Source organism: Polypterus senegalus, chromosome 6 (assembly GCF_016835505.1).
Source record: "Polypterus senegalus isolate Bchr_013 chromosome 6, ASM1683550v1, whole genome shotgun sequence".
Taxonomy (NCBI): Eukaryota; Metazoa; Chordata; class Cladistia; order Polypteriformes; family Polypteridae; genus Polypterus; species Polypterus senegalus.
This window is the reverse complement of record NC_053159.1, coordinates 165,348,525-165,470,420: the sequence shown is the minus strand read 5'-3', so window position 1 is coordinate 165,470,420 and position 121,896 is coordinate 165,348,525. Positions and strand designations below refer to the sequence as shown.

The 121,896-nt window shown below is 36.6% G+C and overlaps 1 protein-coding gene across 3 annotated transcripts; it reads right to left on the bottom strand.

Moving 5' to 3' along the window:
• Positions 1 to 507: 507 nt before the first annotated feature.
• tank (TRAF family member-associated NFKB activator) lies at positions 508 to 74,156 on the bottom strand. Of its 3 annotated transcripts, none has more exons than XM_039757490.1 (9): positions 73,940 to 74,156; positions 55,299 to 55,409; positions 17,566 to 17,665; positions 16,271 to 16,392; positions 15,478 to 15,630; positions 11,855 to 11,931; positions 11,639 to 11,757; positions 8,676 to 9,136; positions 508 to 1,998 (listed from the first exon to the last, which is right to left on the bottom strand). In XM_039757490.1, the coding sequence occupies exons 2-9, from the start codon at positions 55,332 to 55,334 to the stop codon at positions 1,807 to 1,809; spliced, it is 1,260 nt and encodes a 419-aa protein (XP_039613424.1). In that variant the 5' UTR covers positions 55,335 to 55,409; positions 73,940 to 74,156; the 3' UTR covers positions 508 to 1,806. The 3 variants fall into 3 exon arrangements, with proteins under 3 accessions (XP_039613424.1, XP_039613423.1, XP_039613425.1); XM_039757489.1 differs by lacking the exon at positions 73,940 to 74,156 and adding an exon at positions 38,868 to 39,001; XM_039757491.1 differs by lacking the exons at positions 55,299 to 55,409; positions 73,940 to 74,156 and adding an exon at positions 32,140 to 32,170.
• Between the last annotated feature and the right edge of the window lie 47,740 nt (positions 74,157 to 121,896).

The following is a 121,896-nucleotide window of genomic DNA, read 5'->3' as shown; positions in this document are numbered from 1 at the left end:
AGACACTGTTCTACAAGATCTTGTGCCATAAAAGATGCACAAAGCATTACATGAAGAAGGGACCTCATTCAATAACTAGTTTAAAAAGACAAACCCAACAACAGTATTTAATATGAGGTGGTATTAACAGACAAAATTTGTAAAATATAGTAAAGTATTTTAATACTTATACAGTATATCTGCAATAACACTTAGCCAGAACAAAGTGAGTGCACTATGATATGAAATTAATTCACAAATTAAAGACTTTTTCCAATAATATGCATGAAAACACTGAGTGTGCTAATGTAGCATGTTCAAATGTGCTGCGTTAACAGCATAATTTATTAGTGGAACTTGCACAAGTATAGTACTAAAGCAGCCATCTGGAAATAATTAGATGTTCTTTATACATACCATAACTTTTAACATGCTACTTACATTCCTTATCATTTGGGTCTTTCTTTTAGCCATATTTAAGCAATGCAATGATAGTTGTAGATTCAATAAGACAATTTTTAAAACTTGTAATGGTCACATAAATGTGATTTTTATTATTCATATTCTTTACGTGTGCCAAAACACTATTCCTTCATTAAAAAAAGTCCAATTAACATGAAAAAATACAGCATGTCTTCCTAAATTTAAGTAATCTCAAAATATATGTAAATCTGTTACTTAAATGTTATATAGCTATCTGGCCTTCAAAATAAACAAAATTGATATTAAAATCCCATAGTAAAAGGAGTATACAGTACCTCCTAGAAATCCCACCTAGTACTCTGAAGCCAATGGATACTAATATATAGTATTGAGAGAAAAAAAAAAAAAAAACCAAAACTTGATAATAATCTATAATTGGCAGAAAGATACTTAAAACAGACATTTGTTAATGTACAATTCACACCTTATATTCACATAAGCTTATCTACACATTTGAGTCTTTCTGTGGTAAATCTAACTGTCTGTATATACATTACAATTAGGACACCTATAGGTTAAGTGACTTGTGTAAATTACCAAGCCAAGTCATTACATGTGTTATCTTACTAGACCATACTGAGTGACAGAGAATCCTCTGATGCCCTCAAACCCCTCAACTACACTGTACCTTAACTGTTTACCGTATTTAAATGCCAAAACTAAAGAATATTCGCAAGTCTAGAAAACACCTATCCTACAGAAATCCAGGGGGGAATAGGAAAGGATTACATATGGGCATTCAAATTATTTGTATTTATATATTATGTAGTGAAACAGTACATACTCTTCAGTATTTTGATACATTTATTTTCTGCCATTTTGTACTTATAGTGAAATAACAACAGTTAAGCATTTCTTTTTCCTGATTTCCATAACTGCTTCCTAAGTTAAAACAACTTGGAATTTTATTAAAAAGAAATTTAAATACAACAAATGGAATAACCCTGCAAGAATAAAATATGACTATCTACGTAAATATTAAATAATGCTTTTCAGTTTAAGACAATTAACAGATATTTTATTTAAAGGTCAAAATCAAACTTGCATGTTTCCTGTATTATACAAGACAAAAATACATGATGTAACATTTCTTTTTTTATTATGTAAAATATTACATTTAATTGCATTTTATCTGTGCACAATGATAAAATCTTTTAACCACAGCTTAGGGGATTCAATAAAACACAAGTTTCAGACTTGGTATTTATTTATTCCCTAATTAAAATAGATTAATTTAATTAATATTACATTTACAGAGAAATAATACAATTTCCTTTTTTAAAAACAGTTTTTCCATAGCTTTTAAAAAAAGTTATTTTATTCAAACGTTCAAATGTTTACATATTAGACTCCTTTGGTTGCTGAATCTACAAAGTGTGAATTAAGATGCCTGAGAAGTTCCATGTTGGATTGAATGCCTGCTGGGAGGAGAGCTTGGCAGAACTCACACCTATTGGGGCTTGCATTTTGTTCAGTATCAGTAAAGCCTTCCTGCAGCAATTCTTTTTCTCTGCTGTGTTGGGGGCTCCAGAAGGGCTAAACATAACGGGAAAAAAATAATTAAGTTGTGTTTTTTTCTACAGAATTAATGCAACACAAATTATTTTCAGCTGTGCTTAAATTTACAGCTGAGAATTTGGCAATGCTCACATTTTAAAATTAGGAACCCAGCATTGAATCATATTTTCCTTATAGAAGATATTTTTAAACAAAATACTCAGTGTATTACAGTGATCAAGACCATGCTAACTAAGTTACTTTTAAAGTATACACAAGGCATGAGGGCAAGAACTGCTACTTAAAACATTTTTACTGCACTTGTAAAATTCCATTTATTTAATATGCATTAACTTTCATAACAAGTTTTGTAGATCCCAGTATTGTTGCTTATTTGTCTGTACTGAACACATACCCATTCCAAATACTGCATTTGTGTAAATGTAAGGTAGAAGCAGTCACTTAAAATGCCTTAGCATTCAGCACTTTAGCACTGTTAAGGTATAACACGATCACTTCTTAATTACTGGCGTAAGCATTTTAGTATTAATGTATAACTATGTTCACGGTATCATCAAGTTCATATTAAAAAATATCAATTTACTCTGTTATGAAAAGTCAAACAATGTAACCAACATAGATTTGTGAAAAATTAGAAATAATTTTCAGAATTAACAACAGCTCTTTACTTTACAGGAACACTTTAAGGATTTGGTGTCATTGCAAAAATGTAACCAAGCTGCATACACATTATAAAAAACTACAATACCAGACATAATGCATTACATTAGGCTTATACTTCAAAAACAGGTAAATCCATTTCACACTGAAATGTTCTGAAGGCAGGACAGTCGCAAGCTAAATTTTGTCTCTTTCTTTAACACCCTGTTTCCTTCTACAGGAATTAAGATTTCAATTTTTAATTAAAAAGATGTGTCTACTTGGTTATATTTATTGAATCAATGATCACACACAGACATTTCATGCTTTCTAATAAGATGCTAATCTGAGAATTCCAAAGTTGGTAAGGTATCAGTATACCGTATTTGTCAAAATACATTACCCACATATAAACTGACATGAGTAAGTAAAGATGATTTGTGTTCCTTTTTTCTATATCTAATCCAAAAAAAGTCTGATTATTTTACAAGGAAATGCACAGTTGTGTTTCCTGAAAGTTAACAGTCACATATAACTGCAAAAGTATATAAACTAAAAAAAGATTTAGATTAGATGAGTAAATTTACAATTAAATTAAATTAGGAAATAAACTTAAATAAAAAACAAAAGAACATACCGCTCTCTATTTACTGATCTCATTTAATCCTGTTAAAGGGTCACAAGGAACTTGAGTCTATTGTATCAGGACTGGGCCCAAAGCAGGAACCAAATATACACACTGGTCTGTCACAGGGAACAGTCATGAATACACCTAAATTCAGTCATATAAGCACAATCTACAGGTGCAGTTAACAAACTATATGACAGGAATAGAGGAAGAAAACCAGAGAGTTCTCATACCAGTGAGGCAAGTACAGAGAGAATGTGGAAGTCCAGCATTAACAGTGACTTCATAATAATTCAAACATAATCACCTAAAGAGTAAACAGCAATATTTATTATTACACCTATCTGCTAAAACCAGAAACTTGACAAAGATAAAAAAAAAATTGAATGCTGTAGAACAAACAGTTACATGCACATGTGATAAAGAAAGATATCTGAAGTAATTAGGACATTATACAAAATTATACAATAATTAAATACAGTATGAGGAAATAGCTAAAAAAATTGTCTCTATCTGTTAATAGATTAATAATGCAAAACCTACACAGAAAAGATAAATTAAAGAACAAACCATGAAAGGGTTGTTTATTCCATAACCTTCTCATTTTAATTTTGTACATTTTTTGTACTAACTTAACTGCAGCATTTCTGGTCAATACAGCTTTTTTTTTTATCCATGACATCTGTTTATGATTTTACAAAAGACTACAAGAAATCCAGAATGGGCAAAAGCAAATAACCCATAGCAAGGTAACTTATTATTATTTTTTTTCCCTGCAGCATGAGTGTAGACATCAGTGAATGCACTCATGGTTCTTGGACAAAATATTTATAAAGATTCACCTACGTCTGTCTGTTTCATATCTACACACATGACTTCCCAACAACAATTCATATTTTACTTCTTATAACTTGTGTTAAACTGTGATATTTAAATATTAAAGGATATTAAACCAGAAAAAATAATCACTTTAGTTGCTAATGAGGAATTGTATAAAGATTGGTAATTTGAAATACACACAAAAAGTTAACTCATGAATCAAGTAAATAATTAATTTAATTAGAACTTTGAACTCGATCACTATCAACTTTGATTAACTATATAGTCTTCCATTCAGTCTATGTTCTGAAAAATAAAAACACAGTGTTAAATGAAACAATAAAACTGCTTAGAGACATTTTCAGCTTAAAAGGATTCTAATTACCATCATGATTTTTTATAAGTTTCAAGCATTCAAAAAATGCTAAAAAATCACAAGTTGCACCAACAACCAATGGTTCACTTGGCTTGTAACCTGGTGTAGGAAATGAACATGACTTGGTTTTCAGATTAGTTTCACATGTGAGCTACAATTATGATGGCCATTAGTGATATGCATCAGGGTCACCTGTAAAAGGTAAATGAGAGCAGAGCTAAAGCATGGCAACATCAGGATACTATGGAAAGCCACTCACTCCCAAGAAGGCTCAGAAAAACAGCACCAGCAAAGGTGTATCAAAGGTAACACATCAAATATGGATAATTTTACTTTCTGCAGTGATATGGCAACCTCCATGGATTGCCAGATAATGGTTTGGGGGCTAATGAAAACTGAATTCACACATGGACACTATGCAAACAACAGTGGAAGGGTGTATTTTTGACTGCCAAATCACCAGTGTCATGGCATAGTGAACTAACACTTAGGATAGTTAATTATCTCTTCTGTTTATCAGGGGCAGTTTGGCCAAATGAAAAAACATAAATGTGACCCTGTGTCCAATTATAGGGCCTTTTGTGACAACAAACCTAGTATCAATTCCAATAGCAAAATGCTTGACCAAACCTGGGAGATGGCTAAGAGGGAACATTTTCAGGAGAAATGCACGCAAACTCAGAAATGATGCTATGCTTTATTCATATTAATAAGAAAGAAATAAAAAAAACAGCCAGATACTGATTTTAAAAAAATGAATCAACCATGCGTGTATTTACAAGAACTGACTGCGTAATGTTTCATGGAGTGCCTGTTACTGTAATGTAAGAAAAAAAAAAAAACACTATTCAAACTGGAGAGCAAAGTGAAGGAAGTATTTCTGCCTCTCTAAGACCTCAATGAAGTTGCTACAGTCAGGTAATTAACTTGTTGAGTCATCATAGTAAAAGTTTACCTTACACACATGCTATACAACCGAACATGCAAGGCTGCAATGAATAATATATGTATGTTCTACAGCAGGTTCCACAATTAAAACATGTCTAGCAAGTACTTTACATTTTATTCATTTAATGTTTCATGTCCCAGTACAGATGTTTTGGTATTTTAGATGTGAGTTATGTTTGGGTTTTACAAGGTTGAGCTAGCAACGTCTACAATAAGGAATTCGACTTCTTTAATTCCAAATGACCAGAACTGACATGCATTACTACTTTCTCAAGTGGGGTTATGACATTTTATTTTATTGTACAATTTATATATAAAGTGTACGATAGTACCTATTCTCTGAAAAAACAAATACTGTAAATACTGTACATATTAACTGTCCAAAAATGTTTTCTGCTACTTAACAAGTAAAATTCTGAGTATTAAGTACATAAAAGCAATTATGTACATATCAACAATTGTCATGTGTTCTAACTTATAGTAGTTTCCACTTTAATATTCTTTAAGCAGGAACTTAAAAGCACGGCTTAGGGTGCACATCACACTTCTTTGTTACAATCTGACGTGTTGTAGCTGGTGGATTATAATACATAAATTCAAATAACTTTTTCAGCTTGTATTAAAATCAGCCCTATATTTTGTAAATAATAATAGTAACACATCTCTTACGTTTTACCCGGAAGGACCTACTGCTGGTTCAGCGCCCAATTATGAATAGACAAGTTCAAATTCTGTGTATTTTTGGGTTTAGAAGTGTTTTTTTTGGTATGCAGTCATTACTGTCCATCCTATAGGCTGACAGATGTTAGAATTATTTATTTATTTAAAATATACAGTATTACAGTCGTGTTATATATATGTTTTTTTTCTTTCTAAAAATAAGTACAGCTATAGTATAAAACATATTTTCAAGTATGCCTTAAGGTTATTAAACATAATAACATTTTGAAATTTGTAACGTCAAACAAAAAGACTATGTGTGATGCAAACAACTTCATTGATTTGATATAATTCGATTTACTACTAAGGTTTGGAACTGAAACAATACATGCATTTATTTTACTGCATATTACATTCTGTTTTCACATGTGTATGATATTCACAAAAAGGAGAAAAGACCTTGTTTAATTTCCTTTCAAATTATTAAAAATTAGACAAATTCATCTGCAGTTTAGGCAATGTAAATATGAATCTGCCACAAAACTAAATTAGATAGTTGTCTAAATTATAAGGGCATATTTAAAGAATCCCTCAATGGCATAGCATACTGTGCATTCTTGGAATTGCAAATACATATGTGAATAGAAAAATTCAGGTGAAATAAAAAGTTATTGTTGAATTACCTTACTCTGTCTAAAATATGGAAATAACTATAAAGTAAACACATCTGTATGAAAATAGCAGAATAATCATAATAAACATATATTTAAGGCTTAGATTTATGGCTAGACTTAAGAGCTAACAACAATATTGGAAAAAGCAGAATTCCATTAGCACTGAAACTCTCCCAGCCTCATTGAAAGCAATAAGATTGTTTACAATGTAATTTTATATATAGCTCAATGGGAACAAATAAAATTGTCACTGCATTACAACTACTACTTTCGATGCGACCCATTATCTTTTCATAACAGAGGAGTCTTCAACACATTATTATCTGCAAAAATGTCAATTATCTAACCCTCTGCCCCATGCTGTGTGACAGCTCAACACCAATTCCTTTTTTATTATTATTTTAAAGCCGTGTACTTCACTATAAACTTGTAATCACATACCAGCTGTTTCATTTATTTTAATGCAGTTGGCATGGTACAAAGCAGGGTGCCAACAAAAAAAAAAAAAAAAGAAAAAAGAAAGAAAAAAAAAACAGCTACACAACACAACTAGTAAAAGAACAATCAAGAGAGATAATAGAGAAGAAAGAACAAATAACAAGTTAACATAATGGAATGTGTGTTTCACAGCTCCACAGGACTTCTACATGTCATAAGTGAAATAGTATAATTTAGATCACTAAAACCCTTACCACTACAGCTGTGAAAAATAATGCAAAAAACTATGCACTCACTATTATACATGTATACATACACACACATATACATATACACATATATACATATATATATATATATATATATATATATATATATATATATATATATATATATATATATATATATATATATATATATATACATATATATACATATACATATATATATATATATATATATATATATATATACACACACACACACACACACACATATCAAAAACATTTAGCTGGATAAATAAGCATTAGATAATTTTAATAAATAACTTCTGAGACTTCTGAAACTTGAGTTGAGTTGCATGCCTGTAAAATGGGTCATTACACAGTGTACAATGAATGGCAATTATAATTTACTGTTAAGAATCAAACACTTAAAACAACAGACTGTTTCAAAATAGGCAACCAATGTTAAAGTGTTAATTTAAGACAACATAGTTTTAAATTGTGCAGAATACATATAAAAGCATTTGTTATTTGTAAGTTTTGTTTTGGATGCTTCTGCTCTAGTAAATACTAGTACTATAATACGCAGCTAAAACATATCTGAGTTTGTTATGTTCACCGTGTATGAAATGACTAGATACTAATATGGTAAGCAAACACGTCAAATTTTAAATTAAGAAAAAAATAATGACATGCATTAGACACTGCTTTTGTAGATATTTTTTAACCTGCAATTTTCCAGTACTGGAAAACATTCAACAATAAATACTTTTGAAATTGTGTTATAAAAACAACAACTTTGACTAACTTGGTTATAAAATGACAAAAATAAATAAATACACATAAAAACAAACAAAAAAATTCTGTTTTTGCATTTCCTCACTTTTTTATAGGAAGCTGGTGTCTTTCCTGTAAACATCTGGGGCATGATTACAATAAAGGGCATAGTGAATTACATAAATCATGCACAAGTAAATACACATATACACACATGTTCATATCGGGCCAATTTTCAGTATCCAGTTAATCTAACACAAGCATCTTTAGGATGTACAAAGAAATCCCACAATCTGGAGAAAACCCAAGCAGACAGAGAGGAACATGACAACTTCATAAAGACAGTGGTCAGGTTGGGATTAGAACCAAATGATGAGAAAAAATATTGCCTAATTTCTAGTAACTAAGTGAACCTACAATTAAATTAGAAAAAAAGAAAAAAAAAAGCATTACTCAAGTACTGCATTTTTTATTATAATGTATATGCCATTTGTATGTTTATATCATCTTACCTGTTCTGGCCCACGTACACTCTCAACTGAGAGATGAGTCAAAACTGTGGATGAGGATGATGATGGTGGTGGTGGTGTTAAAAAGTCTTTGTTAACATTTGGCAAAGCTGTGTTAGGTTTGTGTGAGGGCAGATGGCCCCAGTTTTGAGCCTCTTCAAAATGGGCAGCTTCATCTCTGTCTTTCTTGAAAATTTCAAAGGGGTCTGTATTTCCAATTTCACTAGCTTCTACTTTTTCCTGTGTACTGTTCAGAAATTCATAGTCAGTTTCTTTAGGGGGATACTTGACACTAATTTTAGACAATGAATCCATAAACTCCTCATCTGGGCACACTCCTCGGGATGTTATAGATGTATTGTTTTGTTCTTTATCCATATCTTGCTTTTTTGATGTATGGAACGGTCCTTCTGCTTGTTCAGCTGTTACGTCAGTACACTGTATTGGCATGGAAAACTGACCCTCTAAAACAGAAAATTGTTACCAAGGTTAGGGTTAAATATTTGCATATTAAAATGATATTTCAAAATAGAGCAAAAACCTAAATGCTTTAAGAGATCAATTTAAAAATATTAATTTGCATGAATTGCAAGCTTTGTTTATATTTTATTTTTCCTACTTAGCTTATTATTAGCTATTTCAATTTAACATTTTTAAAAAAATTTACATTTTGTACATTATGGGGGTTCGGGGGGGGGTTTGGCAAAAGTAGGTTGCCAGTTGTGAATAGGCAAAACACAGTTTATACTCTTATTATTTATTAATTATTGTTTTATTTGTATTATTTGTCTTCTCATTATTATTGTCATTAGCAAGTAGACTACAAGAATGTGTAAATAATGAAGCCCAGCAATTTCAGCACTTACGATATTGTACCCTGTGCACTGTGCCACTGTAACATTCTTTCGAGTTAATAAAGTTAATAAAGCTATTGTAATAATCATAACCTACATGTCTTTTTCCATACGAACAACTGTAAACCTACTTTTTGCCCATCCCTGTATAATCAATGCGGTTTCAAAAGAAAATCTGTGTCATGCTTCACATTTTATTTTATGGGCACAATTCTTTTAAAACATATTTAATAAAACTTATTGGTAATTCATTGCTTCCAAACTTTGAAAAACAAAACAGAGAATTTTCAAGATGGAAAAATGTGTTTAACCTTGATATTAAATACATACCTACTTTAAATCATGGAAGTAATACAGTATTTTATTTAAAAAATGACTTACTTTTTAATGATTACATGCACTATTCTACTTAACAATTCTATGTATAAGTGGAATTCAATAAACAATAATTGTTTTAAATGATTTTAAAGTCTCTATGATAATGTCCACTTTGCATAATAAAGGTTTAAAATGTTTTAATTCTAAGCATGAGAATATAAATGAATTATTTTATAATATCTCTTTGTGATAATTATTTATACAGTAAAAATACATAATAAAATTTCCAGTTATGTCTCTTAATTATTTTTGAACCCTGGAATAAAGTTTTGGGTAGGTTTTGCTCTATTTTTTCTTTTTTAAACTAAATGTAACTGTATTCAACGATTACTAATTAATGAAACATTTCAGTGTATATTAGCATATTCATGAAGGTGTAGTTCTCAAATTTGCATATGCATGAGATAGCTTTGTAGCTGATTTTTCAAAAAGTGCCGGAAGCATATTTAAAGCACCTTACTCCGTTAATTTCTTGAGCAAAGTCCCATTAGTAAATAAGATGTTAAAATACCGCTCATCAATATAAAAATAAAACAATACAAAGCCTAATTTTCACAACATACACATGTCAAAAAATCAGTTTAAGGAGCCATGATAAAAGACAGAAATTTTAAATTAAAAAGAGAAACAAAAAAACAATCTTATAATTATAAAATAACTCCATATAAGAATGTTTACAATAACAGATAATATGTATGGCAATTCACAGGTGTTAAAATTTAAGATTCACTTTATTATCACTTTAGAATTAAACTAAACACAATGAATAAAGCCTGAAAACATAAGGCTCTTGTTTTTATCCAGTTACACTGACTGTTCAATTGTAATTTTTAACAAATTCATAACATTCAAAAATGCAATCTTTACTTTTATAAGAATTACTGATTAATTATTATAGTCTACCTGGTCTACTTATTTGAAATATAAAGTATTTGGCATACCGAGTCAAATATATTAACTTTATATGCAATATTTCTTAAATACAATAACAGTAAATAGTACAGCCTCTTCATAGCAGTAGAATCAGCAGTAAAATAAAACAATCAGGCATATTTACCCTCCAAATAATGTCATATCTAAAACTAAAACAAAAAAAGCTTTGTTATTTTTAGTATAACACAAACTCATTTAATCCATTTCAGCAACTCAATGGGCTGGAGGCTACTCTGTCAGCACTTGGGGCAAGGTATGACCCAGTCCTAGACAGGACCCCAGTTCACTGTGGGGCTCCCTCACACACATACCCACATTCACACTGGGCTATTTTGGGACTGGTGATTAACTTTACCCGCACAATATTTGGGATGTTAGAGAAAAGAAAAAAAAACAGTGTTCTTGGAAGAAGACCCACTTAGACAAAGGGAAACAATGCAAAGTCCACACTGACTATGAATGGACTTGTATGATTTTGAAATCCTGGCTGCAAGTCAAGGATTTATTTCTGTCATGCACCTTATGCTGTTGGGGTTGGCTCTGGCTCCCGAAATCTGCAATGGGATCATGCCAGATGGATAACAGATACATGGATGTTATGGATATTTCTGAAATATTACATTTATTTGCAAAAAAATATCATCTTATTAAGGAACCAGAGACCTCTGGAAAGCAAAATTACACACAATTGAGGTATGCAAGTGCCTCCAACATCCAATAAGACCTATAAGAATAAATCTTGTATGATATACAAAAGTCCTTTAGAGCAAAGACAAATATGTAAAGTAAGATCTCTCTTACCATGTATTGATTCATTTTTGAACCACAATTTATTAAGATGTTCCTTTTGTTTTCTTGTTAGATTTTGTAAGATATGCAGTTTGCTCTGCACTTCATTAAGAGCATCAAACAATTCTGGCCTTAAAGAAAGTTAAAAAAAAAAAAAGTTAAAAATAAGTACAATCTCTTCATAAAGCAACTGATTATACCACACATACATTGAGTAACTTATTTCACCTTTCATCCTTAGCTATTCCAGTCGAGGAAAAATGTAAAGTTTTCTTCATCTCTGGATCTGGAGTTTTCCAATTTACCTTTCATATAAAAATATAATTGAACAAATAAGAGCCTTGTAATTTTAACTTGCTACAAAATATTACATTTACAGACATATAGTTGCTATAGTGTACTTACTTTGAAAGGCAAAGTAAAAAAAAATCACCCAAACCTTCCTTATTATAAATAAACAAAAAATTGAATGACCTTCCTTGATTGTCCAAGATTTTACCATCAGTTTTTAGGATATATTTTGACTAGAGAATGCACAGTTAGACACTACATGCATCCCATCCTTCTTGGAAAAAATTCTTAAGCTACCTTAGGTTGGACATGTTTAAGGGTGAACAGGAATTAACTCCTGATATATGGTTTGGATTGAACTGAGGTCTAGGCTTTAACCAAAAAAAACTTGAGGACATTTACATGTTTTTTTAGCCACTTTAGTGGATTTTGAATGTGCATCTTATACCACTGTACAAGTAGAATTAGATTAATTTCCTCACAAAACTAGATATTCTGCAAGAGGTAGTAGTAAGCTTTCTACCAGAAGGTCGATGTATTTTGCTCATCATTTACCTATCAAGACACTCTCTCAACCATGCAAAATTTTAGAAGTATGAAAGGCAGTTTTACACTTGAAAAAACTTTGCTTGGTGTCAAGGGAAAAATGTCCATTATTAGTTATATGAGACCACACAATCAACCACTTTATCTTTCATATGGTTAGATATGTTAGATAAGGGCGGAGTGGTGGCTCTGAGGCTAAGGATCTGCGCTGGTATCCCAAAGTTTGCCAGTTCAAATCCTCGTCACTGCCAAAAGAGATCCTACTCTGTTGGGCCCTTGAGCAAGGCCCTTAACCTTCAATTGCTCCAGGGGCGCTGTACAATGGCTGACGCTGTGCTTTGACCCCAAGGGGTATGCGAAAACTAACAAATTCCTAATACAAGAAATTGTATAAGGTGAAATAAAGAACAAAAAAAAAAAAAAATAGTAATTCAACAATTATTGTCATAGGTTGTTTCTCCAATCTCACATATAGAGCGTAGCTACTGAAGCTTGTCTATGGCCTTTATATTACAGTTGTTCAAATCTTTGTACTCACTTTTACAAAATAAGCTTTTGCAACATTTTTTCTATTTCTTTGTAATGAACATTACTCCATATAGGTTGCACTACTGAATTAATTATGACTTCCAAAGACAATAAGATGAATCACAGCCTGTTTAATTGGGTCACACCAAAGATGGTAAATACTTAGAGAATTGGAAATCTGTCATTACTGTTAAAAAAAGGATCTATAAAATATACCTTTAATTTTGACCCTAGTTTCTTTGCAGTGATTAACAGTAATGCTACTCTAATGAAATATATAATGAAGCCATGCTGTGAAAAAATTACATGTTAAAAAAGTAAGGGGGGTTATTAAGTGCTTATACCTGTGCATGCCTAAAGTTTTAGGGCCCTTAACCTGAGAGATAATTCCTTGTTGTACATAAAAATCAAAACCAAAATAAGTTAATTACAGAAGGGAGTTAAGTACTAGCAGTGACAGAAGCAATGGAGACCCAAAATGTATAGTGTATAAACTGGATAAAATGTATAGTTCCCCACAAATATTACTTAACACACATAACATACTATACTCACCTACTGCTTTCAAACAGCAGATATACTTCCTGTGTCTTATTTTTAATACTACCATGCCATTAAACATATACATTCAGTCCATTAAATTTACAATAAACCATGTTACAGAGCTCATTTGATCAATATGCTTAGCTTTAATTTTTAAAATACTGAAAGAATTTATCAAAGGGAAAAGCATTTAAAAAAACTAATCACCATTCTTAATTGATTTTATTAGTTTCTGCAATATTCTGTATTGAAAATAGACAACAATATGTACAAAACTAAATTTCTTGTTAACTTATATGTGTGAATTATAATATTCTAATCTTTCTCATGATTTTCAAAGAACTCAAAACCTTTCAAGCATATATTCCTTTTCTGATGACAATAAAGTAATTACTTTTGATTTTCTTACTACAAAATATTTGCCTTTTCTTGCTGTTTAAAATTTTGATGCAAAGATTAAAAAAAAAAAAGAAAAATGACTGTCAGTGTTAAATCAATTAAAGAAAAATCAGCAGAAACACAATCAAAATGTAACTAGAAAGTACAGTATAATGTTTATGGCAATGAATAAAATCATCTTTACTTTTGTTAGATTAACTGGATACTGAAAATTGGCCCGACATGAACATGTGTGTATATGTGTATTTACTTGTGCGTGATCTATGTAAAGTACTTTTGTGTTTTCATTATTAAATAAACATGTACAATCTATGCCTCCCCACAATCACTATATTTCTATTATGATGTGTGCAGTCATTAACCTCATTTTGTTATCTACATGATGTATTTAGTTTTACAAAAAGTATATTTCTATGAAGCAAAATGGTATCTACTGTTGAATGGTTGTTCCAAAAAACAGATGAAGTATAAACTGGGAAATTTTAATAGTGATAAAGAAACATCATTATTTATTGATCCATCAATTACGTTATTCAAGCACTACTGCAATCAAGTACTTTTTCCTTTTAATCTAGCAACATCTGTGTTCATAAACAATCACCAGAGAAATTCACTTTTAAATGGATGCATAATGTCACTGAGCTAATGATAACTTTTATCAACAATTTACCCATATACATAAATGCTTTAACCAAATTTTAGGGTAGCAGAGCTCCACAGCCCATCCAGGCTGAACTGGATGGAGAGTTAGTCGACATATACAAATACTTAAAAACACTTAATCCAGGCCAACTGCTCAAAACTATATTTCTTTGGGACACAGGAGGGTAACTGGAGTACTTGAAGCAAAAACAAATCTCACATAAAGAAAACAAGAACACTCAACAGTGAGTGAGAGACAGAGAGACAATGACAGGGCCAGAATCAGACTACGGTCTCTGAGAGCTGTAAAGCCGCTATGTTATTTAGTATGTCACCATGCCACTCATTTTTAATTTACAATTGGAAAAGTTGTTCTTCTCTATAGGCAATTATATTAATTATTTTTAGTAGAATATATTTAAAATAAGATGGTAGCATCAGTTCCAAACAGTGTTTAAAGGCCTCAGTGGAAACACATCTCCATGATTTTTTTTTTGACATTTATCCGGCACATATCTTTAAAGGGGATATCCTTTATAGAAAAACTCAACACCTTCATCAGCTGATATCAGCTGCAACCTTTTTTCCAGTTGATGCAAAACTAACTCTTTTTCATAAGGCACTAGTCATCAGGTCCTTTACACCTGCTTACTGATTAAAATAATATCTTTATTTACTGCTTCTAAATTAGTATAGTACCATCACTGGCTTATTTAAACAAATAAAGTTAAATGATAATCACTACAGTGTTAATATATGACTAAACCTCAGAGAAATCGTTCTGCTTCAGCAAAGCATTTAATCCAACAGCGCCACTTAGTGGATACATGTTGAGACTGTAAATTAAAACAAAGTAAATAAATACAGGAGTACCACATGTTAATAGAACAAAAGCAACTTACTTCAGAACCACACTCAGTCTGGCTTGAGCAGCAGGGTTTTGTCAAAATACAAGTTTCCTTTAACTGTTGTTGCAAGTTTCTAATTTCTTCATCTTTAATGCTGATAATATGTTTCTGCTTTTTCTCTCTTTTCTGAATATCATCTAGTTGGTCCTTAAAAATGCAATTATATATATATAAAAGAAAGTACAATTTCATACAACTTCATACAACTTCATAATCCTTGTAATTTATGATTCCTAAAAAGTAAATCCCACTCTACTTTTATTTTTGTGTCATTATTATAATAAATAAAACACACGATAGAAAAATGTTCCTGATTTTTACAATAACTGATTTATAAAATTAACAGAGATTAAAGCTCTAATTCAGCCCTTAATACTGGACATTCTGGATTAATTTTAAACAGTGGACACTATGGAAAGCATAATTAATGCATTTATTAATTTTATGACATTTAGCAAAAACAAAATAGTTTTCAAAGAATAAGTATGAAGTATAATAAATACTACACATATCAAATGAAAACTAAAAATTGAACCTCTTTATATCAATTGTGTTACTTTTTATCCTATTTTTAAAAATAATTCTTAAAGTAGATACGTTCATTGTTCAATTCAGATTTAAAAATTAACTGTATTTTCTGTTTTATTATAACAAACACACAGCCATAAAAATTCTTATATGCACAGATTCTGAACTGAAACCTGCTACATCTGCATAGTAATATTACCTAAACTGTTCCTTTAAATACTGTAAGTGAATTTAATTGCATTATCCAAAGAAAACTTACCATCAACTGTTTTTCTCTCTGTGTTATTGTAATTTGGCTTTCATTTTGGGGACAAGGAGACACTGAGCCAAGTACAAATGTCTTCTGACAATCCATGACAGTATCAGAACCTTTGGTATTTCCTAGAATACAAGATAATTATGAAATCAACTGTTACTAGAATGGTTTTCAGTTTGTAAAAACCAGTAAGCAACTGTATTAAACTTTAGGATCAGAGGTCAGATCTTTTCAATTTAAGTAACTTTCAGGGTTACTTCTGAAATAACATTAAAAAGAGGCTGCATTGTTAAGAGCATCAGTATAAGATAATTTAATAATATATTTTTAAGAAATACCTTTTCAGAACAGATTTATTCAAGTAGTGTAGTCACTTATCAAGGACTTTGCTTATTAGAAAACATTCACAGCAGCTCACTGTGGGTTTCTTTTTTCAAAATATAATTATCATGAAATTCTGAGTTAGAAATGTATGAAAAATGAAAGCTCTTTTGACATTTAAAACATAGTTTGTTTTTATTTCTCACATGTTCAGAAGAGTTTTAGCAAAACACTTGGGGGAAAAAAGGGAAACATAGTATATGACTTGATTATGATATTTTTCTAATAGACTTTAGTAATAGTAACAACAGCCTTTAAGTCCTGAAGCCAATTAAAAAGATAAATGCACAGATGTTGAAGCTTACACAGCTATGTGTTCCAAACATCTGTTTAACATTATTGATATAATTCTCTATTAAAATATTATTTAGTGCTATATTACATAAGCTTTGCAACATGAAAGAAATTAAATAAAGGTGTCCACATACAAATGTTGAACTCTAGTTTGGATTTGACAAATGTAATTTGCTATTTAAACCACCCATACATTTTTGAAACCTGCTTAATTTAAATTGGTAATTTAAGGCTCTATGTGATTAGGATGAGTATATGTTCAGTATATAGTATTTTTAAACCACATTTGAAATAAGCATTTCAAAATTATATTTAAGTAACAATCACACAATACTTTGTTTTTTTTATTAACGAAGAATCAGTGGTATTTTGTAAAATAATGTGCTTTTAGTCCAAGATCTTGTACTATTTTTAGAGAATATTTTATTTGGATGGGCAAAAGGTTTTACAGTATTACAAAATGAAACATCCAATTTTCCTATTCATATAAACACATTTCTGCTTAGCAAATTATTTTTAATTTCTATATATGAATTACCAATATGGATAATAATGGAAATAAGGCTTACAATGCATAATTAGATAACAAATACATAAACTAAGGCATCAATGTATTCATTTACCTTTTATGACTGGACTCTGTTGTACTAATTTGGCAATAAGCTTGTTTTTGTCTTCTAACTGCTGCTTCAGCTCAGAAATTTGGCTCTCATATGCCTCTGTCTGTAGAAAACAAGAAATGATACAAACCCATTAAAATGACAAGTAAAAGAATGAATGGCATAGATGTTTTTCCAATCACTCACATACTGTTTCAGAATAACAGACATGAAAGAGCTCACAATTTTATTGCTTACTTGCAACATACTGTACATGTTTTATGAACCTAGTAAGAGAGCTAAAATTATTAATACATAAGATGTAACAAAGAAGATACTTGCATATACAACAACATAGTATCCCTGTAATTTTCTAACTCTATTTAGTAATGAACACTACCAAAATAACATCACTGAAAGTTCTCTTTAGAGGAACACCTCTCAGTAAAGCCCAAGAATAAGGTTATACTCAGCAACATTTTTTTTCCTTGGAGTTTTGCTGTTAGTTCTGTATGCCACTGAAAGAGATTTAATCAATTTATATTTGAATATGCATATCATGGTGAAAAAGTATCAATATTACAATCCGTGGAATATCTTATGAACAACTTTAACCAAATAATATTCAGAGAAATCTAAACATTTTCTCTATTTAAAAGGACACCAAAAACACAACTAACAGCTTAGGTATTTTGATAACATCTGATTGTGTTTAACTAAGTAAGTTTCATTAAGCCCCATGTCTCCCAATTCATTTTTATATTTATAGCTTTCTTGCCAGTAAAAGAAATGTTTTTGCGTTGAGTATGAATGTAATGTTATTATAACTAAAATTCAGATAAATACATGTAATCATTAATAATATGGAAATAAAATTAAAGCTTTATCTAAAATTTTGTGCCAGACTGAGAGTCTGCTACATTTGTCATTATATTGAATCACATTTACTTTTCTCATTGTTTAAAAGCCAAAATCACTATATAATGAATCAGAGTAGTGTGTGTATGTGTGTGTTTAGGCTATAACCAGTAAACAATGAAATTATGCCAGTAAAAATATTGTGTTGGCATATATGATGCGACATTAAAAAACACTGACAATTATGACAGTTTTATAAGGCACTTGTTTTGTCAAATATATCCTGTACCAAACATGGTCAGATGGGGTACTTTCTTTTCACAAATGAATTTTACTAGTTTGGTAGCGCTTAAAGGCTTAACATTTTTGCTGTCTAGGATAATGTATTGGTCATTTATTACAAGAAACTATATCTTGTTCATATTGCATAAGCTTTTAATTGGTACCAAAACAGAAAATAGCAAAATGCCAAAAATACAGATGTTATATTATGAATACTGTGTAAGTGATCAAAATTGTGCATGTAGCGATCTGCCTCCATGCCTGTCAATGCTTATTAGGGGAGCTTTAGATATTAATCTCTGTTTTTACAAATTAAAGACATTTAAATGGACTGCTACCGAAAAGGGCTATTCATTAAAATGCATTTATAACAGATTAAAATAATTTATCATATCATTTTTGAAGTTACATTTAAAGTATCGTGTAATTTGTGAAGATATTCCTTCAATCTTATACTAGCTGTTTGATTGCTTTAAAAAAATCTGTGATTTTTTTATAGATGGACTTAAAACATTCTCAAACCTGCTTAATCAAATGTAATTTATAATAAATCAAATATAATTATTTAGCATGTGAGAAATGTGTATATAATTATACTGAAAATAGAAATAAGGGTTGCAAACTAGATCGGATTTGGTTTTTGAAACACAAAGGATTAGAATGCTGTTCCAAACTTGCGGTTTTTGTTTCTCATTAATAAGTGCATGTTCTTCTGCTAGTACTGTGTATTAGTTCCTTTGGAGTTATTATTAGAGTTTTAACTGGTGACTCTAAAAGTAAACTCAAGTTAACACATTGATAATACTGAACAAAAAATAAAAAAACAATATGCACTTACTTTTCTTAATTAAGAGCAGCAAATGGAAAAGTAATTAGTCCTGCTAACTATTGCTAACACCTGAAACTAGTTGTTTTCTATGTAGAGTCTACACATTCTTCTCATGTCTGAAAATTGTTTCTCTGGGTATTCTGGCATGGTTCCACATCTCAAAAACAAGCATGTTAGGGTAACTGGCAACATTTAAATTGACCCTGAGTGTATGTGCACACAAGATGGGGTTTGCTTACCACTGACATTATAGGCTCCTACTTCCTGTAACCCTAAATTAGACTATGAAAGTGTGAGAATATTCTGAAAATGTACTGAAAAGTTGGTTAATTAAAAAGTGTAATTTTACGCCTAACATCCGGTCCCAAAAACTGAAAGCTTCTGTTACAAACAAGATGAATTTTTATTCTACAGAATTAATTTCAGAGCAAACTCTATTCCATGGAATGTAACAAAATTATGAGATTAAAATATAAAATAAACTTCTACTGAACATGCAAACATATTTTAGTATGCAAAGTAAAACAATGAAGGACACTTACAGTAGTCAAAGAGACAAAACTATCTAGAACAATGAAAGTACACAAAATATATTGAATGTGTGTGTTTCCACACAGGAGATGTTACATGTTAATGAGGTAATTACCGGCCAAGAATGCTGTATGTTATGAAAAAAAAAAAAATGCTGTCCGGACTAGAAACCAAAACACTGGCGACTTTGATAGAAGATCAGCTTGATAGTGTCTAGGGGGGGGCGTCATCATGGAAGCAAAATGAAGGAAACTGACAGTAAGCTACAACTATGGTTGGAAGCATATACTTTTTAACTGTGCAGTCTGTGTGTTGCTTTCAGATAAAAGGCTGAACAGACAAAAACTCAGAATCATGGTTTGTAGTTGAATGGATTTATTCTATGTTTATAATAAAGAAGTAAATTTTGAAACTAACTAGGAGCTAAACAACAGAGTTTCTAATTAATAAATAAATACAATTATTTTCACCAACTGAACATGTTTTCTAAATATTACTAGAATTCAAAAGATAAATTAATTTCATAAGATGTTAATGGAGGGCAGTATTATTATATCTATCTTGTTTGAGTATTCTTTTGCAAAATAATGTAAACTACATTCAAAGTACATAATGATCAGTGATATAATGCAACACTCAGTTTTCAAACATCACTATCGGCAATGAGCTTTACCCCTTTGACCAAGCCATCCTTCCAACAAAATTGAAGGCTTATTCTGAGGTGGGCAACATTCCAGTCTCTCAGTTGGTAGAAGATCAATGAGAACAGGTAATTAGCTGAGGTATTCAAGTATTTAAATAAAAATACTACAATATTTCAAAAAGGGACAGGGCAATCCATTGATTGGTCATGCTTAGAAACCATAAGTAAATCAAATTAGAGAGTGCACAACCATCACTTGGCCATAGATGTCAATATTTGCATGTACAAGCGGTTAACTAAGAAAGGCTACAGGGCAGTCTACCACTATCAAGCTGCAGTGCATAGGCTATTCATTACAACTGACTATGTTAAAAGCATACTAAGAAATGTAATATGGTCATCCTTCATAATGGTTTCTACAAATCACTGACTTCAACATTGGAACTGCCTACAGATCACATTGCAATCTTAAAAGTGCTTGGTTCCCACAGAGTCTATTGCCCTAGCATTGCCTGGGCATACTGGCATTCTTCCACAATACCCATTACATATTAACTATGAGCAAATATCTTCATTATGTTTAACACCAATTTTAACGTCCTGTAGGAGTAATGTCTTCAAGGGTGATAATACCACAGTCGATAAAGCAAGTGAAGTCACACGATGGCACAATGATCACAACAAAAAAGTTATCCATATGCCACAATCTTTTCAAGCACAAGACCTAATCCATCCCCATTAAGTATTTACAGGAGCACCCTAACAACACATGCCAGTCCCATGCTGCTGCTTTGTTACTTGGCCAATGTTGTGCCCCAAAATTTTAGCTCTGTGGGCACAATGATCTATATTTTATTTACTTATTTATAGCTTGTGGCTTATTGATATTTGTTCCATCTTTGTATTTTCTTATTTGAGACATCAGATATTTGGCAAACATTCGGCGAATATTTCTGTGATTTTGCTGTGCTTGAGGCAAATCAAATTTAGTGGGGTTTGCTCTTCAATAGTGGAAATGATATATGATATATTATATATATATATATATATTACTAGCAAAATACCCGAGCTTAGCAGCGGAGAAGTAGTGTGTTAAAGAAGCAATGAAAAGAAAAGGAAACATTTTGAAAATAACATAACCTGATTGTCAATGTAATTGTTTTGTCACTGTTGTGAGTGATGAGTGTTGTTGTCATATATATATATATATATGACATATATATATATATATATATATGACATATATATATATGACATATATATATATATATATATATATATATATATATATATATATATATATGATATATATATATATATATATATATATATATGACATATATATATATATATATATATATATATATATATATATATATATATATATATATATATATATATATATATATATATATATATATATATATATATATATATATATATATATATATATATATATATATATATATATATATATATATATATATATATATATATATATATATATATATATATATATATATATATATATATATATATATATATACACACATACATACATACACACACATATATACACACAAATACATATATATATACACATACATACACACACACATATATAAACATATATATACATATACATACATATCTACATATATACACACACAGCTATTTGTATCAGTGCAATACGCTGTTTGTTAAAACGGTTGACTCCCGCTCTTACGTGCAATAACAAATCAAATCATTCAGTTGTCTTTGCTCATATGTCATTTTAGAGCTGGACGCCTGGCATCTTTTTTTGGCCACAAGTTCGTTTCTGTTTGGTGTGAGGTTCTGTGTTGTGGAGATTCTCAGGATGGATTGCAGGTGCTCATCACTGAGGCGACTCCTGTGTGCTGTTTTGTTAGTCTTTATCACTGAGAAGAGCTTCTCACACAGATATGTGCTACCAAACATGCACAAGGTTCGAGCCGCATGTAGACGGACTTTTTTTGTTCTTCAAAGTCACCAAAGCACCGTGCAAACTCAGTGCGCAATAACTCTAGTAAGCGGTAAGTGTTCGGCAAGGCAGCTGAAGCGCTGCATTATGGGATCTGTAGTTTATTGTGTTACCAGCGCTTCATATACCCGGGCTTTAATAACAATAATACAGTATATAAAATGATCTCGGATGTGGCCCGCGGCCCTTGAGTTTGACACATATGGACTAAATAGAACTTGAAAAGATATATTTTTCAAATGTGATCGCGCAATTCAGATAGAGTTGACGCGCACTACAGCCTGCATGCCTCAATAAGTCATCCTCCCTCGCTCTTACTTTTTACCGTTCATCTAATGAATACACTGAGTATGGCTTTACCAAAACAATCATTGATGGCGAATAAAGTATCCATTATTCGAATATGTAGAGCGGGATATATATATATATATATATACATATATATATATATACCCACATATCGCAGCGGAGAAGTAGTGTGTTAAAAAAGGTAGAAAAAGAAAAGGGAACATTTTAAAAATAACGTAACATGACTGTCAATATACAGTATTTGTTTTGTGAGTGTTGCTGTCATCAAGGATTTGATTATCATTATTTCTTTCAATCAGGTTCGTATTTGTAGGATGTGTTGTGTTCAAGTTACATTCCGTGTTTGTCAATCGTTGTAAAGATGACAGGTTTCATTCATCGATTCGTTTCTTACTGCATCAATAAACAGCTCGTCTTCTTCTTTATCTGAGACCTGACACACTGCATGCACGGGTTTTTACACTGTCTTCCTTTAGCGGGACATTGACTTTTTCCACCGTGTGCTTTATTTCCACAGTAGCTGCATTTATGAATATGCTTATCAGACGCTTCATATTTTTTGCTGCCTTTTCAATTGTGTAATTCGGTTTTGTTCAGCTCTTTGGAACTGTTGCTTTTTATCTGTGCACTGCGTCAGTTCACGTGAGCCACTCGGTGTACTTGCATCGAAGGTTCCCAGCTGTGCTGGTGCCATCTCGTGCTATGTCCATAGCTTTATTTAATGTTACCTTAGTCCTGGCACTTAAAACTTTCTCTCGCAGTTTCGCTGAGTTTGTGTCAAACACCACCCTGACCATCTCATCTTCCTCTCCATAAGCACAGTCCTTCACCCGTGAATATTTACCCGTGGCAGTTTGCTATTGGATTGCCGCTGGCGGACGGCCTTATATGGACAGGCACTAAATTACAAACGCCAGCGCAGCCTGTCTATGAACTTAATTTAAAGTGTAGGTTTACATCGTGCTTTGTTTCCGAAGTAGCAGAACTCATGAATATAGTTGTATATGTCACTCGCCGCTTCTTATTGTTTAGCTGCCGTCTCAATTATATAATGCATGTTTTCTTGAGCGCTTTTTTGAGGTCTTCCTGGTTTTCTATGTACTGCGTGATTACGTGGGAGGCGTGATGATGTCACACGAAACTCCGCCCCACGGCGTTGAAGCTCATCTCCATTACAGTAAATGGAGAAAACTGCTTCCAGTTATGACCATTACGCGTAGAATTTCGATATAAAACCTGCCCAACTTTTGTAAGGAAGCTGTAAGGAATGAACCTGCCAAATTTCAGCCTTCCACCCACACGGGAAGTTGGAGAATTAGTGATGAGTCAGTGAGTCAGTGAGTGAGTGAGTGAGGGCTTTGCCTTTTATTAGTATAGATATATATATATATATATATATATATAAATAATGTAATATATATAATATAATATATATGTACAGTATATTATCTATACTAATAAAAGGCAAAGCCCTCACTGACTGACTGACTCACTCACTCACTCATCATTAATTCTCCAACTTCCCGTGTAGGTAGAAGGCTGAAATTTGGCAGGCTTATTCCTTATAGCTTACTTACAAAAGTTAAGCAGGTTTCATTTTCAAAATTCTACATGTAACGGTCATAACGGTCGACAACGTCCGCCATGTTGAACTTTCTTATTTATGGCCCCATCTTCACGAAATTTGGTAGGCGGCTTCCCTGCGCTAACCGAAACCGATGTACATACTTATTTCGGTGGTATGACGCCACTGTCGGCCGCCATATTGAACTTTCCAACATCACTAATTCTCCAACTTCCCGTGTAGGTAGAAGGCTGAAATTTGGCAGGCTCATTCCTTACATCTTACTTACAAAAGTTAAGCAGGTTTCATTTTGAAATTCTATGCATAATGGTCATAGCGGTCGACAACATCCGCCATGTTGAACTTTCTTATTTATGGCCCCATCTTCACGAAATTTGGTAGGTGGCTTCTCTGCGCTAACCGAAACCAATGTACGTATTTATTTCGGTGGTATGACGCCACTGTCGGCTGCCATATTGAACTTTCCAACAGTCTTTGTTACTTATGGGCCCACCTTCAAGAAATTTGGTACGCGGGTTCCCAACGCTAACTAAATCCTACTTACGTACACATATATGTCCATAGCCTGCAGCTCGGTCACCGTGTGAGGCGGTGTTCGGTCCCCCATCCCAACGCCTCCCACGTTGTTGGCTGCCTGCCTATATAAGGCCATCCGTCGCTCCGGTCTCTACATTCCCTTCCTTGTTACGCCACGGGATTCACGTCTCCCTGCTGATAACTACAGCCTTTTTATTTAATACACGGCTTCTCCACTGTCTTATTGTTCGTTTATTACAATTATAGTTATTGTGTAGGTATTTTAGACTTACTTTACATTGTTCAAGTACCCATTTCCTTTATCGTTCCAACCGTACCCCCATTAACATGTCTATCGAGGTGATCACCATCGATCAAAGAACTGTCACTTACCGAGTGGTTTCCATGCCCGGAGTTGGCACCTACCTTTCCATTCTCTTTGTTACATATTGCACGTCCATATCAAGCTCACTCTTGATATCCGGAGGAACATTGTGTCTTATGTATTGAATAACTGGGACAGGTTCAAGGCTCGGACTGATGACGGTACAGGAGATAATTATACTACACAGGAGCACTATAAGAATGAAATACTTAAGCCCTTCACCTATGATTCTGCATGTGAGTTGATGGCTGCCGCTGAATTATTCGATTGTCGCTTTCAAGTGTACCGAAATGGCCAAATATTTTACACCTTTGGACAACCGCCAATGCCTCTTAAACATCTTAGATTCACAGGTGACGATTTCAGTAGTGGACATTTTGATGTTTATGAATGTTTAAACTCTCAAAAACTGGATGTGAAGTAATCGATGAAACCAGTTGTGTGCTTGTCGTAATAGAAACAAACCATGAAACTGAAACCGATTATGACAGCAGCAATCCAAGCTGTGAGATTTGAGACACGATTACTTTTCACATGGCCAACTGTACATTGCATGCTCAAGAGTAAGCTCAGGGCACAGCTTGGTCATATTACAACCGGAGGGCCGAACTGACAATGTGGTATACAAAGAGATCCTTAACAAATAATTATTGGTATATTTTCCCTTTTCTTCTTAATAAAAATTTTAAAGCAGTACTTTGCCGCTGCGAAGCACAGGTATTTTGCTAGTGTGTATATATATACATACATATATACACATATATATACACACATATATACATATATATACACACATATATATATACCACGTTGTCAGTTCAGCACTCCAGTTGTAATATGACCAAGCTGTACCAGCTTACTCTTGAGCATGCAACGTATAGTTGGCCATGTGAAAAGAATCTTGCCTCAAATTAATGGCAACCTTTTGTAGGGTCTTTCCCTGAGACTTATTGTCATCGCGAAGCAGAGCCTTACTGGAAATTGGAGGCATTTGAATTGAAATGGGAGATGAGAGGGTGTAACGGGGATGCGAGGAATAAAAACTCTCTCCCCTGAGCAACTGCCAGTAAAAATAGTTGCCTCAATTAGGTTCTTTTGCAGACATGTGAGCTTAAGTCTCGTGCAGTTACAAAGTTTCAGTGGCTGTAAGTTTTTCAGTAACATTATTGGTGTCCCAACCTTCAAAATTAGATTATGCTCAGGAGTGCTGGAGGATTCAGAGTGTGGAGAAACTCTAGTGACAGCATGTCTATTAACTTGTGGATTTTTCTGTGAGTATTCGGCGGCAGCGTCGCAAAGTTGTTTCCGCAAGACCGCGTTAGCTGCGGAGCTCAGCTCGGAGCGAAATGAAGTGAATGAAATGAGGTGAATGGGAGGGGAGATGATGACGTGACTCCCCCACCCGCCTTAACTCTCAATCCCTCCACAAACACAGTCTCTCGGATCTCAACTCTCCTTTATATAAATCAGTAAAAGAGAGAGGACTAAACACTAAGGAAAAAGAACGGCAAGACCGCGTCAGCTGCAGAACTCAGCTCGGAGCGAAATGAAGTGAATGAAATGACATGAATGGGAGGAGAGATGATGACGTGACTCCCCCACCCGCCTTAACTCTTCATCCCTCCACAAACACAGTCTCTCAGCATGACAAACGCCAGCGGCAGCATGTCTATGAACTTAAAGTTAAGCTTTAGACCTTGCTTTCATATTCGTTTGCATAAGCACAGTCCTTCACCAGCAATTTTAACTCTGTTACAGCAACTTTAACTCCATTACAAAGTGATCAAAAATCTCGTTTATACCGTGCGTCTTTTCATTAAACTTGTATCTTGCGAATATCGTATTCGCCTCATGACAAACGCCAGCAGCAGCGTGTCTATGAACTTAATTTAAACTTAAGCTTTACACCGTGCTTTCCTATTGATATGTCCTCAAAGGCTTGTTCAGCTTCATAGGGTTGTTCCTCTCTTACTGCATCAATAAACAGCTCGTCTTCCTCTTTATCTGAGACATCACACACTGCATGCACGGATTTACCTTTCCCAGTCCTGCAAACTATAGCAAATTGGTTCAATTTACCACATTTTTTACACTGTCTTCCTTTAGCTGGACATTGACTTTTTCCACAGTGTGCTTTGTTTCCCCAGTTGCTGCACTTATGAATATGCTTGTATACGTCACTTGCTTCATATTCTTTTGCTGCCTTCTTAATTGTGTAATGCGTCTTTTGTTCAGCGCTCTTTGGAGCTTTTGCTTGTTCTCTGCGTACTGCGTTCACAGTCAGTTCACGTGAGCTGCTCTGGAGTACATGCATCTAAGGTTCTCAGCTGTGCTTGTGCTATCTCGTGCGGTCTTGTGATGTCCATGGCTTTATTTAATGTTAGCTAAGACCTGGCACTTAAAAGTTTCTCTCGCACTTTCGCTGAGTTTGTTCCAAACACCAGTCTATCCCTGACCATCTCATCTTCGTTTGCAGAAGCACAGTCCTTCACCCGCGAATATTTAGTGGCAGCGTGTCTATTGGATTGCTGCGGACGGACGGCCTTATATGGGCAGGCACCCAATTACGTGGGAGGCATGATGATGCGGGACACAACTCCATCTTACACAGAGACTGAGCTGCAGGCTATGGCCATATATATGTACGTAAGTAGGTTCCAGCTATGACTGTTACGTGTAGAATTTCGAAATGAAACCTGCCTAACTTTTGTAAGTAAGCTGTAAGGAATGAGCCTGCCAAATTTCAGCCTTCTACCTACACAGGAAGTTGGAGAATTAGTGATGAGTCAGTCATTCAGTCAGTCAGCGAGGGCTTTGCCTTTTATTAGCATATAGTATATATTATATATATATTTATATCCTGTGACCAACAATATTTAAGGAAACAACAAAAAGAACATGTTATGTTTTAAGAAACATAATTAAAATGAATTCAAAAGTATAAATGCCTTGGTAGTATTTTACACCTCCAAAAGGAAAATAAAATTAGTTATTTTACAAGGAAACAATGTGCTACAAATTTTTCATTTTCTTTTTAATCCCTTATTGTTGGTAATATCCCTGGTAATATGAAAAATACAATTTACTGTATATTACCCATTACCTTGTTCAGTTAACAAAGTCATTACAATAGTACCTGTGGGAAAACTGTTAAAATCTCTCATCTATAGGGCTAAATAAAAAATAAGTCATTTAAGTTAAGCGACAACTTTGCTTTTCCCCATATTCTGTCAATCCATTTAGTTAGGAAGCGTTTCTTGTTTTTTCATAAAGTGCCAATCCATATAGCTTCCAATATAAACATAATTTTGAATATTAAAACTATTTTAATATTAATAATCAATTAATGTTGTCAACACATTCATGACAGGTATTTTCTGTATGTGCTGTCAAGTGACTATTGTTTGATTCAAGCCAAATATAAAGCCAATTAAGTAAAAACATTCACACCATGAAGGTTTGCTTGTCACTTCAATCTCCTGCACATACTGTATTCCCTTACTTTATTTCTATCATATACCTTGTGCCAAAACCCACACTGCATGATATTTGGAGTACACCAGGTTAAAAAGACAGCAAGTTATAGTGCCAATGGATAACAGGTAGTTTAGAGAATCCTAGAACATGACAATAAGGACCTTATGTATTTATGTGATAAGTGGTTTGTGGCATAGTGCATGTTTTTAAATAAATAATCAAATCCTGAGAATGTGCAGGTGTAGGATGGGCACAGGTGGGCGCATGAAGGCACTCCTCCGGTGTTGATTACGGTGCTTGGCTGATCATGCACTCATGTGCAAATCCAGGTGGACTAATCAGGGGCCACATTCACACCTCGGAGTGGGCGTCTCATCTGCACCTGACCGGAAAGTAAAAAGAAGCCAGCACAGTAGGAAAAACCAAATAAGAAGGAAGGAAAAAGGATAGAAAGAAAAGCAAGCAGGATCGGGACACCCCAGCATGTGAGAGGATGGGGGCAGGCAGCTGGGTTGAAAGCCCTAAAAAGAAGAGTAGGGCTGATGCTTAAAAGGGAGCTGGAAGAGGGCCAATGTGCAATTTTTGGGGTAGTTGGAGTGGCCGGATATTCGCTCTCGAATAAGGCAGAGTGCTGGCAGCAAGAGCTTGAAGGTGCAAGGCTCAGTGCAGTGCCCTGCTGGGAGCCCACAGGACAGCAGGGAGCCGAGCCTATGAAGGAGGTTGGCTATGCCTGTCAGAAAGGCTTATCCTCTGTCTACGGTATCTCGTGAGGGGTAAGCAGAATAGACATCAGTTTTAGAAGAATACACTGAAGCTTGTGCATTTTTAAAAGAACAGATTCCTTCCTGTGATTTTAACTTTGTTTTAATGGAATGGAAACATTTATTATTTGAATATTTTAACCTCCACATGGACACAATTTTTTTGTGGATTCTTTATTTATTTACTGACAATTAATGAGATGCACTGCACTTTTTGAATATGGATTGGTTTTATGACTGATGTTAATAAAAGCACTATACACTTTTTCACCTACCCCTTGCTTTTTAAGTATGTGTCCTCATTTGCCTAGCTCATCTTGGTACACGACTATTGACTGTTTTGGTTCCAAGAGGCTCCAGGAAGTGACAAGGGAACATGGAGCTAATCTGGACCATCACAATCTATTATTATTTTACAGGTGACAAGATGGTAAGATGAAAATTTAAAAGACATTTCTGTTATCTGGAGCCTTGCAATAGTGTCCTCATGTGTATGACTATTGTCACAAATTTTCTGATCTATATGGAGTCATATAGTGTTTTATACATGACTCATGATGACATTTTAATTTCAACAAGGTAATCACAGAGATTAAGAACAATATATTTTGATATATGCATTTCCATTTTAGAAGTAAGATGGAATATTAGGATAGATAACTCAAAATCACATTGATGTTAGAGCAGACAGCAGTGCACAATGAGAACACAGCCTTCACAGATTAATCTCACTGGTGTATTTCTAGAATTTAATATAAAGTTCAGCATCATTGATTCATTGTGAGATAGATTATTGTGCTCATTTTAATTAGCTTTAAAAATACCCAAATTCCTTCTTTTGCAAAAGACTAAACTGAATTCCTAAAAATCAGTAAACTAGAGCTCAAAAATTTGCTGTAGGTTCAACACAAGTAAAATTACAAGACTGCATTTAAAGTGTTCTCCTTAGATAAGTCATCTGTAGTATATAAATTATATTAACGTGTTGTTTTTTTCTTCATAAAGTCACTTGTCATAAAATCCCACAAAAAATTCAGACTTTCTCATCATTTTAGAGAGACAATACATATAGATTGTGCAGTACATAAATTTAAATGATTCAAGAAAGGAGGGTTTATTTGTCATGTTTCATGGTTTTGTGCACACTTTGTGATTTAAAACCAGGCTGTAAAAATGAATCATACTTGCAAATTTGACGATGTCTGCATGTATCTGCTCTTAAAATTTCATTTGGACTGTGTCTTTTGTTTGCATTACTATATGGTGATAATAAAAAAAACATCCAGCTATAAACAATGCCTTCAATCACGAAATACCTAAATACATTTCTGTCTGCTGCTGGGCACTACCTAGGTAAAAAAGCAACCTGGAACAGGATGGGGTGTACATGCAGATATCACTGTATTCAAGGTCTTTTTCACACAACACTGCACTTGACATCTTTCAGCCTTTAAGGCATTTGATAGTTATATCTACAGCAAAGAATGCTGTAGACTATACAGTGCATCCAAAAATAAAAGTCTTACAACTACATGTATAAAATGCAAAGGAACGCCTCCAATTTTATTCAAAGAAGAAGATGCATTTCTGCATTTATCCAAAAAAAAAAATGCTGATGCCCAGGACTATTATATGAAATAATTTTTCTCATATTTAAAATTCTGTATTTCCTACTTTTATAAAAAATAATATGACAGATCATTTTTCCTTTGACTTAAGCAAGATGAATTATGATTCTTCCAATTTCACAAGAAAGGTTGGTGCCCAGACCATACTTTATAGGAGATAACAACCAATTTCTTGTGTCATAAACACATCCCATCTGGTATTATTTTAAGTAACATCATTAGGGAATTAGGAGTGATTAAAAACCAAAATTCATCTGACAAATGAGCAAATATTTTCCTCCAAAACAGAGTGTGGGGCAGTCCCAGAATACATGACCTAGTCAGACTGGTGCTTGTTGACATTTTTGACAATTAGAATTATGTCCCTGCTAGATTTTAGATAATTGTAATCTTGAAAGATATATACAATTTACAGTTTTAAGATCACTCCATGCTGCACTCAAATTGATGAAGAGTGTATCATATGAAAAATTCAATTCCATTTCTTGCTTGTACTAATAACTAACTATAAGATCCGTTTCCACTGTTACCTATAATGTGCAAACTTGGAATTTATGAAATGTCTGAAAATACTACAAACATATTTCTCATCACTATTTTAAATATTTTCAATCATACATATTGAAAAAAAGATTAGAAAGTCAGTCAATTTCAAAGTTTTAGCTTATACATAAATAAAGTGTACTCCTGGATGTCTACTGAAGGTCAAATGATGAATACACATTGTCAATAAAAAGTTCTTAAAATATTTAAATACCTAAATATATACATAAATATATGATTACCACGCACTAGAGCAGAAGGGGAAAAAAACATCTCTGCCTTAAAGTATTTCTTATTCTTCTTCCACACCTGGAAGTGCAGCCAGAAGAAGGTCCTCAAGCACCTGGAGCACTTCTGGGTGCCCTATAAAAGGAGTCAGCCGCCACTACTCCAGGAGTCAGAGTTGGAAGGAGGTGGACAAAGCTTGCTGGAGGAGGAATGGAGGCGAGAGAGAGGAAGAGAAAGAAAAAAGATGAAGAATAGAAAGTGTTTTATACAGTGGTGTGAACTGTGCATAACTGTGCTGTACAGGTGGGAAACGGGGGAAGGCGTTTCCAATGTGGAAAAAGAAAAAATAAATAAAACGTGTGTGCTGAGCTTCTGTCCTGCATCTGTCTGTGTCGAGTTTGGGTGGCAGGAGCACCCACTGTAGGCCACACCAGATTGCTAGATTCTTAGAGAATAGATGTGTACCTTTAACAAACCTGTTAATATCTAGTGATATTATGGAGCAGAGCATTTTCCTAGTGAAACTTCGAGCCAAAAGAACAGAGTTTACATTTCTATTAAGCAATGAGATTGATCTGTAAAATTTATACTTAAGAGGGTCATTTTAAGTCAACTGCAATACATGCCTATCTCAGAGTTTTTGGTAAAATTTTGTTTTCCCTAGTTTACCCCCAGACATACGGCAGCCAGCTTTAACGGAGCTGATTTAACCAAAAACTTTTTATAAAATTCAGATATATCACTGTTTCGACCTGAGACTTTCCTACTTCGAAAATTGATAGTATCTTGAATTTCAAAGCACCTCAATGAACTGTCCAGCTCTTCTATGGGCAGTTCTACTTTATTAATGAGTTAATAAGCCTCAGTTGCATAAGCCTCAACTTTATTGCACTCTGAAGTATATAAAGTCTAATTAAAATATATAATATAAAAACCTTAGCATTTTCTTTAACATGTTCATTATCTTTAGTGCAGACTATGCTATTAATCTCTATTAATATATTCTGAACTACATTTTACATATTTAATGAGCTAAAATATGGCATTTTCCCTATACTCATAATAACAATGATTTGAATTATTACTTGTTTTGCTTCTTTTGTATTTAAGAACTTAACATTTTGTTTGTAATCTTTTTTGGGAGCACTTGAATGTGAATTTGAATATTTATGATCACTTTTACAAAACTAAGTACTGTAATAAGCTCAGTTTTTCTTCTAACTTAAGATTTATTTTTAAACTAAGCACATGAAATTATTTTTCTCCTTAAATATATAGGGTGGTCCAGAGCTAATTATGCAATTGTCACTACACTATAACTTATTAAGTTTATTACATAAAAAAAAAAAAAAATCACCCGAAAAATCCAGGACCATCGAGAAGTGTGCAAACTTACGACATGAAGAATCGTCTTTGCACCAAACTGGAATCGTCCCCACATAAATCAAAGTCATCCAGAGGATCTGGATCTGCATAATTAGATCTGCACCACCCTGTACTTTGTTTCCCACAGTGTTTACAGATATGTCTGATGAATGCATTAATCGCCTGTGGACACTGGAGAGCACCAGAGAGCGCCCAACCCCAGACACAACCTCACAGACACAATTCCCATTTAAATAAAACCAGTTTGATTTTACACCTACCTTCCACATATGTTCCAAAACTGCAATAAACACAATTCTCCTCACTTTTTCTTTTTCTTTTCTTCTTCTCTATTCCTTCAAGGCAATCTCTGTCCACTTCCACCCGATTCTGACTCACCTGGATGAAGTCGAGTGACTTCTTTTATCCTGGACCCGGGAGTACTTCCGGTGCAAGAGCATAGCCCGACAGAAGTATTTCCAGGTCAAATAGAAGGCCTATAAAGCAGGGATGAGGAATCCCTGAAGCAGTCCCTTACGGTCCTCACTGAACCCGACAAGGCTGTTCTTGAGCACTACAATATCCAGTGTGTCTTGTGGATATCTGTGCAGGTACAAGCGCCCATGAAGGCTGCCTCCTATTGTGTAAGGGGAGCCTGTGGTCCTGCCGGATTGTCTCCCCTTGTCCTTCCATTATACTGTCCTCCCGGCCAGGTATTGTTCCTGGGTCCAACCAGGACGGGACAGCAACATACCCACTGTCACAATGGCATCTTCTGCCCCTCTTCTGAGTGAAACAGGATGATCTTCACAATGTTCCTTGTGGCATCCTTGAGCTGGTCTCCCATCCAATTAATCCCGGCTATCCATCCCGTCTAGGATGTCCGCCCATGTGAACCATCTTTCACATTCTATAAAATGTATAAATTTATGTAGTAATTAAATAAAGTCTTTGCTCACTAGTTTTAATGGGTTAAGTCAGGGGTTCTCAAACTCGGTCCTGGGGGTCCACTGTGTTTTTGTTCCAACCAGGCTGAGACTCCTGTGCTAATTAAGTCAATTGTTGTTTCCCAGATTCCTTGTTTTGGAAAAAATATACAAATTAGAAAACTAAGTTTGGGAAAAAAAAAAAAGTAGTAAAATGTACTAAGCAGTTATATGTATTTTTTTCTTTTTAACCGTTTTTTCATCTTGATTGTCATTGTACTTTTCTAGGTGTTCTAATTGTTTAATTAATCCGTTATTTACTACTTTGTGGGGTTGACGCTAAAGTAGTTGCAGCCTTTCACGATTGAGTGTTGTTTTCTTGGGTTTCTGCTCTGCTTCTTTTTAATTGTCATTATTAAAATTCAATGAAGGGAGCAAACTGCACAGCGAAAGGGCGAAATATAATAAAAAGAGAGTTAAGCATTTAAATCCATAGCAAAAACAGAAATATTTATAAGAAAAGTTTCTTATAATTGTAAAAATCATGCTGCTGTGCTTTTCTGACTGTAGAATAAAAGATAAATAAAACCAGCTAATTAAATGAGATCAGTGCTATCAGGTGTTGTCACCGATTAGGAATCTGGCTGGAACAAAAACCTGCAGCCACAGTGAACCCCCAGGACCGAGTTTGAGAACCCCTGGGTTAAGTCATGAGTGGCAATTTAAATAAGCAGAGTAAAATAAGTTCCAAAATAAGTATGGTCCAAGATAACAATAGGTTGGTGTACTTGTGTGTATTGCAGCTATTAAGAGGATTGCTGGTAAACTACTTGACAAATAAAGCCTCAACATATGCAGACCAAGTTAGCAGAAGCAATGGAGAAGACACCTCAAATGATCCAGGCGAAAGTGATTATAATAGATGTTACCTTGAATGGACACATTGGAGCCAGTGATAATGGTTATAAGGCAGTCCTTATAGTTTCAGTACTGGGAACATTGAGGATGAGATGATTCTGGAGTTTGGAGAAGCAATGGAAATGGTTGTATAAAACACCATATTAAAGGAGAACAAAATATATAAATGGTGGTGTAAGAAACACAATGTTAATAAGGACACTTGATTGTGGACATACTGAAAAACGTGAAGGTGGCCCCTGGAGAAAGTTGTGTAACACATCGTTTGGTCGTGGGAGATCTTTTTAATTAGAGGTATAAGGAAAAGTAAGAAGTATATACTGAGGCTGAAGGCTTACAAGCTGAAGGAGGTGAGTATGAGGATATTCCAATGACATAACTACACTGCTTCATACTGTATCTATTTGCTTTTTCCAATTAACCAAATACGGCATTCTTTGGAATGTGGTTGGAAACTAGAAGATATACAGAAATATAAAAAGAACACGCAAACTGACAAAGGCAGTGTAAAAAAATGTATGAAAAAAGGGTTGCGTTTTGTATATTTTCTGGTGTATTTTACGTATCAGAGAATTCTATATTTCCATAAAAATGAATAACTTACATATGGAAATGCCTCCTTTTGGTAAAGTTGCAAATGGTTCTAGGTGATCCCCACAACTAGGATCAATGTGAAAGAAAATTAAGGATAGTCAGTAAATGTGAGTTTAAACTAAAAGACTTATTACATTAATAGGCTAGGTTTTTCTTGAACCTTTCTCTCAATGTGTCAGGTGTTCCTTTCAGTGGGAATTAGGTTATTCTCACACAATTGAGCTGTGTACATATTTGAACAGATTACTCTCCTTGGCAGAAGTTCAAGAAATGTGGTTGTCACAAGAGATTTTTGGAGTTCACCTGTAACAGGGGAGAAACTGTGAGAGAGTCCTTTCCACACCTATGCATTTCAGCTGTAGTATGGGTGGTGAGGCTTCCTATTTGGATAATGAAGGAAACAGTAAAACATACACAGAGATGGAAGAAAACAGAAAATGATACTGCTAAGAAAAGCCCTTACATTTTTTTTCACTCCAGCATAGGGGATATGGAACCAGCCTTATCCAGTCAGACAGATGACTAGCATATGCTTTTTTATAAGCATGCAACCTCAGGCCCTTAAAGAAGGATGACCGAAAAGGTAAGTTTCTTCAGTTTGGATTTTTCAAAGTGAGGTTTCCCTTTTTTTATTCATTAATTGCCCTTACATCCTTTAGTATTAATTGATTTTATACTCAGTTAACCCGATTGTTTTTTGTTTTTTTTAAACAGTTACCTCTTTTAAGTAAAACTCAAATTAAATCTGTTTACAAAGGCTGTTTACAAAGAGCCTGAATCACAACTATACAAGGCCATTAAGGATGCCACAAGCAGATACAAGGTCAAGCTGGAACAGAGTTTCTCCACCAATGATTGTTCTTCTGTTTGGAATATTTTAAATGTGACTTCTGGTTACAAACACAAGCCCCCACCTATATTTACAGAGACATATAGTCTTGGGCTCAGTGCAAAGCCCCAGTTTGTTTCAAAGAATCCATAGTCATCCTTGTGCCTAGGAAGCATACAATGTTTTCCTGTCTAAATGATTACAGGCCAGTAGTGCTGAATTCTGTAACAATGAAGACATTTGAACATCTGATTCTTCAGCATCTTAAACCTGACTCTCCTTGACTCACTACAATTTGCCTGCTCTGCTAATAAGTCAGTTGAAGGTGCATTAATACAATGACTGAAGGACTAACTTTACTATAGTGCCCTGGTAAACGTCCATGCAAATATGACAACATAATAAAATAATGAAATGTTAAAAAAAAATGTATTAGAAAGCAATGGTTTTATTGTCAACAGTAACTGTGTCAAAACTATGAAAATGTAAACAAAACCAATTAAATCTGTACAGAAACTGTTAATTACTTTATTTTCACCAGGAAAATGTCTAAAAGTCTATATTTGAATGAAAGTCCTTGAAGCATGGCACCACACAGAGACACATTTGCAACAAATATAAAATGTTTCTTTGTGCTGTCTATGCTTATTGCACACAATACATTTGGTATTTAGACAATGTTTGCATTCAATGGGCAGCTGAATGTTCATGAAGGGGTGTTCTGTTATGGCAATTCAGACGTCCTGTGATGAAGAAACACCTTAGGGGCAGCTATCTGCGACAGTTCAAGAAGCTACAGATTCCACATTATCCAATTGATTGTCACTATCTCAATCATGTCATTATCGTTGAAATATTAATCTTGCAATATATGTATATAATTGTTTCAAAGCTTCAGCAGCTTTATACCTTTTTCACAATGACATAACTACAGACTGCCTATTTATAACACCGTTTTTTAAAAGCACTAAATGGTAACTTCAGTAAGTAACTGAGACATGGCAGCAGAGATTGATAGTGGCTGTATACTGAGATATGAATTATTTCATACATCGTGTTTTGACAGGCTCAATGACATACAAGTTAATTTGTACCTTGCGTTCAAAGTGTTATACATGGCTCTCCATTGCATTTTGCAGAATTTAGACACTTCAGATACTTATGGCAATATCATACTTGTGGGTTTCAGTTATGCACTTACAGTTATAACACAGCTTCTCCACAGCAAACTTCTCAGTATGAATGTGTACTATGCCACATATCTCTGGACCTCTGACTTTCTAAGGACCAGATGGCAGACAGTGAATATGTCAGGGCTCCTGACACTAAGCCCTGTCTCTCTCTCTCTCTCTCTGTGACCCAGATTTTAAACTGCTATGGTTAGCTAATGACACCACCCAGATTGACTCAATGACAGATGGGGAGGAGGTAGAGGATTGGTGAAGAGGGATCAGCTGACCAGTTGGTGCACCCTCAACAATCTTCATCTGAATTTAATGCCTAGTTTTAATATAAATTGAATGCTTCACTAACAACAATGGATTATAACTAAAAGGCAACTACAAGTATTAAAACAACTGAATGGCCCAAAATTGGCGTTGTAGACACTAGCCTTAGAGACATTCTATTCATCTTACTGTGATTGTGCAATATATTAAAAGTAATATTCTATGCAACATGAGTTTGTGGAAAAACAGACCTCCACACTTGTGTGAGCCATAAGAAAAGCTTATTTACAAGAACAATAAACATATATAAATATCTGTCTTGAAAATCAAATAGTATGAAACCCACAAATCTCAACTGTCTCAGAGTTATTATCAAGTTGATTGGCATGCATGCTTTTATGGTCAGTTGCATACTTAAGCGACAGCAACTGATGGCAAATGGAAAAACATGCAAACCATAAAGAAGGAGAAAATACTATGGATGACTGGAGTATTAGGCAAGAGTACAAACTGCTTAGAATCATGTGAATTTCCATTTACAAAAATTACAGTACAGCGTAATGTACCATGTTTAAGAAAGGGACAACAGCAGTGACATAACTTAGCTGAATAGTAACATAGTCTTCTACAACACTTCAAGCGATTTTTTTTTTTTAAAAGTTATCTTACCTTAACCTTAAGTTCCTTTTTTACGGCTTCTTTTTCAAAGCATGCTTGTCGATAAGCTTCAAAAGCTTTGGTAAGTGGTTCTCCAATGTTTCTATCCATAGTTCACACTTCAGTAACATTACTATTATTTTAACCTGAAAACATATCATAATACAAAAAACACACATTATTTTGCAAACTATAGATCCACAGTAGATATGATTAATCCCACTGCCTAGTATGATGTACTGTATACTATATATACACACACACAAATACAGGATATAAAAAAAATAAGTACAAAAATAATTAATCTTAAGGTATGCCATGAAAAATAGCAATTAATCACATGGCTGAAATAAAAACCAGGTTTTTAATGAATAAAACAATTTTATAAGTCGTTTTATAGGTCACAAACAAATGTACTTCAAATAAAAAATGTATTTAAAGTAACTGTCTCATACAATGACAAGACATTTGACAAATTTAGAAATCTGCTCAAACTCATCTCTGGCCGTAGCAGCTTTAGGTTGTTGCTTCAACCACTTTCGGAATTAGAAGCCACTTCCTGCTGTTAATTGAGCCTTCGCCCCTTCTTACACGATTTGCCTGAGTTGTTTATCTGTAACCTCATAAAACAATAATAGATGGAATTTTAGTTCATAGAGACTTCATATAATCTTATTTTAGTAATTGCTTTTGACACCACTGTGGCCAAGTTACTCTGATGACCTTTCCGTCTGTATTTAGTTAGCTGGCATAATATTCAGGGCCCTTAATTGTTTCAGGTTTGTAACCAATTAAAACTGAACTAAATACAGTATATAATATGGATGTCAACAGTGACACATTTACTTACATCTATGCGTATTCATCATAATACAGCTTTTTGAAAGGAATACTTTGAAACACTGAATAAAAATATGTGACGTTTCCATTCAGATCTATAAAGTACTTTGTTGATTTTTTCATAAAAGTAACACATACACAAGCAGAAAATCCACTGATGCTACACAAGGAGAAATTAAACAACATGATTTTCCATTAACAGTGAAAATCAGTTCTATTTATGAAATTGTTTTATTTAGAGAAACCTGCAGCCAATCAAGTATCATAGTTGAGACTAGAGGTGAGAGATATAGCTTCAAAATCATATCATTGCATTTCAAGGAAATTTGCAATATAGGGAACAAATACTGAATAACATTTTATCAGTGATTGCAGCTTGTAGACAGCAGCATTTATTAGGTCAAACAAAATGAACGACACTTTCATCTTTCCAATTAACTACTGTCATCAATGACAGTAGCAAACTGGAAAAACTGGAAAAGAAGGATGAAATCTATTGCTGCAAGGTTTAAGTATCAGGAACTTTATTATAGTGCAATAGTAGTGAAACAGCATCATATAGTGACACAGCGCAAGTCAAATGTAAGCACAAAGTGGCCCTGGTATTTTTTTCCCCTGGAAATCTTAAATAAAAGTATAACACAACTGCTTAACACTTAAGTTTAACAATAACTAAAGTAATGTTGCGATGGATAGCATTAACTTCCTGGGTAAAAGTAGACTTTTAATTCTTTCATGTTGGGTTTCAACAGTTGTTGTTAATTTTGGTTAGTAGCTTTGGCAATGGAAGTAGTTTATTGAAGTTGGGAATTGAGTTTGCCTACCACCATTAACCAACGCTGCCTGGTGTATCAGGTCAGGTTAGGAAGCATGCACTGGTACAACACGTAGATGCACCCAGCACACAACAAAACAGCTTGGGATCCTGATTGGCAACCCTTCAGTCAGCCAAGTGATCCAGTCCCACCCACCAGAAATGATCCTCTATCTGCTGCAGCCAGGTGTTATATGGGCGCCTCCTTGGCTTGGTCCAGCCACTCGGGTCCTCAACAATGAGGATCCTGTGTGCCAGATCACCCTTAGGGAAATCGCAACAGATGGCTGTAGTGCTGTAACTGGCGTTCCCTCACAATGCAGGTAATGTACCACATTCGGGACTCCGTGAGCAACCTCTCATTCGACACAAAGTCAAACCAATGGTACCACAAGGATTCTCCAAAGAGACACAATACCAAAGGAGTCCAGTCTTCGTCTCAGGTCATTGAAAAGCTCCATGTCTCGCAACCATATAGCAAGACAGGAAGCACCAGGACTCTAAAGACTTGGACCTTCATCCCTTTGCACAGATATCAGGAGCGCCACACACCCCTAATGTACGAGTCCCAGTATTGAGACTAAGAGGGTAGGCTTAATTTGAATATGGCCGTCTGTAGTGGATGTCAGCATTACTTGAATGTACAAAGCTAACAGTACTAAGAAAAGAGTAAAGAAAAAGTGTTTTTCTTGATAAAGTGAGTGTCTGTCATAGTAACTTAACCTTGTAACTCTTCAAGAGCCTGCACAATACGGTCACCTAATAAAATTGACCACAAATTTTAAATAAAGGTGCAAACAAACAGCAGTAATCCAGACAAACTTTTATTCAAAATGGGAACACTGCTTTTAAAATGTTGTCAAAACTTAAGTAACAGTTGCCTTGCATATTTTTTTTTTTGATTACCGCCAAATGAGGTATTATATTAGTGCTGGAACAGTTACACTGCCTCTAATTTCTTGTTTAAACATAAAATTTATTATACCATGAAATGACATAAGCTACAAATGTCATTGTTGGAACTGTACAAGTAAACACTTTAAGAGTGAAATAGCCATACTGCTTGGCAGACATATCACAGTCAGAGCTTTAGATTCTTTGTCAAGAACACCAGCGTTTGACAATTTACTACATTCCCGCCAGAGCTGAACAACCTCTCAGAGGCAGTGCTGGTAGCAGGGATGCACAGGTATTTCCTGACTAAATAGTTGATACTAGACATTAAGCCCATTACAATAACGGGCGCTAGAACAGTAGTGCATAATCATTAGTAGGAACAGTCTATATTAAATGGCATGGTACCTTGTATATGGCTGTAATATACGTCACTGTATTGTGTGCCTTTAATTTTCTCTTGCAGTAATACTGGTTTGTATTTCCGTAAAATGCCTGTAATTTTGTCTGACAGTAATACAATGGAACCTCGATTCACGACCATAAATTGTTCCAAAACTCTGGTCGTAACCCAATTTGGTCATGAACCGAAGTCATTTCCCCCATAGGATTGTATGTAAATACAATTAATCCGTTCCAGATCGTATGAACTGTATGTAAATATATATTTTTTTAAGCACACACATAGTTAATTATAATATTGAATCCACAGCGTAATAGTAAACTAAATGTAAAAACATTGAATAACACTAAGAAAACCTTGAAAAACAGTCACTAAAAACACTTTTTTTAATGAGTTTTAAGCAGAGGGAAAAAAAATGAACATTTGAAAAATCCGTAATTTAATAAACAACCAAGAAAAGTAACATTGCAACGATGCACGCGCGTGCCTGTGTGTGTGTGTGTATGTGTGTGTTTCTCTCTCGCAGGCCTGTGTGTGTTTGTGTGTGTCTCTCTCACCTATCTGTGCGCCTGTCTGTCTGTCTGTGCGCCTGTGTGTGTCTGTCTCTCTCTCGCACCTGTGTGTGTGTGTGTGTCTCTCAGCACAGGGAATGCACAGGAAGAGACTGAACACGTGCCGTGTGGCCCCGCGCATGCACACTTAACCAGAAGACACACACACACACGGACACCTGGATGCACACAGGGGTTTTATTAAAGAGGATGAGGAAAAGTCACCTCATTTGTTTCCCACCACGAGGGGATCACTTTCGTTGTCTGCTGGTGTACAGTTCAAGTAGCAGATGTTTCTCTCTCTCAGTAAAAATAACCCATTTGAACAATTCCTAATTTGTTCTATTTGTTGTTGTATTATTTTTCCTACCTGACACCTATGGGGCAAAGTAGTATGGTGACAGCTATCTATACATATAAAAGGCAGAGCCCTCAATGACTCATCACAAATTCTTCCACTTTCCATATAGGTGGGAAGCTGAAATTTTGCGTGCTTGCAGTGTGCTTACAAAAGTTAAGTATGTTTCATGTCCTATTGCAACACCCAAGGGGGGGAAACGGGTGTACCCCCTAAACTGTATATATAGATAGGGGAAACCCCTCCTCACTATTTCTGCGACTTCCAATATACGTAGGAAGCCCAAATTTCCAATGCTCATCCATTACACTGTACTTACGAACGTTAAGTATGTTTCATTTCGTGCCGTGCCCTGTAACGGACTTTCAAAAATAACGTCTTCTTTTTGGTGGTTCTCACCATTATGCCATACGGAACTTTTAGAACTGACATCTTCTTTTGGCGGTTTCATTCCTTATTTCCGTTAACAGAGGCAGACACGCACAAGGGCCGCCTCCCTGTCCCCCTTCCTTTTTATGCACGGCTGCAGTCCGCGCACCCACCACATGGTTGGCTCCCTGCCTATATACATTATCGACATCCCGCACTCATGTGCCTCCTCACTTTCCTCAGCTGTTCGTCATGCTCACTGCTCTCTTCTTCTTTATTCCACCGCTTCAAGTCTGTTATTGTTTGCCTTGCTTCATGTCTTCCTGCTGGTGACTTCTGCTTTTTCATTTAGTTTCTTCACATTCTTAATCCTCCGGGCATGCCTCCACATACTCTGCTTCTGAAGGTCGGCACACCAATTATGTTACTACGAAACTTACAACCACCAAAACTTTGTAATGGCACCAGGCTTCAGATCAAATCTCTGCATAAGAACCTCATTGAGCCAACTGTCTTAGGGGAGACTGTATTTATTCCTTGCATCCCTCTCATACCCTCTGACCTCCCATTCTAATTCAAACGCCTCCAATTTCCAGTAAATACCTGCTTCGCTATGACAATAAATAAGTCACAAGGCCAGACTCTAAAAAAAAGTCAGCATTGACTTGACACACGGTTGCTTCTCACGTGGCCAACTGTATGTTGCATGCTCAAGAGTGAGATCAGCAGACAGCTTGGTCATTTTACAGCCCGAAGGCAGAACTGCAAACGTCGTTTAAAAAGACATCCTTACATCCTAAAAATGTGCATTTCTCATACACAAAATTTACAATCATAAATTAAACTCTTTACAATCATCAAATTCACTCTCAATACTAAAATAAATGTACACAATTACATTGACAATCATGTTACGTTATTTTTAGAATGTTTCCTTTTCTTTTTCATAACTTCTTTAACACACTACTTCTCCACTGTGAAGTGCAGGTATATTGCTAGTTACTCATAAAAATGAAATTACAAGTTTTGTATTTTCAGCAATGGCAAATTAAACTTACAATATCAATGTTCAGATGATGGCCAAAGCATGATAGACCGGTCCACTTATTGAGAGCGATGGTTTTAACAAATTGGCTCCCAGCTATCTGTTGTCACGCACACCTGTTTGTCCTCTTCTAGATGCCAGGAGTTAAGAAACCCCTTTAAACCATTTACAATATTTTCACCCTTGTGATCTTCTGAAAAGAAACTTGTCTCAAGGCAGGAGTTGTGTAGCTTCCTGTCATTGTTGATGTAATGCAGGGTCAGGCTGATATATGGTTCTGTGGTTTGGCTGGACCACATGTTTGTGGCTAAGGCAAAAAAACTGCACCAGTGATAGTGTAGCTACTAGTATATCACAGCATGCTTCAAACACCACAGGCAATGAAGTCTTTGAAAAATATTTTCTACCTTGGAGGTTGTATCTTGGGTCAAGATTTTCAACCAGGGGCTTAAAGTGTTCATTTTCCACTGCTTGGACTGGCATCATATCTTTGGCCAAACAATATGTAACCGCAACTGTAATTTCAATCAAACGTTTGCTCTTCCTGTCATATGGAGTGCAACTAACGAATGCTCCAGTGATGCTCAGCTGAGTCATTTGTTTACTTTTTGGCTACACATCACCAACTGCTAGCATCTCCTCGTGTGTCTTCATAACCTAGTTGTACTGGACAGTATATTTTTGCTTCAAGTGATGAAATACGTTTGTTGCGTTTCCACCTTTAGCAGTAACAGTTTCTTGCAAATTTTGAAAAGTACTGTTCTTTGTTGTAGGTATGACCACTTGTGGCCAAACCTCTTCCATATCATTAGCTCCACTAAATCACAAACGGAAGCTGACACACTGCTCTCACTCTCAGATATATTTGGGCTTGTGTCGCTGTTGTGCATGCTAGGGAATTTAAATGCACTGTGTCACTATATCATGGATATCCCAGGATTACACTTTTTTATCACTAAAAAATGATACCGGTATAATTTTGGACAATATGATATGGCACAGCCCTAACTGAGACCCCTTGACCCTTTTATACAGATTCAGAGAGAGAAGACACATTTTTATTTCACAGCCATTAATATAACCAGTCCATGAAGGATTGGAGCCTTGTTTTCAGCTGGTTCTTGTCTTGAGCCATATGCTGCTGGGATAAGCCCTAGCTCCCTGTAAACCAGTGATAACTATAGGACTATAAAACAAAATAGTGCATTGCAGCATCCGCATTATGTCCTCAACCACTAGGATAACGCCAAGCTGACACCCAAGCAAGCTTTTAACCCACATCAATCTCTCAACAGTAGTTGTTAATCTACTACACCTAGTTGGCCTGTGGACAGTGCCTCATTTGCTTCCATTCGCGAGCTGTTCCAGAACACAGTACCTGATGAACAGGATCAACTGGAATGAAACACAAAGTCAAACTAATATATCTTCTGTCAAAAGCAGAGGATTTAAAAATCTGATTGATCAAATACAACTAGGGTATTACATGCCAGACTCACTGCAATTTAGTAGAACATTATTCAGAATCCATATAATTATGTGAGGATGAAAGTTGTCCACATTATGAGTCAACGTCCCTGTACATCAAGATGGGCTGGGACAACAAGTTAAGTTATTCACACACAAACACTTAATTTAGTGAGTCACATCCTTAGATGAGTGGAGCAAATTGCAAAATTGTTTCAAGAATGCACCACTGCATTCAAAGGCTTGCTTTCAAAGTGAAGTCTATTAGGACTACCGAAGGACAAACTTAGCTGTCATGATGCCAACATCATGTCTCCAACACAACCGGGAGGATTAAATTGTAGTTACTGCAGCTCACACGAGCCACTGATATGAGAATAAATGCTTGAGATAGCAACACACATTTCACTAACAGTGTTTCAGAAATAGGAATAATAAAGCAGGGGTTCTTACATTGCTCTCAACAGCAGTCCTCTATTACGGTAAAAAGACAGACAGAGAGAGAGCAGCCAAATTCCCAATGCTTGTTTGTCTGGTCAAATCATGTGTCTTTCCCTGCTACTGCATGTCTGTACCCAGTGAGTGACCGTTTTCAACTGTAGGTAATACTTTCACAGCAGAGAGGTCTCTGGATCTTAGAAAATGTTGACATTCTAATAAAGCATATATTTAAATTTGAATGGTTTTGCACTGTATTAACTTTATATTAAGGGTCTTCAGATTTATATGGTTATCACTGCCATGTGTACAGTGAAATTCTTAACTTGCACATGCTAATCAATATGTAACAAGTCTTATTTTACTGCACTTAAATTATTGTATGTTAATAGTTATTTTAATAAACAAACTTACAAAACCTTAGGTTAAAATATGCTTATTTGTGTACTTAGTTGAATTTATTTTTCAGTGCTTTTAGCTATGAATGTCTAATAATAATGAATACTAAACATACAGTACAATTATTTTATGAAGATATCATTATGTGGCAATATTGTAACATGATGCCTGAATTACAATATGAATTGTATCATGGGCTAAATGTATTGTCTCACCAGAATCTCAAGATTCTTCAGAGAGAATGAAACAAACAAACCGAGTCTCATTCCTCTGAACCATACAACAAGATACGATGAAATAGAATCCTAAGAACACAAAAACTCATCCACAGGCTAAGACAAAGGTGGGGCCAGATAGTGTGGTTGAGCAAATCTATTACCCCATAAACCAGTCCCAGTCATTACAACTACAACTCCTGCTACTATGAATAACATTATCAAGGTAAATGAAACTCTCTTAATACTGCCACATTCTCATTGCACACTTGGCCTGATTGGGAAAAGCCAAGCTTTATGATTTCGCCTGAAAAACATACAATCCTAATAGTTTAATCTCCGCATCTAATGCCACAAGAGACAACCCCGGGATATTTGGAGATTCTAAAAGAATGTTTCAGATGTAGTTGAGCAAAATTAATTTATTCACAGATGTAGAGCACTCCAATTTTATTGTGAAAACTACCCGTCTTCTTTTGCATACATGCCCAGCATGGGCAGAATTTTCTTAAAGTAAAGTGTACACAATGATCATTGCATTTTACTACCTTACCTTGAAACCTCAGTCTTCCTTGCAACTTGTTGCATGTTGATTAACACATGCACTGTACACAGTAGATGTCATGTTTATTAACACATGCAACTAAGAATTTCAACGTACTCTGTATATATCACAGTACTGAGCCTATGAACATTGCTGAGCATCCAGTGTCAATTGGAAGCAGTCTCTGGAAGGAAATCATGAATGAACCAAAACATACAAAAAAGGTGTGTATCTGCAGCTACTCAGCACAAAAAAGCCATATAGCTAAATTGTGCAAAAATATTCATATTCAGAATACAAAACCAAAGAAAAATGTTTTAATATATTAAAATATATTAAAATGTTTAATGAGTTGGAGAAATATCCTGTAAGAGTCAGCACCTCAAAGTACTCAGAAATGCCCCTTTTATGCAGGAAATGTTGAAAGAACTCTCAAATCTCAAATCAAAACCCAGCAGCAAGACTAACAATTTCAGCTTTGTTGCTTACTTGTTGAACATATACAGTAGACAGAGCAAGTCAGTATAATTTGCAGTATAATAGAAATAGTACAAACAGGAGAAAACTCGACTTTCAGTATTGGTAGAGCTTCACAAAAATAGAATATGTATTGGGTTGCAGAAGTATTCAGAGCCCCAAGAATTTTTACATATTGCTGAATTTCAAATGATATTTGCATTATCTTTTTTTCCAAGCTGCACTTTAATGCAAACACTTATACTTAAAAGAAAAGAACAAAAACTGAGATATCATGTCTCATTAAGTATTCAGGTATAATAACATAAAGTATTAGGCAAGTCATGCTGTAATAATTGCTTTAAATAGTTTGAGACAGATGTCTACCAGGTCTTCACATTGTATACAAGTGATTTATGCTTTTCCTCTTGGCAGATATGCTCCTGCTCATTAAATTTTTGTAGCAGACCTTCCAACATTTCCATTTCCATTTCCAAATTGTCCCAGATTTTCAACAGAGAACTTTAAGTCTCAATCCAATTGTGTTGTAGCAATGCATATGGCTTTGTTGTACTATAAAAGGCAAATCTCCTTCCATCCTTCAACTTTTTTTTAAAACAAACCGAAACAAGCTTTCTTGCAATATTTTGGTGCCATCCTCCAACCACTTCTCTTTCTGCTGTTATAAGCTTCACTTGTGCACTAACTGATGAGAAGCACCCTGATATTGTAATGCTGCTGCCACCAATTTCATTTTACAGTAGGGTGGATATTTCTTAGGAATTTGGGCCAAAAGTGTAATCTTGGCCTCATTTGAACACAAGATATTTTCTCAAAACTTAGGTGGTTCAGTTTAATGCTTACCAGAAAATCCTAGGCAGGTCTTAAGACAAATTCTTTGGGTAACTTTTCTTTTTTTGGCCATGCTTTCAAACAGGTTAAACAGAATTCTTTCTAATTGATTATTACCCTGTAAGTGAGTTTTTGGCAGTGGCCACACATAAAGGAGTTTTATACAAAATAAGGTAACTTCTTGCATAAACGAAAGCTCATAGCTATTACCATTTAACAGAACTTCCAAAAAAACAAAAATTCTTTTTTCTTTTCTTTTTGAGCATGAGACTGTAAAAAAAAAATAGGAGCTCGAACAAGATGTTTAAGTAGAAGGGGGTATGGGGAAATCAATATAACTAAGACAGTTTTTTGTGCCTTATTAGTGGGAATGTGGAAGCAATGCATTTAACTGGTGGTGTCATAAAAAACTTTTCCAACATTTCAACAGATGGAAAGCCACAAATAATAGCACTACTGCAGACGTTCTTACTGTATACCAAATGCATGTCATGAATTAAGGTGACAGAGCCTAATTTAAAACACGCAATATCCTGGCACTATTATATTACAAACTTTAGAACACTATAAGCCAAACCTGTCTTGTTAACTCTACCTGAAGTATTTGAAAGCTGATTTAAATTGATTTAGAATTCAGAAGAACCCATATTTCAGTACTAATTTGGTACAAAGGTCAGTTTTTTTACAGTATTAGCAGTACTGAAAAAGTTGTACTGCACTCATGGGTGACTGCAAGTCGATAAATCTCTCCAGAAGGCACAACATGACATGATAAAAAAGAGAGTAAAAAATAAGTATAAAAAAAAATGGTTCACAATGTTGGTGATGCACTACCGCAGCAACACATGTCAAAAAGAAAAACAGCACAGGTCATGTCTGAAAATGTTTTTGTGTTTGTGTTTGTGTTCAAGATATTGCTATTTTTATCCTTATTATGAAATTAAATCAGAAAAAGATTTGTGAGTGAAATTAACATTGCCCATCAAATGAAGTGTAATCATTCAACTTGTATTACCATACTTCTGTAAGAGGAGATGAATATAACAAGATTAATCACTTTCAAATAGTGACCTACACAGCCCTGATAAATAGAGGCTTTGCATTAACTTTATGATTGCAATGAGCACTTCCAAAGACATCCATCAGTCCAAGCATCTTTACAGTTCAGGGACACGCTGGCGCTTGACTTACATGCATCGATAGTTATGCGTATAGGACTGTAGGATGTGAGAGGACTGCCAGTGCAAACTACAGTTGTTTAAAGTAAATATAAATGCAAAATTCAAACAAAGTCTCTATTTGGCTTGTCTACACTGGCAATGACATGAATTTCTCTATTTGTTCATGCCAAAATAAAATTAATTTAGTGTTTCAATGCTTCAAATGACATGGCACATATACCTATTAATAAGACGTGTTGTGTTAACAGAGATGTGTAATATCTGAAACACACAATTTGTAGGACAATCAAAACAGCATCAAAACTCATTGTTAAATATGAACCTGCAAACACTATGTGTATGCCATTCATTTGTTTTTTAAAGGTAAACTACCATTCACTAATATAATCAGTAACTGAAAACATATATCATGAATTTGAACGGTATGCTGAAGAATGTAATGCTGTCTCAAAGTTTAAATTTACTGAGTATAGGTAAAGAAAGCACATGTAATTTTCAAATTCTGGATTTGTACACAGGTATAAGAAATAAAGTGTGATTATTCACACAAGAAACCTTGAAAATAGGAAAAACAAAGGCTGGTTAACGGGAGTTCTTAAATTAAAGATTCATACAAAACTGACAAGTTTGATTTCACACAGAAAATTTTAAAGTTGGAACAAATGTTTTAAACTTAAAGCACCATGAGTTTCTGACCTCTGAAACTTGAATTAATTTGACTAATCCATTAAACATTACTCTTCAGTAATATTGTTAACCAGCTAATTATGCAAACATAACTCTTACAATAGCAAATATTAAAAATGAAACCAATTAGTTCAATGATATACATGACTCTAAAAGCATGTTACTAAAACAGCTTTAAATGGTTGGCTTTAATGAAAATATCTATAATTATCTTGAAATGCACTAATTCAACAGTTTGAATATTTAGTATGGATTTTAAACAGCAGTTTTCAGTTACTGGACAGAAAATGTCAGTGAATAAATTTAGAATGTACAAATGCTAAGATAAATAAGGTAGTTCATGATATATCATTCCTTATAAAACCTATACAGAAATCCCACCAACATTATAAAACCAATTTTGTATTACACTGCTGGGGATCCCCATCTCTGCCACACATTAAAATTCAAGTGTTGCTTTGCATTTTGACATTTATGAATGTTAATACTAGTTTACTTCAGTGATTGTTGGGTAACTACTTGATGGAAATATACCAGTATGTTAAATCTATATATCTATATATCTATCTATCTATATATCTATCTATATATATATATATCTATATATCTATCTATATATATATATATATATATCTATCTATATATCTATATATATATATATATATATATATATATATCTATCTATATCTATCTATATATATCTATATATATATACACCTGTATATAAACTGCTCAAAAAAATTAAAGGAACATTCCCAGAGGTGTTCTATTGGATTTAGGTCAGGAAAGTGTGGTGGCCAGTCAATGGTATCAATTCCTTCATCCTCCAGGAACTGCCTGCATACTCTCACCACATGAGGCCAGGAATTGTCGTGCACCAGGAGCCACTGTACCAGCATAGGGTCTGACAATGGGTCCAAGAATTTCATCCTGATACCTAATGGCAGCCAAGGTGCCTTTGTCAAGCCTGTAGCGGTCTGTGTAACCCTCCATGGATATGCCTCCCCAGACAATCATTAACCCACCACATGCTGAATGATGTTACAGGCAGCATAATGTTCTCCATGGCTTCTCCAGACCCTTTCACTTCTGTCACGTGCTCAGGGTGAACCTGCTCTCATCTGTAAAAAGCACAGGGCACCAGTGATGCATCTGCCAATTCTGGTATTCTATGGCGAATGCCAATCGAGGTGCATGCTGCTGGGCAGTGAGCTCAGGGCCCATTAGAGGACATGGGGCCCTTGGGTCACCCTTATGAAGTCTTTCTGGTTGTTTGGTCAGAGACATTCACACCAGTGGCCTGCTGGAGGTCATTTTGTAGGGCTCTGGCAGTGCTCATCCTGTTCCTCCTTGCCCAAAGGAGCAGATACTGTTCCTGCTGATGGGTTATGGACCTTCTATGGCCCTCTCCAGCTCTCCTAGAGTAACTGCTTGTCTCCTAGAATCTCCTCCATGCCCTTGAGACTGTGCAGGGAGACACAGCAAACCTTCTGGCAATGACACGTATTGATGTGCCATCCTGGAGAAGTTGGACTACCTGTGCAACCTCTGTAGGGTCCAGGTATCGCCTCATGCTACCAGTAGTGACACTGACTGTAGCCAAATGCAAAACTAGTGAAGAAACAGTCAGAAAAGATGAGGAGGGAAAATGTCAGTGGCCTCCACCTGTTAAACCATTCCTGTTTTGGGGGTCATCTCATTGTTGCCCTCTAGTGCATCTGTTGTTAATTTCATTAACACCACAGCAGCTGAAACTGATTAACAACCCCCTCTGCTACTTAACTGACCTGATTAATATCCCATAAGTTTCATTGACTTTATGCTATACTCTGATTAAAAAAGTGTTCCTTTAATTCTTTTGAGCAGTATATATATCTATATATATATATATATCTATATATATATATATATATATCTATATATATATATATATATATATATATATATATATATATATATATATATATATATATATATATATATATATATCTATATATATCTATCTATATATATAGTACTTGGTGGCCTTGCCCCCTGCTCGATTTGCTCGCCAACCCCCATATGCCTGCGCTATGCACTAGCCTTTTTGTGGCTCTGGCGCTCATGTATGGGGATGCGGTTGTACAATTTAAACAAATTTTTGTTTTCATGGGAACTGTTGCATATGCATAATAGAACTATTTTACATTACAGCAAGTGATTAACCATATTAAAAAAAAGAGAAAAAAGTAATAATTTGAAAGTAAATTATGTTTCATGTTGCGTTAGAGTTATTTGTTGTGTAATACGAATTTGTTCTGTTTGTCCTACCTGGCAGGTAGAAAATTCTTTGTGAGTTGTGGTAATCACATCTCAAAGACACATAATATCCGATATGGTGTTCCACAAGGCTCTATCCTGGGTCCGCTGCTGTTCTCAATCTATATGCTTCCGTTAGGTCAGATTATCTCAGGTTACAACGTGAGCTACCACAGCTATGCTGATGACACAGAACTGTACTTATCAATAGCACCTGATGACTCCGACTCTCTCGATTCACTAACACAATGTCTTACTGGTATTTCTGAATGGATGAATAGTAATTTTCTCAAACTAAATAAAGAGAAAACTGAAATTTTAGTAATTGGCAATAATGGATTCAATGAGGTTATCAGAAATAAACTTGATGCATTAGGATTAAAAGTTAAGACGGAAGTAAAAAACTTAGGGGTAACTGTTGACTGTAATCTGAATTTTAAATCGCATATTCATCAGACAACTTGGACAGCATTTTTTCACTTAAGAAACATAGCAAAAATTAGACCTCTTATATCATTGAAAGATGCTGAGAAATGAATTCACGCTTTTGTTTTCAGTCGACTAGATTACTGTAACGCACTCCTCTCAGGACTACCGAAAAAAGAAATAAATCACTTGCAACCAGTGTAGAATGCAGCTGCTAGAATCCTAACTAGGAAAAGAAAATCCGAACACATTTCTCCAGTTTTGATGTCAACACACTGGTTGCCTGTGTCATTCAGGATTGACTTTAAAATACTGCTTATGGTTTATAAAGCCTTAAATAATCTCGCTCCATCTTATATATCGGAATGTCTGACACCCTATATTCCAAATCATAACCTTAGATCCTCAAATGAGTGTCTCCTTAGAATTCCAAAAGCTAAACTTAAAAGAAGTGGTGAGGCAGCCTTCTGCTGTTATGCACCTAAAATCTGGAATAGCCTGCCAATAGGAATTCGCCAGGCTAATACAGTAGAGCACTTTAAAAAAACTGCTGAAAACAAATTACTTTAACATGGCTTTCTCCTAACTTCACTTTAACTTAATCCTGATACTCTGTATGTTCAATTCATCATAATAACTATTCATAGTGGCTCCAAAATCCGTACTGACCCCAGCTCTCTTTTCTGTTTCTTTTTCCGGTTTCTTTGGCCACCACCACCTACTCAAAGCATCATGATGCTCCAACATTGATAGACTGAAAGCCAGAAGTCTACGTAACCATCATCATCGAGTCCTTCCATGAGAACCCTAAACACAAAGAGGACTGTTTCATTTATGTTAGGTAGATTGCCCAGAGGGGACTGGGCGGTCTCTTGGTCTGGAATCCCTACAGATTTTATTTTTTTTCTCAAGCCTCTGGGGTTTTTTTGTTTTTTCTGTCCACCCTGGCCATCGGACCTTACTTATTCTATGTTAATTAATGTTGACTTATGTTTCATTTTTATTGTGTCTTCTATTTTTCTATTCTTAATTTTTTAAAGCACTTTGAGCTACATTTTTTTGTATGAAAATGTGCTATATAAATAAATGTTGTTGTTGTTTGGCTTTGAAATTAACACGCACATACTTTTTAAACTTACACTTTTACTGTAAAACTTCAGTAAAAACAATTTTTTGATTAAATTTTTGTCAATATCACATTGAATTTTGATTCTGTGTTTGGACTTTTATAGTGACAACAAAATGTATAACTGCCCGTGAATTGAACTTAGTTTCTTTCCCTCTGTTAAATAAAATGTCTTTATCAAATGTTTGACTCAGAGATTTGTTAATTATCTTTGAAAAAACTATTCTAATGGGAAACTGTTAACGTTTTAATACGAATGGCATATCAAGATCTCCTTTGTTGTGTAATGTTATCTGTGTACCACATTACCTTTCTTGGATAAATCCCTGTTTCTATATTTGTGCGGTGGAAGACCGGACGGTGTTAACAGTTGTAGGTATTCTTCGGGATATTGTAAGTTGATGTTTTCATCTTCTGCACCATCAACACCAACTGTTTTAGCATAGTCTATTGATACATATTTAACCAATTTGCCGTGTAACCAATTGACATTTTTGGTGTTAATTCATTTGACTTCGTCGTTTCTTGGTGCTAGGATTGCCCGTGTACTCATTTTTTCTGTTGATAACTCTTAGTGATGAAATTCTTCAATAAGATTTAGACATAATATGTTGTCTTTAATTGGGAACTTAAATTGAAGAAAACGTTAAAATTTATATAAGAGCTGAGTGATCAGAAACTGTGTCTGTCAAAAGCATTCACACAAATGAGAGGTGAGATTACTGTGTGCGTGGTTGAAAATGGTTGAGATCAGAACGTGACTTGAAAAATTCTCATGGCCAAGGTTTTAACTCGCGGGACTTGAAAAAATCTTCCAAAAAGTCTTGTCGCAGCATTTTTTTTATATAATAGAGAGAATTATATATTTTATACTGTATTATAGAATAAGACACAGTATTATTCATTTCAATAAACACAGGGACTTTAATAGAATGCCATTAAGTGGGATTTTTGTTTTGAGAAAGGTATCGAGTATTGTAAAATCTAACTGACATTGGCATTTAATACAAAATTATGATATCATGACATCCCAAAGAACTGATATTATCAAGGAAAAAGCAGAAAAGCAAGAAACCTCACCTGAAATCTCTCATCACATTCTGCTACAGTGATCATAGGCTTATCCGTATGCTTTTTTTGCTCTCATCCCGACTGTCAAGAGTTCAACTCCGTATGAGCTGCAACAAAGTTCTGTGAGCAAAAGAAAAGAAGTCTAAACATCTTAAAATAAAAGTTAAGTGGCTGTGATATATCAGATGATGCTCCCCCACCCCATTATGTACTGGCAAAGAAAATGAATATTTTTGAGCTAAAGAGTATACAGCATAGTTTGCTTGAAAGCCTAATTATTTTTGTGAAATACATCTACACAGCCCCAAGAATTTTAAAAGCAGATACTATATACTGTATATTAAAACATACTTTAAATATGAAACATTCTAATCTCAAATAATGGCAGAGAGCCCAAGTACAAACAACATACCACAAAGATTTACCCAAAGCTAATTCTAGACAATACAGCAATATGTTGTATGCAGTAGGGAAGCCTTTTTACAGTATTGATAGTTCAGCATAGCTTGACTGCACATAGGAAAATGACTCCAGATAACATAAAATACATGAGAAAAATTAAGAGATAAAATTACATATGCAAATGGTTCACAGTGTTTTTGAAGCAGCACAGCATTAACACATGTCAAAAAGAAAGCAACAAAAGTCATGACTGAAAATGCATTGCATTTTAGGTAGAACATTTTCACTTTGCGATTTCAAGAATATTGTCTATAATTAATTAAAAAAAATACTTTTATCCCATTACAGAGTTAGTTCAGAATTAGATTTCTTCGTACTTTGAGAGTGCAATATGACACATCACGTTAATTGTAATCACTTAACTTGTAGTATTAAGAATTAATAAGATGGGAGAGGAAGTGATGATGAGATTAATCAATTTTAATATAGCGTCCTACACAATCCCTAAAAAGGAACAGAAGCAGCACACTCTGATTGCAATGAGCATGTCTATAGATGACCATCCAAGCATTCACACATTTTCTAACCAACTTATACACTTTACGGAGAAGAGGAAAACCTTGCACATATATTCACTTATGCATATAGGACTGTGGGATGTAAGCAGAAACTTGCTATAACTGTTGTTTGCACAACCAATGTGCAGTTTCCTCCCACATCCAACATTGGTAGTACAAACAACAGTAGCGGCAAGTCAAAATCAAGGCAAGTTTCAAACAAAACTGACTTGTCTACACCCATGAACAAATGAGCTGTTCCATTTGTTAATAACAAAATCAAATTTAGTGCTTTGAAGCAAAAGGAACATCATCCTATTAATATGAAATGTACTGCATTAACAGAAGTACATAATCACACATTTAAACTTTCATAAAAAAAAAAAAAAAATCTACATAATCAGAACACCTGCACAACTAACATACAACTATTAAAATGTAGACATATTTGCACCAAAGAACTTACTTATGGAATAAAGTATTGCCTCATGCAAATGTCATTTGTAATAATGGGACTCTCCCTGTCATTAATATTTATCTGTTCTGAGGAATTCTGTTCTGTGATCAGCACTTGCAGATACGAAATATGAACTTTCAGATTACTAACCAGCCGTCTCAATCACATGGAGAAACAGTTCCTAACTTTTGCTGATGCCACATTTCTGAGCGCAACATAGCTTTCTCTCCTGCATGCTCCTCAGTTTTTGCAATATTACTACATGCATCTGATTAAAACTAGATTGCAATTATCTAATTGACAAGGCAAAAAGCTCCTAACTTTTGTGGAGGCCATAGTTTGGACTGCAACATAACTTCCTCTCATGTGTGATCCTCAGCTGTTACAGTACTAATACATGCACCTGATTCATTCTAGTTTGCATAATGTTAAATGCAAAGCCATCAAAATGGAATATTTACATGCATCCATTGAACTCTGGATATGTATTCAATTAGTTAGCTAACCAAAACCTGCCCCCAAAATGAGACACTGTGAAATTTCCAAACTGCACTAAGAACTCATGGTCCTGACCTGTAAGGCTAATTTCAAAAGGTGACATTTCCAAAACTGGGACTTCTCTACCACCTACTGCTCTAACAAATAGAATGTAGACATGCTAGAGCAACAGCAGAGCCTTCTCAAAAGTAAAAACTCAACTTACAAGTTCCCAAAGCTTGTAGGAGGGCTGACAAAGTCTTAAAATCACAGGCCTACAATGAGCTAATGTGGTAAACTAAAGGGAATATGGTTGATGAATATGCACTTGGAAAAGAAGTTTAGGAAAAGAAAACTGGCATTATATGACACAATTTAAAAGCAGAGAGTTTGCACTATTATGTAAAGGTTAGGAGCATGCAATGCACACATTGGCACACCCACCAAATGACAAACCACATCAGGATCTCATATTAGAACCCCAAGTGAAGCCATGCAACAGGTGACACAAAACATTATTTTAGATTGAAAGGAAAAGTGGTTGATTTAATATGGTGGCTGGAGTGTCAATTCTGCCACAAACCCCCAAGTTTTCCCTGTAGGTTGGAGGGTCTACTTGAAGGGCTGGACGCAGATTAATGTTATACCCAGGATGGAGCAACTGCAGGTTAAGGTCCTTGTTTAAGGACCCAATTCAGTGGAATCACTTATGGCATTTATAGGATTTGAACCAGCAACCTTCCAATTGCCAGTGCAGATCCCTAGCCTCTGAGCCGCCACTCCGCTGTGGAATACATTCTTAAGTGGATTGCCAGACTGTATCACTTTATATTTGCTCTGAAAGCCACTTTCGTTAAACATTCTTATTTCAAGAGTTACATTCATTTGAAAGCTGCATTTCTTCACATGTGACTTTTAAAGAACACTGCACAAGTTGTAAGCACTTCATACTTCATACATGCACCAGAGCAAAAAAAAAAACACTGACAATAAAATTATAGCTTATATTATGCAAACATTACAAATATGCTGGAACCAAAATATTTTCACATCATATTTCAAAAATAACCTTCATAAAAAAGATTGCCTTCAATATTATTTTTATTCACCTTTGTTACAATAAGTTTTTTAAATGCAGCTTTGCAGACATGTATGGGAAAAGCTATAATAAAATGTTTTTTGTATTTTAGTTGTGTTCTCATATAATGCAAAAAACACCTTCCGTCAATGTCATGTCTGTCTGTCTGTAACAAATTAATTGGCTCCCCCACTAGCCTAGTTTTGTGAATTGTAGTATCCTCACAAACTGTACTAACCACCATACCTCACTAACACCCTGCAATGGGTAGGAGCATTAAAACCTTTCAGTGGCTGGAACTTAGAACCATCCCTTGCTATGCTCAAGGAACCGAACAATGTTTCTGCAATGAAACTAAACACTGATAAAAGTGAAGAAACTGCAGAATGACATTAAACATAAAGGAAGAATAAAATGTTTTCATTATTTGAGTATGACTACTGCAAACAGATTTTAATAACGAAAAAAAAAACTATCAGGATTAAACTGAGAAATGGTTAAGTCACCAGTATTAAATTTAATGTTAAAGGACTTTATTAATTTAACACTGGTGTTTTTTCTATTCACAAAAACAAAGCACTTTCAACACTATCTGATGAACATGCTGCTGATCTTGTTCGTACATGTGCAACCAGTTCATAATAATTGCTTTCTAATGCAGTCTTAAGTCGGGGGGGGTGAGGATCATTCAGATATTTGATCCCACTTTCCTCATTGTTGTTATGCGTTTTGGGTGGTCAAAACCTTAAGAGTTTTATTCAGTAAAGCATTTTCTGTCAATTACAAGATTTGTCAGAATTACAGGTTTTACGATTTTGTCTGTAATCATTTATTAGGATATTATAAGATACTCAGCATGTTTTGGGGTAAGCTGTAGCCTATTTATTTGAAAATTGAAATCAAGTTTAAAAAAAATAAATAAATAATTAAAATTTGGTTTCACTGATTCAAAAATACAAATAACATACTGTGGGCCTCTTCCGCATAAAACAGAGTCTTGGATACATCATTTGGTAACACTCTATTGCCGACAGAACCACAACAGCATTTATAAAAAGATAATCCTTATTTAACCTGAATGCCCCTCCCATGAAATGTGAGAAAAAAGGGATAACTCACAGGTTAAATTCAAGAAAATAGCAATCATAGTATTAGTGGCAAACTGCTCAGATGCTTTAAACCAATGTTTACAATACCAATGCTTAAGATTCACTGATTCAATTGTTTTTCTGAATAGGTTGTATTGATGTACATATTTTTGTCTATAGTGATATCTAGTGAACTTTAGTTATCTTCTTTATACAGGATTTTTGTCAAATTCTTGTCGTGATCTGTAAACCTTTGATACCTTTGTGTGCCTTTTGAGGGAACCAAGAACCAAGGAACCAAGAATACAGCAATGTGTGGCAATATATTCTGAATCAATATTTAGTGTAATATGTAGGTAATGGTGCCTTATTAGGAGTGCAACAGTGCAAGTTGGGTCCATGCTCCCTGTGCCATTTGGGAGCCACTTCAACCTGCAGCCATTGATAGTCATAACCCAGATGAGCCAGGAAAATGAGGACACACACATGCAGCAAGGTGTAGGTGAAAAGTTATTCAAAAAATCTAAAAACCAACAGTTTCTAAAGTGTAGTGCAATTCTCTTAATAATAAATAATCCAGTAAAACGACACTGCATATCTGTGGTAGTTAAAATCAATCCATAAATAACCCATTCAAAATTGAAGTTAAAATCCTAAAGCTGTGATCTGTTCTAAAATCTGAATCCCAGGTGCATCCTTTTAAAACCGACGTTTCCTCGGCTTATCCCCTCCGGGATCTTGTAGCACAGGAGAAGACCAACCAACAGGCACATCCAACCTTCTTCTACAGGCTCAGGTCCCTTCTAATCGCAGGCACCCAGCAGAGCTTCCGCTCATTGCATCTCTCACTGCTTCTTTCCTGACTTACATGGGAGCACACTGCTAAGAATCCCATAATGTTCAGCCAAGTCAACCCTCTTCATCCCCCTCAGGCCCCCATCCTACACTCCTCTCATGGCTCTTCCTCCCAGCTGCCTGCCTCCAACTTCTTGCACTTGTTCATGCACCTCCATCATCACTCCACTCATTTCAACCTCCATCTCTTTAATTTGGCTCCTTCTTGTTTTCTTTCCAGGCGCATTTCTGGACTCCCTCTGTCCCATTCAGGCTCCTTTTAGTTCTCCCATTTGATTGGGTGCAGATGCGACATGCAGCCTCCTCCGAGATAAAATTGAGGTGCCCGACCAATCCTCCTGTGTCTGGGCGCGTATTTGGGCCGGTTAGCCAAGTACCTCAATTAATAACAGAGTAAGCACGCTTGCACACACATGCACCCGATTGTTTATTAAAACTTGCCCAATGCCATGAACCATTTATCACACAGCTCCCTCCAAAAGGCTTCCCGCGGCATGGGATATCTCCACTCTCCTAGTGCACCCAAACTGCACTGAAACAATAAAACCACTAAAAACAACTCTTTCTTAAAACAGGACATTAAAAGAACACAAATTTTAAAACGACAATAAAAGCAGGAATACATAAATAGTCCATTAAAACTTTCAACATTCTAAAAAGTCCTTAAATTAAACTCCTCTAGATTTTTTTGCCTTGTAAGTATGTAAACATTAAATACACAAAGGGAATTTTGAAGAGGATATCCTTCAATAAAAAATTAACCCGTTCACTAAATAATTACCACCACCTATTTTATTCACAGAGCCATTTGCTAAGGTTTTTCTTTCACCTTCAGATAGTAAGAGGTACACTCAGAAGGAACACACCAGGAGCCATCCAGAACATTTTAGCAGAGGATAGTACTAAATAAGTCCACATAAAGAAAAACAACATCAGGATTCTAGACTTCTGGATTATTGAAGGGCTAAAAAATCTCCCGAATGACAAAAAGACAGTATTCAAATCCAGTGATAAGGAGGCTCTGAAGGACACATAGCAAATGGTAAAGAAACAGGTGGGTGAAGGAAAGGAAATTTACAAAGCTAAAACAGAAAAAATAATTCACTCAGAATAAAATGAAAGATATCCAGAAAGGACTGGCCATAACTAATTGACTCAAGAAATCCAAGATTCAGGTGCTACAAGGGAATGTGGACACTAACACCCTGAACAAATGTTTAAATAATATATAATTTTCCTTCCCAATGCCACTTTCTGACAACACCCGGCCTATTCAAATGGTTGGCCAGAAACAACCTCTGAGTGGTCCAGCCTGTGGTCCCGCAAGAAATGCTGAGAAAAACTAAAAAAAAAAAACAGAGCCCTCAGAAATTCCTACATAAATTCCTACAGTAGTACAAACCATGAATGCAACACTCTACGTAACGTATGTGAAGTATTGCTACTATCTCATATTCTGTTTGGTTATAGCTTTTTAATTGTTTTCTTATGCACTTTTTGATGCGACTGTGTCAGATGTGACCACATTTGAAAGGGAAACAATGAACAAACATTACTTGTTTTTCAATACAGTAATTGCGTTGGTTTAAAATTACCTACTGCTTACTGGCCGCTAAATATGTCTGGCCCAGCTAAATTTTTTGATTTGAAAATCTGGTCAAAATGAATTTGAAATTGAATAGACTGGACATACCCCATACCTATTACATCAATAATTCCTACTACCTCCATCTCTAACCATCAGTACAGGCTGTCCATAACTGAAGATTAATTAAGGAGAAAACTGAGGAAGCTACACACAGGAAAAGCCATGGTATCAGAGTCAGAGTCAGCCCGTGAGTTTTTCAGGCCTACGCTGACCACCTTTGCAATGTCCTCTGTAGTGCTGTTACTGTGCATCAACATGCGCGATTATTTCAATTTGTCAGTTGGTGCGGCATATACTGACCCATCGCATTTTTACCATCTTTTAAGAGATCAACATAGCAGAACCTAGTTCATCTGCAGGTCCTTCGTGGAGGTCTAAAGAATAGGAATACTTTAAGTTAAAGCCAAATAACACTGTGTTCCGTACACTCTGTAAATTTGAAATGGCGTATCACAGCAGTACAACAGCTATGCACGAGCATCTAAGACGGAAGCATTTCGGAGTGAGGTTCTAAAGTAATGTATGGTGTGACATAAATTGCATATAATAAGCAGGATAACATATTGTTAGCTGCATTACGTTATTTTACTCCACCTTTATATTATTTTTTTGCCCAAGTTTTTGTTACTTGAACTGATAAGTTGTTTTCAAGTGTTACTTAAACTGATCGTTGCACTAATGTTGGACTGCTAAACAGAGTATATTTTTATCCATCCATCCATCCAGCCCACTATATCCTAACTACAGGGTCACCTGGTCTGCTGGAGCCAATCCCAGCTAACACAGAGCGCAAGGCAGGAAACAAACCCACCACAGGGCACGCGCACACATGCACACAAACACCAAGCACACACTAGGGACAATTTAGAATCGCCAATGCACCTAACCTGCATGTCTTCGGACTGTGGGAGGAAACCGACACAGACATGGAGAGAACGTGCAGACTCCATGCAGGGAGGACCCATGAAGCGAACCCGGGTCTCCTAACTGCGAGGCAGCAGCGCTACCCACTGTGCCACCGTGCCGACATATATGTTTATGCGTTATTGAAATCTGATTCAAACAAACACCACTATTACTTGACCTTACGTTTTTGCAGTTATGTTGTACTGCTAAGCTGATCTGATTTGTAATATCCGACTTAAACTGCAATACTTCTATTATCAAATATTTATTTGTGAACTGAAATTATTTTGATTTAGAAATGTTTTTTTTTTTTTAATCTTTTTTGCACTTTATTATGCAATAATAAAAACCCTCCCTTTCCAGTCACTATTCAGGGAGTGGATATAAAGGTGGTGCACTCTTACAAGTACTTGGGGGAGTCCACTTCAGTGACAGAGGAACTACATAAGAAAGGGCAGAAGATGCTCTTTTTCCTTAGAAGACTGTGTTCCTTCAATGTGGGTGGTGACATCCTTCACATTTTCTATAACTCTGTGATGGTCAGAAGAATTTTCTATGCTGTGGTCTGCTGGGCTAGTAAAATCATCTCACGAGAGGCCCACCAAATCAACATGCTAATTAAAAGTGCGCGCTCAGCTATGGGACACACTTTGGACACCCTGGAGGTCGCAGTGAAAGAGAAAATGAAAACAAAACTAAGTGCCATTATGAACAATGCTGCACATCCTCTCTCTGACACACTACCACTGAGGACTTTTAGCCAATGAATCAATCAGAAGTGCATCAAGAAATGCAACTGTGGCTCCTTCATACCAATATAAATGCCGTACTGTGACTGTTACAATTAATCCCATCAGCCTCAAGTTACATTTAACACTAGAATCCCTGAAACTTATGAAAAAAACTCTGAATCCCAGGCCACCTTAAATTCCTTCTCACCTCTCCATCAGCATTGTTTGTTTTGTAAATGTGTTGATCAGCACAAGTAGCAAGCAGCTGGCTATCCTATCCCCCACCCTCAATGGAGCTCAACTCGGGCAAGTCTTGTTTATCAGTGTGTAACATGCCTGGCGTTGCACAGGGTAAATAATCTATACTAATAAAAGGCAAAGCCCTCACTCACTCACTGACTGACTGACTGACTCGCTCATCTCTAATTCTACAACTTCCCGTGTAGGTGGAAGGCTGAAATTTGGCAGGCTCATTCCTTACAGCTTACTTACAAAAGTTGGGCAGGTTTCATTTCGAAATTCTACACGTAATGGTCATAACTGGAAGCTATTTTTCTCCATATACTGTAATGGAGATGAGCTCAATGGCCGTGGGGGGCGGAGTTTCGTGTGACATCATCACGCCTCCCATGTAATCACGTGAACTGACTGTCAACGCAGTACGTAGAAAACAAGGAAGAGCTCCAAAAAGCGCTGAAGAAAACATGCATTATATAATTGAGAAGGCAGCGAAAAAATAAGAAGCGAGCGAGTGACTTATACAACCATATTCATGAGTGCAGCTACTTCGGAAACAAAGCACAGTGTAAACCTAAAGTTTAAATTAAGTTCATAGACAGGCTGCCGCTGGCGTTTGTCATGCCCACGGCTAATGCGGGGTACAAGTTTAATGAGAGGACGCAGGATATAAACGAGAGTTTTGATCACTTTGTAACTAAGTTAACATTGATGGTGATTGACAGTTAAGGCGGGTGGGGGAGTCACGTCATCATCTCCCCTCCCTTTCACCTCATTTCGCTCTGAGCTGAGCTCCTTAGCTAACGCAGTCTTGGATAACCAACTTTGTGATGCTGCCACCAAATACTCACAGAAAGATCCACAAGGTAATACACACGCTGTCTCTAGAGTTTCTCCACACTCTGAATCCTCCAGGCACTACTTACAAAAGGTTACATTGACAATCGTGTTACGTTATTTTTAAAATGTTTCCTGTTCTTAGCACAAGCACATCTGAGAAGCCTCGATGCATGTGCTCCATAACACGTTAAAAAATAACGCATTTAATCACACTTTGCATTCCAAGCAAAGGGGAACTTCTGTCAATGCATGATTTCCTGGTACACCGATGACATTGATGCACACATCAGAGCTACAAAAATTGCCAACTCAATCCTGTTTGGTTCCATGTGTGCCGATAGGGGATGCTGCAGTGAGTGGGGAGCCCTACTGCAGGGGGCTTGTGCCTCACTGGGGAAATGCTTTTGGACCACGTTTACGGGACACTGGAAGTACTACCTGGTGTTACAAAAAAGGAGCCAGCTGCCTCAATTCCAGGAACCACATTCGCGAGGAAGGAGACAAAGCATGCGTGAGGAGCAGAGGAAGGAAAGACAAAGAGATACAGAGTGATTTATTGTCACTGTGCTTTGTAACTGTGGCGGGAAACATTTGTTGGCAGGGTTTCCCATGGAATAAATCCTCTTGTTTGCCGTTACTTGTGTCCGAGCATAGCATGTCTGTGTTGGGTGTTTGGGGAGTTGGAGCACCCCCTGGTGGCCACTAATATATATATTTCAAAATTTCAAAAATATATATTTACTAGCAAAATATCCGCGCTTCGCAGCGGAGAAGTAGTGTGTTAACGAAGTAACGAAAAAGAAAAGGAAGCATTTTGAAAATAACGTAACATGATTGTCAATGTTGCGAGTGATGAGTGTTGCTGTCATATATATATATATATATATATATACATATACATATATATACACACATATCTACATATACACACGCACATATATAATATATATATATATATATATATTATATAGATAGATAGATAGATAGAGATATATATATATATATATATACATATATCTCTATCTATCTATATATATATATATATACTAGCAAAATACCCACGCTGCACAGCGGCAAAGTACTGCCCTAAAAGTTTTATTAAGAAGAAAATTAAACCTTTTTAAACTGAGGGAAAATATACCAATAATTATTTGTTAAGGATCTCTTTGTAAACTACATTTTGAGTTCGGCCCTCCGGTTGTAATATGACCAAGCTGTGCGCTAAACTTACTCTTAAGCATGCAATGTACAGTTGGCCATGTGAAAAGCAATCTTGTCTCAAATCTCACAGCTTGGATTGCTGCTGTCATAATCGGTTTGAGTTTCATGGTTTGTTTCAATTACGAATACACAAGTATTTGTAGGACTTGTGTTGAAGTGACATTCAGCATCTGTCAAGTGTTGTAAGTATACAACCAGTTTCATCGATAACTTCACATTCAGATTTTGAGAGTTTTAAACATTCATAAACATCAAAGTGTCCACTACTGAAATCGTCACCTGTGAATCTAAGATGTTTAAGAGGCATTGGCGGTTGTCCAAAGGTGTAAAATATTTGGCCATTTCGGTACACTTGAAAGCGATAACCGAACAATTCAGCGGCAGCCATCAACTCACATGCAGATGCATAGGTGAAGGGCTTAAGCATTTCACTCTTCTAGTGCTTCTGTGTAGTATAATTATCTCCTGTACCATCATCAGTCCACACCTTGAACCTGTCCCAGTCATTCAATATATAAGACACAATGTTACTCCAGATATCAAGAGTAAGCCTGATATGGCGGTGCAATTTGTAACACAGAGAATGTAAAAGGAAGGCAGTATCTCCGGGCATGGAAACCACTCAGTAAGTGACAGTTCTTTGATCGATGGTGATCACCTCGATAGACATTTTAATAGGGGTACGGTTGGAACGGTAAAAGAAATGGGTATCTGAACAATGTAAACTAAGTCTAAAATACCTACATAATGACTATAAGCGTAATAAACGAACAATAAAACAGCAGAGAAGCCGTGGATTAATTAAAAAGGCTGCAGTTATCAGCGCAATAAAACAGCGGAGAAGCCATGGATTAAATAAAAAGGCTGCAGTTATCAGCAAGGAGACATGAATACCGTGGCTAAGCAAGGAAGGGAATGAAGAGACCGGAGTGATGGACGGCCTTATATGGGCAGGCAGCCAATTACGTGGGAGGAGTGGGGATGGGTGACGCAATATAGACAGGCAGCCAACTACGTGGGAGGCGTGGGGATGGGGGACGCAACTTCGCGTCACACACGGTGACCTAGCTGCAGGTTATGGAAGTATATATGTACATAAGTAGGATTCAGTTATGACTGTTACATGTAGAATTTAACTTTTATAAGTAACCTGTAACGAAAGAGCCTGCCAACTTTCAGCCTTCTACCTACACGGGAAGTTGGAGAATTAGTGATGAGTGAGTCGGTGAGGGCTTTGCCTTTTATTGGTATAGACTAGCCACAGTAGCTACTAAAGACCATTAACACAATAACTCAAATACATTTTCTATCTCTTCCCCTAAGTGAACCATACAGCATCTTTAGTCTGTGTCTGAGGGAGTGAACCTCCCTTCACCAGAGCTTCCTCTCTCAAACGAGTTCCTGTAAAGTTTGATTCTCGGACATTAATTTCAAGATGCCTTTCTCACCTCTTGTCCGGTTCTGTACTTCCCGTCTTTGAAGGTACTCTTTCAGCATGCCTCATACGCTTCTACTCCTCCTCATGTGTCTCACACTCACACTTCCTCTTTCATTGCATCACCAAAGCCAAACTGACCAATCTCACCAAAGTCACACTTATCGATCAGATTGCTCACAGCGACTGGACGCACAGACCTTAGGGTTGTATTATATATTAGGTAGCATTTAAAATGTTTGAAATCATGACAAAAACACATACAGTATCTTCCAAATGTTAAATTCATAATGAATTGTTCTGCAAGAATACTACATCATAAGTTGAGACCATTAAGAGCTTTCTATAAAGTTCTTGCAGTCTAGTGCTTAGGAGAGTGGCAATAATCTTGTTTGATTTTTCTTTAGGGGCAAATCAGAATGATTGTCAGACAGAGCAGAAGTCAGTACACCAGAAGCTGAAATGAACAACCAATATTCACAAAGCAAAAACTCAAAGGTCATTAAACAAAGCTTAGTGGTAACCAGATGCTATAATGAATTATTTAACCCAAACACTATGTCTCTCATGAAATCTTAATTTTATTTGTACACAAAGCTTTGGCTTTGGCTTTGCCATGACATCATGCATTACGTGCCTTTCGACATGCAGCATCATAGAAAATTTTAGTGTACATGAAAAACAAATAGAATAATGACAGACACAAGGCACTATTGGAATGGCAAAAGCAAAAATAAAACATAAAATAAAAAAGCAATATTTCTGTAAACTTGATAAAGCTGAAGTTAGTAAAAGATAAAATTTGTATACAAATAGGAAAATTTTTTCACACTGGCAATTGAAGATACCAGGATCAAATGGAAAAACTACACACTGGAAACCTTAAAATATTTAGGAAATATGAGATTAATAGGAAAAGACAAGCTATCAAAATGGCTCTTACATCTCTATACTATTGACTAATACTAAATTTCTTGTTCCAGATCAGGATCATAAAGTGGTACAACCTGCCATGTGTATACAGTCAACCCTCGTTTATCGCGGTAAATCCATTCCAGATTCTGCCGCGATAAATGAATTTCCGCGAAGTACGATTCTTTATTTATAAATCGAATATTTTCGCAGTTAGAGCATAGAAAACCTGTTTACGACCTTCTAAATACATATATAACTTATTATTGGGCAGTACTGTGTCACAGTGGTTCCTGCTGCATCCACACAACTATGAGAAACTGGGCTTAAAACCTGTCCCTGCCTCTGTCAATGCAGTGTTTACAGATTCTTTCTACACCAGTTTTGGTTTTTATCCAGCAATTTCAAAAAATGTGCAGGTTAATTTGATTGGCTACTCTAAAGTGCTCTGAATGTGTCAGTATGGGTGTCTGCTTGAGTAAACTATAGCCGCTTTTCCACTGCATAGTACGGCATAGTACAGCTCACTTTTGCGGGGCTTTCCACTGGGAACAGTACCTGGTACCTGGTCCTTTTTTTAGTACCACCTCAGCCGAGGTTCCAAGCGTGCGAACCGTTACAAAATGTGACGTGTAAACTCTGCTGGTCACTGATTGGCCGGAGAAAATCGTCATTACTGCGTCACTGGCTATTCTTTTCTTTAAAGGTACAGACACGCGGAAGTTTCGAAAGTTCTCCAGCCACTGAGTGTTTGTAAAACCGGGAACAATCACATCCCACCACTCTGAAGCACGGTTAAATGTCCAAACAGATGGTCCGTTGCGGCGACTTTTTGCAAAATGTGGAAGATCTGTAATATACAGAATCAGCATTTTAATGTTACACTGGCAGTTAAGTTCATTTTATGCTTTGCAACAGTGATAAAAGTTAGCTAGTGATGTGCTTTTTTTAGATGCTTAACCTTACGCGTCGTCGAGCTAAAGTGTTGTCGTTGTCTGCGTGTTGTTGTAAAAGTTCCACGGTGTCACGGCAGTAGAGGCGGCGCAACTCTAACGACACGTGAATAATCCCACCCACTCTAAAGCGGTACTAAACTGCAGTCGAAACGCAAACCGAGCCGAACCAAGGTGAGCTGTACTGAACCGTGTCGTGCCGTACTATGCAGTGGAAAAGCGGCTTTAGTGATTAAATGGCTTTCAGTCCATGGTTGGTTCCCATTTTATGTACACTGCCTTCTCACACCCAAAAACGTGTATTATGTAGAGGTGGAAAATGAATGGATGGATATAGTATATTTAAATTTTACATGCAGTAGATATATGTATATATAAAACATACAAGCATATTGCAATAACTTTGGTCTGTAGAGAAACTATCACAAAAAAAACATAAAAGCAAAAATGGACCTTACGCGACACCAACTGGAAACACTGTGCTTTGGAAGGACAAGTCAAAAATGTAGCTAAATGGTCACAATTCCAGAGGTGAAAAAGTTTAAATTAATATTCTTTTTCTGAAAGCTGACCCAAATACACTGATATTGATTTTAACCATAAGAGTTTTTAGACTGGTGTCTAAACAAGACATTAATTATTTTTTAAATATCCAAAATAAAAATTAAATTGCACATTTTTTTTTCAAAAACCAATAAACGTGTCATATAACACAGAATTAGAAAGCTGGGTTCGCGGACAACTAATTACTTTTGCAAGCACAAGGCCTGAATTCAGTGAGATGACACTCTTTGTTGAATACTAGTGATCTAAAATTTTCTATTTTTGTCATATACAGTATCATGCTGTGAAATGATGTTTTTAAAACTGCTTTATAGCAGCAGCAGCAGCAAACGGATATAAACAGTCTTTGTTTTAAGAGCATCTCTAAGCTCTGGTGTATCTCTAAGCTCTAAACCTGGTGCATCAACACAGATTCTTAGTTAATACTGAACCAGGCAAGGTTCCTTATGCTCATTCAAAAGAAGAGTCTTTATGCTATTGTACATTATTTTATAATCATTTGCAATTTGCATCTCCGTTGGTGCATCTGACACACATAACAATACATTTAGCAAACAAAACATACAGGTCTACTTACTTCTGCGCTATTTGAATTGCTATTTTTTGTTTTGTTTTTGCTTTCTGATATTAGAATGTCTCAGTTTCTTTAAACAATACACAGATTTGAAAACATTCACTTTTTTATCATCAAGGCGCATGTTTTAATTAAAAAAGGATTTGTTTATTAAATTTAAAGAAAGCCATATATCTATCCATCCATCCATTTTCCAACCCGCTGAATCCGAATAGGGTCACGGGGGTCTGCTGGAGCCAATCCCAGCCAACACAGGGCACAAGGCAGGAACCAATCCTGGGCAGGGTGCCAACCCACCGCAGAGAAAGCCATATATGATATGTAAAATTCCAGACATGGGTCCCCAAATTTTCAAGAAGCCCTGTATACTGCGTTGCCTAGTAAACAAAAGATTTGCAGAAGACTACAAGAACTCCTGGTTGATAGGAGGCAGAACATTGACCCTAGCTGGTGAAGATGAGATCCTGTGGATCACATTATGTTGATACCTGGTAAAAATGACAAAAGGTCAAGTAAGCTGCAAGCAGGGCTGCACAATGTCACCAACTTGAAAAGGTAAACCTGTGCTGCTTTTTCATTGGAATCAGGAGCATGAAAGATGCCCAAGAGACCCTTCACTTTAGGAACTATGCAGTACACTAAGGTGCAAGGATACCAAGGCATATAGCATATAGAAGCTAAGGATGTACATGATCTCAGAAATGACCAGATAATTCAAGACCATCTCAGGCCAGGTCTGTAGTTGGGAGGAGACTATGAGGTGGGTAAGGCCTGCCATAAAATGGTGCAAGTATATACTTTGTGGTGAAAAAGAGTGCCATGTTGAAAGTATTTAGAGGTGGGCAAGATGATTAATCACTCCTAAAGGTAAAATAGATTTTTTTTTTTTATTTGTGTTCTTTTTTTTGTACTTTAAATACTCTCTTTGTGTGATATAAATAAACATGCCTATTTTTATAGAATATTAACGATGTGGCATTATTCCAGGTGTGGAGAGATGCCAGGAGGATGTTTTCCTTGTATTCTACATTACATAACCACCATCGAAAACAAACCGAGAGCTACTGCAAGCAAGAATAAGAGTTCTGGGCGCCTTATTGCATTCTTATGTCTCTTTTTCTTTTCATCATAATGCATCTTTTACAGTATGTCTATGAAGGGTTGCTTCTTGCTTATCATTATAAATTTATATGGCTCATAGCATCTGTTTCCATGTCAATCCAACCATCAATTTACCCATTTTTCAATCAGTGACAGAAATATTTCATTTTCTTATGTCACAATGTCCTTTAACAGTTCCAAATGGTAAATCAATTAAAATTAAGACAAAAAATAAAATTCAAATAAAGTCTTCTAAATTGTTTGGAATAGTATAATGTAAACATAAATGTTACTTGAAAAATCTATTTCACTTTTAATTAGAAAACAAATTCAGTGAAGAATATTAGGATAATATATATTTGTTACACATTCATCAGAATGCAAAACACATATGATGATTTTATCACACATAAATTCTTAAACCATTTCTAATAAGCACAACACATGTTAATACATTGTCAATTTCTCGTAGAAAGTCTAATATCTGTTCTTCACACAGGAACATAATCTGCACTGGATGCATTCTTCTCTTCAATTAGTTTGCAAAACTTTAATGTTAAAGATTAGATGAAGAAATTCAAGCATTATTTATCACATTAAAATGCTAGCAGTTTTCTGTTAATTTTTCTACAATAAAAAATAATAAACTTGAACATTCAGAGGATTGAATAATTTAATTCATTTTTATTCTTTTTACACAAAGTACTTTACCAAGCAAATAATCTGAAATAATGAAAATAAATAACGTCTGCAGGGCATTTTACTTGTGCCTGTGGGTGCAGTAACATAATTATGTAATTGTCTAACAACATTTTACCTTCAAAGTATTCAGAAATAGTCTCAATTTACTTTTTGCCCAAGTTCCAGTTTATAAAGCACTCGCAAAAAAATGTGTATTTTATAGTCACTAAAAATGAAAATGACAGTGACAATGTCATAAACACTGCATTGTATCATTTAACAATGTTAAGAAAATGTATATAAACAAACCTTTAAATAAATCAGATGTACTATACAACTAATAGTCTTAACAGCTACAATTTTAATTTTCAATATTTTACATTTTAAAAATGTATTGGGATAGGGTCAGGATAGGCCAATTAACATAAAAATGGTACAATATAAATTGACATATTTTGAAAGAGTATATTACTTAATAAAAAAGAAACATGGTATTTGTAACTTAATAATGTATGTTTACACTGTTTTTAGAAAGACAAAATAAAGGCAAAATGCTGAAAGTTATTCAGTTATAATAATTAATTTAAACTATTTCAATTCAAGCATCATTGCCAAAATATCCTTTTAATTATTTTGCAAAAAGGGGAAAAAATGAAATGCAGACTGTGCAATCCATTTCAATTTCAATTTCAAAAACAACACCCAGTACCACACAGAAGCAAATTCAAGGCAGCAGAAAACTGGGTAATGCTGAAAACAAAATAAAAATTACAGGTATATATTATATATATATATATATATATATTATATTATATTATATTATATATATATATATTATATTATATTATATTATATTATATTATATATATATATTATATTATATTATATTTATATATATATATATATATATATATATATATATATATATATATATATATATATATATATATATATATATATATATATATATATATATATATATATATATATATATATATATATTATATACACACACACACACACGGATACAACAATGACATACATACTACATTTTTAAAAGTTACTACTTAGGTTCTTCTGCTCTACCACTCACCTGTATTACAAACTGACAATACACTTTTCTCTTTTTCTTCAGATTTAGCTCTTGCCATCAAACTCTAGATTTTGGTTCCGCGAGAGTAAAATGTAATGGATTTAAGAACTCTTTCAATCCTTGTGCTATAATCATTTTGAATTCTGTTACAGTACTTGTTCTCACCTATTATTTTGTGCAATGTTAAAGGTAATTATTGCTGTTTGTAATAATCTGGAGTGTGTGTATTTCTGCTAACACAAATTTTTAAATGTGTACTTTGCTCGTTTTCTTATATCTGCCCAACAAGTTTTGAACTTTCCAGCTGGAAATAAATTTCTCTCTGGGCTAATAAAGTCAACATAACCTAAATAATGCTTTAAGACATTTTCAGCATATGTATACATCATTATGTTCACGCTGAAAATGATTAATAAACCTTAAGTCTTGAAACTGTTTAAACAAAATACAAATACAATTATTCCAAACTTTTATCATCATGAATGGAAAAGGTTGCACTGTGGAGATGATGGGGAAATTACAATACAGTAAAGCAAACTGGACGTCGGCATTAAAAGGCAGATACGAGTTGAGGAAAGCAGGCCTTCAATAAGACTGCAGCATACTGTCCAGCACTTCCATTGAAAAGTCAGAGTCACATCAAAGACGGAGTGTCCGTAATTCACATTTGACAAGAGATAAAACGTCCGTCTCAATACTACAAGAAGACAATCAAACCTACTATTCATAAAATTAAAAAGAGAATCAACTAAGAGAAGCACTTTCGCTTTACTTCAATGCAATTAGCACATGTAACTACTGCCTCACACAAAAAAGGAGAAACTTGCACGATGTACTTACCAACTTTTTGTTTCGTTTTATACAGAATTAGGGTTTCAACTGCATTAAATGTCGGCTTTTTAACTCGAACAATGTATAATCCCGTGTGTACTATTTACCTAGCCATGGTCAAAAAAGAAGAGATAAGTTTTTAGGCCAAATAAAAGGAAACTCCTCGCCTCTGTAACTCTGCGCCGACCCTGTCATGTCAACAATCTCGAGCCGGGAACTTCCCACGGGGGAATCCCCGCGCAAAAGACTTCCGCTTTGACAAGCGCGTAGCCAATCAGTGCGCGAGCTGCTCGAGCGAGGAAACGTTGTGGGTCTGTGAAGCCGAGAAGTCGATCCGTGGCTGTCGGTGTTTGTGGCTTTGGCTTAAAAATGAGTTTAAGATGGCACTTTTGTAACAATATTTTCCTTAATTATCGGGTGAACGCTCATTCTTTCTACTTTACTATAATAAATACAACATGCATACCAGTACTCTCCCTTTATCTTTAGACGCAAACCTGAGCAGAGCAGCTCAGTAATAGAGGTGGGTTTTTAAGTTCTGTAACCCTAAACCCGTGCCCTCTGCACAGAATTAGTAAAGTTGCATACGTTTTTTGCCTTCCAATCGTTGTGTATCCTGCTCTTCAATGGCAATTTTGGGGAAGGGAAGGGGGATATTTAGGTTAAGTTTTACTTTACAAACATCAGTGCAGGTAATACATTTTTAAAGCACGGGGAAGCAGGAGCCAACTCTAAACGGATGCCAGTAAATCTGAGAGTAGAAAACAAGAGCATAATACTTTCAAATATAATGCAAGGCCTGAGCTGTTCGCCTAGCCTTAACTTAGTTGAAACAAATAATTTTCCACTTGTATGCTTTAATGTTGTATACCTAGAAGCTGACAGGCACTGCTTCTGGGCTAAGAGTAGCATCAATTGGACGCATGGATGGTTTATTTTGCTCTTAGTAACCTTAATCTTGCGAAGACGTGTTAGCACAAGGTTCGCTGGTTTTTGCAAGCTTTCTAATGATAGCATTCTCTTTCTATACCTATTCATATTAAGTCATTTCCTGCATAAAAAGAGGAAACAGCATTTTTTGTGTACATATGAAAATATTTGACATAAACAGGCCATTCAGTCCATAATTGCTAATCATTCCCTATAGTAAATTTTGCAGAATTTTCTTGAAACGGTATTTGAAAGTTCCCAGACTACTAACTGCTAATCCGTGACTTGGTTAATTATTCCCTGTGCAGTTTATGGTTGTCTGTATAAAGAAAACATTTCTAATGTTTATATGAACCTGAAACTGAAGTTGAAATTAACACTTAATCAGATCCCATCCGTGTCCCATGTGTATAAATTAGAGAAATCCATTTTGAACCAACTGCCAACACCCACCCACTAATTCCCTTCATTATTTTAAACATGTTTTTCTCTTAATTTCTCTTTAAACTGAAAAGGTTCAGTTTCTTTGACCTTTCCTCAAAGCTCATGACCCAGCAGTCTCGGATCAGTCTGGTAGCATGTCTATATTTTACACAAAGAACTTAACTGAATAATGCAACCTGATATTTTATTGTATTTTAAAACAGTTTTTTCAGTTCCTGAAACCACTGTTTTGTAGACTTGAGCATTAATCACTAAATGAGCTATAAAGATATCAGAGCAGTGATAGTGTATAGTCCTAAAGCTGTTACTTCCCAGCTACAGTTTGATATTGTTATTTTGTGCTCTTACCAATAGGCTGGCATCTCGTCATCTCAGCCAAAGTTGATTTCAACCTTGCTTCAGCCCCTGAACTACATTATGTGGGCTGAGGGAAAGAATGAATGAATATATATATACACACACAGATACAACAATGACATACATACTACATTTTTAAAAGTTACTACTTAGGTTCTTCTGCTCTGCCACTCACCTGTATTACAAACTGACAATACACTTTTCTCTTTTTCTTCAGATTTAGCTCTTGCCATCAAACTCTAGATTTTGGTTCCGCGAGAGTAAAATGTATAGTTTTATTAATATTTAATTTATGGTACATATCATTTTAGAGAAGCCTGCTTCGGGGACCAAATATTCATTCTCTTCTTTCTCCTTCTTTTGCACCCCCATTTGTCACCTTTCAATACAACCTTGCTTGAGTGTGTCCTTTACTCTCCTCTGTAGACTGCTTTGCTCAGCTCTCTGTAGATTCCACCTCCTCTCTATCCTCTTTTATTGATGCTAATTGTATTTAGTTTTCTTGAACGTCTTTTACCTCTCTTCCTCTAACTAACCTTTAAAACTCCATTTCTTTCTACTGGAAAATGCAAAACACTGAAACTGTCTTGCAATAGAAGTAACATCCATCTTCTGGAAACATATTTCTGATGACTTTTTTCCTTTTCTACATCTCTGCTCCTGGAATGCAAGTAATTTTTCTAAGAGTAACTGAATCTCTATAATGGAATCTCTTTTATCCTTTAGTTCTATCTTGAACCTTTCTGTTGTCCAAACCCATCATTTATTTCTCCTGATCATTTTGACACCTTCTTCACTTCAAAGGCTGGCAGTGCCCAGAAACAACTGAAGACTCCTCAAGTGTTTTTTTAACTTACCTCTTACATGCTCCTTTCTTTCTCTTCTGTAATTGATTTTGAAATATCTCACTTGTTCTGTAATTAGAGACCCATCTTCTTTCACTAAACATTATCCCATCTCTCTTCCTCTAATCCAGTGGATCTCAACCTGTGGGGCGGGCTCCCCTAGGGGGACACAAAGTACCAAAAAGGAGGGCGCGAAGATGTGAAAAAAAGAAAACAAGAATCGAAAATATGAAAAATACATCTATTGAAACCAAAACAAATTGACTTAAACTACATTCTGATACTAGAAAAATACATTTAGAGTTAGATAAATGTCGATAAAAGTTAAGTAGGTATAATAAAATATGCATCAATTATATATCATTAATTAAAAAAGAACAAATTGGTTAGTGGGCTCCTTTCAAAAAAAGTTAGGAGGGGTGCGATTAAAACTGTTATGATAACTCAGGTCGCAAATACTTAAAGGTTGAGAAACGTTGCTCTAATCCATACATGTCTTTTAAACTCCTAACTGGGTGTATACATGTTTCTTAGAGAATTTACGAATGATCATGAGTTTTATTCTTAAGCCAGTTCGCAGCTTGGCTATTATCAAGAGCTGTTATCTACTATTTCTGTGACATAGACATTGGAATATGAGATATATCAATAGTTCTTGTTTCGGTGGGACAACAGCCTGCAGGACCCTCCTGAGTCTGGTTTCTGCAGAGACCATACCACAATGATAGCTCCACTTTCAGTCACACATGATTTAGGGTCTATTTGAATTACTTTTTCCTTCTTAGTTCTAATCTGTTTTGATATCTGATATACCTAAATTAGTTCCTGTATATATTGTGACACGTGTGCTTGGGGAGCAACCTATGGGCTTAGGTAAGTGTGATTTACCACTGAGATACAAGAGAGCACTGTCTAGTAACATTTTTTCTTCTCCTTCTTCCTCTGCAGAAAGGAAGACTAACACCTCACCCACTCTGATGTCACTTCCAAGGTCAGTCTACCTGGACCCACTGCTTCCTCCCAGAATTCCTCATAAAGGGAAATGACACCATCTTAATATAGACCAACCTGAGAATTGATGACATTTCAACATTTCATAGTACCATGAGTTTTCTTTTACACCTTTTGCATACCTCAATATGTGGGGTTTGCCTTTGGGTGCCCCAGACCCTTTATCTTGTGCCTTTTGTCTTTTTACAGTGGTGTAGTCAGCAGGATATTTACAGGGAATCCTGAATCATGAGTGAGGCACAACGGAATTCATGCTGTGGGTGATGCCGGAGATAAAGCCTTAAAACTCCAGGTGGGGCAACAACAAACCCAACTTGCGGAGGTATGTGTATAAGCTTGCACAGCTCTCCAATGGGACTTAGGGATGGAACTGTCCCAGGTACTTCTACTCTTACACCCCGATGATGATATTGAAACTTGTTAATTTTCAAGTGTACAGCCGTGAATCATCACTTTGATTGCTCAGAGTGGGCACACATAATAGAACCTTTCCTGCGGGGACCAGTGCAGCGCACCTAATATGACCCTGACAAGGAGGTAGCCTGTGACTATGATAAACTCAGGGCCGAGATGCTATTGAGATATGGCATCACTCTGGACCAGCAGGCTAGGGCCTGTCATGAGTGGACCTTTGATTCCAAAAATAACCTGCACCTGCCCTGCACCTGCTTACAAAACCTGGAGCCATTTAGGGCAGTGGCTAAAATCAGTGACCAACTCCTCAAAAGACATCACAGAGTTGGTAGTCTGTGAATTCCTCATACAGGCCCTCCCAGAACATCTTGCCCATCCGGTCTGGAGGCAAGAATATAAATCAATGGATGCCTTGATCTCAGCCCTCGTGCAACACCTTGCTTTCTCCCAAGTTGAAAGCACCAAGAGGTGCACTGAGCGGCATAGATCACAACAAGGAAAAGTCGCTACAGGGGAGCCCTCCTGGCAGGATACTGACCCTAAGGCACATCTGACAGAGAATCCACCAACACCACCCCACTGTTAGAAGTGCGGAGAGCTTGTCCATATGATTCCCAACTGTCCCCATTTCGGCGAGCCCATGGATAGCAGATGGGGAAGGAGAGAGTGCTATTAGACATTCCCCCCTCGTGCCTCAGCGGTAAATCATATGCCCTTAGTTTGCTCCCCAAGCACACTCGTGTGATAATATTTTCCTTACATATATTAAGTGTCACAGGATCAGTGCTGGAATGTTTTACCACCTTCCATTCTGACTAGTTCTTAAGTGCCTCATTAGAAGCTACCTTTCCTCTTCATAAAAACTGTCTACAAGTGTGCTTTAAGGATTAGTGCTTGACTGTGTTTTCTTCTCTGTTAAGTCATTTGGTGCAAACCATTATTTTTTTACATGGATTTTCTTATCACTTCAATGCCAATAACATCCTGTTCTCCCTTTCATTTCCTTTCTACTGAGAGGTTTCATCTCAGATCACCAAATACTTCTGTAAATCTCAGTATAGATGAATAAACAGCACCCTAACATTTTTTTTATTTGGCTTTTGCAAATCCACAGATTTTCCCTCTAAAAGTGGTCCTTGACAATGTCACAGTCTAATGAATGAATACTCCTAGTGTGAACTTGGGCAGTTCCCTTACTTTTAATCAATGTTTTCTTCTCTGATCCAGTTCTGTCACTTCCTTCTTTCTTTACAGAGTCCTGCAGATCAAACCATTGCATACTACCTATGTCACTCAACTACATGTTTAAGCTCTTGGTGTTTCCACCCTGGATGTTTGTCACTTCTTCGTGGCAGAACCTCCAATCACTTTGTAAATTCTTGCAAGAAATCTCCATTTTGCTTTATCCCATCTCCTAACTGTCTTTCATCTAGCCAGACATGTTAAAGTGGTGGATGTTTTTTCAGTTTTTGTTCCCAAGGTATTTCCATGATCATCCAACTGTTGCCCAATACGGCAAAGACAGCTCCTATAGCTCCTCTTTTTTTTACAAATCTTGTTAGGAATGTTTAGTCTTGTTATACCATGTGTTCCACCTAAAACAGTGTTCTGCTTCTGCAGTGATCCTATTAATTGTCAGTTAACTGTGAATGCTTGCTAGTTTGCGTCTAAGCTTTCGGACTGACTGTAATATTACGCTTCTTGGGGTCTCTAGTGTTAATTTTGTTTTCCTTTGGTTAGAAAGTTAATAGTTTCTAATTACTAAAATTTGTTTATATATGTTGATTTTGTAAATTGCCTTTGTTTAAGTTATCTTCCAGTTAATGAATAATAATGATAATTTGGACTTGAAAGGGATATACTTTTCAGACTTTTAAAAGATTGTTGAACTTTTAGTTTTACTTGTATTCTCCAGTTAGTAAAGAACCTCTCACAGGTCCAACAACTCATGTTTAATTCCTGGGTGAGCTATGTTACTTGCAGAAATTCACAGATGATTCTGCACTTATGTGGTATATTGATAATGGGGATGAGACAGAGTTTAGAAGTCATTTAGAGAACTTTGTTTCTTGGTGCAAACAGAATTGTCTGCTTCTTAACATCAGTAAAACCAAAGAACTGGTTATTGACTTTCATTGCACCAAAGAGTCTCAATGTCCAGTCACTATTCAAGGAGTGGATGTGGAGGTGGTCCACACCTCCTCTGATTTTTGTGATCATCAAGCCAAAATCATAACGTACACCCAAAAAGTGTCCAGGAAGCAAAATCTACAGTATATTGTCCAGTGTATTTCTCAGGCTTTAATTAATTAATTTATTTTTCTTTCCAAATATTTAATGTAAAACAAATTTAAGTGATGGTAACATAGGCTGAAATGGGATCAGTCTAGTCCAGTCATGTGGTGGTTTTATTTGCATCATAATATTCTCTGGCTTCTATTTGAGAAAAAAGAAACAAGGTTTCTGAATCTTAAAATGCAAGTCAATTAAAATACAGCATAGTCTGGTATATAAGCAGCAGTAATTGGTTAATAATAAAGAAAACGACTGGATCGAAAATATGCACCGACAGTGGCCCTTTAGGTTTTGACACTCTTGTCCTACATACTGGGTCATTCAGTTTCATAAGTTAGGGCCAGGGAAAGAGTTTAAGTTGAATTTAATATAAAATACTGTATGATATCACTTAATGTATGCTTATCTCAAATAAATTGCAAGTAATTTTATTAAATCTTCAGAGATAATTGATACTCTGTCATGCCTTTTTAACCTTGATTGTGTAATTGCAATTCACATTTCAATGGTTTTACTGCATGAAGTATCAATAGATTACGAAAGTTGAAAATGCTCCTACCAGAGCTTTGACATAGATCATATCTAATGAACACATCACCCCTCTAATGAGTAGACTATCTTGCTTTTTTGTCTGATATTATCATCAAAATTTTGCTAATGACTCACTGTACAACTTGTTAATACTGACACCACAGACTTACCAATCAAATGAGATCCTTTTTCTTTATTCTAGACACTCATTATTCAAATTTTAGTGATTTTCTTTTAGCTTTGTCTCTACTCCCTTCTGAAAAACTTCTGCTTAAGTCCAACTATGAACTTTGATCAGAGTTGCACTAAAATCAAGTCTGAAGTCATTTTTTTCTCATACATTCTAATCAGCTATGCTTACAGCTTTATTATGAAACTGACCCATCTGTTTTAAATTTACTGCTGTATTTTAATATATAATGTCAATCTTCTCCTATGTAATACCACTTCACTTTTGCTTCTACAGACTCTAACTTTATTTCTTTGTAATATATTACAAATTAAGTGCCTGCTGGGTTGCTCAGCAGTTTTCCTGTGAACCTACTCTGGATAAGTGGGCTTAGAAGATGGAGGGAAAGATGATGATGTATTTTGGCCTTTTACTATGAATTTTGCCCTTGTATGCTTTGTAAATCTCTACTGTATATTATGACACGTTCTTTCAATAATGATTGACTTAATGATTAACTGTTTTACTTTGAAGGCCTGATGTCCTAGGTAAAACTATTGATCTCTGACGTTAAAAAAGACCCTGTTTTTATTATATATAGTGAGTGGAGCACCCTTGTATGCCACCCTTTCCTAAAACAAAAGTGCAAAACCAAAGCTCTTTATCAAAACTACAGACATACTATACAGAAATAAACACAACAATAGATAACAATCCTTTTTGGTTTTATTTGTTTTTTTTAACAAAAGTTAGGCTTCCTGAAAGTATTTTGGTGATTACGACAGACAGCTTGAAGATCAATATAATTATAATTTCAAATTTCAGATTGACTATATGATGAAGGAATCTGGGGAAACATGAAATTAATTATTATTGAATTTAGTTTGTTTAGTCATTCAATAATGCTGACATGTTGCATTACTTTGCATTTTGCTGCTTTTTTACATTTGTATTCGACATCAGATGTGTCTTGTTGTAGAGTCCAACAATAGTTGGCTGGCATTGATTGATTCCACTTGCCCTGATAACCGCTTTTCCGTCACTGACTGCAGCCAGATTAATACAAAAGATGTCAAAGTTTGAATCCAGAAAATGAATTTTTAGTGACATGTTACATTTCATGGTTTTGTAGGCCTGTCATCAATCAGCTGGATGTAGTTTGGTTCTCTGTAGTTGCCAAGTAAATTTTCAGCAACATTCCTGAATGTCTTTCATGTGGATTTCTTTGGCCTAAGTAGCAGATCTTTAAACTGCTTCTCAATGATGATGTGTCTGATCTGTGGACCAACAAACATACCTTCTTTAATCTTCGTATCAGTTATTTATGGAAACAGTTTTTTTAAAATATTGCTCATCCCATTGATTCAAATTTTCATCAGTCTAAATTTTATGTGAAGAGGAAGTAAAAATGACTTTGTTGGTTTGACAAGTCCTTTATGTGTCGCACCTTTCTACCCTGGAACCAAATACTTAAAGAGCATCGGATTTTCTTATTATAATGAGACTTTTTATCAGCCCCAGTTGGTATATTCCATCTGCATTCCTAGTATACAGGTGCCGGTCATAAAATTAGAATATCATGACAAAGTTGATTTATTTCAGTAATTCCATTCAAAAAGTGAAACTTGTATATTAGACTCATTCATTACACACAGACTGATGTATTTCAAAGGTTTATTTCTTTTAATTTTGATGATTATAACTGACAACTAATGAAAGTCCCAAATTCAGTATCTCGGAAAATTAGAATATTGTGAAAAGGTTCAATATTGAAGACACCTGGTGCCACACTCTAATCAGCTAATTAACTCAAAACACCTGCAAAAGCCTTTAAATGGTCTCTCAGTCTAGTTCTGTAGGCTACACAATCATGGGGAAGACTGCTGACTTGACAGTTGTCCAAAAGACGACCATTGACACCTTGCACAAGGAGGGCAAGACACAAAAGGTCATTGCTAAAGAGGCTGGCTGTTCACAGAGCTCTGTGTCCAAGCACATTAATAGAGAGGCGAAGGGAAGGACAAGATGTGGTAGAAAAAAGTGTACAAGCAATAGGGATAACTGCACCCTGGAGAGGATTGTGAAACAAAACTGTGGGGGAGATTCACAAAGAGTGGACTGCAGCTGGAGTCAGTGCTTCAAGAACCACCACGCACAGAAGTACGCAAGACATGGGTTCCAGCTGTCGCACTCCTTGTGTCAAACCACTCTTGAACAAGAGACAGCGTCAGAAGCTTCTCGACTGGACTGCTGCTGCGTGGTCCAAAGTTATGTTCTCTGATGAAAGTAAATTTTGCATTTCCTTTGGAAATCAAGGTCCCAGAGTCTGGAGGAAGAGAGGAGAGGCACAGAATCCACATTGCTTGAGGTCCAGTGTAAAGTTTCCACAGTCAGTGATGGTTTGGGGTGCCATGTCATCTGCTGGTGTTGGTCCATTGTGTTTTCCGAGGTCCAAAGTCAACGCTGCCATGTACCAGGAAGTTTTAGAGCACTTCATGCTTCCTGCTGCTGACGAACTTTATGGAGATGCAGATTTCATTTTCCAACAGGACCTGGCACCTGCACAAAGTGCCAAAGCTACCAGTACCTGGTTTAAGGACCATGGTATCCCTGTTCTTGATTGGCCAGCAAACTCGCCTGACCTTAACGTATTGTGAATAGGAAGATGCAATACGCCAGACCCAACAATTCAGAAGAGCTAAAGGCCACTATCAGAGCAACATGGGCTCTCATAACACCTGAGCAGTGCCACAGACTGATCGACTCCATGCCACGCCGCATTGCTGCAGTAATCCAGGCCAAAGGAGCCCCAACTAAATATTGAGTGCTGTACATGCTCATACTTTTCATGTTCATACCTTTCAGTTGGCCAACATTTCTAAAAATCCTTTTTTTGCATTGGTCTTAATTGATATTCTAATTTTCTGAGATACTGAATTTGGGACTTTCATTAGTTGTCAGTTATAATCATCAAAATTAAAAGAAATAAACATTTGAAATACATCAGTCTGTGTGTAATGAATGAATCTAATATACAAGTTTCACTTTTTGAATGGAATTACTGAAATAAATCAACTTTATCATGACATTCTAACTTTATGACCGGCACCTGTAAGTGATACTACTTTTAGATCACCACAGATCTTTCACATACTTGGTGTATATACTGTATATGTTTCATCTACATTTCCATGTTTTTTTTTTTCATGTGTACTATATACGTATATATATATAGAAGGGTGGGCATTATTACCATTGTGCAACAAGGCAACTTCCATGGTTAACAGTGATAAATCAATAAATAGATGTGTTTGTTAAGGGTCATGCTTTCAACCCAAAGCTATGAACATCCCGTCAATATCAGTGCAGAATCAGATGTTGTCAACCTGTGCAATGAAATGTGTCCAATCCTCTTGGTGGCTCCAAAAGATTTTCATACCTGGCGACAACAACCAACTAGTCTTCAAACAAGTATTTTTGACAAGGCCATTTAATTCTGACTCTGTTATCAGATGAGTCTCACCAGACATAAATAGTTCAAAAATTGAATGTCTGTCAGTTTCCAAGTACATTGTGGCATCTTCATCTGCCTCATGTAGGCTTCATGTCTCTGATGGCTTCAGTACTGCAAACTGTTGCTGTGTGGCACTGATCTCATAGCTGAAAGCAGACTGGAGTATTCAACAGAATTCTTATTTTTAGTAGAGAAGTCAGAAACGTTGAATAGACAGAAGTAACATTCCATAATGTGACCCTTATGTTCTTGTCATATCATTGGGATTGCAAATGCAATCGACTTCTGATTACCTCTGAGCCAGGCTCTCAGATTAACAGCTTCTTGTTGTACAACAAATGTGAGGAGGTCATGATTTGTATTTATCACCAATCTCACAACCAAAGTAGAGGTCCTACACTTTCTTAACAAGTGCAGTAATTCTGCTGTCTTTGAGGCACAAATGTAACATAATATATCGAGGCTGTTGCAGTATTGATGAGGCATGTCTCTTGTAATAAATTGTACTTTAGACAATAAATGCTGAGTACACAGACTATGCTGTACCTGTAAAACATAGGGATCTGCGTATGTACCAACTAGTATCAGTGTCATGCAAAGCATCTACATATGCAAGCTGCTTTTACAGCAGCCATCATTAGTCATCTGCCATCATTAATCCTGACTAAACATGCCCAGGTCTGCCTAAGTTTTAGCACGTCAATTGTATGTTGTGTAACATGCTCTGAGTGCATACCAGGCATGCCTGGACTAAACAAAACAAATTATTTTGTGCAAAACATATTAGTAGGTCTAAAATATGAGATGAAATCACAAAAACAGGTGATTGCAACAAAATGGTATGTGATAGGAAAATGTAAAAGTGATTTTTTGTGATCAGCAGGCCAAAATTCATAACATATACCCAAAAGAATTCAGAATGCAAAATCGTTGAGATCCAAAATCCAGATAACAAATAAATAGGAGTAAACAGATGTAAAAAGAAATCTATTGCCCCTCTGCAATACACTACACCAGTTAAATATCTTTACTCAGTAGGGTGATTATCAATTTTCGCAATATTCAGATGCTATGCCACAAATAACAAATAGCCATCCCAGTCTCCTCCCAAGCTCTCCTTTTTTCTCACTTTATCTTTGGTCACACTACATTTGTGCTACTCTAAACACTTGCCCAACTCATCTCCTAACACTACTCTCTAGTATACAATAGCCTAGAAGTTACGTTATACTGTACTGTAAACCAGCAGCATGTATGCAATGAAGCTCTAAGGGGTACTTGCTATTGTACAACAAACCCATCAGCTAGCAGCTTTGTCAACAGCTAGGTGGGCTGAGTTTTTCTTTTTCTTAGTTGGCTGAGAAGGGTTACTTTTAATCCTAATACCCTGAGTTCACATTTCACTCCTGCCATCTTGGAGAAGATAGCAGCAGAACAACATCCTGAGCAGTTCTTCGCCAGTTACCAGCCACTCTTTGGCTTTTTCATGGGGAAAATCACAGAAACCTGAACAAACAGATCTTTATCTGATAAGTGTGGGAAATCCAACATTGTTGAACTGACCTTTTTTCTCGCTTTCCTGCAGACCATTAACCTGGCCCTGGTGACGTCACTTCCGGTTCCAGGCCTTGGAAGAGGACCCTTCTGCCTCCGCCCTTGATGACCTCACTTCCCTTTCTGGCTTTTAAAGTCGCCATATTCTAAAAATCTTATCAGTTCTGTTTTGGATTCCATTCTGAGCACATCAGTGCTAAACAATTATCCTTTCTCAGCCAGGGAATATTATACAGATGGCTGCCCCAAAACGTCTTATGACTCTTGCGTTTGTTTTTTGGGACAACATCTATAAGGCATACTACTCCCAGTCAGCAGTTTATTAACAGTGGTATCTAAAGTGCTTTGCCTACAAGCAGCGTTAGTTCTTGTCTCTTAGAAGTCCTGTCTTGACAGCGTTCTTGCCAGCCCATCATAAAACCTTTTTGTATAATATAGATTCTCTATATAAGCTTCAATGTTATGTTTTGTTTTTATGTTGCATGTGCTTAAGACATACATTTGTTAATATCGTAAAATATGCTGGGCTATAAGAATATATTACATTGAATATATAAAATATAATGAGCATATCAATGTAAAAGGCACATAATCAGCAACCCATATTTCAATGGAACATGAATCTGCACTATTATTGATTGTAATTTTAAAAATTAAGAAAAGAAAACTTAGGTTTATAAACTCTTGACTGATAAGGTAAATTCTAATAAAGAAAGTTACTAAAGATGGAGGCGCAGTGTTGCAGAATCAAGTGTTCCTACATGAAAGCATTTAGACCTTGACTGAATTCCTGGCATGAGTCCTTCTCATTTAAGCCTTTATGTGTTCCACTGTTTGAGTTTGTTTTCATTAATAAATTACTTCCCCGTGTAAAAAATAAGACAGACCATAATTAAGATTTTGTGCTGCACCCTGGTGATTCTGTATAACGGAAGTTGAATAACAAAGAAAAAAACAAGCAATACTTCCAGAGACATCTTTCCAGACATGAGTTTTCAAGTGAACTGAACTCAAGATGGTGGATCTTCCTGTATTAAGTCCTTTTGGCAGGAAGAGGTGGGTCCAGGTACACAGACACCAGCAGTGACATCAGTGGTGTGATAGCCGTCAATCTTCTGGTCTGCAGAGGGAAGAAGAAGAAAGGCATTTGGAAACAGAGGCAACCATTGGAGTGGTGGGGAATTACAATTGCCAGAGCCTTTAAGCTCCCCCCTATACTCACCTGTGTGACACTTAAAAACAAATTCCAAAAGCAAATTGTTAACTTCATTTGCCACACATATCAGGCATTCAGATATCAGTGAGTATGGCTTTATGCTGTGACAAATCAGAGTCTCCTTCAGGGTTCATGTCTGCTTCACTTCTGTTACTATACCATTTAAACATTTTATTTTATTTACTGCAAGATGCCCCCTGAACTGACACCCCACCCCTTCCCCTTAAATATGTTGTTTTACGTCTCATGTGCTATGATTAGCAATTGTTACAGATGAGGGACACTATATCTGCTTGCCAAATTTCTTAGTTTGAATGGAAACTGCCCAGTATTGCTGCCGTTAATCAGGATCCCAAAATTTCTGTTTGTAATATGTAATAATTTTAGAATTTAGAATGATTTCTGCATCAAAGATTTTTCTCTAATGTATTATTTGTAACATGCACCAAATGTCTCCCTAGGAGCAAATAAAGTTTAACAAACAAAGGATATGACCATCGGTTTCGGCCATGTTTCTGTATTGTTGTAGCAGAATTCATTTTACTGTAACATCCATCCATCCATCCATCCTCTTCCGCTTATCCGAGGTCGGGTCGCGGGGGCAGCAGCTTAAGCAGAGAGGCCCAGACTTCCCTCTCCCCGCCACTTCTTCCAGCTCTTCCGGGAGAATCCCAAGGCGTTCCCAGGCCAGCCGAGAGACATAGTCACTCCAGCGTGTCCTGGGTCTTCCCGGGGCCTCCTCCCGGTTGGGCGTGCCGGAACACCTCACCAGGGAGGCGTCCAGGAGGCATCCTGATCAGATGCCCGAGCCACCTCATCTGACTCCTCTCGATGTGGAGGAGCAGCGGCTCTACTCTGAGCCCCTCCCGGATGACTGAGCTTCTCCCCCTATGTGAGAACACTGTAACACTGTAACACTGTAACAATTGGAATCTAATGGGACTGGAACTCCTTTACATAAATAGGATTTTATTTAAACAAGGCTAATTACACTTCTTTGAAAACATGCATCCGGCCAAGTTAAATCCCACTCTGCGATTTACTTATAAATGAATAAATATAATCTTGTTTTGTGATTAATTAATACATAATTGTATTAGAGGTTGGAATTCACCTTTGAACAATACTTTATTGTAACTAAAATCAGCCATGACTGTATTTCCCACTAGAAAAGGATTTGGGAATCCCAGTACCTAGAGCAGGGACTTTCTTAACTTACATTCTTAAGGTCCCTCTGTATCTGTTAATTATTTTTTTCTTGCAGGCCAGCAAGTAGCATATTTTAGAATGTTTATTTTTGGATCCTTAATTTACTGGAAGGTGGATTGACAAATATCAGTCATGTTTCATCCAAACAGGTCTAAGCATTCACGTTCTACCTCCATGAATAATCTGCATGTCAAGGTATAGCATAGTGATTACCCCCAGAATGCGCAGTGATAAACTGCTTCTCTGCAAAGTACAGTATATGATGATAAATGTGTCTGAGTGTGCCCTGCAATGGACTGGCTCCCTACCCAGGGTCCCTGTCTTGCAACTAATGCTGCCAGAATAAGCACTGACTCCTCACAGCCCTGAAAAGAGTAAATGGGTCAGGCAATGAATATCATCATTGAACCTGATAATCTCTGGTCTGGGTTGTAGGGAGGAGGGTTGTCAAAAGTTTTCAAAATATCGATAATTATCAATTTTAACATTTTAAAATGACTTCAGTACTCATTTATCGTGGTATCTATTCCACAGTCTAAATTATAATACACTTCAGGTTTGCCATTGCTCGAGTTGCAGCCCCATTTCCATCCATTCACAAATCTTAATAAGATGGCAGGTTTCAGAGCCTTCACCGGCATGCTTAACTGGAGTGGCGTCTGCAAATGCTTCATCTTTGTAGCAAATGGGGACAGAAAAGCATAATATACATGTAAGCCTGTATGCAAGGTTATCAAGTGAGGCAATGCAAAAAGTTTCAAGAGGTATCTTATTTCTAAATTATGGAAACATTATTAAGTATCATCCAGTACACTGTTACTGTTGTAACAGGGATGTGATGTTTACTATTTTTCTATATGTTAAACATGTAACGCATCAAGACAGCGGTCTTCAATTATTTTCAGTAACAGCAGTAACATTCTTTAGCACAATAGGGCTCCATCACTCCTTCAGTTTTGAAACTCTCGCCATAAAGTGTGCTACCATAGCACATTGCTTTCTTTTATTAAGTTAAAACTATATTTCATAACATTTACTATATAGTTAGTGTAAGGTGCTGTAACTTTTACATGCTCATATACATCCAGATGTGCTTCAGAGTGTATATTTAGTATGCCAGTGCTCATTTGCAGCCCAACAAAAGCATGATTTCAAGTATAATATTTTACATGAACAAATATTTTTTTTAATGTCTTTGAGGTTTTTGTGGATGGGGAATTCATTTCTGCACTATGTTTCACTTTTGGCTTCATTTTATGGGTGTTGTTTTTTTATTTATTTAACACCTTAATGTTTGTGATGTTCCTGTTTGTATTTTCAGGAGATCCTAAATTACTGACGTCACCGGGAGTTCCGGCATAGTGTAAATATGTGGGGCAGAGTGCAGCAGCTTCAATAACCATCAGTAAGTATTACAAACAAACATCTTTATTCTTAGCAATAGTTACCTTCTTTTCAGATAGGCCCCTAGCATTAGGTGTTATTTTTGTTTTTTGACTCCTACTCTGTTTCCTGACCTTCAACTCTGCCTTACCCTTGGTATTATTTGTCTTGTTAATTGCTCTCTCTGTCTGCCTTTGACACTTACTTGTTTATGACCACATCCTTTGGTCCCTGAATCATCTGCTAGTTGCTGCTTTTGTTCACAATAATGCTTGGGCACAATCTTTATAGAGCCATAACATGAAGAGCTTGCTATAGCACATTTGTTGCTCTGTTTATGTGAAAGATGTGAAATTTCATGTGAACATCATCCCAAGTTGGACAATTCAGAAATTGTACCAAGTTGTACCAGTACCAAGTAGCATGTTTGTGGTATTTGGAGTTAATGTGGAATATGCTAAGTTCATCCAATTTGCTGTTAATTTTCATTTGAAAAACAGTTAATCTCTGATGATTTTTTTGTGGATTCAGTAGAAATTCAACAGTTACCTCACATTTCTCCCAAAACTGACTGTACTGTAATTCATATGAACATAAGAAAGAGGAAAGGTAAAAGGTTACAAAATGTTATTCCTTAGTACTAGGGTGTTGTACCGTGTTAACCATTATGAATGTAGTGAGAAGTCAAGCAAAATGACACCTTTTATTGGCTAACTAAAAAGATTACAGTATGCAAGCTTTCGAGGCAACTCAGGCCCCTTTGAAAACGTGCATATTGTAATCTGTGTCATTTTGCTTGACTTCAAACTGTAATTCCGAAAATTCAGAGGGGATGTCAAATTTGCCAAGTGCAGTTGCTGATCTTGTTCACAGGGCATGGCAAATTAAGGCCACGTCAGATTACACAACTTTTTCTGGGATTTTCATTTGCAGACTTCATTTACATAATCTTAGCATGTTGGAAGAAGTTACAGAGCCCACTGGTGACTGCCAGTCTGACAAACTCAGTGACATTATCCAACAACATCACACTGGTTTGATTTTCTCTTAAGTTGTTTGCATCTGAGAGCTGACAACCAATGAGCTCCCAGCTGACAGCACAATACATATAATCGAGCTGTGAGGAATAATAAGCACGGGTGTTTCAGATGTAACAAACAAAAGAGAAACTCTGATCTGTCTACGGTTGGGTGTTTTGCACACTGTGAAGGAAAATGTACTTGAAACTGCTTGCCAGGACATCCAGACATTTGTACCAATACATTTAAATTAGAAAATGAGGTCATATATAATATTTAACTTTATGTTTTGTTTTCTGATAACATTTTACATATAAGAAGTCTTATTTCTTTGAACCTGAGTTTACTTTTATTATGTTTAACTAATCTGGGACTTTACATAATACTTGATGGCACAAGGGCTGTTACTGTAATGCAGTGTTTCTCAAATAGTGGCTCCGTCAAGGGGGGGGCACGTTTGACCTCGGGGAACATGCTTTTTTATTTTTCTTTTAAATTTTTTTTGAATTTAGAATGCACTTTAAATCTTTTCTGTTACATTTAATAAAGCTATTCTTTGTTGTAAATTGGTCCATATTTCTTTCTTTTTTTATTCTCTTATACGTTAATAAGGATACAGTGTTATGCAGAGGTGTACTTATAACAATTTTATAGACAAATGATACTATTTATAGTCGCGCGGGGGGCGAGATGTTTTCATCTTCCTAGGGGGGCATGACAGAAAATAATTGAGAAGCACTGCTATAATGTAACATTTATCTGTATGCCGATTTCAGTAAATTAAATATTTAAATGTGTTATGTAAACTAACCTAAATGATAGAACATTGCTCTTTTAGTTTTAGTCAATTTGCCATATTGCATTGAAAAAGAGGGGACTTCACTAATTGGTGTAATTAAAGGACATCCATAATAGAATTCATTTATAACAATGGCTCAAGGTTCTTCTTTGCCTATTAAGTATTTACCTTAACAGTTTCAAGATAGAATGGTAAATTAAGAAAAAAACTGGCTGTGGCTAAACTCTCTGTACCTGTAAAGCCTTTGCACGGGCACCAGCTCCATCATGCAGCACATTAATGGCTGTGAGATAAACGGGTGAACTTGCAACACTTTAGAGATGTGAAACTGCAGGAAAGCCATTAAGCAGTTTGCTAATTTGACATACTCTGTGATTTCTAGTCATGTAATCTGACATATTCAGCCAATGAGATCAGCAACCTCAGTTGTCAAGTTTGACATCCTCTCTGAGTAGTAAAGTAATGTGACATTGGTTACACCAGACGTTTTCAGCACCAAAGTTTCACAAGAGCACCTGTGACGGCTTTACAGGTATAGCGAATACAGTTACAATCTCTGGCATTTTTAAAATGTATTTCATTCTGTTGTGGTACATAAAACAAATGACATCAGACAGATGAGCCTCTCTTCTGTTTTTCAGGTGCTAAAGACCCCTGTTCATTATTCTTCACAGCTGTATTATGTGCATTGTACTTCCAGCTGAGTGCTCATTGTTTCTCAACTCTCACACACAATGAGCCCACCCCTACAACTTAAGACAAAATCAAACCTGCTTGATTCTGTCAGGCAGAGTCATAAACTCTTTGGACTGAGTCACAGGGTATGCTAAACTTCATTACTTCTCCGAATCATTAAAATTATGTCTGCAACTGAAAATTCCTGGAGATGTCATGCGTTGTGACTTGAATTTAAGAGATAAATGGTAGGCATACTCGACTATAAAGTGTAATCAATGCATTACACGTTTTAATGGAACCAAGCAAATCATTTGTTAAGACCTTCTGACACAGCAGTAAGTCGAATGTGGAAAACTCACGCTATTGGTACAAGGGATTATGATATGCTAACGCCCGTCTGAGAGAGTAATCGCAGAGCACATGGCCTTTTTTTCTATGTGGGTGTGGTAATGTGCTGTATCAGAGTGTGCCCCCCCTCATTGTGCCTACGTGACCACACAGTAATACCCAAACTATTTCGAAGCAACATTTGCACTGATTTGTGTTTTTTGTATCTCACACCCTCATACACCTTTATCATAAGACTATCCCTTATCTACAATGGAGCCTTCAATCAGAAGAAAATATGAAGCTGGTTTTAAATTAAATGTCAAGTAGCGAAAGAAATTGGTAACTGCACTGCAGCAACAAAATTCAATGAGTCTGAGAAACTGATGCGAGATTGGAGGAGGCAAGAAGATGTTAAAAAAAAAATTGTGTTGCATTTTCGAACGGGCGTACAAGTCGGGGTCTGATTTTATAATCGATTTTTCGGGTTTCAAGATTCGACTTATACGTGATTATATACAATAATTAGCAGGTTTTCTGAGGTGTGACCCAAGACTTAGGTTATGAGTTTTAAAAAATATCATGACAAAGGGGAAAACAAAGGCGGAGATAAGTAAAGTTATATTAAAGCAAAACGTCTGACAAAGAGCTAAAAGCTTATGGGAAATTCCACACAAATATTAGAAAACAATTCTTCATGCAGAAAGAGTTGATGCAGTACCCTGAACCAGCTGTAATGAGGTTCAGGGCCTACTGACGTAGTTTTTTTTTATTTTTGTAAGAAAGAAAACAGAAAGTAAAGCAGTTACAAAGGTGTTCACTACTGTTTATTTATTCTATTGCTTTATTGTTTATTTGACTACATAAGTAAATATTTCCTCTCAGTGTGTATTTTTTCCTCCTCATTTGAAATAACTTGCGCATTATAATTTTATTTTTAACAAACTATTATAACTTTCAATTTAAAAAATGACATTGAGCCAGCAATGGTTGTTTTATGAATTTTAGGGAAAAATTAGAGATAAAATATCCCAATGTAAATTGAGTTCAACAATATTCTTAATGGAAAGGTATTTTTAAGGTTTCTTTAATGTGAATCATTTTGGAAATACTTTGTTTTACTGTTTATTTAAAAAAAAAATCTGTATCTTTATGTGTACTTGATATGTAATTAGTAACTGGTATCATTTGTATTTGCAAGAGCGCTGTGCAAAATAAACTAAACGGAATTGAAGTATGCCATGGTGCAATGATGACACCACCTCAGCACACCATAGCAATGCCGTCTGTCATTACTCAGGAGAGGTTGTTCATTTGTGGTGGAGCTGTGAGTGGAAAGGACTGGTATTGGGTCACAGTTGTGGCACCAAGGATTTATCAAGCACCTCAGAATTACTTCTAGGAATTGAACTAAATATCTGACTAGGACAGGGGTCTGTAATCACGGTCCTGGAGGGCCGCAGTGGCTACAGGTTTTCCTTCCAACTGGTTTCCTAATTAGAACTCAGTCCTTGCTGATAATGAAACTTAGTATTAAACTGCGTGTCTTGTTAGTGCTTTCATTCATCCACAAGAAGTTGTAATTGCACTGTAGAGTTTCTTTACCTGAGAGCATTATCCATGTGTTTCGTGGACTACAACAGAATTAAACTTAACACTCCTTCCAATTCCCCTCTCATTTGTTTCTAAACATTTTTTTTAACACAGACACTTTTAGTGGTGCATATGCACAGGTTTGAAAGGAAGCACATTGGCTGGAGAGCTGCTGGTTTATTGGTTATCTGCATTTTATTATTAACTAATGTGTGATTAACAAAACAGGCAACAATTACAATTTTAAATACAGCTGCTAAAAATAAAATAGGCAATTAAGGGTTCTGACTTGTAACAGGCAAAATAACTAAAAGTAAGCCCAAAAATGTATTGCTTTAGTAGTAAATAAATGGGCTCTAATTAAAAAATTGGTTGAAGTGGAAATCTGTAGCTACTGCGGCCCTCCAGGACTGTAATTGAGGACCTCTGACCTACAATGTAATTAAATTTGTGTTTGATGAATGAAAGTGCTAAAAAGCCATATACTGTAGTTAAACACCAAGTTTCATTATCAGCAATGACTGAGGTCTAATTGGGAAACTGGCTGGAATGAAAACCTGTAACCACTGCGGCCCTCCAGGACCGTGATTGAGGACCCCTGGACTAGGATAACAGTCCTTCCTAAGAGAAGGGTATGACAAGTAATTATGGAGTATCAATCACTCTCAGCATGGAGTAGGAGGCCACCTTTGAGAATGAATGATGTCATGATTTTATGGACCCCTGAGCTGCAAATTGACACACGTGATGACATTCTGATGCTAACACTATGGCTTCACCACAAAGGTAATAATAATGATGACGATGATAATGATTATTCTGATTATTATTATTTTTATCATCATCATCACAATAATATTAAAAGTGGCAGGAGAAGCAGGAAAACAAAATCAGGTAGGCTATTGTGCTAAGCTGCATGTAATTGCTGCCACTTCGCAACAGCATCAAGGGTAATAATGAACAGCGAGATGGAAAGATGGTCACACACACACACACACACTGAATGAGACTTAAGCATGTTTATTTAACAAGGACTAATCCACAGCACTCTTTCAGAAGAATTACCTTCTTGCTTTTACGGCCATGGGAAAACACGGTTTATATTTGCAGTTAATTTAGACCACTTTACTGATTTCACTTTGACCAGTCTAAAAAAAAGCTAAATGAAATCCCCTGTGATTTAATGCTGCGTAACAATAACATGTGAAAACCTTCAAGGGGAGAATATTTTTATAGGCACTTTTTATCTTAGAATAACCTAAAATGTAAAATGGATAAGGCGACACCGTGATGGTATGGTTCATAATGCTGCCTTATTAAGCAGAGACTCATACTGTTAGCCTGGTGACAGTCTGTATGGAAATTGCACCTTGTGCTTGTGCCTTACAGATGGGGGATCCTTTAGGTGCTCCAGGTTTTCCTCCCACATGCCAGACATGACAGAGTAATTCTAAACTGTCCCTGTGTGCATGCAACATGTACTGAGAAGTATGGTATTTATATTGGAAAAAACAAATCACATGGTTTAAGATTGAGCTTAATTGCCAAATAAGTACATTCATGATTTATTTTAATTTCAAATATAAATGCTGCACCCTTCAGTTTTGCCAAAGGCATGATTTAAAGACAGTCAAGGATAAAAACAATGGCAGTTGACTAAGAAATTGAGGACGGCAATAACGACATGCGACAGAGCGTCCCCATGAGGACATTTGAAAAATTATATTCTAGAGCATTCATAGTCGATTCCAGTTGGGACGGCAATGTCAAACCTACCTGACAGACAGAATCATAACGCACATGTGGTGGTCAATCCCCATATTTCTTGCGTTGTTAAGATCCTGCATAAATGTAATGGCTCTCTACTCACAGGCTTTTTGTGTTTAACAGACTAGCACATCAGAATATCACTTGTAAGTCTTTAAGGGTCATAATGGCCCCTCTCACCTACATCTTGTGCTCTATTTCATGGTTTACTTTTTTTTTATATTGCCTTTTTCATAGTAAATGTTGCCACACTTAATTTTTACTCTGTTACTTAGCAACAGTTTAGTAGTTGACATTCATGATTACTGAGAGTTTATTTAAGGGAGCATCCCCCTATATTCCTTTCTTTTATTTAAAATCTTTTAATTTCCAGGCACTTAGGATTTTCTTTGACTGTCTGCTTTCTGTGTACCTGATCACTCTTTTTCTTTCCACACATTGGTTTTGTGTTTTGTGTAACATTGATATCTCATGTTCCAAATTTCCAGCTTGACTCCGATTATCCCCTTTGCCTATATTAATGTATTGATTCTTCTCTTTATTCTTCTGAACACACATCTTGAAAACTTGTGACCCTGGAATTTCAGGCCCTTAGCTGTCAGGTCTTAATAGCGTCAGCCTCTTCTCTGTATGATTTTCATGGACTTAAAAACCTGAGCTTATGTTGATAATATGGTTTAATCTCACATTTTACAGTTAGCATGCTTTCATTATTTTGACATTCTGTGCAATGATAGCTCTTTCTTTGAAATTATTGCTGACTGAATAAGCTCAGACCCCTCCAAACTGGAAAAGCAGGTAAACATAATTAATAGGCATTCTAATAATTCTATTATAATAAATAATCTTTCTGCTATAAATACTTCACTGTTCATCTTTAAATTCTCCGTAAATACATGACATGAAGGTTATTTTTTCTGATAACAAAATATTGAATCCAGGAGAAAATATCATCTTTAATTGCTGTCACATTGGATTTCCAAACTGAAAATACGATGAAGAAGAACTCAGAATGAATAAACAACAATATAAGATGGCAGAGATACTGTCATTTGCAACTACATCAGCTCAGGGATTTGCATTTTGAAAAATATTGATTACACATTTTTTTACTTAGATACTACTACTTAAAAAATGATCCTGAGTTTTAAATATTCCACTTTCTGGAAATTCTCTTTCTTGTTTGTTGCCAGCTGGCTTCAACTTAGCATGCTGTATCTTAATATATCTTTACATCTTAATCTATATTTACATGACATTATCATCTGTTTACATTATTATCACTAAGAGACCTAGAATCCCAAAAGACGGCGAAGGTTTACTTCGCCTGTAAAATTTTTTTTACTCTTTTTAAAGTTTACACATTTTATTGTTATATAATATTGAATCAAAGTGGATTTAATTAGGCATTTTGACACTGATCAACAAATAAAGACTCTTAAAGGCTAAAGCAAAAGCATATCTATGCAAAGTGGTCTAAATTAATTACAAATATCCATCCATCCATTATCCAACCCGCTATATCCTAACTACAGGGTCACGGGGTTTGCTGAAGCCAATCCCAGCCAACACAGGGCGCAAGGCAGGAAAAAAAACCCTGGCAGGATGCCAGCCCACCGCAGTTAATTACAAATATCCATCCATCCATCCATCCATCCATTGTCTAACCCGCTGAATCCGAATACAGGGTCACGGGGGTCTGCTGGAGCCAATCCCAGCCAACACAGGGCACAAGGCAGGAACCAATCCTGGGCAGGGTGCCAACCCACCGCAGGACAATTACAAATATAAAACACAAAATTCTTGATTATGTAAGTATTAATATGACATCCCTAAATCCTGACTGGAGCAACCAGCTGGTTTTAGTCACAGAATTAGAGATAGATAGATAGATAGATAGATAGATAGATAGATAGATAGATAGATAGATAGATAGATAGATAGATATGTGAAAGGCACTATATGATAGATAGATAGACAGATAGATAGACAGATAGATAGATAGATAGATAGATAGATAGATAGATAGATAGAGTGGGCTGGCACCCTGCCCGGGGTTTATTTCCTGCCTTGCGTCCTGTGTTGGCTGGGATTAGCTCCAGCAGACCCCCGTGACCCTGTAGTTAGGATATCGCGGGTGGGATAATAGATAGATAGATAGATAGATAGATAGATAGATAGATAGATATTCACACTCACTACAGTCTGAACGCACACCAGAATGACTAAAAGGAAGAAAATTAAAAAGAAGGATAAGTACTGACCTTACCATCCCCGTCCCAGTGATGCATTATACAGATATATTGCTGTTAGTATGAAGGAATGCCCATAGTGTTTCTTGACACACTTCTGCTGAATGATTTGTTGTGAATCAAGGAGATGATGTGTAGCATTGTCCATAATGTTTTGTTTTCATTCCCTTCTTTGCTACCACCTTCAGGAGGTCCAGCGTGCATCCCGTAATTGACCCTGCCCTTTGAAGCTTGTTTTCCAACAAAAGACTGTACTCAAACATGAAGCCTAAGCTACACAGGAATAGCCTAAAAGCAGCAATGTTAATGTCCTGGAGTGGGCAAATCAGAGTCCTGATCTCAATTTAATTGAGCATTTGTGGATGGACTTGAAAAAGCCTGAGCAATTCTGAAAAGGATGATGGGTAAAAATATTCAGCTGTACAGTGCTGGTAAAGAGAAACCTGTGCACACAGACTCAAAGCATATGTGGCTGTCAAAATTGCATCAACTAAATTCTGACTTATATATAATACTTATACAATCAATTATGTTGTTTTATATATTTGTAATTCATTTAGACCACTTTGCACAGTTCTCTTTCACTTTGATATTAAAGACTCTTTTGTTGATCAGTGTCAAAAAAGCCAAAATAATTCCACTGTCATTCAATGTGTGATTAAAATATGTGAAAACTTGCAAGGGGGGTGAATACTGTTAATATGCACAGTAGCTGTATTTGGTGTACACAGTTTTATTTTTAATGGGTAACATGTCTGTTCTTTAGCACCTAGCATGACCCATCTATTCTTCAAAGCCAGCTGTTGCAGTTATAATCCTATCTGGACACCTAAACATCTTAACTGGCTGAGAACCTCCATAGGCTAGGCAGTGTAAAAAAGCACAAAACACAAACAAAAAGATCTGTGGATCCACAGCGTATATTGTTAGAAGAGTGGTCCTTGAACAATGATGCTGGTTGTCAATCTGGACGGGGTGAATAGGAAGGGCGTGTTATAGGTCAGGAAGTAGCATGAGGTCATCTGAACAGCCGGAAGTGAAAGATTTAATTGGTTTTATCTCTTGAAGGTCTGTACAAAGAGAAAGAGATGCATTAGTACTCGCCGACAACTCCTGGTCTAGTGTGTCACCGCCCTGATTCGAACCCTTTGACTTCCTCCCAACTACACGTGTGTGACAGCAGCAAGGATCACCCAGTCATAACTGCACTGTGTACTCTTACACTTTTAAAGTTTTCATCTTTCAAACATGACATTTTTTAATTTTGTCCAAATGATGAGATATCCATTCATCATCCTAGCCTGCTAGTCCAGGCAGAGTCTTGGGGCAGCTGAAGCCTATTCCAGCAGTCATAGAGTGCAAGGCAGGACACCAGTTCATCACAGCACATACACTCTGGGAGCCAATTTAGGAAAGGCAGTTCACGTAAATAAACTACATGTCTGTGGACTGTGGGAGGAAAGTGGAATACTCGAATGGAACCCAGAATGCAAACCCAAGTCTCCTTATTGTGAGGCAGCAACGTTACCATGTATCCATGTATCCATGTGAGATAAAGAAGATCATAAAATCAGGGCATGTAGCAAATCACTGTTCAATTATTGGGCTTCTCTGCTATTATGACTGAAGGTTACATAAGCAGGCCTGACGGTGTGCTACTTTGCAAACTGCAATGCTGTTTTATTTGAGCTTATGTAACCGCATCAAGCCAATGGCACATGCAGCTGAAGCTTAAAAGACAGTTTTACTCAGTATTTGCTCACCTGACCATTTCTGGTAAGTTTCTTTGAGCTTCTCCAAACCAGACCCTGTACAAATGTATTCAGAAGATATATTCAAGATCATTTTACTCTTCCCTCTTTGCTTCATGTTAACACAAGTGATTGATATGAGATTATAAGACCTTGTGGTGTTATGGGTCCACAGCTCGTGGAGAAAAGGCCATTGATTTTAAATAAATAATCACCGCACCCGAGGCGGCTTGGTGAGGGGGGCGTTGTTGTAGCGAGCCGCGGGGCAGTCGTCGATGTGGGCGTTTCTCACCGTGTGCACAGGTGAGGAACTGCCCACATTCGTGATTGCTCCCGTGGCTAATGCTGCAGCTGTGATGGCCCCTCACGTTTTAAAAAGAAGCGAGTCGGTTGTGGGGTAGTGTAAGAACGATCGGAGAAAGGAAAGGAGAGGACGGAGGTTACCGGGAGCAGGAGAGGAAGCAGGTCGGTGAGAGAGAGAGCCGCGAAGAGCGGCGGACGTGCGGCGAATGAGCGCTCGTGGACAGCTGCATGGAAGCTGGGTGTTAGGCCGACACCCGTGTTTGTGTTGATGTCGCTCCCGCTGAGCGAGCAGGTAGCGGGAGTGACCAAGGTGAAAGCGACGAGCCGCAGAAGGCTGCAGAAAGGCAGGGAAGTCGGGAGGCTTGGAGTGGCAGTCCTTGGTGTGGCGTCCTGGAGACCAAGGAGTCCAAGTCTCGAGGCTGGGATGAGAGCCAAACCGAAGCCAGGGATCGGGAGGTCTCCAGTCTTGCGTGTGTTTCAGGAGGGCAGCTGTAGAGAGCGTCTTGCCTGCGCTTGGCCCATACGGGATAAGCAGGTGAGGCGCTAACAAAAAGAACACCGGATTTGTTTGTTGTTGGTTTTGAAACTGCTTCCAAGAGAAGATTTTAACCTCCGATTTAAAGGATTGGTTTTTCTATTTAATGATTTTTTAACCTCCACGTGTTCATTTAATGGATTATTTATTTATTTATTGAAGATCTGCACTATTTGAACACTTGTTTTTGTTTTGTCGATTTTTAATAAAAGCACTTTTGTACTTTCAACCATCCCCTTGCTCAGATGCTCAATTTGCCTCCATTGACTGGCTCACTCGGTTTCATTATCGACGGTGTTGGGTTCAAGGGTTCCCAAACAGCCATGGGAGCGTGGAGCCAGAACCCACATCGTCACAGACCTTTCCACTCTAATTTAGAATTGTCATTACATCTCACACTTTTTTACAGTCTTTATGCATAGCATTATTTTTTATTATATTTATTAGGTCAAATGTGTTTAAGCAAATGTGGGGACCTGAGTACATTCTTTACCGATGCTTCCTACCATCTGTGTGACTGTTTATTAATTTGTGATTCTCATTCCCAATGGTACCTAAGCTATTTTTTTCTAGGATCAGTTTTTTCTTAAATTTTTGCCAAATAAATATAAAGGATATTGCTCTATAGCTGTGGATACTCTTTAGTCAATCCCAAACCCAGAACAATGCCAGGGAAGCCACAAAAAAAGATCTAAAAATGTGTTTTATTTGTGAAATTAATCCAAAAATAAGGAATAAGCAAGTATGATGGTGCAAGTCGGCCCCACGCTACTGGGTCCTTTCGGGGAGCCTCTTGAACCCAATGCCGCTAATAACATATCCAAGGATGAACCAGTGGATGAGAACACTCACACAGAGCAAGGGGTGAGATGGATAAAAGTGCTCTAGGGCTTTTATTAAAAGCTATTAAAAACAACCAGTGTTCAAAATTGCAGTGCAAAAAGTTTAATACATAAATAATCCAATAAAATGAAGTGAAGATAAAGGTTAAAAATCCCAAAAAAATAATCAAGGTTAAAAACACAGGCAGAAAAATGTCTTTTAAAATCTGGTCCCTGGTGTGTCCCTTTGATTGTGACGTCACCTTTGCTCATCCGGCACAGGGCCTCGCAGCACAGGAGACGCCCTGCCGACAGACACAGATGACCTTCCATGGGTCTGGGCCCCCGCCATTCCATGGCTATAACAGGGCTCCCAATCCGAACTCAAGGCTTGGGCCCCCAAAGGCCATGGTGCTTACTATGGGGCTCCCAGTCCCATATGCTTTCCCAGACTTATGTAGCGAGTCGTCCCTTTCAACAGCGCATCACTCCGGCTCTCTGTCACTTCTTCAGCCCCTGAGCATCGGCCTCACACTCCCCTGAAGGAGCTGTCCTTCCCGGGTGCCTTCCTCCCCTCTCTCTCTTTCTCACACCAGCACTCTTGTGTCTTCCTGCCTATTTCTTTCTCTCTCTCTTCTTACTAACCTCCATTCTCCCAACTGATCTTCCTTTCTTTTTTTCTCAATCAGTTTTTCTTTTCTCATGCCAGCTCATCTTTATATGCCTCCGTGGTCGCAGCATCCCAAGTGCACACCACAGGAAGCCAATGAAACAATCGAGACAAGCTGCACCTTCACATGCAGGTGCCTCTCACCCTAATTACTTCACCAACCTCCCGCAGCCATGCGAGCATGCACACTGATGGAGATCGAGCAGGTCAGTTAATTATGTATTTATTAAAACATCTCCTGATTGTTAAGCACTGGACCTGCTATACCACAGTAAGTAGGAAACAGAATAAGTAAAGACAAAATAATAAAGACATGCTACCCTTTTGGAAGACAAATGGAAGGAGATTAGGGATATTGTAAGTTGATGTTTTCATCTTGCGCACCATCACCACCAACTGTTTCTGCACAGTCTATTGATGCAAATTTTACCAATTTGCTGTGTAACCAATTGATAATCTTCGCATTAATTTGTTTGACTTAATCATTTCTCGGTGCTATGATTCTCTGAGTACTCATTTCTTCTGTTGATAACCCTTCGGGATGAAATTCTTCAATAAAATTTGAACATAATAAGTCTTCTTTTATTGGGAATTTAAAGTGAGGAAAACGTAAAAATTTATAAGAGCGCAGGAACTGTGTCTGACAAAAGCATTTACACGAATGAGAGGTGAGAGGGGCGTTAACTGGAAATGACTGAGAGGAGGGCGGAACCCCCTGTACCCACTTGAAAAAATCTCTTGGCAATGGTCTCATTTATATGCAATAATTATATTCATGTGTTGTACACATATGTATATGTATATGTATGTATACTAAACATGTTAGGATTATGCCAGCAACAAGCCATAAAGCAGCTACAAGAGATTGTTATTAGAAGTGACAGTTATGGCCTGTACTGAAATAAGTAAAGATTTTGGGTGAATAATTGTCCGTTCTGCTTTTTTCATATAATTTTATTTTCAAACTGCATTTTATCTCAATGTAAATTGCTGTTTACATTGCTATTGTTAAAAACAACGTAAATTCATGCCATTGGAAGGATACAATACATTTAAAATAAAGGGAGATTACCTGAATACACAGGACATACTGAACATATTGTATGTACAGCGCACTCATTCCTTTTCAGAAGCTTATCTTTCTTGATCAAGGTTATGTAGAATCAGCCCTTCAGTTGACCCCAAGGAAATGGTTAAAAGGAAGGTTAGCAAAAACAATTAAATAAAAAAATGAGCTACTGCCCCTGTTGGAAATATTATTTTTCAATATCAAGAAGTAAGCACTTGAAGAGATTCTTCTTTGCCCTCTGATTCCTTTCTTTAATGGCTATAAAATTCAAACAGGCATTAGAAGATTCTCTAAACTCATTTTTGTATTAAACTAGTGATGAAGAAATATTTGTACTATTTGAGCAAAACTGTACTTAGTAGTGGTTTCTTACCCCCTTTCCTTCTCAATACTGTGCAAAATTGCAATGTATGATCCCTTCTGGCAGCAATGGGATTTGAACGGGCAACCTTCCAGATGCCAGCATAGACCCTTAGCCACAGAGCTGCCACCACCACTCCACCTAGTACATGGGGAAGACCCAAAAGGAAATGGGCAGAACATACAAATCCTAGCAATGCTAACCTCTACAATACCAACCTACTCAGTTTAACGCCTACCTACTGATTTCAGAATTTGGTGGAATTCATCCATCCATCCATCCATTATCCAACCTACTATATCCTAACTACAGGGTCATGGGGGTCTGCCGGAGCCAATTCCAGCCAAAAGAGGGCGCAAGGCAGGAAACAAACACCAGGCAGGGCGCCAGCCCACCGCAGGCTATTTATATTGATTTGCATATTTAAACTGGGAAAATTCTGGGAGGAGCCTGGGTGGGGCCGTAGGCACGTGCATTAAAATTCATGTTCATTGGGATTTATAAAAGAGGGAGTGCATAGAACTTTACTTTTGTTTTATACATCTGAATTTTTTGTGCGTACGCACATTTCTAGTTTTGTTCATATGCCATGTTTTAGTGCCCATCGCAGGGGGAGTTTATATAAGATATAAGATTAAAACCTGCAGGCACATTTGTGCGGTGCCTGACAATACACTATGGGGTTAATTAATTCTTGTAGTTAAGCTATTTCTTGCTTTGTGTGGGATGGACCTTATTGTTAGTAAAAGGTCAAAGTTGTATGAATGACAGTGGAAAAGCATAATTAATTTGCACACAAAATAGGTCAAAACGTAGCCCTGTGTTTGTTGCAAGTGGTGTGACACTTACATAGTTACATCACATACTGTATAACAGCATGGTTAAGCATAATAATTTTTAATGGCAGCAAAGCAGAAAAGCAGTTTGCAGGAAATGAGTCGTCAAGGCGTACAGATCCTGTATGTCTAGCTGAATACTGTATCACAATTTCAGCAAGAGGAATTTACATTATGTCTGTGTGCATCGTGAGCCAGACTGAAGGTGCGTAGTTAGAATATCACGGGTCTCAGTTCGGAGTGCTAACGAATATCCCATTGGACTCCACATGCAAAAGATGTGCCTTTCGGCTTGTGATAGTTTGATTCTAATTGAGAAAAATATGTCAAACAGGACTACTTGCAGAATGTAATACCTCCTTTGGGTTTCAATATGTGTCAGTGTCATATTCCTCAGCACCCAGAGCAAGGTGAAAGAAAAAAGCTAGACCATTTCCTTGAAATTTTAGCACATCAGAACCCTAACGTTGTTAGACTTTAAAAGCTAAGCAAGGTCGGTCTCTGTATTGGAGGCCTTCATCAAATGCTAAGTGCTGCAGATTGTGGTATTTGTGGCTCTGCAGGGAGCTTTATCACTGTATCTAAGTCTCATGCCAATTCCCATGTGCTCCCATGAAGAGGAGAGAGTGAGAGCCATCAGTCACAATTGTACAAAAAAATATTGTGGCGTGATTACAGCTGCCCCGAAATGTACACTTTTATTATTTTTGAAAATAAATAACACATTTTTGCTAATAGAAAGCTATGTATAGTAGTTCTAAAGAGGAACCCAGATCTTGACTGATGGGTTTTAGATTATTCAATCAATAATATATACCAGACATTTTCATTTTAAAATCTACTAAAATATTAACATACGCAATCACATTTTGCAGGCAGATTTTGGCTAAATTGTTGGACTGATATTGCAAACTCCATCGCTGACACACTGTGATCCTAAGCAAGTTCTTTAAACTGCCAGACTGTCAACTATAAAAATATGGAAATACATTCACTCTGAACTTGTGATTTGCTTATTATTATGAATAAAAACTTCAGGTATAAATATGAAAATATAATACTTTTCCCAGTTTTTCCTTTGTGTTTTTCCATTTTACCACTTTGTGTTAGCACACATGCCTATTCGCAACGCTGCCAGCCTTGTGCCAAATTCTGACTCCTTGCCAGATTCCTCCCACGCCCACTTCAAGTGAATGTGCACACAGTTTATACTTATATTAATAATGCTTTGAACACCTCTTTGACACCATGTTTGCAAAAAAAAGTGGTCCTTCCACTGTGTTGCCCTCTGTTGAATTAATGATTAATTACATACATAATGTTCAACTTGCTAATAAAGCTTTTAGCCTTTATTTTTGATTTTTTTCTTTTTACTGTTTTCTGTTTTTAAATTATAGATTTCAAATTGAAGCAAGAAAATGATCAGACTATTAATATGAGTACAGGTGAGCATTATACTGTACAGTATATAGAAATGGAGTATAAAGTGCTTAAGATAGTGTACTCATTAAACATGGCAGTGGAGAGAAGTGATGAGCTACATGTTGGTTAGCACATGCAAGCAAAACTTGCACTGTACTCTGTCCTGTGAAAATAAAGACCATGTAAAACTAAAAGTGCTTTTAATCCTCATAAATAGCACCCTTATATATTTCATTTGTTCCACAATATCCATCCATCCATTATCCAACCCGCTATATCCTAACCTCAGGGTCACGGGGGTCTGCTGGAGCCAATCCCAGCCAACACAGGGCGCAAGGCAGGAAACAAATGTAAAACATTTCTAGTTGATCTGCAGATTTGATGTTAGTGAGAGTTGACCGTGTGAGCGCATTCACGGGAATGGCAGCGTTAGTTAGTTCTGCTGGGGAGGGAGAATTTGACTATCTACTGGGCTAGGCTCCAGACCCCGAGGTCCCTAGAGTGGATCAAGTGGCAATGCTGCAGATTATACAAAACGAAACAATACAGCATAGCCAGCGATTTTCTGACCCACTTTTTTTTTACAAGCCTGTAACATTTTACTCTGCTGTTCTAAGAAGTCATAATGAAACACAAAGTTGTTTTCTAAATTGTATATTATTCATAAGATAAACACTTTCACAGTTTGTATTCTCACAAGCATATCATATTGCAGTACAAATATATAATTTTTATAAAATAACATCTCTCATTTCAAAATGGTAAAACATTTTACAGGGAGAATATTTTCTCATTTCTGCAGTGTTTTCTAATCCTTGCAATTATACTTAATTTACTTATACTTCATTTCTTACACTGTATTATAATTGATTTTCTTATAATCTTGAAAACCTTGAAGAAGTGCCTGGATGAGATACTGGGACAACTTACCTATGTGATAACTAGATGAGCTTGGTGGACTCCATGTTCTCCTCTCATTGTTCAAATATATAATGTTCTTAGGAGGGAGACTGTAAATTAAATGAGCAAGATTATTTTCTCAGCAGTTTTCTATTTGTTTTGGTGGTTTCTGTGAATGTGAAGTTTTCTATCTATCTTCTATCTATCTATCTATCTATCTATCATATATAGCCTTTCCTATCTATCTATCTATCTATCTATCTATCTATCTATCTATCTATCTATCTATCTATCTATCTATCATATAATGCCTTTCACATATCTGTCTATCTTTCTATCTATCTATCTAGATAGATAGAAAGATAGACAGATATGTGAAAGGCATTATATGATAGATAGATAGATATGTGAAAGGCATTATATGATAGATAGATAGATAGATAGATAGATAGATAGATAGATAGATAGATATGCACAAACACACACACACACACATGTACAGTATATACATAAAATCAATAATCAATTCCAATTTTATTTGTCACACAATCAAATTATATACAATAATTATGTTTATGTGTTGTACAAATATGTATATGTATATGTATGCATACTACACATGTTAGGATTATGTCCGCAACAAGCCATAAAGCAGCTAAAAGAGATTATTATTAGAAGTGACAATCATGGCCTGTCCTGAATTAAGTTAAAATTTTGGGTGAATAATTGTTCCTGCATCTTTTTTCATATATCATTTTATTTTCAAACTGCATGTTATCTATTATCTCATTGTAAATTGCTGTCATGTCATTGAAAGGATACATTACATTTTAAATAAAGGGAGATTACCTGAATACGCAGGATGTACTGAACATATTGTACAGAGCACTCATTCATTCCTTTTCAGAAGCTTATTTTTCTTGATCAGGGTTATATAGAATCAGCCCTTCAGTTGACCCCAAGGAAAATGGTTAAAAGGAAGGTTAGCGAAAACAATTAAATGAAAAAATTAGCTACTGCCCCTGTTGGAAATATTATTTTTCAATATCAAGAAATAAACACTTGAAGAGATTCCTCTTTGCCCTTTGATTCCTTTCTTTAATGGCTATCACATTAAAAACAGGCATTAGAAGATTCTCTAAACTCATTTTTGTATTAAACTTTTTGATGAAGAAATATGTGTACTATTTGAGCAAAACTCTACTTAATAACGGTTTCTTACCCCCTCCCTTCTCAATACTGTGCAAAATTATGTGAAAACTATGTTCAATGCAAAAGCTGTGTCATCTGTTGGCCAAAACTGGTGGGCATTTTACGTACTTTTGCTGAAACAGAATGCAAAAACGATAAATATTCAGATCAACTGGGCTTCTTAACAGTTTAACAGAAGGTGTCAGTTCCATTAAAAAGGACAGAATTTGAATAAATACTTGTTTTGGCCAAGCATTTAAACATCCATGTTTTGTGAGATATGTGTGGGTTATATTCAGAGCTTGGACCTTTCAAAATTCCTACGATTTCTTTATCTTATGAATATACATGTATTTTTTTAAAAAGAATTGTCTGCTATGTTTTAGCTTTTAATCCTTTTGTCCCAATTTAGAATTGTATTGTAAGAGAGAGAGAAGTGCAAATAAAAAAACTATCTTAATTTGTGAAGTGTAATAAATTGTTGAATCTTTTTAGTAAGTGTAAATGTAATTATTTGGCATGCATTTTTGAAGCACGCAGTGTTTTGAATGACCTTCTTTTCCTGTTCCCACCGCTGGAATGCCAAAGCATAATCAAGGAGCTTTGTCAAAGATATTCTGAGGTATTACAAGCTGAGGACCCCTATATTTGAAAATGACACTGGTCATTTTTGGGAACTTTGTACACAGTCACCAAAAAGCAAAATTTATGACATCATTTGAATGTGAAGGTTGGTGTGACAGCAGGCTTGAAATGTTTAAAGTGTTTAAAGCTGCTCCTGTTAAATCTCTTTAATGCAGAATCACCCAGGTGTAAATGAAAAGCAGCTGCACTTAGCCATTAACATAACATGGCATAACATCCTCAAAGCCTCTTAATCCACTGGGCACATGGTGTGGTACCAGTCCTGAACAGAGTGCCAATGCACCTCAGGGCCGAGTCACTCACAACCATATGGGACCAGATGATACTTACTAAGCCATCAAACTTACATGTCTGTGTTGGGACTAGAAAGGAAACCCAGGCTGGCACTGGGAGAACATGCAAACTCCACACTGACAATACCTGCATGTGGTATTTGAGCCCAGATGGCTGGATTTATGAGGCAGCTGCGTTAAACACGGCTCCACTGTGCTGCCCTAGGGCTAGTCAATCATATTGCATTTAATATAGAACTCTTCTCTAAAGGCACTATTATTTCATAGTACATTTATGCAACAACCTCAGTTTAAAATGAAGTGTACATTCAAGCGCCCAAATGAAGGCCCCAACAGTTAAATTGTAATTGTCACCAAACAACAGTGCCTATAAAAAGTATTCACCGTCTCCAAAGTGTTTATATTTTATTGTTATACAAGAGATCTTTTCAAAGTGGTCTAAATTAATTACAAATATAAACCACAAAATAATTGACTGCACAGGTATTTAGGTCAGTATCCTTGGAGGCCATGACAGCATTGAGTCATGGTGCACTAATCTCTCATTGGTTTTGTGCTACTGGGCACTGCCATGTTCCCCCTTCTTCTGTCCAAAACTTCTCAAGTTCTGTCAGTCTGGATGGGTGAACAGACCTTATCAAGTCCAGCCACAAATTCTCAGTTAGATGTGTCAGCCATTCCAGGACTTTAATGTTGTTTTGAAGCCATTCTTGTATAGCTTTGGCTTTATGCTTGGAGTTGTTGTCTTGCTTGAACACAAATCCCATGGTGCAGGTTTCCTGCTGATTGCATTTTTTTGAAAGATTTCCTTGTATTGTGCTGTATTCACAAGCTTTCCAGAGCCTTCTGCAGAGAAGCCTCTCCACAGCCTGATGCTGTCACCTCCATGCCTCACAGTGGGGATGGTGTGTTTTTGATGATGTGCAGTATTGAAACATGGCGTATAGTCTGATGGCCAAAATCCTCAATTTTGGTCTCTTTAAACCATAGGAAATGGTTTCAGCTGACTTCAGAATCCCCCATGTACCTTCTGCCAAACTCTAGATGAGATGTCACATGCTAATTTGTTAAGAGTGGCCTTCTTTCGCTTTGACACTCTCCCATAAAGCTTTGTCTGATGAAGCACCCGGGCACTCTCCAATGTTAGCTTCTGTAACTTGTAACTCCTTCAGAGTTCTCTGATGTCTCTTGGTGGTCTCCTTCGCTCATCTTCTTCTTGCGCAATCACTCTGTTTTTATGGATGGCCTGCTCTAGTGGGTTTGCAGCTCTGCCATACTCTTTCTATTTCTTCTTCATTGATTTAACTAGACTCCAAGGAGTATTGACGTGACGTGGATATTTTCTTGTCTCCATCCCCTGACTTGTGCTTTTCAGTCCCCTTTTCACTGAGTTGTTTGAAGTGTTCTTGTGTCTCCATTGCGCAGGTTAGGCCACCATACGAATTCCCTACAACTTGGACCTTCCAGATAAGGTGCATTTAGATGACAGTCAATGGAAACCCCAGAAAGATGACCAATTCTGTCATTTCTAAAGCCAATTGACTGTATCAGTGTGTCAGATTAAAGAGAATGAATATTTATGGGATGTATTAGGTGTTTTATATTTGTAATTAATTTAGACCACTTTGCAGAGATCTGTTTTCACTTCAACTTTAAAGAGTCTTTTTCTGTTTTCAGAGGGGACTGGGCGGTCTCTTGGTCTGGAATCCCTGCAGATTTTATTTTTTTTCTCCAGCTGTCTGGAGTTTTTTTTTTGTTTTTTCTGTCCCCCCTGGCCATTGGACCTTGCTCTTATTCTATGTTAATTAATATTGACTTATTTTGTTTTCTTATTGTGTCTTTTATTTTTCTATTCTTTATTATGTAAAGCACTTTGAGCTACTGTTTGTATGAAAATGTGCTATATAAATAAATGTTGTTGTTGACCAGTTTCAAAAACGTTAAATTCATTGCAATTTAATGTCATATAATAGTAAAATGTGAAAATTTCCAAAGGGTGTGAATACTTTTTATAGCACAAAGAGTAAATAATAAAAATATCCCTGATCTAATGCTTCTCCTCCACTCCAGACATGAATCCAAAGTCATTTTTGGGTAGATCATCTTCATTTTTGCTGTCAGTTGGTCTAAGGCATGAACTTTATCCTGATAAACTACTTGATAGCTGGAAATGTGAGCAGCCTGATATCTTGGATGTTTGATCTCTATAATTCATTTCTTTATCTTTTTGTTGGAGAGAGTGAAAGAAATTATCATGTGAGATGATTGCGATGACCAGGGTTTGCTTCCCAGGTCCTCCCTGCGTAGGTTTCCTCCCACAGTCCAAAGACATGCAGGTTAGGTGCATTGGCAATTCTAAATTGTCCCTAGCGTGTGTGTGTGTGTGTGTGCGTACCCTGCGGTGGGCTGGCGCCCTGCCCAGGGTTTGTTTCCTGCCTTGCCTGCCCTGTGCTGGCTGGGATTGGCTCCAGCAGACCCCCATGACCCTGTAGTTAGGATATAGCAAGTTGGATAATGGATGGATGGATGGATGGATGATCATGATTGGCGAAATGCTCATCAGCATTAAGTACTTGATCTTCCCCTTTAAATAATTCTGAACATTGAGTTGTGAATGCAGGACATTTGTGAACAGTGTAAGATGTCTGGGGTGTGTTTTTATAGAATCCAACTAACTGTGAAAAAAATCACATCTGATCATAAAAAGAAGGAGATACTAATAGATGGAAAGGAGTAGCATGTTTATAAAGCATATGAAAAAAAATACAGACATGAGCATCAGTAGGCTTTGCACCCTAGGAACCAAGTTACCCGAACTGTTCTATAACATTTCAGTAATTATTTACCGCTCTGCTATTGATTTTTCAAATAATAAAATAGGCCATTATGATAGCAATTGATGAGAAGAATTCATAATTAATTGCAGAATTACAGTATTTGAGGGTTCCTTTAGTGCGCCTCTTTCTCTTGAACAATTTGGCATCTTGATAACAGGCTTAAGTTTCAAGTTTGGTATTTTTCCATCCAGACGTTTTAGTTTTAGATGGTCCTCAGGAAACTGTGACACACAGACTGACACACACCATCATTGAGATATCAATGTTTTAGTATCAGGGGACCCTAAAACATCGAGATCCATCGAAATTTTGCATGAATCTAAAGCTTTCAATCCTCCCTCATAGACAATAGGTTATAGTAGGGGAGGAAGCAAAGCAAAACTGCATGTTTTTAACTGCTGAAACGTTATTATCATAATAGGCATGGAAAAATAACACAGATTGAGAGCAACAGGAAACACTCTTCAAGTGTGAGCAAATGTTGATGAAATCAGCTCCCGTAAATGTGCAGGAAAATCGGGTGTCTACCAGGCTGCCAGATAACTGAAGCACACCGCTTGCTGACAGCAGCTGAAAGATGGTGCAATTGTATATTACATTTAAGCAGACACACTCGTTTTTGAACAGGGAAGTTCCACTAAGTCACCCTTGTCATTGCCATACTGGCAGATCTGTAATATCCGTCCCTTTTTAAAAACCCTGACAAGGGATCAACAACACACCAGGAACATAATGGTAGGCTTTGAAGGCTGTATACAGTATGTGCAAGAACATATTCAAACCTCACAAGCTGCATCAAAATAGATAGATAGATAGATAGATAGATAGATAGATAGATAGATAGATAGATAGATAGATACTATAACCCCTGCTGCCACTGGCATAACTATCAATCCACAACCAAGACATTAGTCAAAGGTAGTTTGACCATCGGGGGGCGCTCCAGCTCCCCAACACTCAACACAACAGACACCAGGCACAAGTGCAGCACAATAAATGTTTTATTTACAATTTGGGGAAATGTTTTTCCTTTGTTTCCCCTACAGCAAGCACCATGCAAAGCACCAGTACAATCAATAAACACAGCACACAGCAGTTTGTCTGTTCTCTCTCCGTCTTCCATCATTATTTACACACATATTCATTGTCTCTGCTCATCACATGTCCATACCATTTCACCTTACTTTCCTGTACTTTCCCACTTTTCTTGTGCCTCTGATTGTCTCATTTCTACCTTATTATGTTTTGCTTTGTATCTCCACATATCCATCTTAACATTCTCATTTATGCCACATCTGAACTTCTACTCCTGTGCTCCCTTCCCTGCCCGTGTCTCAGCTCCATGCTCCAATGCTGGTCTTGCCAATGTCTTGTACTGTTGTATTGTATTCCTGAGGTGGCAGTGATAGATTGGCCATCTAGCTCTGTGAAGAGGATGACTTGTGTTCTGTTTTGTGTGTTGTATTTACACTGCTTGTGTGATTTTGGGCTATACAAGAAATAAATTGTTGTTGTTAAAAACCTTACTTTTAACTTTCATCTTAATTCATTGATCACACAATACTCCTGATGCCTTCTATTTAGTTCTAGTTTTCAGTCTTGGGCTACCCTTGATCCTAGATATTTAAATGTATGTGCTCTTCAGTAGCTCTCTCTGCAGGCTAATGTCTGAATCCTCATTAAACCTTATATATTCTGTCTACTTCCTATTTATCTTCACTCCTCCATTTTCCAGAGCCCTTCTCCATTCTTCTAGCTTCCTTTCCCCTTCCTCTTTTCTGGTGCTACAGTTTTAGGAGGCTAATGTACAGTACACACGTAGAAAACAGAAGAGTAAGCATAGTAGGAAGCATAAGGTCCATCCATCCATCCTCTTCCACTTATCCGGGGTCGGGTTGCGGGGGCAGCAGCTTGAGCAGAGAAGCCCAGACTTCCCTCTCCCTGGCCACTTCTTCCAGCTCTTCCGGGAGAATCCCAAGGTGTTCCCAGGCCAGCCGGGAGACATAGTCCCTCCAGCGTGTCCTGGGTCTTCCCCGGGGCCTCCTCCCGGTTGGACGTGCCCGGAACACCTCACCAGGGAGGCGTCCAGGAGGCATCCTGATCAGATGCCCGAGCCACCTCATCTGACTCCTCTCGATGCGGAGGAGCAGCGGCTCTACTCTGAGCCCATCCTGGATGATTGAGCTCCTCACCCTATCTTTAAGGGAAAGCCCAGACACCCTGCGGAGGAAACTCATTTCAGCCGCTTGTATTCGCGATCTCATTCTTTCTGTCACTATCCATAGCTCATGACCATAGGTGAGGGTAGGTACGTAGATCGACTGGTAAATTGAGAGCTTTGCCTTACGGCTCAGCTCCTTTTTCACCACGACAGACCGATGCAGAGCCCGCATCACTGCGGATGCCGCACCGATCTCTGGGTCTTCTTACAACTGGGTTATGTGCAGGATGGTTGCTCCACTTTTCTACCAGCACAGACCCAACCTGAGTTTATGAATTAACATGAATCAGAGGCAAGAAGACAAACCAAAATTATGAAGAAGACTTGAATGTCAACAGGTAGATGGGAAAAAATCCTAACTGTGACTAAATATTTTTTCCACAAACCATACTAAGAGTTTGACTGACACATTGAAGATTCTGGATATGCATATATCTGGACATGGTGAAAGGTACACACACCTGTTTAAATACTGAGTGTCACTGATGAAGAGTGTAACACAGACATTTTGTCATTTGCCAAATACAAGGCACTACAACACAGCAAATACAGGCAAGATGGCATAGAGTCTGAAAGCAACGTAACTATTGCTAATCATGATGATTAAGTAAAGGAATAAACAGAAATATGAGGAGTTTATGACAACATGCTGTTTCAAGGAGCGTTATAAAATCGAGAATGATTTGTTGCATTTGTATTCTTTATTAATTATATGGCTGCTTCTCCAAGTTTTGAGGTCTTCTTTAAGTCACATGTACCCATTAGTATTATAATAATAGCCTAATTCTCATCCCTATTAATTAAATTATAATTAATAAATTACATTTGTATAGTGTTTTTTTCTCTACTCAAAGTGCTTTACATAGACAGAGGTTAACTACTTCAACCACCGCCAATGTGTAGCACCCACCTGGATGATGCAATGGCAGCCATTATTGCTCCAGTACGCTCACCACACATTATCTATTGGGTGGTGAAGGGCTGAGAGAGATAACCAGTCAGAAACAGGGGATGATTAGGGGGCCAGAATGGACAATTTAACCAGGGCATTGGGATGCTTTTTGAAAGATGCCCAGATATCTTTAATTACCACACAGAGTCAGGACCTGTTTTATGTCTCATATGAAGGAAGGCAACATATTTGCAGCTCAGTGTCCCTGTTACTGCACTGGAGTATTCAGATCCACACACTGACCACAGGGTAAGTGCCCCCTGCTGGCCTACTAACACCTCATCCAACAGCAGCACAAGCTTTTCCCAGATGGTCTCCCATCCAAGTAATGGCTGGGCCACAACATGCTTAGCTTCAGATGGATGGCCTGTTCTGAAGCATAGGTGTTATGGTTGCAGACATACAAACCTCCAGGATTCAGCAAGGCTTGTGTAACTGCTAAAATATTAAAGTATATCTATGTGTTTACAAGCAACCCAATTTAATTTGGCTTGTTTTTAAAGTTTATAGAATTAAGACCACTGATATGCAGTCCAGTGGTTCTTAAAGTTTTTTTCTCACCACCTACTTTTACCTTTTTTGTGTGTTTTGCGACTCACAGTCACCATGGGGTACCATCCAAGCAATCCATCCACCTTGTGGAGTTGCTGTCAATCATCATTCTGGTTGGTGGTTTCCTCTTGCCCGTAGCGAGCAGTTGCAAGGCAATCTGGAAACTGTTTGTGACCCTTTGCCATTCAGTACTATTGTGTTTCCCGACTTACCACGACCCAAGTTCATACATCCCGTGATCCAAAATGGGCCATAGCTTATAGTTTAAGAAGCACTGATATAGTCCATTCATTTTCTGAATACTTGTTATGCCTGCTGTTTAGTAATTAACAGATATTATTGTCAGATTATGCTCATATTCTTTTAAATTTTTTTTAGCTTTCCAGGGTTTGGGTTGTTTGGTTAGTAAGTAATTGAGAACTGATTCTCAAACATTTAAAATTCAAACAAATATCTAAACCACTTTATTATAAATGACATGGCAGCAACTGATACCCCACAGTGGCTCATACATGCCCACACCTTTAACCCCGGGCGCATGAATGATAACCAGTGCAAACAACTAAAATTAGTTTGATGTCATTAGCACACTGCCCAAAATGTGAAAAAAATAATAGAAATGCATATCTTAAACAGGTTTCTGTGATACAATGGAATCTTAACAAAGGTAAAATGGACATGAGGCCTCACAAAATAATCTAAGAAGCAGAACAGTATCTTCACTAACCTGCTCAGAAGAGACTCACCTTAAATCAACGAGCTCCCATTAACACTACCTGCTGGCCTCAGGCAGAGAAGACTTAAAAATGGGGAACTTTAAAACAATTCAAAATGTTCACAAAACTTTCAAAAACCCCAACAGGAGGGAGGATAACTGTCAACCTCTGGCCTGCGAATAAAAAGGGCAACAAAGGATCTTTATAAAATGAAGATATATTAACAAAAGAGAAAATTAGGCAAAATTATATTTTTTCTGCTTTGTCTTTGTTTTATGATATCCGGATCACGTATTGGGACTTGTTAGCTGAGGATTGCCTTTTTTGGCAACTCTTGTTTATTCTTTTTTGAGGGTTTCTTGTTTTTTTTTTTTTCGTGTATAAATACCTTCATTTTATAAAGATTATTTTCATAGACAGTTTTCCAAAGCCAAGATTTCACGGTTTATCCTCCTGTTAAAAGGCACTTGGATATTTTGGGGCATTTAAGTTATTCTGAGGTTCAAATCTCTTTTTGGCATGCAGGGCCTGCAGCAGGCCTGTGGGGTTTGGAATTGAGCCCATTTGGAGTGAGGCTTAATCTAAGCAGGTATAGTAGGCCTGTTCTGGCTGGTGAGGGCTTTTGGAGGCCTCACAGCCTTTTTGTTTTCATTTAGGGCCCAGGTCATGACAACATGTCCCAGTACACCATCCAGAAAAACAGACCAAGACAGCAAGGCAAGAATATTAAAAAACAATAAAGTCAAAAACAAATAGGAAAACTTTCAGGACTCCACAGTAAACAAATGACCTCTTGCTCCTGAGCCTTCTCAACCTGCTTAAATACAGTAGCTGGAGGGCGGGCATCAATACTGGTGATATCATGGTGTCCCCGTTTGTAGGGCTTCCACCCACGATATACAAGGGACATAAGAATACATGATTATAGACATAGAAATGTAATAATACTAAAATAGATGACTATTAACAAACATAATTACAAAAAGGCATGAAAAAAGGAATATAAACAGAAGCCAGGGAACACACCCTGGCAGATGCATAACAGTTTTTTTTGTATATAAATCAATAATTTACCAATTATTATCCTTAAACTGTTAAACTTAACCTGCCATATTGTTTTTCTTTAAAATTATTATTGAGTTTTATTTTAAATTTTAGCAGAGTCATATCACCCATCATTACCTTGATTAACTCGTTCAGGGCTATTTTTTTTTTTTGTTCTTTTTTTCCCCAGGGCTGAATATTTTTTTTAAAAAACTCAAAGTAATGGTTTCACACATAAATCAACATAAAATATTTATTATAAACTTCACTGTGTTTTATGTTTCATGCGCCTCTACAGTATGTAAATTCACGTACTTATTATGTACTTACTGCATACCTGTTTGTCTTATCACTCATAAACTGAAAGGCACTTTTTGGAAAAGAAAAAAATAACAACTCCCTATCTATTGTTTTCAATTTCCAGATCGCATGCATCAAAATTGGAGTTTGATAAGTAAGAGTCCGATTTAGCAATAATACGCAAAAAACAAAAAATAGATAAATAATGCGCACAGGGTATTTTGCTTTGCACGTTCGCTTTGCTCTCTCGCCCAGTGTCGACGCTATTCAACATGTTGTTTTCTCTATACTACTCGCGCACATGCAGGGATTCAACGTCATGTTAACAAGTGTATAGTTCCTCCTAGCAATGAGGGTCTACCTATAATGTAACTGTGAGTTTTGTCAATGTTTATAGCTGATTATCGCACTCTGCCCCTGACATATGCCCTCAACCCCTGCTGTCGACAAAAGTCAACATCCACCCTAAAAAAGTTAATAAGGTTTCTTTTCATTTCTAACTTACTTAAAATCAGGAGGAATTTCACATTTTTAAATGCTTGACTATGATGATCTAATTCTGACACATGTTTCCTTTTCAATGTTCAGGTGGATGCCTATGACATTGGGTTGAGAGTTGTTACAGTCTATTCCTCTTCCTTATTTCTCCTTGAACTTTTTTCCAGGCAACACAGTTGCTTGAAATTTGTCTCTGTGTTATGGCTAAAGGTAAAAAAAAAAAACAGCAAAACAAAAAATCACTACAATAAACAATACATTAGACACGACCCATACCACAGATTACGATGCACAGTAAGCGCCTAGTACCAGATTGTTCTTATTTCTGGTACAGAATAAATAAACAGCCTGCTAGCTTTTTGTACTCAGTGCTTTGCCAGCATTGGCTGTGCTCACATTTTTTTGCTGATTTCAATGCCCAGCTTCCACCCTTCTAGACACTCTTGATGTGTTTTCCCCAGGACAAATTTCTCATTTGGGACAAATAAAGTTCTGCCTAATCTAACCTAAACTATATTCTAGTGGATAGAGAAATGAGTGGCAATTTTTTGCAAGCTTTGTTTCCATTATTGCAGAAGAGTACTCTACCTTTAATTCCAATTTATCTCCTGTGTCTTTTTTTTATGATTAGCTATTACTTCTAATACTTTCTATGTTTGCTGTCCCAAGTGACTTGATGAAATAGTGAAACTAGCATTTAGAATGCTACCTTTCTTTCCATGCTTCCATCATTTCAAGAAGATACAGTATCTATTAGCTGCCTTCTAATTTTAATTGGCAAATTTTGCTCAAGTGTTTTTCACAGCACATTTTCTGGTTTTGTCACTGATCTTGTTCTCCAAATTTTTCAAAGAAAATTCACAATACACTATACCAGCGACCCAAAGTTGCTTTGCAATGTCAATGTGACATCACACAGCTGTTGCAGCCATATTGGATGGGAATATCACTACCTGAACTGTGCTACCTGTCCAATTTGCATTGTGTATCCACAGGACTTTTACGCATGTGTATTATAAGTGTACTCCACTTCTCATTGTATGGCACTGCCAGATCTGCTTTGTGCATGTATGAATAATTTACAGGATATGCACGCATGCTTAATGTCAGTACCTCATTGGTATTCTAGCCAAATCTGCACCCTGCATGCGTTAAAAAATTAAAAACATGCAGTATTTTCATTTGAGGAGTACATTTGCTGTTCCTTGTTGTTCTGCATAGATTCCTCGTGTGTTGTGTCTTCGATGCAGGATTAAGCATGTTATGCTCCTGTCACACATGTGAGCATGGGAGGCAGCTAAAGGGCTTGAGTAAGGGCCATTCCGAATCAGACCGGGATATGGCAGAGTGCACTGTCTCTCTCTCTTCCTTTCCTGCAGAACATTTACGGGAGATTCCACCTGGTTTGACATCACTTCAGGGTCCAAGCCTACGGAAGACGACCTTGCCAGCTCTGGCCCCTTTGATGTCACGTCCGGACTCAAGCCTATGGCTGAAGACCCTTATGAACCTGACCCCTTTGACCTCACTTTCTGTTTGACTCAGTTTTCTTCAAATCAGTGCTGTGAAACATTTTTACGATTTTGCAGCCAGGATACCAATTATACAGGTGGAGGCCCCAAACCTTGCTATGACTTGTGGTCAAGTTTGTGACATCTCCTTACTTTGTAATTCAGATAGGGTAATGAGGAGGACAGTGAACCACCCCATCCCCAGTATATAACGTTGATCCGCGGCATCACAGGCTCTGTGGTTGTTAGTTAGTCATAATGATAGGAGCTGTGGAGATGCAGAGAGAGGTAAAGTATTCAGAGTATTTTGGACTTGGAGTACAGGGTCATCTCTGGGAGACATGGTGGCACAGAGGTTAGCACTGCAGCAACACAGCTCAGGTCACATTTTTGATCACAATAATCAGTCCCACATAACTGGCAGACTGTTTCTTATCTCTCAAAGACACTTAAAAGACCACTGGACCATTGTAATCCACTAGTGCAGTTCCTTCTTCCTCATTAACTTCAATCCATTTTGCAGAGTTTGCCGAGATTCCTGGACATTTCTGCGTTTTTGCTGAACTCAATGCGAAATAAATTCAGCACAGTTCTCTCATCACTACTGCTAACTTCTGTGCTTTTCTTAATTCCAGCACTAAGATATGAAGTGTGGTCATGCTTTTTGAAGCCACCCCTTTTTGAGTGGAGAATCTCATCAAAAACACCCATCACTTATACTTACACTGTAATACGATTGTATTTCTGACCTGCATGGCACCTGAATACATGTGCTACAATGCTACATGCTTTCTTCTCCTCTATTTAGAAGCCCTTTGCCTCCTACTGGCTTCAGTTGGGTCTCAGTGTTTGATTGTCCGTCAAATATCTCCATGCCTGGCTTACAGTAGAAGTCTCCTTTAGGTTGCAGTGGGTCATGACAGGTTAAAGTAGTGACTTATTGAAATGGACCTTTCAGGCTCCCCTCCTTAACTTGACATTTTGTACTTATCTTACACCTCTGCCACTGGTTATTGCTAATTGTCAGCTTGTGTATGAAGTGGTTAGTGTTAGATTCTCACTGTATTCTAATTAGGGTACATTGCCTGTTTCTTTTGGCAGGGTTATGACTCTGAGTAATGTTTTGAGAATTAGGCTACTGATTTGCACAATCCTGATCAGTTACATTCTTTCATTTCTCATCCACAAGGCAGATGTATTGGCTTAGGTCATCCAAATAGGATATTGTATGCATCTCACGATAAAAGTATGCTTTGGTTTCTTAGCAGTGAGGTTCATGATAAGCACCTTCAATCTGTTATTCATTAATATAACATGTTAAGTGATGCACTTAGGGTCATAGAGTGCAATAAAGGTGGAAATTGAACTGGCAACCTTGAAATCAGAAACTCAAAGCAGCGTCTATTTACTATGTGACATTGCAAACAAGCATTTATAATAAGCACCATGGAAAATAGTGAAATGGTGTGAGGCCTTCAAAAAGATTCATAAATCCATTCAGGGTCTTCCTTTGCTTACTGGGAAATAGGCCTCACCTCAGGCAGCCTGACCCTAAAGTCTTTTAGCCACAGGCCTAAAGGGGTTTTGGCTTCAACAGCAGTCCTCTTTAAACAGGATTCTGGGAGTACTCCCCGTGTCTGCCGACATTCTGATTGAAGTACTTCCGGGTCAGGTGGGAGTATCTAGAAGGCAGAGATGGTTCCTCCCTGCAGTTCCTCCTGATGGTAGGCATAGTGTACCACCGGACTCTACTACAGGACTACATTTCCCATTATGCCTGTGGGGTGAAAAGCAGGGGCAATCAGATAAGAATGCTGCTCTTCAGTGTATCAGGGGAGTATAGGCTGCAGGATGGCCTACTCATAAGGGATGAGCACTTGACCTTGTCAGGACACCAGATGATCCTTGACACTTACACTCGGTAGGAACCAAAATGAAAACCTTATTGGAAAATCGGACCTTTTTTCTGTATGCTTTCTTTCAGCTTTGTATACAGTATAATTGAATTGAATTGCAAAGGAAGCAACAGACAGAATATTTTTTGCATTATTGTATAAAATTATCATACATGTATTTCCAGTTAAGATGTGGCTTCACTCGTTATGGTGAAGGCAAATGCTGACTTCTCAATGTTTATTTCAGTTTGGAAAATTTTGTGTGTACAAAAACCTAACCTCCTCTCTCCCACCCTCGCTACTTTCTACAGAGGCAGTAGAGAGAGTGTATTGACC

Bases quoted from the DNA above. Each gene is read 5' to 3' on its own strand.
- tank (XM_039757489.1), bottom strand. From the start codon at position 38,966: ATGGATAGAAACATTGGAGAACCACTTACCAAAGCTTTTGAAGCTTAT. The intron at 15,631-16,270 runs GTAAGTTTTCTT...TGCATTTTTAAG, and splicing joins AGAGAGAAAAACAGTTGATG to GACCAACTAGATGATATTCA. The intron at 9,137-11,638 runs GTAAGAGAGATC...TTTCTGTTTTAG, and splicing joins CAAAAATGAATCAATACATG to AGGGTCAGTTTTCCATGCCA.